This window comes from Jaculus jaculus, chromosome 3, assembly GCF_020740685.1.
Source record: "Jaculus jaculus isolate mJacJac1 chromosome 3, mJacJac1.mat.Y.cur, whole genome shotgun sequence".
NCBI classification, from domain to species: Eukaryota; Metazoa; Chordata; class Mammalia; order Rodentia; family Dipodidae; genus Jaculus; species Jaculus jaculus.
The window spans coordinates 9,723,525-9,865,924 of NC_059104.1; the positions used below are offsets into that span (position 1 = coordinate 9,723,525).

Below are 142,400 nucleotides of genomic sequence, written 5' to 3' on the forward strand. Positions count from 1 at the left end.
ATTCTCATAGGCGCTTCACAAAGTTCCTCAGAATGTCCCAAACACTTATGTTCCAGTTGCTTGTAGCAGAGAGCAACCAGAAATGCATCCTTACATTGGCATTTCCACCTTTTCTTCTGCATTTCTCTTCCTGTTCCCCAGCACCGCTTATAAACAAACCCAAGGACACCCCATCAAGACAGTATGAAAAGCAGCAAGAAAAACCACCTCAAATACAAACGTCCACATGCAGTGACCATTAGCATTTCGGGCACCTTTTATCTTCGCATGGGGGTCATATCATAAGTGTTGTTTTGAAAACATGGACTTCATCATTACCATTATTATTTGCTTATCATCTCATAGTCTCCTATACTCATGGTAACAAGACTATGCAGAGCCACAGATGCACAAACCATCAGTCAGGCTAGAGTGGAACCACACATTCCAGTAGGACCCCAACATCTCAGTGATTTGCCTATATGTTTTTGCCTTGACCACAGAAGGTCTGCTGACTGTGGGGCAGCTGCTCTCTGTGAGGAAGCTCAAATGTTCAGTCACCTTCATTTCTTTACCCAGAGGGCAGAGGAGAAAACCTTGCTGGAAACCTGCCTAGAGGTTCTTTCTGGAGCTGATATGTTAAAGGAATTATTGTCTGAGGTCACAACACCCTAAGGTGGGAGGAAAAACTCCTAAGGGATAGTGGGTTCCTCACATCCTTTTCACCTGGATTAATACTTAAATAATTTAGCATATTTTCCCCAAGCCCTGGAAGTGTGTGCCTCTCAACTAGAGTCTGCTCCAGAAGAGGGAAAGAATGGAAGGAACTCCCCACCATGGAACATCTCAGAAATAGTTCCACCAGGTAAACACATTCTTTCCTAATAGAAACAGGTTGGGAAAATGTATCAGTGGTCAAGTGCTGTTGCTAAAATCAGAGTGCGATCACACTTAGGTCCCCACTGAAAAGCTCCACTTCAGAAGCCTCTGGTGGATCCAGAGGCAGGTTGTCCTCTAGAGCTCAAAACTGGCTTTAACCAAAAAAAGCCAGCATGTTTTCTTATGGATTTATATGCATTTTGGAGAATAGGTGCACATAGTTACTTCTACTTTAAATTCATTTTTTATAGGCTTGATAGCAAAATTGGAACTAAGGTATATGTCTCCTCCTTATTCGCTGGGTTCATTTGCTGCAGAGTGATGTTTCTACAGTGTTAAAGTTTATTTGGCTCTGTAAGTCCTGGGTTAAGCTGGATTTCAGAAAGCTGATATTTATTAAAATTTAAGACAGAAGAATCCAAACTCACTCTCATTTTAAAAACACTATCTCGCCGGGCATGGTGGCATATGCCTTTAATCCCAGCAGAGGGAGGCAGAGGTAGGAGGATCGCCGTGAATTCACAGCCACCCTGAGACTCCATAGTGAATTCCAGGTCAGTCTGGGCTAGAGTGAGACCCTACCGTGAAAAATCAGAAAAACAAATGCTATCTCATTTCTCATCCAAACCTGTTTCTGTAGCATGGCTTCCCTCCATGCAATTAATACCACAGGCATGTAGCTCAGCCCCAAGGCATTCTTGCCTTTTATGATATTATGAAAACTAAAAGTAACTAATATTACTTACACATAGCTATAGATGGATATTTTCTAATAAAATTACAATATTTTTTTGAGAGGAAATCTGTTTCAAGAACTGGAGTGAGAGAAAAATGAAGTGGAAACATTTAGCCGGGCGTGGTGGTGCACGCCTTTAATCCCTGCTCTCAGGAGGCAGAGGTGGGAGGATGCCCATGAGTTTGAGGATGGCCTGAGACTACAGAGTGAATTCCAGGTCAGCCTGAGCTACAGTGAGACCCTACCTCAAAAAAACAAAAACAAAAACAAAATTAAGTGGAAACGAAGAATGATGTCTATTTTTCAAAATGCTTTAGAGCCTACCAAAGCAACGGATTTGTTTTCCAACAGAATCACGTTAGAGGGTCATGATCAGTGAGTGGTCGTGAAGATTGGGAACTGGATTTTAGGAAAACAAAATGACTTGCTGCTTCCGCCCTCCTGGATCACTTCTCTCACTTTCTTTCCCTTCTTTACCAGCAATCTTCATTCATCATTGCATAAGGAGCATTTCAGGTGAAGCAGGAACGATTCTCCCACATCCAAAAGTTCAACAAATTTCTATTTACAAATCTTCTTTCTCTTTAGGAGTAGGATTTAATTTGTTCAAATAGATTCCTTCATGCCCTACATGCACAAACATGCACCATGCACTGAATAGGTGTCTATGTGAACATACATGCACCATGCTCTGAGTAGGTATATACATGCCGATACATGCACCATGCCCTGAGTAGGTACAAAATCATTTTTTTTTTTTAATTTTTATTAACATTTTCCATGATTATAAAATATATCCCATGGTGATTCCCTCCCTCCCCACCCCCACACTTTCCCGTTTGAAATTCTATTCTCAATCATATTACCTCCCCATTACAATCATTGTAATTACATATATACAATATCAACCTATTAAGTATCTTCCTCCCTTCCTTTCTCCACCCTTTATGTTTCCTTTTCAACTTACTGGCCTCTGCTACTAAGTATTTTCATTCTCACACAGAAGCCCAGTCATCTGTAGCTAGGATCCCCATATGAGGGAGAACATGTGGCGCTTGGCTTTCTGGGCCTGGGTTACCTGACTTAGTATACTTTCCAGGTCCATCCATTTTTCTGCAAATTTCATAACTTCATTTTTCTTTACCGCTGAGTAGAACTCCATTGTATAAATGTACCACATCTTCATTATCCACTCATCTGTTGAGGGACATCTAGGCTGGTTCCATTTCCCAGCTATTATAAATTGAGCAGCAATAAACATGGTTGAGCATGTACTTCTAAGGAAATGAGATGAGTCTTTTGGATATATGCCCAGGAGTGCTATAGCTGGGTCATATGGTAGATCAATCTCTAGCTGCTTTAGGAACCTCCACACTGTTTTCCACAGTGGCTGGACCAGATTGCATTCCCACCAGCAGTGCAGAAGGATTCCTTTTTTTCCACATCCCCGCCAACATTTATGATCATTTGTTTTCATGATGGTGGCCAATCTGACAGGAGTGAGATGGAATCTCAATGTAGTTTTAATCTGCATTTCCCTGATGACTAGTGACGTAGAACATTTTTTTAGGTGCTTATATGCCATTCGTATTTCTTCCTTTGAGAACTCTCTATTTAGCTCCTTAGCCCATTTTTTGATTGGCCTGTTTGATTCCTTATTAGTTAACTTTTTGAGTTCTTTGTATATCCTAGATATTAATCCTCTATCAGATATATAGCTGGCGAAGATTTTTTCCCATTCTGTAGGTTGCCTCTTTGCTTTTTTCACTGTGTCCTTTGCGGTGCAAAATCTTTGTAATTTCATTAGGTCCCAGTGGTTAATCTGTGGTTTTATTGCCTGAGCAATTGGTGTTGTATTCAGAAAGTCTTTGCCAAGACCAATATGTTGAAGGGTTTCCCCTACTTTTTCCTCTAGCAGTTTCAAAGTTTCCGGTCTGATGTTAAGGTCTTTAATCCATTTGGCCTTAATTCTTGTGCATGGCGAGAGAGAAGAATCTATTTTCATCCTTCTGCAGATATTTATCCAGTTTTCAAAACACCATTTGCTGAAGAGGCTGTCTCTTCTCCAATGAGTGTTTTTGGCATTTTTATCGAATATCAGGTGGCAATAGCTACTTGGGCTTACATCTGGGTCCTCTATTCTGTTCCACTGATCTACATGTCTGTTTTTGTGCCAGTACCATGCTGTTTTTGTTACTATGGCTCTGTAGTATAGGTTAAAATCAGGTATGGTGATACCACCAGCCTCTTTTTTGTTGCTCAGTATTATTTTAGATATTCGAGGTTTTTTATGATTCCAAATGAATTTTTGGATTGTTTTTTCTATTTCCATGAAGAAAGCCTTTGGAATTTTGATAGGGATTGCATTAAATGTGTAGATTGCTTTAGGTAAGATTGCCATTTTCACGATATTGATTCTTCCAAGCCAGGAACAAGGGATGTTTCTCCACTTTCTAGTGTCTTCTGCAATTTCTCGCTTGAGTGTCTTAAAGTTCTCATTGTATAGATTCTTTACTTCCTTAGTTAGGTTTATTCCAAGGTATTTTATTTTTTTTGATGCAATTGTGAATGGGAGTGATTCTCTGATTTCATCCTCTGTGTGTTTGTTGTTAGCATATACGAAGGCTACTGATTTCTGTGTATTTATTTTGTATCCTGCTACATTGCTGTAGGTTTTGATCAGCTCTAACAGCTTGCTAGTAGAGTCTTTAGGGTCCTTTATGTATAGAATCATGTCATCTGCAAATAATGATAACTTGATTTCTTCCTTTCCAATTTGTATCCCTTTTATGTGTGACTCTTGCCTTATTGCTATGGCTAAGACTTCCAAAACTATATTAAATAGAAGTGGAGACAGTGGACACCCTTGTCTTGTTCCTGATTTTAGTGGAAAAGCTTCCAGTTTTTCCCCATTTAGTAATATGTTGGCTGTAGGCTTGTCATAAATAGCCTTTATTATATTGAGATATGTTCCTTCTATTCCCAGTCTCTGTAGGACTTTTATCATGAAGGGATGTTGGATTTTGTCAAATGCTTTCTCTGCATCTAATGAGATGATCATGTGATTTTTGTCCTTCAACCCATTTATGTAATGTATTACGTTTATAGATTTGCGTATGTTGAACCATCCCTGCATCTCTGGGATAAAGCCTACTTGGTCAGGGTGAATGATCTTTTTGATATACTCTTGTATTCTGTTTGCCAATATTTTGTTGAGAATTTTTGCATCTATGTTCATGAGGGAGATTGGTCTGTAATTTTCTTTTTTTGTTCTATCTTTGCCTGGTTTTGGTATCAGGGTGATGCTGGCCTCATAGAAGGAATTTGGTAGGATTCCTTCTTTTTCTATTTCCTGGAAAAGCTTAAGAAGCAATGGTATTAGCTCTTCCTTAAAAGTCTGGTAAAATTCAGCAGTGAATCCATCCGGGCCTGGGCTTTTTTTAGTTGGGAGATTATTGATAACTGCTCGGATCTCCATGTTTGTTATAGGTCTATTTAAGTGATTAATCTCATTTTGATTTAATTTAGGTAGGTCATATAGATCAAGGAAATCATCCATTTCTTTCAGATTTTCATACTTTGTGGAGTATATGCTTTTGTAGTATGTCCCTATGATTTTTTGAATTTCTCTGGAATCTGTTGTGATGTTACCTTGTTCATCTCTGATTTTATTAATTTGTGTCTCTTCTCTCTTTCTTTTGGTCAGATTTGCTAAGGGTTTATCAATCTTGTTTATTCTTTCAAAGAACCAACTCTTTGTTTCATTAATTCTTTGGATTGTTCTTTTTGTTTCTATTTCATTAATTTCTGCCCTAATCTTTATTATTTCTTCCCGTCTACTACTTTTTGGTTTGCCTTGTTCTTCTTTTTCCAAGGCTTTAAGGCGAAGCATTAGGTCATTTACTTGCGACCTTTCTAATTTCTTAATATAGGCACTTAAGGCTATAAATTTACCTCTTAGAACTGCCTTCATTGTGTCCCAGAGATTTTGGTATGTTGTGTTCTCATTATCATTTGACTCTATAAATTTTTTGATTTCCTTTTTGATTTCTTCATTGACCCACTCATCATTTAGTAGTGTATTGTTTAGTTTCCATGATTTTGTGTATGCTCTATAGCCTTTCTTGCTACTGATTTGTAGTTTAATTCCATTGTGGTCAGATAGAATGCAAGGAATTATTTCAATTTTCCTGAATTTGTTAAGATTTGCTTTGTGTCCTAATATATGGTCTATTTTAGAGAATGTTCCATGTGCTGCTGAAAAGAATGTATATTCTGCAGCCTTTGGATGAAATATCCTGTATATATCTGTTAGGTCCATTCCTTCTATGACCTCATTTAGTCCAGATGCCTCTCTGTTTATTCTTTCCCTAGATGACCTGTCAATTGATGAGAGTGGGGTGTTAAAGTCACCCACCACCACTGTGTTTGGTGTTATCTGTGACCTTAGTTCTAATAGTGTTTGTTTGACGAATTTGGGAGCCCCCATGTTAGGTGCATATATGTTTAGGATTGTAATGTCCTCCTGTTGTAGTGTGCCCTTAATCAATATAAAGTGACCTTCCTTATCTTTTTTGACTAACTTCGGACTAAAGTCCACCCTGTCTGATATTAGGATAGCAACCCCTGCTTGTTTTCTAGGCCCATTTGCTTGAAACACCGTCTTCCAACCTTTCACCCTAAGATAATGTCTATCCTTTGTAGAAAGGTGAGTTTCTTGAAGACAACAAATTGTAGGATCCTGCTTTTTAACCCAGTCTGCAAATCTATGTCTTTTCGTTGGGGCATTGAGACCGTTGATATTAAGAGATATTATTGAAAGGTGTGTATTTATGTTTGCCATTTGTGTGTGTGTGTGTGTGTTACTTGTTCTACCTGTGCTCTCTTCTGTTAACTGGTATTTGAGTATGGCTGGTTTTTTCTAGGTTCCTTATATGTGTGCTTTTCCTTTTGTTCAGCATGGAGGATTCTATCAAGTATTTTCTGTAGAGCTGGTTTTGTCTTCAGATATTCCTTTAACCTGCTTTTGTCATGGAATGTCTTTATTTCTCCATCTATTTGGATGGATAACTTTGCAGGATAAAGTAACCTTGGTTGACAGTTGTTATCTTTCAGAACTTGGAATATATCACTCCAGGCCCTTCTGGCTTTAAAAGTTTGTGTTGAAAAATCATTTTTTTGACACCATAATGGCTAATCTGTGTTGTCAACTTGACTAGATTTAGACTCTGGTAGGAGCCACATCTCCAGAAGTGTCTGTGAAGCCATTTCCAGAGAGGATTAGCAAAGGAAGACCCGCCTTCAATGTGGGTGGCATTATGTCGTTGGCTAAGGATCCAGAGTGAAGAAGTGGGAAGGGGGACAGATGAGTACCAGCATTCCCCGTCCTCTGCCTTCTGTTTTATGGAGATGTGAGGTGAGGAGTCCTAGACACATGCTTCTGCTCCCTCAGAGCAACCTGCTGCCGTTCCTTCCCCAGAATAATGGGCCAAATCCCCTCAAACCATCAACAAAGACAGATCTTTCCTTCCTTGAGTCATTTACTGTCATGCATTTGGTCTCAGTCATGACAATAGTAACTAATATAGAAAATTAGCACCAAGAATGAGTGGGGTGATCAACCTGACCTTGGGCACTGGTTTGTGAGAGGAATGGGGAAGTTTAGTTACGGGTTAGAGGAGCCTTCGAATGCTGTTAACCAAGCTCAAGGAGCCAAATGCTGGGGGGAAGTAGAAGACCCGGATGCTGACAGAAACACAGATAGTGAGACCTTCATGATATAGTCTCTCAAAAATAACTAGCTGGGGCTGGAGGGATGGCTTAGTGGTTAAGGTGTTTGCCTTCAAAGCCAAAGGGCCCATGTTCAATTCCCCAGGGCCCACATTAGCCAGATGCCCAAGGAGAGGCACATGTCTGGAGTTCCTTTGCAGTGGCTGGAGGCCCGGGCGCACCCATTCTCTCTCTCCTTCCCCCTCCCTCTTTCTCTGTCAAATAAATAAATAAATAAAATATTTTTAAAAAAATACCTGCATTCAGCTTGTGACCTGATAACTTGAGTGCGGCTGAATTAAAAGGTCATAATGGACCAAGTTGTTTGACTGAAGAAATTTCAAGACAACGTAGCATTCAATCAGTGGCTGGTCAGTGGGCTTATTAAGGTGAATAATGAGAAATCCAAGCAGGAAGATGTGAAAAAGATCTGGCTTAGTGAGGAATGGAGTGAATATGGCTTAAGTTGTGGACAAGGCAGATAGAACAGTCACCAAAAAGGCAGTTGGTGTTGTTAAAGGCACTGATGCCATTAAGAATAAATACCCCTTTTTCTGCACTGTGGCAAGCAAAGTTTCCCTGAACTCACCCGTCTAAGGGTCTAGCTTAAAAACAACAATGCAAATTCATTTGAGCCAAGAGAGCCTGAGCTGAGAACACTGCCGCGTCAGAAATTGCCTGCTCGCAGCCTCCCAGGGGAAAGTTTCGCAGCATCAGCTATGGACACACAGAACGGCTGCTGTCGCTGAAGTCCAATGGGAACAAGCCGTATCGCAGGCTGTCTGCAGAACTTGGCATCATGCCCACGTGGCGTTGGTTTTTCTCATGTATGCAAGATGCAAGATAGAGGAGGTCTTGGAGATTCATACTAAGGTTCTGCTGAGTCTTGTCAACACATAACAGGGTTGGCTTTCCTGAGCCGAATTCCTGAGCGGGCTCTGCTTGCTGAAAGCTGTGAAAGCAGGTCTCAAGTCCCAGCAGATACCTGAGGAGACGAGAGATGTGAGAGAAGCTAGGGAGATACGTTCCAAGGTGAGCGCCAGCCATGGAGTGAATGTGGCCAGAGGATAGAGTCACATGCACCATAGACAAGAGCAGAAGAGATTGGGCTGCCCAGATGATGTCACCAAGAGTTACAGATGACAGACATGATACTTCAGGGCTGGGGTTCATGGTGATGAGTTTAGATTCGTCTTCAGGACAACTAATTAAAATTTATGCTGGATATCACTGCTGGTTGAATTAAAGCGAGAGGTACCAAAGAGATAAGACTTAGAGCTGGGGTAAGTAGGTAGGTGATGCATATACTATAGAAAAACTTTGGGAGCCTTTTGAGCTGAGCTTTGACTATGGAAGAGATTCCAATTGGCAGGGATATATGGAGGTGGAATTTTCACATTCCTGTAAAACCTCAGTGATTTTCTGATAAGAATATTTGTGGGGCTGAAACTGGCTTAACGGTTAAGGCACTTGCCTGTGAAGCCTAAGGACCCAGGTTCAATTCTCAAGGTCCCACATAAGCCAGATGCACATGAAGGCGCATGCATCTGGAGTTTGTTTGCAGTGGCTAGAGGCCCTGGTACACCCATTCTCACTTTCTCTCTCTCTCTCTCTCTCTCTCTTTCTCTCTCTCTCTCTCTCTCCCTCTCTCTCTCTGTCTCTAATAAACAAATAATTAAGAATTTTTAAAAAGTAAAAGAACATTTGTGGATCATTAAAAACAAGTATAGTGCATGAGGAGTGCTCAGCACTGCAATGTCTCCATCACACCTTCCAAGGCTCAGGGTCCATTGCAAAGAGGTGGCAGAAAGAATATAAGAGCCAAAGGAAGGGTAGGAATCCTTACAATGTGCTCCTCCAGACACAAAATGGCCTGGATATCCATGACCTCAGAGTGCCTGACACTACCTACACAAGACCAGTATAATAGGAGGAAAAGATGATGACATCAAAATAAAAGAAAGACTGATTGAGAGGGGGAGGGGATATGATGGAGAATGGAGTATCAAAGGGGAAAGTGGGAGAAGGGAGGGAATTACCATGGGATATTGTTTACAATCAAGGAAGTTGTTAATAAACAATTAATTAAAAAAATTTATCCCACATGACAGCTCTCATCTACTGCCTGAGCCAGGGCTTCTCAAACTCAGTGCTACTGACATTTAGAACCAGGTAGCTGCGTTGTGGGGGCTTCCCCAAGTCTTGTGGGATGCTAAGCAACGTCCTAGCTGTGCACCAGAAACCAGCACCACTCTGCTGTCCTGAGTGACAACCAAACATGCCTCCCCAAATTTCCCAGTATCCTTTGTGGGAGGCCAGGATGGATCCCCATGAGAAGCAGGGGAGAGCCAGGTTTTGGTTAGAAAAAGCACAGTTAAACCTAGAGTTCAGGACTGGAGAGATGGCTTAACAGTTAAGACATTCGCCTGCAAAGCCAAAGGACCCAGGTTCTATTCCCCAGGACCCAAATAAGCCAGATGCACAAGGTGTCGCATGTGTCTGGAGTTCATTTGTAGTGGCTGGAGGCCCTGACACACCCATTCTCTCTGTCTGTGTGTCTGTCTCTTGCAAATAAATAATAAGTAAAACTTTAAAAAACAAAACTAGAGGTCAGTACTAAAGGAGAGAAGTGGAGTGCCGGTGTCCATTGGCCCCGGTCTTCGGGCTCCAGTCTGGCCCATTTTCCATCATGCCTGGCTCCCTGGGATTAGTTGTTCTGCGTGGTGCTTGTTAGAAAGTTCTTTCCCATTGAGCCCAAATCTGCCTCTGGGAACTGACTTCATCAGGGAACACTGCAGATCCCTAATCCCTCCTTATTGCCTGGGTTGGCACTTGGACTTGAAAGCAATGTGTATGTCTCACCCCTATCCCTTCTCCCAGGCCCTCCTGGACTTCTGGCACTCTAAGGTTCAAGATCCACAAGGAACACCGCAAGTCCACCAGCCAAGAGGTAGGCCAGTCAGGGGACAGTTCTTGGACAGGAGATTAGAATCTCCAACCTTTAAGCAAAAGTTTTCAAGGATTTTAAAACTTCTGGAGATTTCTTTTTATTTATTGAATTTTATTATTTATTTATTTATTTGGCAGAGAAAGAAGAAGAGAGAGAGAGAGAGAGGGAGAGAATGGGCACACTAGGGTCTCCATCCACTGCAAAGGAACTCCAGACGCGTGCCTCCCCTTGTGCATCTGGCTAATGTGGGTCCTGGAGAATTGAGCCTTGGTCCTTTGGCTTTGCAGGCAAGTGCTTTAACCTCTAAGCCATTCCTCCAGCTTCAAAACATTCCAGTGATTTCTGATGTAGCTGCTCCTGATCTTGTGTTTCAGAGCTTCTGATTTGAATCATTCTGGCTCCAGGGTGTTGTAGTGACCTTCCCATTTCTGGGATGAAACACTGGGCCAAAAGCAGCTGCTGTGGGGAAAGTTTCTATTTGGGATTACAATCCCAAGGGGAAGCTTTATGACAGCAGGAAAAGCAGAGGTTGGACATCACCACCTTGTCAACATCAGGCAGCCAATAGCAGCAGGAAAGTGAGCTGGATTCTAGCAAGGAAGAGCTGACTTTAACACCCATAAGCCCACCTCAACAACACACCTCCAGCAAGACTCCACCACCCAACTTCCCACCAACTGTGACCAAAAGCACATAAATATATGGGGATATGTGATCCAAACCAGCATTTCATCCTCAGGCCTTGGCCTTACAAGCAGATGGGAGTGTAGGAGGGCACCACTCTGCCCAGCTGCAGTCAGTTTTGAAAAGTTTTCTTATATTTTGAAAATCAGGGCTGGACAGATGGCTTAGTGGTTAAGGTGCTTGCCTGCAAAGCCTAAGGACCCAGGTTCAATTCTCCAGGACCCATGTAAAGCTGAACGCACATGATTTTTCTTTATTTTTTCTCACCATTTCTTATATGGATGACGACATGGTGGAGATAAGCGGCAAAGGTACAGGCGTGGTCCCAGAGTGATATCATTGACAGAAAGACAGCATAAGAATGATCACATTGAAAAAATAACTGGGGATGAAGAGATGGCTTAATGGTTAAAGCGTGTTGCAGTCAATTTCCCATTGCTGGCAAAAATCACCCAACTAAGAGCAGCTTGTGAGAAAAAAAAGATTTATTTTGGCTTACAGACTCAAGGGGAAAGCTACATGATGGAGGGGGAAATGATGGCATGAGCAGAGAGTGGGCATTACCCCCTGGCCAACATCAGGTGAACAACAGCAACAGGAGAGCGTGCCAAACACTGGCAAGGGGAAGCTGGCTATAACACCCATAAGCCCGCCCCCAACACTACATTCCCTCTAGGAGGCATTAATTTCCAAATCTCCATTAACTGGGAACCTAGTATTCAAAACACCTAAGTTTGTGGGGACACCTGAATCAAACTACCACATTCTGCCCCTGGCCCCTATAAACTGATAAGCATACGTGGTATAAAAAGCAATGCATTCAGTCCAACTTTAAAAGTCCCCATAGTTGTTATTAATCCTAATAATGTTCAAATATTCCCATAGTACAAGACCATTTAACTGAGCCATAATACCAAAATATTCTCCCCCCAAACCCATAATGGCACAGAATAAACACTCACATTGCAAAAAAAAAATGGCATAGAAAGAAATATTCAACCAATATAAGATTTAAACAGGGCAAACATCAAACTGTAGCTCCAAGTCCAACAACACTAAGCAGTGATAAGTCTCCAAGTCTGAGAACTCTAACCAGCAACAAGTCTCTATAGTTCCAATTCCACCCCACCAGCTAGGCTACTCACAGTCCCGGAAAACTTCATCTGGGGCCAGCAACTCTCCTTAGCCCTTGTGTGGTCCCAGAAGATAGCTCCACTGGGTCTCTATTGCAACCCAATGGTCCATCCTCCCAGCTCCATTGGGTCTCCATGAAGACACCAGCAAACCTACTTCACACTGCCCATGGCCATTTCCAAAACACAAGACCATATTGCAAATTCAATGACCCTCTCTTTTTTGCATTTCTTTTACTCCATAACACCAGGTACCAATTTGTTAATCTGGGAGGAGGGGAAATAGTGAAGACTTTGAAGAGCAGGACACTCCTTCATCATTCAGTCCCCATTAAGACTCTGCTTGCTTTCTGCTGTCCCAATGCAGGTCAGCCATCCCAATCTCAACAGTTGTAATTTCTCAATTGCAACTGAAAGGGCAGCAGTTTCAGCCCAAAGATTTCATTTTTTCTGTGCCATACCCTTCTACTCAAACCAGTCCATTTATATTCAATGCAACCTTGCACAAATTCTCAGGACATGGGCATAACAGCAAGCCTCTCACACAAACTGCTTCTAGCCCAATCCAAGCAAAGCTCTTTCTCACCCTCACAAGCCAAACCTCACAGTCCATAGTTCTTACTGCATTCAGGTCTTTCAACTCTGACCAGAATAGCCCATCAAGCTCTACTTACAGCACTGCAAGGCATCTCTTAGGCCAAGGTTTCAAATCCTTCCACATTCCTTTTGAAAATCAGCTCCAAAGGCCAAAGCCACACAGTCAGGTGTCTAGCAGCAATACCACTCCTCTGGCACCAGCTTTATTGTTGCAGCTAGGTTTGCATTGCTGGCAGAAATCCCCCAACCAAGAGCAGTTTGTGGGGGAAAAGGGTTTATTTTGGCTTACAGACTCAAGAGGAAGCTCCATAATGGCAGGGAAAATGATGGCATGTGCAGAGGGTGAACATCACCTCCTGGATAACATCAGGTGGACAATAGGAACAGGAGAGTATGCCAAACACTGGCAAGGGGGAAACTGGCTATAATACCCATAAGCCAGCCCCCAATAATACATTGCCTCCCAGAGGCATAATTCCCAAATCTTGATCAGCTGGAACCTAGTATTCAGAACACCTAAGTTTATGGGGGACACCTGAATCAAACCACCACAAGGCATTTGCCTGCAAAGCCAAAGGACCTCAGTTCAATTCCTCAGGACCCCTGTAAGCCAGATGCACAAGGTTTCCTAATCTTTTTGGCAAATACAAAACGACAACAGTAGTAAGAGACGTAACCGAAAGGGCCCTCATCCACCCGGCTTGCATCCTCAGCAAAACCACCACCTTTCATGCACCAAACGCTTCTGTCTTGGGACCTCAACTTTTGGACAGCTCCACAAAGGGCCGCATGCATAGAGGGAGAGCAGTGCTTTCTGGTGACTTCCCGGGGCAGCTGAGGGAAGAGACTGCTTCTGTTTGTTTAATGTTCATACCCATATATTAATACTACTCTCACTTTTGGTTAGAGAAGCTTCTCTTTTTAGATAGAAGTGACCTTGGGATGACTCAGAAGGCGCTATGGTGCTGAAAAGAAGTGACAGAGGAGTGCTCAGCACTGCAATATCTCTATCACAACTTCCAAGACTCAGGGTCCATTGCAGAAGAGGTGGCTGAACGATTGTAAGAGCCAAAGAAAGGGTAGGACTCCTTACAATGTGCTCCTGCAGACACAAAATGGCCTGGATATCCATGACCTCACAGTGCCTGACACTACCTACACAAGACCATCATAATAGGAGGAAAAGATGATGACATGAAAATAAAAGAGAGACTGATTGAGAGGGGGAGGGGATATGATGGAGAGTGGAGTTTCAAAGGGGAAAGTGGGGGGAAGGGAGGGCATTACCATGGGATGTTGTTTACAATTATGGATGTTGTCAATAAAAAATCACAGAATTAAAAGGAGACCCCTGCATGGGTAGATAATGCTGCTCCCAGAAGCCATAGGTCACTATAGAAAATCACAATACCAAGAGTGGCATTCTTCCCAGTGAGCTGCTGGTCAGGAAGACCCCCGAGGCCTCCAAGACCATACAGGCTATTGCCACCGCTCTTGGTTGCCCGGTAGAGCTAGATGATAAGACTGTATTGATGGAGACGTCATATGTTTGGGTTTCAGGATAGAAACTTCCTGCCTACTGGCTAGCATACCTAGTGTGGTAAGGTGCTGGGGGAGAAGTCATCAGCCCTGTGTGCCACACAACTTACCAGCCAAGCAAGATGTGCCCACTGGGGCTACTGTGGTAAGAGTGTTATGGGGATAAACAACTGCTCTCCACTTGGGCTTGAGCATGGAATTCACATGAAAACCTAATCAAAAGCCAGTGATGGGAAGGTTGTAGGCCCTTGGATTGGAAGGAAGCTACCAGTGTTTTTTTTTTTTTTTTTTTTTTTGGCTAAATTGATACGTTGTGCCCATTAAATCAACCGCTAAATATTTATATTTATGTCCATAGATCAGTGCTGTTTGGCCAGAGAAGCTTGTTTCCAGATGGAAGGGAGAGACTCAAAGCTTGTCAGAGTGCTGAGAATTAGTGACTGTCGAGGGCTCATCACGAGTTGAGACATCTCCATACCACACCCTCCAAGGCTCAAGGCAGACACCTTGCAGGGGGAAATACCTTTAATAGGTTTGACTTCTGGTTGAACATATAAAGTGGCTGGCTCTTATGTGATGCGGCACCCCCGGGGTAGACGCGTAGATGCGATCGTTGGGTGGAGCATACCTGCACCCGCCCTCCACACTGGGACTGGAACGAAAGAGCTCGGCTCTGCTCAGCAGCTCGGCTCTGCTCTGCCCCACTCTGCGTGGCAACTGGTGTCCGTGAGTTTCTACTCTTCATGTCTTCTTCCAGCTGGGCTCATCCTCTCCAAAATACCCGTGCAGCTGCCCTCGCCTGACACACCCCTCCATGGAAGATGGGTCAGAAAGAACGTGCCAGGCAGAGGACGGAGAGGAGTGCTGTGGCGTGTTGTCTTTTGGACGTACAATGGCCATTGCATTCGTGGCCTCTTAGCAGCTGTCATGACCTACACAAGACCTGCATGACCCTGGGCCCGTCAGCATTCCGTCACAGAAACCCTCCCTTCCCTGAAGCAGGTCATGGTGGCTGGGAGATGTGCAGGCGTGTTCTTCAGTGGAGTAGCAGCTGGCCAGGCACACGCACTCCTGTAAGTAACGCGCACCCATGCACACGTGAAAAGCCGTAATGGGGGCTGGAGAGATGGCCCAGTGGTTACGACCCTTGCCTGCAAAGCTTCAGGACCTAGATTTGATTCCCCAGAACCCACGTAAGCCAGATGCATAAGGGGGTGCACGTGTCTGGAGTTTGCTTTCAGTGGTTGGAAACCCTGGCACACCCGTTCTCTCTTTCTCTATCTGCCTATTTCTCTCTGTACATATCAAATAAATAAAATATTTTAAACATCCCCATGAATCTCAGCTCTATCTTTCCTTTCTTTCTTTCCGTCTTTCCTTCTCTATCTTTCTCACAAAGACATCACATTTAGAAGAGAGACTAACTGAATTCAAAGGGGTTCAGTGAGAGTGGGAGGGGAAAAGACAGTGGGAGAGAATTGATCAAAATACATTATATACAAGTATTAAAAAAAAAACAGGGCTGGAGAGATGGCTTAGTGGTTAAGTGCTTGCCTGTGAAGGACCCCGGTTCGAGGCTTGGTTCCCCAGGTCCCACGTTAGCCAGATGCACAAGGGGGCGCATGCGTCTGGAGTTCGTTTGCAGAGGCTGGAAGCCCTGGTGCGCCCATTCTCTCTCTCTTCCTCTATCTGTCTTTCTCTCCGTGTCTGTCGCTCTCAAGTAAATAAATAAATAAATTAAAAAAAAAACAGTTGTGGCAGACAAGTGAGTACTAAGGTTGGGTAGGCAAATAAAAACTGGCTTTTCTGTAGCGGAGTTAAATCGCTGATCACTCAGCTCATACGTGAGAATAATTAATTAACTTACTTGCCTGCTGCTGTACTTTACATGACCTACATTCTATTTTAAGAGTGACTGAATTTCAAAAATGAGCAGGGTTTCCCTCCTTCTCTTTTGACTGTCCTCTATTTCAGTTAACTAAGTCACAATAGCTCGCTTTCTCTAGGAAGTCTGTCTGATGTCCTAATCCCTGCATGCCTCTGCACTGTCCTGAATACAGCCTGCAGCCTTCCCCTCATGCCCTTCCTCTGGGCAGTAGCCCCCGTTACTCCCTTGCCTTCTCGGGGTGTCGGGCGGGCGGCGTCAGGGGCAGGCCGACTCCGTCCTGGGGCCGTGAGATGGTGCATGTGGACTAGAGTTGCGGTTCTGTGAGAAGCCCTAACCACCCGACCTCCACTTTTACAAAATCGCCCATACGAAGTCATGGGCTTCGTTATGACATTTTCGTACTTAGGTGCCATGCTTGGTTCTCGTTTTTTCCCCCTGCCCTCACCTGTGCTCCCCTTTATTTTATTTTAGAGAAAAGTGAAATGGAAGGCTACACTGGAACGTGCCTCTCAGCAACTGGTTGTCTCAGAGCCGGTCTCGAATTCTGCTGGATATTTGGGGGACACTCCATTTCCTGCTGCAAGGATTCTGTGTGTGTTGTGTCCCATGGGAGGGGAGGGGAAGACAGGGAAAGAAAAGGAGAGAGAGAGAGAGAGAGAGAGAGAGAGAGAGATGCATCGATGAGTACTGCGGGTAATGCTGCCCTAAATAACTTTTACTCCCACTGGCTGGCTTTTGCTCATAAAAACCTAATCCTTTCAAGCACAGACCCACATAAAGCCCAGAGGACTGCAGGTGACCGACCGACACCACTGCGCCAATCTCTCCTGGCTAATCAGGTAAACATGTTCCAACTAACAGTTTGGCATTGAGGGTAATAACAAGGAGTCACTCTTAAACGGCTCAGTCCTCTCCTACTAACGTATCATATGGACTGGATGAGGTGTCAGACTAACAACGGCCGCCCAGTAAGTGGACTGCACTAGCTGCTCACTGGCTTGCTTCTCGACGCACAGCTGTCTTTGCAGAAGGTGAATTTGTCCCACGAGTGACTATGATGGGGAGGGAGTCACTTCATTTCTGAGGGGAAAGTGTCGCCTGGTCTCGGCTTGAAAAAGAGTTCCCTCGCATGCAGAAATGAAGAAATGCCGGTCCTGCCTCCGGGCCGGGGTGATGAGAGGCACACCGCACAGCCTCACTCTGCATGTCACATGGCAGCCCTGGGTAACTGGTGCCCGCAGCAAGTCTTGTACGTGCGAGGCTTTGCCTGGGCCAGTGCCGTGGAGCTGGCAGACCCTGGGTGATACAGCTGTCTCCATGAGCTGCGTGGTCAACGTGAAGTGGGCACGGCAGGGCCCGCGTTCCAACACTGGCTTCTCACCACATGCTCACTAAAGTCCCTGTCTGAAGTTTGCAATAACTAGTCTGCTATTTGTTTTTAAGGCAAAACCATTAACTTCCTGGAGTCACAAGACAGCTCAGAGAGAAAAAAAAAAAAAGTAAGTCTCTACAAGAGGCAAAAAGAAAACCTGTCTGGTAATGCATGGATGGGTAGACCGCTCTTGGTGAGGGAGGAGCTGGAGTAAATATTTGATCTGATGCTAGAGCCTCTGAATTTCCCACATCACATCTCACAGTCTCATTGCTTTAACATCCTGCTGCATGGAGATACCAAGGTTGCCGGCCTCTGCAGGTGTGGAAAAGCGTCGCAGGCGTTGTGCCCGCTGGTGCAACGCTCTGCCCACGTGGCTGGGAGCGGTGGTGGTTCTTAGGCAAGCTCGGCAGTAGAGGTTTGGCCTCGTTGTCGTCCTCTGTTGGCTGAGACCGGAGGATGGGGCAGCTCTTGTGCATGACAATAATCCCAGGATGCAAACACGGATGCTGAGGAAGACCAGAGATGTCATTGTATAGCACGGACAGTCCTGGGAATCATTTGGGACAAACCAGATGACCAGACAAGGAAAATCAGATTGCTTCAAGGTAGCACCAGCCAGTCCTGCCTCCTGGGCATAATGCAGGGTCACAGCTAGATGTCTGCTGCAACGCTTGGCCCTGACACTGACCAGCGTCATCTCAGTCTGGGTCAAGTTTTCGTATTTTCTTAAATTTATTTATTTATTTGAGACAGAGAGAGAAAGAGGCAGAGAGGCAGATATATAGAGAGAATGGGCCTCCAGCCACTGCAAACAAACTCCACATGCATGCGCCACTTTGTGCATCTGGCTTCATATGGGTCCTAGGGAATCAAACCTGAGATCTTTGACTTTCCCAGCAAGCACCTTAACCACTAAGCCATTTCTCCAGCCCCAGGTTTAAATATTTTCTTTTTCTTCCTATCTCTTTTCCTTCTTCCTATCTTTCTTCTTTTTTCTCCTTTCTTCCTTTTCTCTTTTTCTGTGTTTTCCTTCCTTCCTTCCTTCCTTCCTTCCTTCCTTCCTTCCTTCCTTCCTTCCTTCCTTCCTTCCTTCCTTCCTTCCTTCTTTCTTTCTTTCTTTCTTTCTTTCTTTCTTTCTTTCTTTCTTTCTTTCTTTCTTTCTTTCTTTCTTTCTTAATTTGGTGCATAGTACTAGGGATTAAACCCAGGGCCTGCTGCACGCTAACGAAGTGCTCTAACACTGAGCTACACTTCCTGCCCTCTTTTTATTTTGAGACAGAGCCTCAGTAAATAGCCCAGGCAGGCCTTTAAATCCTCCTGCCTCAGCTTCTCGAATCGCCTTCATTCGAGCTTGAGCCATGGGGTCCAGTTTAAAATTGTTTAGAGAACAAACTGTTGGTTGAGTGGCAGTTATCCGCTAAGGGCAAAGCAAATGAAATGTCATTAAAGCGCTTATGTTTGTGCAGCTAGTTCCGGTGCATAAAAGCCCTCACCATGTACGTAATCTAAGTGTTTCACTCATGCTACTGAGCCATTCTGCATGTGAGTTTTTCTCTTGAGGGGAAAGTCAGCATTAACAACATGAGAGAAAAATTCCAAAGGGGAGCCATCACCCTTTCACTAACACAGCACCTCGTTTTTCTAAATTAACCTGAGGCTGCGCAATGAGCAGACATGGCCAGCCTGACCTCCCTTCCCCCCATCCTCAGCTCCTGTCCCCATTCCACGGGCAGGTGCCAACATGGGATCTGGTCATTTGGAAGTTAATAACGGGTTACCTCACCCCTGGCACTGTCAAAACGGTATTTTGTTTTCCGCATTGCCTCTCTTCCCTCCAGATACTTCGCCCATCAAGTCTGTGCGGCTGACTTTTACCCTGGGGCGGTGTGTTCTGTCCAGGCTGTTTTGCCAGGTGGCCGAAGTGCCCTTGCCAAGCCCCAGCGCGGGAGTCCTCGCTCTGGGACGGGCCTTGTGGCTTCGATGGTTGGGGGTGGGGGGGACGGTCCTAGCCATTTCTCTGGAAACGGACCAGGATTTTCGTGGTTTCCCGAGATCACAGGCAGTCCTCTGTTCTGGGAGCTGTGGATATTATTATACCCTTTCAGCTGATGAGGAAATGGGTGCTGAAGGGATTAGGGTGGCCGCCAAGGGCTGGCTGGGAGTAAGGAGCCAGATGTCTCCTGGCCGGGGCTCAGAGCTTTTTACTGCCTTGCAACACAACCCTAGATGAGAGAGCAGCGTGGAGAGAGTGAGCTCCAAGCAGGGCTCCCAGGCATGCGTCCCTTAACCCAGAACCCACAAGCCCCCCCACCAAGGATGGACAGGACTTCTTCGGTGGAATTCAGTTCCAAAAGTCATTAGAAATCCATTTAAAACGTCCAGAGAGAAGGGATGGTCCATGAGACTGGGTCGTGGTGGGGACTGGCAAAGGGTGAGCATGCCAGGCTGCCAGCCCCTTGGGCAGGTAGGAGGTCCCCCAGGAGTGCTTCCTGCCAGTTTTTGCACATCTTCCCGGCAGACGCCCAGGCGCTAGGCTGGCAGCATCTGGAGCCCGGAGGGGCGGACTTGACCTGAGCTATCTTCCCAGGCTCGAGCTATGGATGCTTGTGTCCAGCGCTGGACGGAGGACGAGGACAGGGCACCACAACAACCGCGCCCTGAGGGACCCCCAGCAGGTAAACTCCATGGCCGGCGCTTGCTTGCCTCGAGTACTTTCCTGCCCATCACGTTTTCAAGCAAACTCCCGCCGCAAAAATTTCCACTTCCTTTACGTTCAGCTTTATTGTACAGAACAGTACTGAGTGGGAGCGGGAGAGAGGGAACGCCTTTGTGTGTGCATGAATACAGCGTTAAGTTGACCGTAACATAGTCTTATCTTGTGCTATAAATGGGAGAGTCCTATGTGTTTAAACAAGAACTTTACAAGACCAAAACAAGGAATCTAGACTTGTTGCTTTTGGGGAAAAAAAACCAAAACAAACAAAAAACCCATCTAGACTTGTTCTTGCTTTTGGCCCAAATGCATTCCTGACCACGTCTTCCCACAGTGAGCCCTTGTAAACGAGAGATCCCTCCCCCTTTTAGACAGCACAGCTCCATACAGTTTTACTTAATTGGCATGCATTCAAAACCGAGCAAATATTAGACACCATCAATGTCATAAGAACCATTTAACACATTTACAACCATTTAAAGTGATAAATACAGGTTTTGACCCTGGTAAATGAGGGTAGTTATTTTTACTGAATTGTTCACGTATAACCTAACTCTGTTGTTAAAAATCTGACCTCTCAGCTGGGCGTGGTGGCACATGCCTTTAATCCCAGCACTCAGGAGGCAGAGGTAGGAGGATTGCCATGAGTTCGAGGCCACCCTGAGACTCCATAGTGAATTCCAGGTCAGCCTGGGCTAGAGTGAGACCCTACCTCAAAAAAATATATAATTAACAAAAAAATACCCCAAAAATCTGACCTCTCTAAATCTACCTGTCTAGCCTATATAGAGATAAGAGATCAAAATATTAAAAGTACAATGAACAAATAGTTTTCTCTTTCCAGAGCTTCAGAGGGTCTCACACAAAACTGTATGTCTGTTTTTAAAATGATGTTGATAAAAGCAGGGCACAGTAATGTATAGCTACAATCCCAACACTAGGGAGGCTGAGGCATAGGGAATTATGATTTCAAGACCTGCTTGGGCTTAGTTAAACCCTGTTGTCAATGAAAATAAAATAAAATAAAATAATAAGCAATGTGGAAAAGGAACGTGTAATGGTCAAGCTTCATCTTCGTGAGTTTATTACCTGTAAGGTGAACCTGTGCCAACCAACTCAGTACCTTTCCTGCAGTGCTGAGAGAAGATAAGTCCCCTAGTGGTGGCCATGGACCTGACAGGATCTTGGTGACCCTGGGTATGGTGGGATGGGCCCAGGGTTCTAGCTGGCTCAGCCACATTTTGGGTGGGGACAGAGGACTCTCTTTTGGGTGGTGGAGAGAGGAACCACAGTGGACAGCGCTTTGAGGAGCCAAGGGGATTCACTATAGGGGCTGGCTGGAGCCACCTGCCCTAGAGGTGACCTGAACTGGCATTTGAATTTCAGCAATGTTGATTCTGGTTGTTATAAGTGGTCATATTAAAATGCAAGCCACATAAACTTACACTTAAGTAGATTATATTAAGGACAAAAGTCAGCAAAAAATACTCAAAACTCACTTTACTGCCATGTCATGACCAGACCTTCTCTCAGGGTTGCTTCTGTCTCCCATGTCCGTGGAGGACATGTCACCCACTGGGAGCTGCCAGGTTTTCCCATCACATACCATTAGAAATTGGCTGTGGTGGGCGTATTGTGACTGGGCACGTGTCCACCCTGGGGATGAGTCTCCTGTCTGTCAGGACTGGCGGGTAAACATTCAACACTGTGTGCTTCTTGCCGAACCAAAACTCAGGCCAGCCCCTCAGTCCCATGGTAGAACCTGGCACCTCTTCTCTAGTCACGAAGATGGGGCTGGTTCATCTGGGGGCAGTATGTTTCCCTAACAGGTGAGGGCAGCGGCTCTCCTCCCTAACACCCCGCAGCACGGGAGACAGGGAATGCCAGTGTTGCAGGACTTTGCCCTTTGAGCAGGTTCTAGCTGGCTCAGCCACATTTTGGGTGGGGACAGAGGACTCTCTTTTGGGTGGTGGAGAGAGGAACCACAGTGGACAGCGCTTTGAGGAGCCAAGGGGATTCACTATGCTAGCCTATGCATGCCTCTCTCTTTGCCCTGTGCCCCTTTGTAGAAGACAGCCATGAACTTCCAGGAAATGTAGGTGAAAATGCATACAGGCACTACAAACCTGTTTTTTTTTTGTAAATATTTTATTTATTTATTTATTTATTTATTTATTTGAGATAGATAGATAGAGAAATAGGCAGGTAGAGAGAAAGAGAGAGACTGGGTGCGCCAGGGCTTCCAGCCCTGTAAATGAACTCCAGACGCATGCACCCCCTTGTGCATCTGGCTAACATGGGTCTTGGGGAATTGAACCAAGGTCCTTTGGCTTTGCAGGCAAGCTCCTTAACTGCTAAGCCATCTCTCCAACCCTGTTTTTTTTTTGGGGGGGGGTTTTGCTTGTTTTGTTTTTGTTTTTCTGACGTAGAGTCTCACAGTAGCCCAGGCTGACCTGGAACTCACTATGGAGTCTCAGGGTGGCCTCAAACTCACGGCGATCCTCCTACCTCTGCCTCCAGAATGCTGGGGCTAAATCCGTGCGCAGCCACGCCCGGCCCAACAAGCCTGTTTTCGATAATCTATTCAGCAGCCGTTGTCCCATGAAGTCACTGAAGCGCGTCCCCAGGAAGAGGCTGTATTGAGCAGGGATCGCTTCCACGCCCGCCCCCCTTGGCCTTCGGGCCCCCATGGTTTCCTCATCTACCTCGTGGCTGCCTCCCTGTTTTGAGCACTCCTTCCCCAGCCCTTGGCAGTTTGGGAGGTGGAGCCTTGCTGGAGGTGTGTCGTGTGGGGTAGACCTTGAGGTGTGTTAGCCCTCAGCTTGCCAAAGTTAGCTCAGCTCACTCTCTTGCTGCTTCCTACCAGCAGCTGGCACAAGAAGTGATGTCTAGCTTTCTTGCCGTGAGGAAACTTTCCCTAGAATAAGCCCTCTCCTCTCCTCAGCTGCTTTCGGCTGGATGTTTGGTCCCAGCGACTTGAAGGCAACCGACTTCTGACGTTAAGCCTAGATTCCACTCCTGCTTAAAGACCTCGTCATGGCCCATCACACCACAAACCCAAGGGCCACGCAGTTAAACGAGCCTGCCCCACGATCCACCCCACCTCCTGCCTGCACCAGCCCCTCTCTGGCCAGAGATGGTTGCTAAGTGCTTGAGCTCATCATGTTCATCCTCACCACTCCTTTTTTTCCTTAGATATTTATTTATTTATTTATTTGAGACAGAGAGAGAGAGAGAGAGAGAGAGAGAAAGAGAGAGTGAGAGAATGTTCTCACAGGGGCCTCTAGCCACTGCAAACGAACTCCAGATGCATCTACCACCCTGTGCATCTGGCTTACATGGGACCTGGAGAATCGAACCTGGGTCCTTAAGCTTTGCAGGCATGTGCTTTAGCCACTAAGCCATCCCTCCTGCCCCCTCACCACTCCTGCTCCTGCTAAACTCAGGGAAATCTGTGGTGATGTGTGATTGCATGACTCCAGTCCTGTCAGGTGCTCCTTCCCTCATTTTCTATGACATTTGACAACTGTCATCATGGGTCACTGGGTTCAAGGAGTATTTAAAGCACTAGTAATTTAATAGCCAGGGCTCAGCTGACAGCCTTTCCATGCCTGGAGAGCAGACTCGGCAGCAGTTGGCCTGTGCCTTCTAAAAAGTGGCATGGGGAGGATTTACAGAACATGCCCAGGGCAACATGTTGATGTGTGACCTCACCTCAACACCTACAAAGAGCCAGGCGCATGTCCACTTAGTGCCTTAATTATCTTTCTTGTTGTTTAGGGGGATTTGAGGAAGAGTCTTGGCTCATGGTTTCGGGTCTGGTCCGTCCTGGTGGGGAGGGCATGGGTGGGGGAGCTCGGAGCACTGGGTCACAGGGCGTCTGTAGTGTGGGAGCAGAGAGCCATGAGAGCCGGTGCTCGGCTCTCTCTCTCCCTTTCCTTCGGTCCAGCACCCCAGACCATGAGTAGAGTGCCGCTCAAAGTTGGGGTGGTCCTTCCTACTTCAATTGACTTCATCTAGAAGCTCCTTCACAGACAGGTCAGGAGGTTTGTTCCATAATTCTAAATCCCCAAATTGACAACCAAACGCAATGGCCATATCTAGGCTTCTTGTCCACACAGTTCCCTCAGGCTGTTGTCTGTTCTTTCCCAAAGACATATCAGGGCATCCTTTTTCATTTGTCATATTATAAACACGTCACATCTTGCCGGGCATGGTGGCACACACCTTTAATCCTAGCACTCGGAAGGCAGAGAGGTAGGAGGATCCCCGTGAGTTCGAGGCCACCCTGAGACTACATAGTTAATTCCAGGTCAGCTTAGACCAGAGTGAGACCCTACCTCAAAGAAAAAAAAAAGAAAAGAAAAGAAAAAAGAAAAAGGCCACATCTGAATTCCATCATGTTGTTACCCTAAATAAGCCATTTTTGTGCTAATTTGAAGTCATTGTTGTTAATGATGGTCCTCCCTCATGTTGGGGGAAATTGCTTAATCTACTTGCATCTTACCAAATTAAGATCTTTTTTTTTCTGCTTCACAGAGACTGATATGCTAGAGGAATCTCTTCGTAGTCTCCAGAAATTTGTTCCCACAGAATATGCAAGTTACACGCAGGAGCACTATCTTTTTGCGGGCAAGAAGATCATCATCCAAGAATCCATAGAGAGCTACGGAGCGGTGGTGTGGCCAGGGGTAAGAGCTGCTGTGAGGTCGGGCATTCTGGGATAACGTGCACATCCGTGGTGCTCTGGACACCTGGCCACAGGTCTCCCCTGTTCTTCTCAGTGATGAGTGCTTCTCAGACGGTGACCGCTCTGTTTCTGGGCGGGTGCTGTGCTTGAGCCCGGCACACAAGGAGCATCTCTTCCAGCAGCATTGGTTTTACTTGCACTCTTCTCCCTTCCTTCCTTTTCCTCTCTTCTCTCCATTCTTCCCCTTCTTTCCTTTCCCTCCCTCTGTCCCTTCCTTTATTTCCCTCAATTTTTATTAACATCTTCCATGATTATAAAAAAATATCCCATGGTAATACCCTCCTTCCCCCCACTTTCCCCTTTGAAACTCCATTCTCCATCATATCCCCTCCCCATCTCAATCAGTCTCTTATTTTGATGTCATGATCTTTTCCTCCTTTTATGATGGTCTTGTGTAGGTAGTGTCAGGCACTGTGAGGTCATGGATATCCAGGCCATTTTATGTCTGGAGGGAGCTCATTGTAAGGAGTCCTACCCTTCCTTTGGCTCTTACATTCTTTCCGCCACCTCTTCCGCATTAGACCCTGAGCCTTGGAAGATGTGGTCTAGATGTTACTCAGTACTCCAGTCACTTCTTTCCAGCACTATGATACCTTCTGAGTCGTCCCAAGGTCACTGTCATCTGAAAAGAGAAGATTCTCTACCCAAAGTGAGAGTAGCATTAATATAAAGATATGAATATTAAGAGAAGTGCTTACTGGTCAGTTTAATAAGCATAGCATATACATTTATCCAGACAACAGCAGGCGTTACACCCCTAGGGCTCATGACTACCATTGTTTTAAGTTTTCAGTATCAGGGATATATTCCCTCCCATGGAACGGGCCTGTAGTCCAGTTAGAAGGCAGTTGAGCCTAGACAGACGTGCCACTATTGCACCCGTTGGCTCATTTGGCCTGGCTGGCCAATTATAAGGCTTGCAGTGTCCATTGTTGAGTATCTTCACTGGGGATTTTTCTCTCTACCATTGAACTGCATGCAGAATGGCTTCTTCCAGCTTTCTGTCAGCTGGTCTACATGGAGAAGGTTATCAGCTCAGTTCCAGCCGAATTTCTCAGTGGCCTTGCAGCCCAAGTATGTGGAGTCTTCAGCAACAGTGTCTTACCATCTATTCCCGGTGGGAAACCAAGGGCCTTGGCAATGGCCTGTAATGTTTTGGGGGCATCAGGAAGGTATCCTGTCCCTGGCACTGAAAATTTTCTAGCAACAATCTATGGCTCCTGAGTGTTCCATTGTCCAAAAAAGTAGGTTTCCATATGATTTATTTATATCCTCTTACATTTTGATTAGCCCTCCCTCCACCTTTCCTTTACTCAATCTCTTCCCCTGACCTCACTTTGGGCCTTTTCACCCTCATTAATCTATTTTTCTACTTACATATATACAATGCCATCCTATTAAGTACCCTCCTCCCTTCCTTTCTCTTCCCCTTATATCTCCATTTTAGCTTACTGGCTTCTGCTACTGAGTTTTTTCTTTCTCACACAGAAGGCCAATCATCTGTAGCTAGGATCCACATATGAGAGAGAACATGCAGTGCTTGGCTTTCTGGGCCTGGGTTACCTCACTTAGTATAATCCTTTCCAGATCCATCCATTTTCCTGCAAGTTTCATAACTTCATTTTTCTTTACCACTGAGTAGAACTCCATTGTGTAAATGTGCCACATCTTCATTATCCACTCATCAGTTGAGGAACATCTAGGCTGGTTCCATTTCCCAGCTATTATAAATTGAGCAGCAATAAACATGGTTGAACACGTATTTTTTTTTTTTTATTTATTTGAGAGCGACAGACACAGAGAGAAAGACAGATAGAGGGAGAGAGAGAGAATGGGCGCGCCAGGGCTTCCAGCCTCTGCAAACGAACTCCAGACGCGTGCGCCCCCTTGTGCATCTGGCTAACGTGGGACCTGGGGAACCGAGCCTGGAACCGGGGTCCTTAGGCTTCACAGGCAAGCGCTTAACCGCTACTCCATCTCTCCAGCCCTGAACACGTATTTTTAAGGTAATGAGATGAGTCCTTAGTATATATGCCTAGGAGTGCTATAGCTGGGTCATATGGTAGATCAATTTTTTAGCTGTTTTAGGAGCCTCCACACTGGTTTCTACAATGGCTGGACCAGAATGCATTCCCACCAACAGTGTAGAAGGGTTCCTCTTTTTCCACATCCCCACCAGCATTTATGATCATTTGTTTTCATGATGGTAGCCAATCTGACAGGAGTGAGATGGAATCTCAATGTAGTTTTAATCTGCATTTCCCTGATGACTAGGGTTGTAGAACATTTTTTTAGATGCTTACACACCATCCTTCTTTCTTCTTTTGAGAACTCCCTATTTAGCTCCATAGCCCATTTTTTAATTGGCTTGTTTGATTTCCTATTATTTAATTTTTTGAATTCTTTGTATATCCTAGATATTAATCCTCATATATATAGCTGTCAAAGATTTTTTTCCCATTCTGTAGGTTGCCTCTTTGCTTTAGTCCTTTGCAGTACAAAATCTTTGTAATTTCATGAGGTTCCAGTGGTTAATCTGTGGTTTTATTGCCTGAGCAATTGGGGTTATATTCAGATAGTCTTTGAGAAGACCAAATGTTGAAGCATTTCCCCTACTTTTTCCTCTACCAGTTTCAGAGTTTCAGGTCTGATGTTAAGGTCTTTAATCCATTTGGACTTAATTATTGTGCATAGAGAGAGAGAAGAATCTGTTTTCATCCTTCTACAGATACATGTCCAGTTTTCCCAGCACCATTTTCTGAAGAGGCTATCTTTTCTCCAATGAGTGTTTTTGGCATTTTTATCGAATGTCAGGTGGCTATAGCTACCTGGACTTACATGTGGGTCCTCTATTCTGTTCCACTGATATACATGTTTGCTTTTGTGCCAGTACCACGTTGTTTTTGTTACTATGGCTCTGTAGTATAGGTTAAAATCAGATATGGTGATACCACCAGCCTTTCTTTTGTTGCTCAGCATATTTTTAGATATTCAAGGATTTTTGTGATTCTAAATGAATTTTTGGATTGTTTTTTCTATTTCCACGAAGAATGCCTTTGGATTTTTGATGGGGATTGCGTTAAATGTGTAGATTGCTTTTGGTAAGATTGCCATTTTCACAATATTGATCCTTCCAATCCAGGAACAAGGCATGTTTTTCCATTTCCTAGTGTCTTCTGCAATTTCTTGCTTGAGTGTTTTATAGTTTTCATTGTAGAGATCCTTTACTTCCTTGGGTAGGTTTATTCCAAGGTATTTTATTTTCTTTGATGCAATTATGAATGGGAGTTATTCTCTGATTTCATCCTCTGTGTGTTTGTTGTTAGCATATAGGAAGGCTACTGATTTCTGTGTATTTATTTTGTATCCTGCTACATGGCTGTAGGTTTTGATCAGCCCTAACAGTTTACTGGTAGAGTATTTAGGGTCCTTTATGTATAGAATCATGTCATCTGCAAATAATGATAACTTGATCTCTTCCTTTCCAATTTGTATCCCTTTTATGTGCATCTCTTGCCTTATTGCTATGGCTAAGACTTCTAGAACTATATTAAATAGGAGTGGGGACAGTGGACACCCTTCCTTTTTTAATTTTGCTTATCTGGGGAATGGAAACTAGGAACTCTCATCTGCTAGGCGAGTCCTCCACCAACAAGTGACAACTTCAGCCTTAAAAAGAAAAAATCCATGCAACATTTTGGTTTGAAATAAAGCTAACCCTATTGGAAAGGAGGATGTAAAATTAATAAAACTACTGAGAGAAAAAAACCAGGAATTTAGAGTTGAGGTTTTGCAGCAGACACAGTTAGGTCACACATCGTGGCCCTCGGCCACTTGCTCTTTCACTTGGTAAATGGTGGAGACTTCGGTGAAACCTTCAGAGAACACTGAGCTCCCAGTTTCCTGGCATCAGGTCTGTGGGGATGGTCCTAACCATAGACTAAATACCATTATTTTGGGGCTGTGACTATCTGCATATTTAAAGTGTATGCTCATGGTTCTGTCTTGGAGATGCTATATCCAGGCCTCTTATTGGCTGTAATCATTATATAACATTGTTCCTGTCTCACAGCTGAGGACATGGAGGCTCAGCAAGTCTTTGGGTGGGGAAGCGTTCCCTGGGGTGCCCTGTGGCCAAATGCTGAAGCTCTTCCCAGTTCAAAGGCAAAGGTGGCCCTGTTTGGACGGCACCAAAGCAGACCTTCTGAGTTACACTGTGATCTTGTTAAAAAGCAGATTCAGGGCTGGAGAGATGGCTTAGGGGTTAAGCATTCGCCGGCGAAGCCTAAGGACCTGGGTTCAAGGCTCGATTCCCCAGGACCCACATTAGCCAGATGCACAAATGAGTGCACGCGTCTGGAGTCCGTTTGCAGTGGTTGGAAGCCCTGGCATGCCCATTCTCTCTCTCCCTGTATCTCTGCCTCTTTCTCTGTTGCTCTCAATAAATAAAAATAAACCAAAAATATTTTTTAAAAAAGCAGATTCAAGGGCTGGAGAGATGGCTTAGCGGTTAAGCGCTTGCCTGTGAAGCCTAAGGACCCCGGTTCGAGGCTCGGTTCCCCAGGTCCCACGTTAGCCAGATGCACAAGGGGGCGCACGCGTCTGGAGTTCGTTTTCAGAGGCTGGAAGCCCTGGCGCGCCCATTCTCTCTCTCTCCCTCTATCTGTCTTTCTCTCTGTGTCTGTCTCTCTCAAAAAAAAAAAAAAAAATTTAAAAAAAAAGCAGATTCAAGCTGTGTGTGGTGGCGCACGCCTTTAATCCCAGCACTCGGGAGGCAAAGGTGGGAGGATCATTGAGAGTTCCAGCCCAGCCTGAGACTCCATAGTGAATTCCAGGTCAGCTTGGGTTGGAATGAGACCCTACCTCAAACCCTGACCCCCACAAAAGCAGATTCAGATTCAGGAATGGAGGGGGGTAGGGGTTGTGATTCTGCATTTCTTTCTTTTTTATAAAAAATATTTATTTTTATTAATTAGAGACAGAGAGAGAGAGAGAGGGAGGGAGAACGGGCACACTAGGACCTCTATCCACTGCAAATGAACTGCAGATGCATGTGCCACCTTGTGCATCTGACTTACGTGGGAACTGAAGAATGGACTTAGGCTTTGCAGGCAAGCGCCTTAACTGCTAAGCCATCTCTTCAGCCCTGCATTTCTTAAAAACTGCTCAGAGAGACACACATATCTTAGTCCAGGGACCCCCCCTCCCCCACCCTCCCACAACCTCCAGCAGCTGGGAAGTTATGATGATTCTATGGAGCGCTGTGCAGTTGGACAAAGGGTCTGTGGGGTTGTGCAGCTGGCCCTGGGGCCGGGAAGTGAAGGAGAGAAGAGAGGCGAGGGCTCTCCGTCTCATAGCTCTGTTATCACTTTATGCGTGAGTGGCTGCATTTCCTTTTAACAAAGAAGTTTTAAAGTACCCAAACTCCCAGTTTCCTAATCTTTTTGGCAAATACAAAACGACAACAGTAGTAAGAGACGTAACCAAAAGGGCCCTCATCCACCCGGCTTGCATCCTCAGCAAAACCACCACCTTTCATGCACCAAACGCTTCTGTCTTGGGACCTCAACTTTTGGACAGCTCCACAAAGGGCCGCATGCATAGAGGGAGAGCAGTGCTTTCTGGTGACTTCCCGGGGCAGCTGAGGGAAGAGACTGCTTCTGTTTGTTTACAGGGAAGGGGATGTGGGTGTTTGGAATGTCAAGTTACAGCTGTTGCTGAGCAAACCTTGGTTTCCAGATGACATCTTCTGGAGGGCAGGACATCCTCCGAGGAAGGCATCAACCATGTCCACAAGATCCTTCGCAGAGGAGGGCAATTCCTGGAGGGCAGGACTTCCTGAGAGGCCTCAGCCATCTCCACGAGATCCTGTGCAGTGGCCGACTCTGGGCCACGCTCGGGGACACTGACAGTGAAAGCCCCCACAGAAATTCCTTCCTCAAAGGTGCCCTCACTCCTTGCCAGACACGGAACCTTGGTGCCTTTGGACACCTGCTGATCTTGCTGCGCAGGTCTCTACCTCTCTTTGCTCAGCTGGTGAAGCTCTCTGTATCACGAAGGTGACCCTGACTTCCCCGGAGCCTCTACTCTGCCCTATCCACCTGGCATATGCCCCTTACAGCCCTGCAATGGAGTTTATAATTGTTTTACATGATGTCAGCTGTGCCTCTATGTACCCTGGCAGTAGAGGCATGTCATTATCTTTACCGGTATCTGTTTAAAATGAACAAGGATGGGGCTAGAGAGATGGCTTAGCGGTTAAGCGCTTGCCTGTGAAGCCTAAGAACCCCGGTTCGAGGCTCGGTTCCCCAGGTCCCACGTTAGCCAGATGCACAAGGGGGTGCACGCGTCTGGAGTTCGTTTGCTGTGGCTGGAAGCCCTGGCGCGCCCATTCTCTCTCTCTCCCTCTATCTGTCTTTCTCTCTATGTCTTTCACTCTCAAATAAATAAATAAAAAATGAACAGAAAAATATTTAAAATGAACACAGGATGAAACAAAGTGCCTGAAGGCAACAGGCATTACTAACCCTACTGCGGGCTGGCAGTGATGAGCATATGCAGTGGACCTGGCTGGCCTGCTCCTGCCTAGACCACAGTAGAGTCCTAACCTCAGTGCTCAATTGCTTTTCATCTCAATGCTCACATTCCCTCCTCGGGCCAGTTTACACGTGGACCGCAGTCACTTTTTCCATGGGCACCTTTCCTTAGTCTCTCCTGGGGCATTGCTGGCTGACATAAATAACATAGCATAAATAACAGTACATGAACAAATGCCAGATAGCATAGACTGCTTTACAGAAATGCTTGAAGGTAGAGAGATGGAAGGGAAAATGAAAAGGGTGCTGGTTAGGTGGCACAGGCTGCTAGGATATTGCTAAAGAGGTGGAGGTGGAAGGATCTGGAGTTTGAGGCCAGCCTGTCCCCACCCCCTCCCAACACACACAAAAGGGTGTTTGCTGTCTTGCACAACAAACCAGTTTATTCACACTGATTATGGTCCATGGACTAGCATCTCCTAGAGCTGATACAGACATGAAGAATTCCCAGCACCCTCCCTCCCCATCCCTGGCCTTCAGAAAGCCATAGTGGCTGGCTCACTGAAGTCCGAGAAGTCTCATCATGTAAGCGGTTAAAACTTAAGAAAACAGACACTGGCTAGTTTCCCAATGTAACGACATTCCAGCCAATCTGAATGTTGATACAGGAGTCGGGAGTAAGGTGTTCACACTTGTACAACCTCGTTGGAGCACTTGGAAGCTCAGCAAGACAAAACTGGCAGAAGCTGCTGATCCTCAGTGTTTCCCGGACTTCTTTTTTATTATTTATTTGACAGAGAGAGACAATGGGCAAGCTACAGCCTCTAGTCAGTGCAAATGAACTCCAGATGCATGTGCCACCTAGTGCAATGCATCTGGCTTAAGTGGGTACTGGGGAATTGGCCCTGGGTTCTTAGGCTCTGCAGGCAAATGAAGTGCTGTAACCACTAGACCATCTCTGTAGCCCAACATCTAGTTGTCATTTTTTTCTTTTCACATTTTTTTTATTGACAACTTCCATGTAAAAAATATCCCATGGATAATTCCCCCTCCTTTCCCCTTTGAAATGCCACTCTCCATCATATCCCTCCCCTCTCAATCAGTCTCTTATTTTCATATCATGATCTTTTCCTCCTATTATGAGGGTCTTGTGTAGGTAGTGTCAGGCACTGTGAGGTCGTGGATATCCAGGTCATTTTGTCTCTGGAGGAGCACGTTGTAAGGAGTCCTACCTTTCCTTTGGCTCTTACAATCTTTCTGCCACCTCTTCCACATTAGACCCTGAGCCTTGGAAGGTGTGATAGAGATGATTCAGTGCTGAGCACTCCTCTGTCTGACTTCTAAGAGCTGCAGTGACCTTCCCCTCACCTCTTCTTTGAGATCAGTCAAATTGGATACAGGCAATTCAATGAGAATTAACTACAACGTTCATATTCTACAAATGCACATATGGCACCAATGGTATATGTTTTCTTTTTAAGTCAGGCTCTGGCTGGCTGAGCCTTCCAAGAGCTGGGATTAGGGCATGAGCCATCATGCCCATTTTGATTGTAATGAACTCTCAATAAGTGCCTCCCCCCCCGCCAAATTTGATAACATCACTTAGTGTTCAACTCCAATTGCAGGGAGGGACATGCCTCACTCTGGCGCTCCAGTCCCAAGGTCATGTTGCTCATGTCTTTCAGGCCACAGCCCTATGCCAGTATCTGGAGGGACACAACGAAGAATTACGTCTCCAAGATGCTAAAGTTCTCGAAATCGGTGCTGGGCCAGGCCTTGTTTCCATCGTGGCCAGTATTCTAGGTTTGTTTATTCCTTTTTTGCTCTTTCAAAAGTTCTCTACCATACTGGAAAGATGGCTCAGCAGTTAAAGAGCCTTGCTTGCAGAAGTTCTCTGTGACAACGATGGTGTGTGCTGACAGGCTGTGACGGAGACATGTGGCCATGCTTTCATTTAATCTCCCCAAAATGTATGCCACTGGAATCCCTACTGTTATCCAGAGAGAAGAGGTTAAGTAATTTCTCTTCCCCACCCAGCCTCCAGGTGACAGAGCCTGAGAGTCCAAAGGTTTGACTGAATGCTTACTGACCTTCACGGGTCGGGGAGCTGGCTGATGGTGGGGTACGACATCGTGGGCGGGTGTGTGTGTGTGTGTGTGTGTGTGTGTGTGTGTGTGTGTGTGTGTGCAACCATCTTAAGAGCGCAGGACAGGACCGCACACAAGAGACAGGGAACTGGGCAGCCTGAACTCTGCCACGTGTTTCCGGCTATTCCCAGCTTTTCTCTTTCTTGTAGGAGCTCAGGTCACAGCGACGGATTTGCCTGATGTTCTAGGAAACCTACAATACAACCTTTTAAGGAACACCCTGAAACGCACAGCCCATCTGCCGGAAGTCAAGGAACTGGTGTGGGGGGAGCAGCTGGAGCAGAACTTCCCCAGGTCAGCCTTTTACTACGACTACGTGCTGGCTTCTGACGTGGTCTACCACCACTACTTCCTGGACAAGCTCCTGGCCACCATGATGCACCTCTCCCAGCCAGGCACCGTGCTGCTTTGGGCAAACAAGTTCAGATTCAGCACCGACTACGAATTCTTGGATAAATTCAAGCAGGTTTTTGATGTGGCTCTCCTGGCTGAATATCCAGAGTCATCGGTCAAACTTTTTAAGGGTATACTAAAATGGGACTGAGACTCAAGACCCTTTCAAGTCATCAGGGTGACTGTGAGCTGCTGGAAGCCGAGCTGGCAGCAAGTCTTCCTTGAATACTGAGAAGGCAGTGCCCAGCAACAACACGTATGGCTGGAACGAAAACGGAGCGCTGGCTTGCTTTCTGCAGAGCTGTTTCCTGGGCCCTCTAACTGCTGTAGAAGAGAACCACGCGGCAGGCAGCTTTGCCCACTCACCACGTCTCAGCTGTGTTTAGTAACAAAGTAGAACCTCGTTATTCTGCTGTGTAGCCCAGGCTGGCTTTGAACTAGAGATGCATCTGCCTCAGCCCCTCAATCACAGGTTTATTCGTTCATTTATACAGATGTTAGCCATGGCAGGGAGAGGATCGTGCATGGTAAGACCGGTTTAGCCCTAAAAGTGAGAAGTATGGAAACTGCTAGAATGAGAAAGCGGACAGCTTAACTTCTCTAGAGCCTGCATAAACTTTCCCTCAATTGCCTGTGATAATTTCAAGTTAAATTTTCTAGACTGTTTGTTTTTCATAATCTTATGGCTGAAGTTCTTACAATGGATCTAATAAAAAGTCATAAAAATCTAAAACAAATACTAAAATTATAAATTTAAGCTTCTCATTTCTTCTCAAAATTATGCTGGAAGATTTTAGCTAATATGGTTAAAAAAAAAAGAGAGAGAGAGAGACAGCAGGGCTGGAGGGGTGGCTTAGCGGTTAAGGCGTTTGCCTGCAAAGCCAAAGGACCCAGGTTCGATTCCCCAGGACCCATGTTAGCCAGATGCACAAGGGGGCACAAGTGTCTGGAGTTTGTTTGCAGCGGCTGGAGGCCCTGGCGCACCCATTCTCAATCTCTCTCCCTCTTTACCTGCTAAATAAATAAATAAATAAAATATTTTAAAAAAAACTAACAAGAGAGCAAAACCATGTAAATTTTTATTTTATTTTTGTTTTTTTGACAGAGAAAGAGGGAGAGTGAGAGGGAGAGAGAATGGGCACGTCAGGGCCTCCAGCTACTGCAAACGAACTCCAGACATGTGTGCCCTCTTATGCATCTGGCTAACTAACATAGGTCCTGGGCAATCGAGCCAGGGTCCTTTGGCTTTGCAGACAAATGCCTTAACCGCTAAGCCACCCCTCCAGCCCCCATGCAAGTTTTTGATGGGCAAAATAAAATAACCCTGTGGACAGTGTGCTACGGTCAGGTAACATGCATGTTAGGGTTAGCAAGTCACACAGTGTTTACGTAGAGCACACAGTCCTTTTCTTTTTCCAATTTTGCTTCTTTACAATCATTTAAGAAGGTAAGACGCGTGAGTGGCCCTGGCCTGCCAGCTCTCCGCAGGGGGGCTCCGAAGTTCCAAGGGTCTGGCAAGGGTCCCACGTCAAAACGCAAAGCCCAGCTTTTCTTAGAAATTCTAGCCACGAAACTTAAAGCATAAAAGATACCACTCAGAACAGCAATATCAGATAGTGAGGAATAAATCTATATTGAAAGATACGTGAGAATTCTGTGCAGTTACAGCATTACTGAGAAAACTCAAATGGGAAGACAAGCCAAGTTCATGCACTGGAAGATAATTCAAAGGTATCAGCCGCCGGGGCGTGGTGGCGCACGCCTTTAATCCCAGCACTCGGGAGGCAGAGGTAGGAGGATCGCCATGAGTTCAAGGCCACCCTGAGACTGCATAATGAATTCCAGGTCAGCTTGGGCTAGAGACGCTACCTCGAAAAACCAAAAAAAAAAAAAAAAAAAAAGAAAGATATCAGCCATCTCCAAATTCACCAACAAATATGCGCAGTCATCGGCAAGATCCCAGTTCGACGCTGATGAAATCAACCTGCCCCGCTGATTCTGATCCCATCAGTACAAGAACGGGGAAAGAGTGTGCTCTCAAGAACCTGGACTGAGGGAGGCTCCTGGTCTTCAGAAGTTTGTGGCTGAGTGGCTTGGAAGGGCACTCAAAGTTCTCTGGCTGCTGCACACATGTGCCTGGTGCCCCACATGCACAGGTATAAACCACGTGTGGCCCACGCGTTGAGTAGGGGCTCTACACAAAAATCACGCGGCACATTTGCGGGTGGGAAACAGTGGCTGGGGGAGACCAGGCTCGCCGCGGTCAGGGGCAGGAAGGCAGGTGATGCCCAGGCCCCTCCCACCACAGCCTGCGCTGCTGTGTCTTCTCCCCATTTCCTAGACCTGCTACTCTAAAGCTTTTCCTCTTCTTGGCTCATTATGTTCAGACTCCAGAGTCTAGCTTGTTTCTTCCTTTCTGATTCCTGCATTTAGGCAGGATTTCGAGGGTGGGGGTTGAAAGGCCCCTGCGGCCCCGCTGGCTTTGTGGGTCCTGGGGACGAAGCACAGCACAGAAGCTACGGTGAACTGAAGTCACTTTTGCATGCGAGCAGCACATGGTTTTCTCACGGAACTCACTGCGATGTTTGGGCAATCGGGCTCCTCAGGAGTGTCATAGAGCACAAGTCAGCACCGGCCTTCCAGTCCTCCGGCCTCCTGCTGTTTCATTAGGGTGGGGTTCAGCGGGAAAGGGGGGTTTGGTTTTGTGGTATCTATGGACCAGGCTGAACTCTGAGGCCAAGTGCAGCTAACTCTAGGAAGAGGCAACTGCATGAGGAAAGAGGAAGACGTCCATGAGCACCTCCCCTCACCAGTAGTAGCTAGGCAGGGCTGCTTGTCCCTGGGAAGGGCTCACAAGAGCTCACACTGAGCACGCTGTGTACACCCGAATGTTTAGAGTTGTTCGCAGAGCTTTCGGCTCTTTCCAGTGGTTGTGGTACAAACACCCGCCACATGATGGCCAAGCACCACCGCATCACTTGGATCATTTCTTGTTATTTATTTATTTTGGGTTTTCGAGGTAGGGTCTCCCTCTAGCCCAGGCTGACCTGGAATTCACTAGTCTCAGGGTGGCCTCGAACTCACAGTGACCCTCATACCTCTGCCTCCCAAGTGCTGGGATTAAACGCGTGCGCCACCACACTGGCTTTCTTACATTATTATAAGATTTTATTTTTATTTATTTATTTGAGGAGGGGGGGGAGAGAGAGTGTGAGAATGAACACACTAGGGCCTCTAACCTCTGCAAATGAACTCCAGATGCATGTGCCACCATGTGTACCTACCTGGCTTACGTGGGACCTGGAGAATTGAACCTGGGTCCTTAGTCTTAACAGGCAAGTGCCTTGACCACTAAGCCATTCCTCCAGCCCTCTTACTTTATTTTTAATAATCACATACTGATGGCTCTTCTAGAAATTTCCTGGGTCTAATTCTTGGGAAGCATAGCACAATATGCACTTGCTACAGGTCCCTCAGTGACCCAGGCTGAGTTCCAACAAACCCACCGGCATGAATAGGTGGCAGCCTGTTACATGGCAAGACCTGGGCTTTAAAATGGGCTCTGAAGGTAGTAGTCAGTTGCTCTGAAGGTGCTCCCCTCTTTCTGAGTTTTCCATTCCCTTACTGAACTGAGCTTGACAGATGGGCCGACATACGTGGGTCAGTGTGTGCTCAATGAATGGTATGCGTGAGAATATGCAGCAGAAGGCTATTCATAGATGTGCTCAGGACCTCAGATCCCATCATAAAATATTTAAGCACATTTGTATTTTCTCATAAAGGCTCCAGTGGGTGTGTGTCCCTCGACATGGTGGGCTACCTTGATGACTGATGTACGCAGCTATAAACATGGCCAACACAAAATCAGAGGCTTATGTAAAAGTATGAGATGTTTTCTTCCAAGTTCTTTTTTTAAACTTGAATTTACCTCTAACACATGAACGTAATAGATGTCATATCACAATGTTAAAAGGATGGATAGGCCAGCGCACTTCAGGTAAGTTACCAATGAACTAGAAAAAAACAACTGGTAGGTTGCTTCTCTTCTGGTCGTGAATTCTAAGACAGCAGGTTTAAACACACACAATGCTTCCAAGACCAGTGACTCGGGCTTTGTAATGCTGTCTCCTATTCCATGGAGTTGGATATGAGAAGCAGAAAAACTAGTCAGAAAAAAATTGAAAAAAGTTACCCCTACCAAGATTTAACCACACAATAAGCATTGGGAATATATTCAAATAATTGCAAGCCTGTATGAAAGTTACAAAATAAATTACCATGGTTAGTTTTTTGGCTATAAGTTTAAAAACTTCTGTTCTTATACCAAATTTGATTTACGAAAAACCAAGACCAATTTTAAGAAGCTTCAATATCACTTTTATTATTTATTTTAAAAAATCAAGGTATTAGAGAGTGCATATGGTATACTGTTGTGGTTTTGCACATTTATTCATGTGTGTTACATGATTTCAACTTTATTAGACATACCACAGGTGCATCTTTACAATATCCGACAGGTTCAGCTACCTGGCACTTACACATGTAACAGAACTCACTCTGATGCTGAGTACTTCAAGAGGGTATCGAGTGACCTGCCTGTCAGAACCCAAATGAAAATCACTCTGACAGTCATGCCTCATCAATTACCACACGTTTATGCCGGCTCTGTTTTCTTTTCCCTTAACTGAATGTAAACGTTGGGTGGGGAGAAAGTCTGGAAATGAGGTTCTCTTGATTTTAGTCCAATAAATAATTTTAGCTACTCTTAATGTAGCTTTTAAGGCCTTCATATAATTTGAAAAAAAAAATAAGCATATTAAAACCCTATTGATTTATAAAACAAAAAATAGATTTTGAGTTCTGCAGTTAAAAGTTACTCTTGAAAACCTCTCGTGCATATGAGAAGCTGCAACCCAACTGACAATGCTGGGGTGGGTGGGCCGGCACACCCACCCTCAGCAGCTGTGGGAGGCATTATGAGAACACCAAGTCAGAGATCTAGATTTACATGGATCAAGTCACACGCCAGTGAGTTCTCGGATAAATACACATCATTTTAATGATCAGTACTGTATAGTGGATGAAAACATGCATTAGACTAAAAATGCCACAAATCTTTTTATCCATTCACTATAAAACGTTCTTTTTGGAAATTTAAAGTCTTGGGTTTCCTTTTAGAATACACAGTAATCAGGAGGATACATGATGGGGAGCCAGTTTTCAGTGAAAGATGCACAATGTGTCCATCCAAGCAATTTCATCAGCTGCAACAAAACACAATGTCATTAAAGGAGAGGACGGTTCCAAGTCTAAACTCAGGGTAAATTCAAGTACTGCCTATTGTAACCAAGGAGCAGTGTAATCACAGAACCTCCCTTCGATCACCCTAACCACTCATCTACCCAGACACTGGCCATCCTTCCTAACAATAAACTTTCGTCATTAGCAACATGACAACCAACTTTCCCACAACAACCCTATCCTTTGATGAGATGAGTGTTCTTACCAACTTTCCCTTTTTCCTATTAGTTTTTCTGTTATTATTCCCTTCTTTCAATCTATCTTAGTTTTCTTTCTTCTTATAGCCTAAGTTCCTCCTGCGACCATCCTCTGTGTTTTGTTGGTGCCTAGTATTAAGTCAAATATCCTTCTAGGCATTGGGAAAACACAGTGTCAGAAAACTTATGCTCCACTCAGAAAATACAACTGGTTTTAATACATTAATGCACATTTGTGCACATTGATGAACAGATGAATAAACAAGCTATTTATACAAAGTATATAATAAAAGTTAAGCTTGATGCGATGCTGGGTAACTGTGAAGGTTATCATGAAGGATGTCGGGGAAGGTGGCATTTAGGCTATTAATTTGATTGCAAAGGAATAATCAACTTAAAAAATCTGGGGAAGACCTATCTTTCCACACAGACGCTCTAGGCCGAGGTCCAGGGAGTGCAGGGATTGCTGTTTCAGTCCAGCAGAGAGAGGCTGAAGGCAGAAGCCGAGTGAAGAATGGTGAGCATAACAGGGTATTCAGCAGGGGCCTTATGGACCAGAGGGAAGAGTACAGATATAGTCTAAATATGATCCGATTCCTACTAAGAGCTAAAAGATATTTCTAGGGGCTGCAGAAATGTTTAAGCAGTAAAGGCTTGCCTGCAAAGCCTGATGGCCTAACTTCAATCCCCCAGTACCCATGTAAAGCCAGAGGAAAAAAGTGCCACAGGTCTGGAGTTCATTCAAAACAGAAGGTAGCCCTTGTGGACCCATTTTCTCCAACCCCCCCCCCCCAAATAAATAATTTTTTAAAACAGTATCATTTCTAGCTGTTTTGTGGAAGACAGTGTGGGGGGAGTGGAGGGAGACATGTTACTAAACTGCTTACACACGTCTGGGAGGGTCACTGCTTCACACGAGTGCTCAGCGATCAAAGCCTATGTGGTGAGAGCCACATCCGAGGAGGGAACAGTGCTTCACAAAGAGAATTCTTAACTTGTCAAGGGCTCAAGGGTCTAAGTGAAGCTTCTTACAAGAACTCTATTGGCCAAGTCTATAACCAAGGTATACTTTAAATATGAAGAAAACTTGCCCTAGACTAGATGTTAGGCTGCAACTGATGCCACCCAAAATCTTCCTATTCTTTTGGTTTTTTGAGATAGGGTCTCGCTCTAGCCCAGGCTGACCTGGAACTCACTATGTAGTCTCAGGGTGGCCTTGAACTCACATCGGTCCTCCTGCCTCTGCCTCCCGAGTGCTGGGATTAAAGGCGTGCACTACCACACTCAGCTTAAAATCTTCCTATTCCTTAGGCACGATACAAGCATCTGTGCAAAGACAAAGTGACTACAATAATTTCTTTTTATGTCTGAAACTAACTTGTGTAGGAAGATCAATTTCAGGTTTTCTGTAAGATATATGGTAAACTAGCAAAAATGGCATATCCATCTCAAATGAGAAATATATAAAAATCAAATGTACTGTATAAACTCAACTATTTCAGAACTGAGGCAATGCATATTTAAAAGCAAAATTTTCTTCGTACAGGAAAACTTTCTTTTAACTAAGAAAGTACATAGTGTATTTTTGCCCCTGCTGAAAACATCTGAGGCTAATTATAGGGTCTGTCAATAGAAGTGAAAATGTTAAAAAATTCTGAATAGCTTTTTGGTGGTCTGCCATTCTTTTTATTACATAATTCACATTATATTAATAAAGTTGGTCACAATAAAATAAGAACTATTATATCATGACCATCAGCCCTTTTGAAGTTTTTCTGTCACTATGCAGTTCTAAAACGATATCCAGTATAATTTAAGCATCACTTACCTGAATACAATTTTTCCAGTTTTCTTTTGTTGGCTTTTCTTCTACAAGTTTAGTTGCAAATTTAAGGCCTCTCCCATACATTTTATTTACTAACGCATGCTTGTATGCAAATGTTAAAACCTAAGAAATAAAATAATGGTTATCTATGAAATTTATATGTTTTAAGTCAGACTATTTAAAAATAAAAGAATTAAGGCTTTAGCAAAAGTGTAGCTTTTAAGTTGAATGTTGTATCATAGAAATTAAAAGAAAGGATGTCTTTAAAAGGGAGCTCAAAAGGAGAGTGTTTTGGGGACAGAAAACTTTCTTCTGAAAGTCACTAACTATTGAATACAGTTAAAAAATACCCCTGTACGCCAAATAAACCAGAGCTAACATAATTACAGGAAAGCAAGTTAGAAAGAAAAAAACACAATCACTATAAATCACTCACTGACTTGGCAGTCTACATAGGATGTCTTAACTTCAGGGAGGAGCTAATATACAATTCTTACCATCTGAACTGACTGGTAGACAAAAGACTGCAATGACCATGGATATTTTCATCTAAACATGCTCCTCCTATGCACTGCTCTAACAGATACAGTGGCTATTTCTACTATTCATCTTCACTCTGTAACGTGGAGAATGTCTTCAGGAAAGTAGGCCCGTCACGCTGACTTGTGTTCTAGAGCCGTACTCAGTGTTCACGGCTGTTGCCAGCGAGAGCAAACCAAGCGGCCGGCCCTGTAGCTGGAGCACCGTGTGGCCCTCGTGCAGAATGTGATGGTGAGGCAGATGCACGTCTAACAAGCTCACTGTGGTAGTTTCCACATTTCTGTCACGATCTGTCACCTTCCTCAGAGGCAGGAACTAGCTCTCTGTATCTTTGTGTGTCTAGCATCAAGTGAGGCTGCATTCAGCAGACACTGGCAGCGACACTATCGGAAGCTTCTACGACGTCACTGCTTGAGAACGTCCAGGGTAGGGAGGCCACGGTCCTCACTCAAGGGCGCAGGCGCACACAGCAGGGAGCAGCCAGCCCCAGGGCCGAGTCCCACTCCCTCACACTTGCCCTCGGCGTGCTGCCTTCTGCCCCTGAACACTGTTGTGCTGAGGGGGAAGTCAGAACCCGGTAGAAAGAACATTTTCTACTTTTAGGGTTCTTTATTGCAAATTTTCATAGCTAATCCTGAGAGCCAGCAATCAATACCTAAAACAGTGGCACAGGCTGGTGAAAATTCTGGCTTCTTTTACTTTTCCTCCATCTCCATAGTTAAAAAAAACACATTTAAAATACTTTTTAAAACCCAAATTCAAAAAAACTTCAAGTTCCCTTTTCTAAACATGAGTTTAAAACTGGTTCACTAAAATTTAAGATATTTGGAAGTTAAGAGAATTTTGAGGATAGTAAATAATACATTAGCTAACCAGAGTACCTTATTCCACAATTATCACATAAATAGATGTGGGGAAGTCTGAAGACAATTTCTAGATTTTCCAAAGTTTGGCTTCATACAGAACTGGTTTAACTAAAAGGGTACTATACATATTCTGACACTATTTTCAGGATTCTTGTTTTAAACAGACACTGTACATACTGCTAAAGTGTTATTTTATATACTGTTAAATGCCTGTATGGTATGCATGTATGTATGTGTAGGTACATGTGTGCATGTGCAAACTAGAGGAGAGTGTCAGGGTGATTCTCAGGAAGACTGTCCACCTCCTGCAGACAGGTGTCTCTCGGTGCCTTGGATCTCACCAGTGACGCTAGACTGCCTGACCAGGGAGCCTCAGAGTCCTCTTGCCTTCACCACTCTAGCACTGGGACTACAGTAAGGGCTGCCATGCCCAGCTTTTTATGTGGATACTTGGGACTGATCTCATGTCCTCATGCTGTGGGCAAGCACTTTGCTGACTGAGTTATCTCCCTAGCAGGACAAGGATGAGGCATTAGGGCCAAGAAGGAGCCTCCTCAGAGCAGAGTTCTGCTACCTCCCTCTTCTGGAAAGTATGGGAGGTCACCACCCTGTACAAAGACAAGTAGAACAAGGGTTACCTTAGTGTCAAAAAGATCTGTCCACTTTGTCGTTTCCCAAAATGTTTCTGACAGAGAGTCCAAAGCACTTTCTGCTTCTTCTTCTCTTCCTTCCACGTCTCCAGCTGCGGCCCCATCATGAGGCTGTGTGTGGAGGAGGTGGTCCGCCAGGGCACACCCTTTTCTGCAAAGGGCATCTACCAGCGTGGATTTCTGCTTGTCCATATCACTAGAGAGCAAATCAGAAATATTTCACAGGTCAGTAAAAGTTCTTCCAAAGGACAATCAGGAGCTAAATGCATGCACTGTTTTGTCCATAATTCATGCAGAAATTCGTACAACCATGTGCATCCATCTGAGTTGTACCACAAATGACATTTCCTCTCACTCATGAGCATCCAATGAGTCGCTGTAGCACACAGTAACAGAGCTGGGGTGTCACTATACATTCTGCCAGCTGCATAACTTAACCAGCACAGTCTCTTAAAGTTTTATATTTCTTTAAATACCAATTATGGGAGTTGGAGAATTAGTGGTACAGTGTTTACCACCCAGTGCAAGGCTGTGGATTTGGTCCCCAGCACTGAGAAAAAACAAAAAACCAAAACTAGCCATTATGTATTCATCAATGTGGGCATAGAGAAAGACACTGAGACTAGTCTAGCTGTGAGCATGATTTCATGTATGAATATAACAACTATAATGCCAACTCTCGTACAGCAACTGTCTCAGCATTTAACATATTTATTTACAGTCAAAATATCTTTTAAGATGATAATTACCCTTTATTTTGCAAAGCAGAAAATTGGAGCACAAGACGTTCCAGGATTTAATTGTACGTAGCCATGTGGCTTGGCACTCATGTTGGATACATGTTGACAATGAGGCTTAAAACTGCCCTAAGAAAATGACTGTGAAGCTCTTGACTGGATGAGCACCCAGTGGTTTCAACCAGATGGCCCTACAAACTCATGTTTTCAACGCTTGGTCCCCAGCGAGAGGCCACCTGGGAGGTGGAACCACCAGAGGAGGCGCACTTCTGGAGGCAGGTTTGGGGGATTACGGCCAGCCAGCTCCTCCTTGCCAGAACTCAGCGCACTTACAGGAACCAGGAGAGCCATGATCAATGACTAAAGATCTGGCTCACCTCCACAGATCCACAGCACAGAGACAACATGAAATTGCCAGCAAGCATGAACAGCCAGAGCTCCAACTGACTCTCTATATACCTCATAGGGCTGGACTAAAGATCAGCCCCCAGTGAAAACTCCTCTAGCAGGCTGCAAACTCAGTCTTAATCCAATACCTCAGGCTGGGGGGGAGGGGGGCACATTCACATGCAAAAAAACACATCTTCTCAAGGCTCTGGCTTCGGCTGTGTTCAGCTAAGAGGTCATTATCAACCTAAACACATCTGCAGCGGAGATGAAACTGGGTTTGGGAGACACCTGTGTTTATTTTTACCAAGAATAGTAAAGTTCCTTTTTCTTTTAAGGAAAATTATAGTCTTTCAGGCTGCACAAACAGTTCTGGTTTACCAGCAACAATAACTGTAGACGAACGAGGACATTTATACCTTTGCAAGTTAATAATGATCCGATATGTTGAAAATAAGGCAGAGAGAGAGCAAAGCGCACTGGTAGAGTTACCACAGGAGGTCAGCAGCTCACAAAGGGGAGACTGACACCGCCTTATGGCTGGCACTCCTCTACACACAGGGCTTATGCTGCTCAATCTATATACCCTCCTCTCTTTGTCCTTAATGCTGCTCAATCTATATGCCCCTCCTCTCTTTGTCCTGGTAACAATGCAAAAAAACTTACCTAAAACTAAAGTTGCCAGATAATACTTTTAACTTATTTTTATTTATTGTCATTTATTTTATGAGGCATTATAAACTACATTTTGTTCTTCATGCTATTGGTCAATATCTATACAATCTTTCTTCCCAGGAGCAGCACTGTTCACTGTAACCAGTCAAGTCCCTTCGCCATCAGCACCTGGCAGGGAAGCCCAGCTGATTTCCTGGCTGTGCCTTAACAGTCCAAGTAAAATGTGACCACTCTGATTATAAGGAGATGACAAATAACAGAAAAGAGAATCCTCAGTAACACTAGTCCCTAATCTTTATAAACAAATAAACTAAGAAATGAGATGCAAGAAAGATTATTTACTGGTTAGGTACTTTTTTATAGCAGCTGCATCAGGCCTGGGGTCAGTCTTCATTGCAATATAAAGTGCGAGGGCAGTTTGATCAATGTGAGAAATAACAGCATTTGCAGCCTCAACAATTTCATTCAATCGCTTCATTCGTTCCTAAGAAAGAAAGGAAAAAAAAAAAACAGCAAGAAAGAAAATGATCATATCAATCAGACATTAGCACTTCACTTCTATTGTCTCAGCCACGAAAATGGCAACTGAAGTGTAGGGGACAATCCCGCCACTCGGCAATCCGAGGACTCCAGCTGTCTCCTAATGAAACTCTGTACTTGCCATTATCTCTGGGAAGCGTGAACTCACATATGACATTACCTAGCTTACATTCTGTCCAGCAATGAAAATAAATGTAAGACAGTTCATAAGAATATATATATATATATATTTGGGGGTGGGGTTTCAAGGTACGGTCTTGCTTTAGCTCAGGCTGACCTGGAACTTACTAAATCGTCTCAGGGTGGCCTCAAACTCGGGGCAATCCTACCACCTCTGCCTCCCGAGTGCTGGGATTAAAGGCGTGTGCCACCATGCCCAGCTAAAAATCTATATTTTTAAAGCAAGAGAAATTCTTTTCCTGCATATCATTAAGATTTCAGAACTATTTCTATTGTCAACACCACATGAAAACCAGAAATAAATTCTTTCTAAACAACCACAAATTCAGAAAATTAAAATAAACTAGATTCTGATCAAAATTCAAACTATCATTACTGTAGGACTGTTAGCAATTGGTTTATTTTGTCAAAGTCATTAAGAGGCCTCTAAGTGCCTTAGTCTAGTTCATGCACACTTTATGACTGCTTGAACTGGTCATGGCTGACACTTCCCGCTGCTGTTATGAGTAAGGACTGCTGTCCCGTGTTTGGACAGCATGGACTGTGGCTACGAGCAAGAATTCTTCGGGAAGTTTTCACAGACAGGAAATCTTTCACTGAGGATGCTTAGGTTCAGCCCTGACTCCTCCTTACTTAGACTCTCGTTGATCAGTAGGAACTGGACTTGCGCTGTTATGAAACTCACACAAACAGCTCACAATTACTGCCAGTGAAGCTGATTACTGGCCAGTCCTGTCGTTACCTACCTAGCTGGGAAGACACATTTTCACAAGGCACCAAACAGGAGGCATCTGTACTTAAAATATAAACGTTTGTGGTTTTTTTGAGGTAGGGTTTCACTCTAGCTCAGGTTGACCTGGAATTCACTAGGTAGTCTCATGGTGGCCTCGAACTCATGGTGATCCTCCTACCTCTGCCTTGAGTGCGGGATTAAAGGCGTGCACCACCGAGCCTGGCTTAAAATATAAACTTTTATCTACTATGATAAGCAAAGTAAATTATGTTAAAAATGAACCAGTCCAACCTTCTCAGCATCTAACTGATGAAGTCGTGCGACATACAGTGGGAGGTAAGCAGGATATGCTTCTTTCAACTCGTTATAGATGTCACTGGAATCCAGCCTGTGCAGGTAAGAGAAACATTCACTTTTTTAAAAAAAGGAAATTTCTGTCTTCTGTAATATGTAATATTGTTTGGAAGCTCTAGTCATTATAGAAGCATAATCACAGAAAAGAACTATGATTATGTGCAAGTAGCATAAATATTTACCCAGATCAAGAAAAACTGAAAATTATTTCAGTTAAGAGTTCAATGAGAATAAAAATAAACATTAGCCGATTGATTACATAACTAGCTATAACTAGATTTCTTTAAAATGAGGGGAAAATTCCTATTATAAAGGGGAAACAAAATTTAAAAGGACAAAAAATTCACAAAGAGCAAGAGAAGATCAAATCTCTAGAAATGTCTAGGATCTATATAAAGAAAATTCTAAGCTTTTCTGAAAATTCCCAATCTCAATGAACAAACAATATTCCCAAAGGGAGCCAAATACAACTATGTGGACCCTTGACTGTGTGCGCCAGGGCTAAACAAGCTAGATGAACATCCAGGTGGTAAGTAATAACTAGCAACACAGACAATGGGATTTTCAGTCAAATATTCAAAATTCCATAGAAATAGTACAACAATAAGTTTGACAAGAATTCCTTACAGTGAAATGTTTCATTAAAGTAAATTTAATTAACAGAAAAGGTTCGAGTCATGCCAGTACACAATCTTACTACTACAACAAAAGTTCTGTTATCGAAAAATGGATGGACCTGGAAAGTATTATACTAAGTCAGGTAACCCAGGCCCAGAAAGCCAAGCGCCACATGTTCTCCCTCATATGGGGATCCTAGCTACAGATGACTGGGCTTCTGTGTGAGAATGAAAATACTTAGTAGCAGAGGCCAGTAAGTTGAAAAGGAGACATAAAGGGTGGAGAAAGGAAGGGAGGAGGATACTTAATAGGTTGATATTATATATATGTAATTACAATGATTGTAATAGGGAGGTAATATGATTGAGAATGGAATTTCAAACGGGAAAGTGTGGGGGTGGGGAGGGAGGGAATTACCATGGGATATATTTTATAATCATGGAAAATGTTAATAAAAATTAAAAAAAAAAAAAAAAAAAAAGTTCTGTTATCCTATTTTTTATTCTTCTAGCAAGCATCCAAAAGGGAAAAACTCCCAAACTGTCCCTTGATATTTAACTCTACTGCAGTTTAATTACATAGGTCTCATCCCACACAACTCGCTCATCTTAAGGGTCTATTTGATGAATTTGATATAATACAACCCCCCCATCACAGTCAATGGAATACACTTTTGCCAAACAAAATTAAACCCCTAATCGCCCCCCCCCCCCCCCAGCTTCAAGCAACTACTAAGCAACTTCTGTTTCATGGAATTCCCTATTTTAGAATTTTATTATGAATAGAGTAAGAGGTGGTCTTTTGAGACTGGTTACATTCACTTAGAAAACCATTTTCAAGTTGTAGCAGGTACCAGTCTGTTTCATGTCTAAATAACATTCCTGTATTCCTCAGCATTCATCGGGCGCTGACCATTTTAGTTAGGTTCAACTGTTGGCTATTGTGAACAAGAGTCCTACAGAGGCACATGTACAAGTTTCCATGTGAACACAGAGCTTTCTTCTGCAGTATGGGCTGGGGGAAGACTGCTGGGCAATATGGAAATTCATCTTTCTGAAGCTCTGGAAAAGACGTTTTTTATTTTATGTTTTTGGTGGTACAGGAGATCGAACTGAGTGCACCATGTATACAGTAGGGAAGAGCTCTTCTGTGTCCCAGCCCTCCTCTATTTTTTATTTGGAGACAGAGTCTCACTACATTGCCCAAGCTAGTCTTGAAGTCACTGCCATTTTCCTGTCACACCACCCACATCCCACAAGCTAGGGTTATGGCACTACAATCTCAGATATCTTAAGTCTCGAAATTAGGGCTTGTGTGTCCAACTTGACCTTTTCTTTTTTAAGACTATTTTTATAAGACTATTTATTTCTAGGTCTCTTCTAATCAGCTGTTAAATTCTATAGAAATGTCAGCGTGGACTCTGGTGGGGCTATCCTGAGTTTTTAGATCCACACGGAGGATAATGTCACAGTAGTAATAATATGATGTATTTCTATTACTCAGGTCTCCTTTAGTTTTTAATTAACAACGTTCTTATGTTTTTTTAAAGTTTTAGAGGGCTGGAGAAATGGCTCAGCAATTAAGGCACTTGCTTGCAAAGAGTAATGATCTAGGTTCTATTCCCCAATACTATGTAAAGCCAGATGCCCAAAGTGGTGCGTACATCTGGAGTTCGTTTGCAGTGTCTGTAGGCCCTGGTGTGTCCATTCTCTCTTCTCTTTCTCTCTGCTTGCAAATAAATAAAAATATTAAAGGGTTACAGAGATGACTTAGCAGTTACGGTGCTGGCCAGCAAAACCAAATGACCCAAATTCAATTTCCCAAATGCCCACTTAAAGCCAAATGCACTAAGTGACACATGCATCTGGAGTCCCTTTGCAGCAAGCTAGAGGCCCTGGTGTGCCCATTCTCTCTCCCTCTCTCAAATAATGAAACATTTTTAAAAATATTAAAAAACAGTTTGAATGTAAGCTTTGCATTCTTTTGTTTTTTTAAGTTAAATTTATTCTATGTATTTTATTATTTTTGATGTGGTAAATAGTACTGATTTCCATTTAGCACTTGGACTTTTTCCTGTCATTTAGCCTTTTATCTTCCATGTATTCTATGTCTTTGTGTTCTTCTAGTATTCCACATCTTTTTCATGAAGTGATTATATTAAAGTTCATTAATTTTCAATAATTTCTTTTTTAGTGGTTACTTTTAAGACATACATGGTAACTCACCAGTTTCATAGTGAAAATTGCTTGCTGTGCTGGCCTGGCACATTCTTTTACAGGAAACTCATGTAAGTAGATGTACTCTAAGGGCACAGCACAGTGCACACAAACCACTGACAAGGGTATGTGTTCTCATTGCCAGGTAGATGCTCTGTATGAAACTAGATGTGGACTGCAAAGATGGCTTAGCGATTAAGGTGCAAAGGACCCAGGTTCGACTCCCCAGAACCCATGGTAGCCACAAGAACACAGTGGTATATGCGTTTGGAGTTTGCTTGTAGTAGCTAGAACCCTGGTGTACCCATTCCCCCCAGCCATTGTAAATTAAGGCATTTTCCTGTGAAGACCTACAGATGAAGGTTCGACTCTCCAATACCCATGGTAAAGGCAGATACACAAGGGGGCACATGCATCTGGAGTTCATTTGCAGTGACTAAAGGCCCTGGTGTGCCCATTCTCCCTGCCAATTTCTTTCTCTTTCGAATAAATAAATAAAATAAATAATTAAAAAAAAAAAACCTGCATAGTCATTTTGAGGCTAGTCTGGGCTACATGAATCCCTGTCTCAAAAAATTCAAACAACAACTAAAACAAAGCCAAAACTTTATGTATAAAAAAGTTTATCACATCATGAAGGAGAAAGGCCAGAAACATAATTCCAAGTAAAATGTTAAGTATATACTAAATGATGATGAGTTACAATGTATTAATAAAGTAATCTTTTAAAGGACCATTAAATGACACATGAAATACACCTGCAAAATAATGTGATCATTAGAATACATTATCATTTACACTGCTACATAAGCAAATACTGAAAGGAACAAAATAAAAGAGTAATGATCATCTTTGGAGGGCAGGAATGCACTTTTATTTTATTTTGTTTTGTTTTATTTTATTTTATTTATTTGAGAAAGAGTAAGAAAAAGGCAGAGAGACAGAATGGGCAGGCCAGGCCTTCAGCCACTCCAAACACTCCAGACACAGGCACTGCCTTGTGCATCTGGCTTCCACGGGTCCTTTGGCTTGGCAGGTAAGTGCCTTTACTGCTAAGTCATCTTTCTAGACCCTTTTTTATTGTTTTGTTTTGTTTTTATGGCCTCCAATGAAACTCTCTTCAGGAGTAAATGATTAAAATAAAAAATTTCAATATTTTAATAATAAAATATAATTGCAAAAATAAAACTCCACACCCCTACCATTCGCTAAACAATTCTGAGTATAGTTTATGCATATACATATAAACTATTATAGTGTGGGAAGGTAAGACTAACGTTTAGAGTACTAAATTCTACTCAGAAACCTACTTGGTCATCCACTGGATTTTAAGATCTCGTAGTGCCTCAGTAAACTCTTCTTTCAAATCTTTCTCTTTTTCTGAATCCTTCTCTTTATCTTTGCTGCCATTCTTGGTCTTTGTTGGTGGAGGAATTAGGTAGTAATGAACAGGGATTATATCCTACGAATGTGGAAACAGAAACGTAGATTAATGTGCTGAATTTTTCATACTTTAAAATCATTTTCAACAGCTGAATATCATGTAACTGGGTTGTGCCTGAGTGTAGTATACTGTACTCTAGATTAACGGTCACAAAACGTCAAAACTGCCAGTTTGTAATTACTGAAGTCTCCTCCCCCCAACTTAAAAATCACCGATGCTTCTATCAGCTCTTCTAAAACAAGCAGCTAAGAACAAACTTCCCTCCACGAGGAGTTCTGGCATTCTTAGCATTTACTTGATTTAACAGTAACAAAGATTCCTATCTTTACATCTGAGCAGGGGAGGAAATGAATGAAAACTAAAAGGATTTCTAACAGGTGAGGAAGAGATCACACAGGCCTTTCCTGCCCTTACAAACACACACTGTAGGTGGGGAAGTTAAGACAACAAACACAATGAACTGATTTCTGACTGTGATATCGGACGTGAAGCTGACAGAAACACAGCGTAGTTGTTAGGAGGTAAGAGGGGGAGCCAATGTGGTTACGGAAAGTTCAGTGAGCCTAAATGACCTCCATGAATGAACATGCATGATCCCAATGAGGAAGAAGCCAGTCCAGTTCAGTTATTGCTTGAAGATAGATGATGATCAAGTGTAAAAGCCTGAATCTGTTGCATGGCAAGCAGTTATATATATGGACAAAGTGGGTATGGCCATACTGAATGGGGCTTGATGTAATATGGTAAAAGAAATGTAGGTCTTAAGTATCCAAGAAAGCCTACCCAAAGACTTTTATGCAAGGATACAACTTTTGCTTTTTTTTTTTTTGTCAGTTTTCATATATGTTCATAATGTATTTTAACCATAATCCCCTCATATTACTTTCTTTGGTAACCCCTGCCCCATGCCCTTCCACTGAACCTCTTCTTTCCAACTAGTCCTCCTTTTGCCTTGTAATTTTTTCCCCCTCTTCCTTACTCATGACATACTGATGGGACCAGTATCGTGTAGAGAATGAAGGCACTAGGAGATCATGAATGCATGGCCGTCTTTTATCTAGGAGACAGCACTTTTCCCATCCTTTGGCTCTGATTTTCTTTCTGATACCTGTTTGACAATATTCCCTGAGCCTTAGAGGGCATGATAAGAGAAATCTCATTTAGTGCAGATCTCAACAAAGACTTGCTTTTAAAGACTTAATCTTGTATGAATTAAATTTAGGGTTTACTTTTTGCTAAGTTTTTAAATATAAATAATTTATTTGAGAGAGAAAAAGAGGAAATATGAGTGCGCCAGGGCCTCCAGCCACTGCAAACAAACTAAAGACGCATGTGCTCCCTTGTGCATCTGCTTTATGTGGGTCCTGGAGAATGGAACCAGAAACCTTTGGCTTTGCAGGCAAACGCCTTAACCACCAAGACATCTCTCCAGCCCTTTACTAACTTTTGATAACGTTTGCGGAATGGGTCATTGTGGTGGTTTGATTCAGGTGTCCCCCATAAACTTAGGTGTTCTGAGTGCTAGGTTCCCAGCTGATGGATATTTGGGAATTAATGCCTCCTGGAGGGAGTGTATTGTTGGGGGCGGGCTTATGGGCTTTATAGCCAGTTTCCCCATGCCAGTGTTTGGCACACCCTCCTGTTGCTGTAGTCCACCTTATGTTGGCCAGGGGGTGATGTCCACCCTCTGCTCATGCCATCATTTTCCCCTGGTATCGTGGAGCTTCCCCTCGAGCCTGTAAGCCAAAATAAACTCTTTTTCCCAGAAGCTGCTCTTTGTTGGGTGATTTCTACCAGCAATATGAACCGGACTGCAACAGTCACCGAAAGCAAAAGTAGGAGGAGGAAAACACATTTAAGGAACAAGGATCCTCGGGTTTTGGACAATGGAACACTCAGGAGCCATAGATCGTTGTTAGAAAATTTTCAGTGCCAGGGATGGGATACCTCCAGTGAGTGTTGGCCAGGGAGGTCCCTGATGCCCCCAAAACATTATAGACCATTGCCAAGGCCTTTGGTTTCCCACTAGGAATAGATGGTAAGACTCCATTGCTGAAGACTCTACATACTTGGGCTGCAAGGCCACTGAGAAATCCTGCTGGAACTGAGCTGAGAACCTCTTCCATGTAGACCAGCTGACAGAAAGCTGGAAGAAGCCATTATGCATGTACATCAATGGGAGAAAGAGAAACCACCAGTGAAGATACTCAACAGTGGACACTGCAAGCCTTATGTTTGGCCAGCCAGCCCAAATCAGCCAACGGGTGTAATAGTGGCACATCTGTCATGGTGGAAACCAACTGCCCTCCAATTGGACTTGAGGCCCACTCCATGGGGGGGGGGGAATACATCCTTGATACTGAAAACTTAAAACAGGGGTTGTCATGAGCCCTAGGGGTGTAACGTCTGCTGTTGTCTGGATAAATGTATATACTATGCTTATCATCAGTAAGCACTTCTCTTAATATTTATACCCTTATATTAACGCTACTCTCACTCTGGGTACAGAATCTTCTCTTTTCAGATGGCAGTGACCTTAGGACAACTCAGAAGGTATCATAGTGCTGGAAAGAAGTGACTGGAGTACTGAGTAACATCTCGATCACACCTTCCAAGGCTCAGGATCTAATGTGGAAGAGGTGGCGGAAAGAATGTAAGAGCCAAAGGAAGGGTAGGACTCTTATAATGTGCTCCCTCCAGACATAAAATGGCCTGGATATCCATGACCTCACAGTGCCTAATACTACCTACACAAGACCATCATAAGAGGAGGAAAAGATCATGACATTAAAATAAAAGAGAGATTGAGTGAGATGGGAGGGGATATGATGGAGAAAGGAATTTCAAAGGGGAAAGAGGGGGGGAGGAAAGGTATTACCATGGGATATTTTTATAATCATGAAAAATGTTAATAAAAATTAAGGAAAAAAAAAGAAATAAGGAAACTCTATACTGTATGGGTCTAGATGACAAGGTGTTGGGTATAAAAGAAAATGAACAGTGGTTCTTTGGAGGTAGAACCAACAGGGCTTGCCAATGCAGTTTATGAACAGGGATGAATATGGGAAGCAGAGGTAAGGAGGACTGTTGCGACTTCAAGGCCACCCTGAGATGACATAGTGAATTCCAGATCGGCCTGGGCTAGAAGTACCTTGGGAAGAAGAGAAAAAAAAAAAAAAAGAATAAATAAGACCAGCATGGTCAGAGATGGCAAAGGAGTATTCAGTATTCTTGCCTGGCTCAAATCACTTTGCTGTCCAGATGTTGTAAAACCACTGAAGAGAGAAAGAGGAGAGGAGAAAAACAAAGAAAAAAGAGAAAGAATGAGGAGGAAACAAGTCTGTAGCTCTGTTGAGAAATTTTGTGTTGAAAACAGATGCATGTAATAACATTTATTGTACAGTATGTAAATCTTTCCTATGAAAGGTAATTAACATGGGGCTGGAGAGATGGCTTAGCATTTAAGGCATTTGCCTGCAAAGCCAAAGGACCTGGGTTCAACTCTCCACAACCCATGTAAGCCAGATGCACAAGGTGGCGCATGCATCCAGAGTTTGTTTGCAGTGGCTGAAGGCCCTGGCACACCCATTCTCCCTCCACTCCCACCTCTTTCTCTCTCGCGAATAAATAGACAAATTTTTTTTAAAAAGTAATAAAATATGGGCATGGTGGCATACACCTTTAATGCCAGCACTCAGGAGGCCAATGTAGGAGGATTGCTGTAAGTTCAATATCAGTCTGCGACTACATAGTGAATTCCAGGGTCAGACTATACTACAGGGAGATCCTACCTTAAAAAACAAACAAATTAAAAACAAAACAAAACAAAAGAAACAGCAGCAACAAAAATTTATATAGTGCTGGGAAAATGAAGCTAGATATTAAGATTAGTTTTGTTTTTGGCAAAAATTTGGTTGTCAATCAAATCAATATTAATGCACTTTCTCAAATTCCGTCATCAGGTTCATTTTAAAATGCTGCTGAATTAAATTTTTATTATTTCTCTTCATGAACAAAGTTTCTAAAATTGCAATATTTTTATATTACCAAAAGGCATATAATATTTCATACCAAACTTTTGAGTATTACAAGACTCTACTTCCCCCAAATGGATTTTCAGGTGTTCATGCTGTGTAGACATGACCATTTTCACAATATTCTAAAACTATGATGAAATGGTACACAAGATTTATTACTGTAGCTTTAATATTATTTCAACACAAAATAATAATTGTCTCATGACTCAAAGCACAAAAAAATACCAGATGAGAAGCAATGCCCTCTGGTATACTCTGCCTGAGGCCAGAGAGTGAGAGCCCCAAGCACACCTACTGCGGAGGACTCGTTCCAGCAGCTGCCTCTAAACCATGCCACCTAGCCAGCCTGCTTCCTCTCTGCTTTTGTGTGTTTGAGACTGTTTTGCAACACAGCTGAGGCAGACCTTGAACTCAGGATATCCTTTCACTAGCCTGCAGAGTGTGGAGATCTCAGGTGAGTGTCACCCTGCCCAGCTCCCTCCTGTCTTTCTTGAGGTTTATTTTTCTGGGTGAAAGCTGTCCAGGACAAAGTAAAACTACACTGTTTACAATATCTGAGCCAATAATGTAGCAGCAAAGTTTTTGAGGCATGAGATAGCTTCAAGGTTGTGGTAGTTTGAATATATGTTCCCCCAGAGAGTCAGGTGTTTTATTAAATCTTATGTCTAGCTGCCTGGCTGGAGGAGGTGCCAGTGGGGCAGATCTGATTTGGAGCCCAAAGGTGTGCAGCACAGTCTGAGCCCTGGCTGGAGTCCCTGCTGCTTTGTGTCGCTTTTATGTTTTCTTGTGGGGCTGGCCTCTTCCACCACTATAGAACTTCCCCTGGATGTGTAACCCATAAACTGTGTCTGTTTAAAAGTTCACCCCAGCGATGTGTAGCTGTCTGCAACAAATATCATGTTTCGCACAATGGTCTACGAAGCAAAGGCGTCAACAGCGTCCATACTTCACTTGCGCAAATCTAGTTACACTGCCTTTAGAGCCAAGTTCTTCCCATCCAGCAGTAGGTAGAGAAGGTGAATGGCACCTACTTGGTAATCCCAGTTCATTCTAACAATGAAGTACCCTCAGTTTCTCAGACCAGAAAGAGGTGTGCTGTGAGGCAATTTCTCCTCTGAGCGTGAGACAAAGGGTTTGCTATTGTTTTAGTACAGAAGACAGACAATAGTTTAAAATTAGCAATCAGCATTCATATGTAATAAGCTATTAATAAAGACCTGTAAAAACAGGAAAATTGGGTTGGAGGGATGGCTTAGCAGTTAAGGCATTTGACTGCAAGGCCAAGAGACCCAGGTTCAATTCCCCAGGACTCATGTTAGCCAGATGCACAAGGTGGTGCATGCATTTGGACTTCGTTTGTAGTGGCTGGAGGCCCTGGCGTGCCATTCTCTCTCTCTCTCTCTCTCTCTCCCCTCTCCCTCCCTCCTTCTTTCTCTGTCAAATAAACAAAAAATTAAATATTTAAAAAAACCATAGCAAGCTTAAACTAGCACTAAAAATAACAACTATGATTTTAGGGAGTAATATCAAGTTTTTATAATCATTACAATTACAAAAGTTAATGCAATCCTATAAAATATTCCAGGACGAGAACTGTTTTACTACTACCAGTTTTAAATGTGGTAGATTTAAATCCTAATGAATAAGAAATGGAGTTTATGTTATTTTTAAAATAAACATTCTTCTTCTACCTCACTTCTCAAGGACAATGCAGGGTTAATCAGGTAAGACTGTGTACCTTACATCTCAAGAACTCTTGATTATAGTTTACTAAAGATAGTCAAGCAGACTCTTCAGACAGAAGAGTTAGTACAAGCTCTCAATGGCAGATACTCAGCAGTTAAGATAAAAGACAATTATTCTAGTTCTTCAAAAATATCCCACTAGTGTTCACACTGGAGTGTTTTCAGAAACTTCAACTCACCTGCCACATTAAGGGCATGACATATTATTCCAATTTAAATTCTGACTCAGAAAGTACAACTTACTTAGTGGTAGTTATTGGGGACTATAAATTCAGAGTTTTAAAAGCTTTGTATAAACTGCCAGGTGTGGTGGTGCATACCTTTAAGCCCAGCACTGGGGAGGCAGAGGCAGAAGGGTTACTGTGAGTTTCAAGCCAGCCTGAGCTACAGTGAGAGCCTACCTAAAAAAAATTAACCAAAAAATAAAAATAAAGTAACCATTTCAAAAGATTAATATCCTCTGAATGCTATTTATGATTTTTCTCATTACACATGAAGGCATTTTTCACAGCAATTTGCCTCCCTGGCTGTGTGTATGTGAGGGGTTGGGTCTCGCTCTAGCCCAGGCTGACCTGGAATTCACTATGTAGTCTCAGGGTGGCCTCAAACTCATGGCAATCCTCCTACCTCTGCTTCCCGAGTGCTGGGATCATAGGCATGTGCCACCACGCCCGGCTGTTAATTGTTTTAAATAAGACTTTACTGTGTACTTTCAGTGAAGATAGAAAGGAACGGGTAGAAGTAATTCTAGCTGCCCAAATATGTACATCAAGTTTTACTGATAATTAGTAATAATCACCTCATTTTTCAGTCTATCATGCTGTATAACCTTATCTAAACAAAATTAAAAAAAAAAAAAACTTAACTAAAAGGCCAACCAGAATGTGCAAGGAGGAAAAACAGTGGCTGTGACTTTGTTGATGGAGGTTTCCATTTTTAGTGGGTTCTGAGAATACTTTCCCCATTTCCCAAAGCAGTGACTTCCAAAACTGTTTTCCCAACATGTCAATGTACACATTAGTATGTGCCATGACTATAATTTCTGTATGTGAGGTTATGGTCCAGTGAGTGAATTCATGTGGATTTTAGTATCCAGTTGAGTAATACTGGGTTTTAGAAGTATGATTTTTAATGACGCATTTTGTCTGAACTAAGTGCTCATCAATACATAATAATATGGACATTTTTGAAGACATTTAAGTAAAGGAATTTTACCTATTAATAAATGGTGATTCCCAGTTCCATATTACTATGAGTTAAGAAACACAAAGTTATGTTTTGTTTGTATCTTAAAATACAACTGATTCTCCTGTTGCAACACCCCTTACAGAAGAAACCACTGAAATACAGATGGGTGTCCCTTTCTTCCCGCGTGGCCTGACACACGAGGGGAAGCCGTACGGGCCCTGCAGGGTGTCAGGTCTGCCTGGGCTTTCAGGGCACACGTCCTTGCAGTCTGCACCCATCTCTAGTGTTCTTTCATCTCGGTCCAAGAGCAGGGAAGAAACCACTTTAAGCGGGAATATTTTACTAATCAAACCATCCAACTGAAAATTGTTTTCCATTTTAAAATTAACTACTTTGGTATCCATGGCTAGATAGTCACATTCTCCTCTTTCCGGCATCAGTCATGCAAATTTTCAAACTTTTTTACTTGGTATCTTATTTGTAGAAAAAATGGAGTAGCCTAAAAACTGTCTTTACCCATGCAAAAACAGGGGTCTTCTAACAATTTACGGTTGATAAAGCTTTTTTAGACAAGCAGCATTTCCTTCAGCATTAACTGGAGCACTATACTGCAGGAGGGTGTAGAGAAAGGAGACTAAGGGATAGATGTTTTTAAGATTTCTGTAGTGACAGAGAAAGTTTAACTCTATATAAATAAGGCTTTAAAACATCGTTTTTAAGAACTGACAATCAGTACCTTTTTAAATTTTCCTTGTCGTTTTGCTGCAGACTGCCCCTGGGAGTTAGAACGACATTCTGTAAGAAAACATGCATAATCTACACAGGATGGAGACAGCACCTCTGTCTGACTTTCTTCCAACTTAACATTCCACCTGCATGTGCCACAGTGCTTAGTCACATCTGTGATCAAAATGGCACGCCTTGAAAGAAAGCCATACTGCCTTCTCAGGTATATTTTTTTAAAATAAAAATGCACTCAAATGTTATTTTAAGGTCAAATGTTTTGTAGCTTTTTATCTAAGATACTAAGCCATCAAATTTTATCAGTATGGAAGCATTTTTGAGAACATTTGACTTTAGCTGACAGTCTGCAGAGTCTGCTTTGAAAGGAAGTCCTGACCATCACACGAGCCCACGCACCACTGCACAGGGCACCACGTGAGGTTACTGCGAAAGGCACACAAGTCAGATTAAGTTACATCTCAACTGCCAAGACGTAAGAAGTGCACAACTACTGAGGAAAGTTTAAATAAACAATTCAGTGAAAACTATAGTAACAGCTTTAGGTTACTGCTCTCTTCCTGTAAAATCTGCCTTGCTAACTATATTAGCTAACTATAGCTAATTCCACACATTTCTAATTTCATAGTTGCCTCTAACTACAGTCAGGAAATACTATTTCCAAATCATTACAAGCATACTTTGGTCAAAAATTCTTTCCTGTTAAACACTCTTCGTGAGCAGTGCACTGACCCTTGAGAAGCATCTCCTGGTGAACACCTCACAGCTGCACTTTTACAGCTGTGCCCCTGAGGCCAATCTATCGAAAAAGATGGCTAAGATTCCTTCAAATCCTGGTATGTCTGAGCTCCAGAGTTAACTATTGATTTACTTCAAATTACATGAAGGTGTATGTACAAGGACTAATGAGACCTAAGAAACGCCAAGGTAAACAATGTTATCAAGCACAAAATTCCCAAATATGCTTCAATGGCAGTGGTTAAATGACCTTGGTTCAACAGTGACAAGAATAAAAAAATATTCAAGATGTATGTGATCAGCTCATTCTCCCAACAGCCCTCGGATTCCGGGGCTAGGTAGCAGATTTATTTGGTTTTATATGAACTAATGTGAAGAGGAATGCAAAGCTGCAGGAACAACAACTGTCACTGGTACTGCACTGAAATGACACTATGACAAAATACCATCTTCTCACAAACCTGTCATGAAAGCACATATGGGAAAACCTGAAACAGGAACCTAAACGCTGTAACTTGGCTAGGTGTGGTGGCACAGGCCTTTAATCCCAGCACCCAGGAAGTAGAGGTACAATCACCATGAGTTTGAGGCTAACCTGGAACTACAGAGTAAGTTCCAGATCAGCCTGGGCTAGAGTGAAACCCTGACTCAAAAAACCAAAAAGATAAAAAAATATAAAAGTTGTAATTCTAAAGCAGAAGCCATAGACATCCCATTTCCTGGGGTGGAGAATGACTGGAGAGACAAGGTGTCACAAGAAGCATGAGTATAGCAGCCACCGAGGAAGGGCAGGCTCAGGGCATGGGTATGAGGAAGCTTGTGGAGAAGACATTAATTCACATTCACTGACTCAAGGACGATAAAAGCAATTAAAACACTTCCTTCCCTGTGTATGTTCTTTTGCTCAAACTGAAATGTGAAAACCCAAATTCAAAGAAATGGAATTTTTGGAATAGGTACGTTCCATGTAAAATAACTAATACTTACAGCTTTCTTGCCAAGTTCAGTCTTTGACAGTGTTAAAGATCCTGCAAGGTAGCATCCAGGTCCTGCCCCCTTAGGTATTCTAAGAAGAGAATTAAAGGAGGGGAGAAAAAAAGTAACAAGAGAGAAAGTTTCACAAAGATAATTATGGGAAAACCATCAAAACAATTCTGTACTGAAATAATAACCATGGCTAAGACTTCAAAAATCAGAGCGAGAAATAACTTCAACCTAAAATGACAACAAATTATATATCTAGCCTACTAATATATGAGCCCACACTAGAAAGATAAGTCAGTCATTCAGTGTCAAGAATGTCATCACTTACTTATCATCAGGTAAGGCAGTAACAAAGAACGGCTGGTTGTATTTAGGTGGTAATGTCAAATTGCTTGATTTCTTCTTTCCTAGAAGTGCAAGGCTATGATTTTCATGAATATCTAAGCTCAAGGTATTAGACAACCTATGAGAAACAATAAATGGAAGATCTTTAAGACGCTCCAAATCACTTATTTGCTCATGACGAATCTGTAGCCGAATTGTATAATCTCCTTTCTCCAATTTCAAAGAATACTAAAAAAGAAAATATTTGGGAAAAGTAAGTTTAGCCAAGAAAACTGAAACGAGAGTAAGAGGATAAAGCGTAACATTCCACTTACAGTGTGCCTACAAGGAGTGACGGACAGGACAAGTCACTACAAACACATGATCTGCACACAGTCTCTAGGCTGCCAGAGAGCAGACAAGATCAGGGCATCGAGCGACCTGCCCACGGCCACACTGAGAGCACGGCAAGGGGCCGACACCCGCCTGACTCTGAGCTCTCCTCCTTCCCACAGCAAGATATTCTTACATAACCCGCGTTCACATTAAACTAACAAAAGCAGTATTTCTGCTCATGGGTCTTTAGAAAGATGAAGAAAAAGTCAAAAAGTCAGGAAGACTGAGGTGTTGTACAATGTGCTAAGCACACATGCACATGTACATACATTTCTAGTCATCTTTACATTGTAATCAGGGAATCAAGCCAGTTACAGCAAGCAAGGGAAATGGAGCCAATAAACATCAGAAATATGGCAACATGCTCATGAAGGAGGGATGCTGTATTCTGTAGCAGCAGCAGCAGCAGTCTCTTCAGAGGAGGATTTTCAAAGTAACCAAAGTCTGCACTTAGAAAGACTATGGCACACTTAAAGAGAAACAAACGGTCACTCCTTGAATGACTGACTATAAAAACCTCCACAAGTGAATTTCATTATGCAGCAAAAACTTAAGAAAATTTCTAGAAAAACGTCTCATTTCTTTTTTTTTTTGGGGGGGGGGTTTGGAGGTAGGGTCTCACTCTAGCCCAGGCTGACCTGGAATTCACTCTGTACTCTCAGGGTGGCCTTGAACTCTCGGCGATTCTCCTACCTCTGCCTCCCGAGTGCTGGGATTAAAGGCGTGCGCCACCAAACCCAGTTCATCTCTTGACATAAAGTTTCAACCAGGGACAAAATATCTGTCAACTATAAGAGATTGTGTTTTTCCTTCAGTGACAACCCAAATCAAAGTGTGTGGCTATAGTAAGTGCTCAGCTTGAAAGGACTCCAGAACTGGCACATGGCCTGCTTCAACAATCCCTGCCTCCTGTTCAGCCTTGGAGCCTGTCATGGGGCTCTCAGAGCTCACATCAGCCACGCACTTACAAACACCATGTTCGAGGGAGAAAAGAACCAGCACAGATAGCTCTTCTGGGGAGAGGGGGCAGCTTGGTGCATCTTCCCCAGAAATGAAGCTCTGCTGCTTAGCGCCTTCAAACACGGCTCTTATCCTGCACTAAGTGTCAGAAAGTTTGACAAGTCTGTTCTTTAATGACCACACCAAGCAAGGAAGCTTCTTGTAATTGCAAGAACACAAAATACAAAAAGCACAGTCTCTTTAAAAAATATGAGTGCTTTTCCATAACAAGAAATCTAGGAATTATTAATTCATATGTCTGTTAATTCTACAAAAAAAAAAAGTTACTGTCAATTTGTACCTGATGTGGATAGGCATCGCCTGAACCCATCTGTCTTTTGTTCTGGTCAAAAACAATCCAGAGCTGGCTGTCAAACTCTGACTCATAGAGCAGCTCACAAAGAAGCGGGCAGCTAGGCGTGACTTCTCCACTCTTGGGCTATGAAAAGCAGAAAAGAAAGAAAGATTATTGGATGTCATTTATAATGCTTTTATAAACCTAACAACATAGCTTCATTAAAATGTGTTCAAAATACATTCTTGTAAAAATAAATTTTGAAAGGGCTGGAGAGATGGTTTAGTGGTTAAGGTACTTGCCTACAAAGCCAAAGGACTCAGGTTCAATTCCCAGGAATATATAAGCAAGATGCACATGGAAAATGTGTCTGGAATTCATTTGCAGTGGCTGGAGGCAATGGTGTGCCCATTCTCTCTCTCTCTCTCCCTCCCTCCCTCTCTCCATATCTACTCTCTCAAATAAATAAAAATTTTTTAAAAAATTTAAAAATTTTTGAAAATGCAGATTATCTACTATTTTGGCACTAAGTAAATGATCTTTTCTGACAAACTTAAAATAGACAACTCTATTTATCTATCTATCTGAATAATATATATTCATTAGTAAAATAATACATCTTCCTCAAGGCCTCTATTTTTTCAATAAAAGTGAAAACAATTCATTGAAATATATCAACTCCCTAACATTAGAAACAAACTCATATTATGCTTCAATAATTGTTTTACTGAAATCTCGCTGACCCTAGAAAGCTCTTTGATCCAATATTTACAATGGTCTCAATTATACTTGTCAATAATTCTGATGTCATAGAAATCAGGCCAAGCATTACTTGTAATGAGGACAGTGGCATCTCTGGGCCAGGTGGTATCAATGAACAGGTATCACTGTGTTATGGCTTGAATATGACCTGTCCCCCAAAGCTCATGTATTGAATGCTTGGTACCCAGTCAGTAGCACTATTTTGTTTGGGAAGTGGTGGGAATAGTAGAAGATGAAGCCCAGCTGAAGGATGCAGGTAAATGGGGAGGTGTGCCTTTGAAGGTGATCTCTGCTCCCCAGTCCCTTAATCTGCCATGAGTTAAACAGCCTCGGCTAGACACTCCCTCTACCACTGCCTGAATACAGTTTGAAGCACAGTGGCCAACGACTGAATCCTCTGAAATTGTGAGGCAAGCTAACAATTCCTACCTTTATTTTGTTGTTCTCAGGTCCTTGTCACAGCAACAAAAACACAAAGATTCAAAAGGTATACTTGACGTAGAATTAATTATTAGAATTTGCTTTGGGAGCTGGAGAGATGGCTTAGTAGTTAAGGCGCTTGCTAGCAAAGCCAAAGGACCCAGTTCTGATTCCCCAATACCAAGGTAAAGACAGATACACAAGGTGGTACATGTGTCAGGAGTTTGTTTGCAGTGGCTACAGGCCCTGATGTTCCCATTCTCTTTCTTAAATAAATGTTTTTAAGAAAGGAATTTGTTTTAGAATTGTACTTTCCTAAGAATAAACAAGTTTAAAAACTCCACTCCTAGCCGGGCATGGTGGTGCTCACCTTTAATCCCAGCACTTGGGAGGCAGAGGTAGGAGGATAGCCATGAGTTTGAGGCCACTCTGAGACTACATAGTGAATTCCAGGTCAGCCTGGGCTTAGAGTGAGACCCGACCTTGAAAAACAAAAATAAAAACAAAATTCCATTCCACTTCATATTAAATCATAAACTATGTACTACTTCCATTTGTAATTTCATGATACAGAAAATTCTATCATACAGGTATGTTTCTGCAAGTTAATAGTTACCTGATGAAAGTTGTATGTCAGGACCATCTCGTAAAGCTGACGATTATTTGGCAAAACATCTCTTGATCCTAAAGGTCTGGTTTTTGCACTAATTGGGCTGTAATGGGGCAATTGCATCACTGAGTTAACTCAAGATACCAGTTAATAAGACATAATTGTAAGCCACAAAGTCTAAAACATGCTATAAAAGCACAACAGCATCCCTAAACTGTCATTTACAGTATGCTTTATCTTTTACTTATTAACATATATTATTATTGCCTATATCCTAGCAATGCAGTTTAAATCTTACAAAAATATTATAAAAAGACAATCTTTTATGATGAAAACATTTAAAATTTTGCAAATAACCCTTAGTACAAGTATGTCCCAACGTTAAGAGTGACAATCACCAACAGTGTTAAATGACAGCTTAGATGTGTACTCTGCCGTCCCAATGGCAGACGGTGCCACACAGGCCAGGCATGACACGGGCCACACCGGGGGCATCACGAGCCCAAATCCTGACCAGTAAAGCAACATGTCATCTTCAGTATCCTCTAATGTAAGTTACTAAAGGAGATTTTTTTAAAAATATTTTTTTAAGGGCTGGAGAGATGGCTAAGCAGTTAAAGTGCTTGCCTGCAAAACCAAAGGACACAGGTTCGATTCTCCAGGACCCACTTAAGCCAGATGCACAAGTGGTGCATGTACCTGAAGTTTGTTTGAAGCAGCTTTAGGCCCTGGCATGCCCTCCCCCTGTCTCTCTGCCTCTTTCTCTCTCAAATAAATATAAGTAACATACTTTTCTTTAAAAAATGTTTTTTAATTTCATTTGCAGGAAAGAAGAGGGGAGAGAGAGTGAGTTGGTGTGCCAAGGCCCCTAGTCACTACAAATTAACTCCAGATGCATGTACCACTTTGTGCATCTGGCTTTAGGTGGGTACGGGGGAACTGAAACCTAGTTGTTGGGCACTGCAGACAAACGACTTAACCACTGAGCCATCTCTCCAGCCCCAAAGTAGATGATGATGATGATGACTATTTTTAAAGGAAAGGAAAACCGTGAGAAGGGGAGAATGAGTGAGAGTGCACTGGCCAGGCCTAGACTTACGGCGGGCATTTATGAGGTACACACAGCAGACGCTGTGAATTTCTATGACTTCACACACCTGCCAGCATTGCAGCCTCTGAAAAAGGACTGGCCGTGTATTCATAAATGAAACGTAGATTGTTAACTTGTTTTTGAGATTAAACCCAGGGCACTGCACAGCTCAGCCTGCTTCTTAACCTTATAAGATAGGGGCTAATTAAATTGCCCAGGCTACCTTCAAATGTACTCTGTAGTGTAGGCAGAGCTTGAACTTGCAATCCTCCTGCCTCAGCCTCCCAAGTAGCTGGGATTAGAGGAGCACACCACCAGATCCAGCTGTTCATTTGCTACTTTATGTTAAAAATGAAAAGGTCAGGGCTGGAGAGATGGCCCAGCAGTTAAGGCACTTGCCTGTGAAACCTAAGGACCCAGGTTTGACTTCCCAGAACCCACATGAGCCAGAGGTACATGGTGGCGCATGCATGGAGTTACTTTGCAATGGCTAGAGGCTCTGGTGTGCCCATTCTCTCTCTCCCTCCCTTACCTTCTCTCTCTCAAATAAGTGAATAAAAATAAAAATTAAAAAAATGAGAAAGTTGATGGTGACAACTATCAGTACAAAACTGCTGCTCAGTGACCTCTCAGGAGACCTGCCAGGACCATGAGACTGTGAAGTCAAACTGGGTTTCATCTTTAGCACTTACATCAATTAAAAGCAAACAAACAAAAACCACCTCACTGTTCCTAGAACATCAAAGAGCCTTTCCATTAATTTCTAACACCTGCTGCCCGATATACTGAATGATACCGTAGTGTTTGGACCCAGCTCTTCAAAGTTATACAGGGAGCCAGATCTTCATATTTCAAGGAGGACTGAACATCAAAACGATTGATTCCTTCGGATGCATGCTACAAAAGATATTGAACAATTATCCTCAATGTTTAATAGGAAAAAAAAAAAACTTCACATCTAAAATAAAGAAAATAAATAAATGTAAAATCTATGAACAAATGCTACAGTAGTTTTGAATTCATAATTACTTTCCCATTAGGGCTTAAGTCTACCAATGACATTAGTTTCAGTAAAACAAACAGCATTGAAAATGGTAAGAATGTCGTGGCACTTACGATGTTTAACTGAGGAGCAGTACATACTATCCCATGGAAAGATATGGTATAATCAATATTAACGTCACTGAGACTTGCCCACCAGCGAGCAATACAAAATTCAATTGCTTTTCCACCCTACAAATAAAAATAAAAATTATAATGGATACATTCCTTTTCTAACTTTTCTTTAAATTATCAAATTTAAATTGATTGTTTCAAAAGAAATCTTTCCTTATTTTTTTTTTAAATTATTTATTTATTTATTTGAGAGCAACAGACACAGAGAGAAAGACAGATAGAGGGAGAGAGAGAGAATGGGCGCGCCAGGGCTTCCAGCCACTGCAAACGAACTCCAGAAGCGTGCGCCCCCTTGTGCATCTGGCTAACGTGGGACCTGGGGAACTGAGCCTCGAACCGGGGTCCTTAGGCTTCACAGGCAAGCGCTTAACCACTAAGCCATCTCTCCAGCCCCTTTCCTTATTTTTGTAGCAAAAAAATGCAACTAGAGTTTTATTATTTATAGTAGGTGTTAAACAAATCATAACTACACAGAGAGGGGTAAACATTTCAATACAAAGCTATGTATGCATAATCCTCTACTTTGATCATAAAAGAATTGAGGCAGCTTTAGATGACACATGAAGGCGGTAAAAAGTACATATAAAAATCGGGTAAAGAAAAATTAAGGATGGCAAGAGAAGCCAGGAGTGGTGGTGCACGCCTTTAGTCCCAGCCCTTGGGAGGCAGGGATAGGAGAACTGTTATGACTTCAAGGCCAGCCTTGGAGTACACAGTAAGTGGTAGGTCCAGGCCAGCCTGGGCTAGATACAGTGAGATCTTACCTCTAATAATAATAATCATTATGGCCTAAGTAAAGATTTCACTAACTATAAGGTATGGTCAATAGGCAGGATTGATGTTTGGGTTCAGGCCTTCTTGCAACTGAAGGAGAATGAAATCATGGTCACTCACACTTTCTCTGTTAGGAACTAAAAACTAAGAGGAACAAGAGATATTCCCAGCACTGTTTTAAATTTTATCTCCTAGGAAATGGTGTATTAGAAAGTGTCAAAAGCCGTATCACAGTTATAGGACATAAGGTACATGGGAGAGAGAAGACAAGCAGCTGAAAACAAGAGCTGCAGTCACGAGCACGCGCACTCTCCCCGCAGTGAGCAAGGCCGCGCCGTCACTCCTAACGTGGCGCCTAACAGACGAGACGCTATGTGAGGCAGCACTTTGTACAACAGCAACCTGTAGAAAACTTTCATGCAAGAAAATAATAATATCATGAGGAAACAACCTAAATTAAGGTTCCAGAAGATTAGTACTTTTCTTTAATATACTGCAGTTAAAAATCCACTGAGGGCTGGCAAGATGGCTTAGTGGTTAGGGCACTTGCCTGCAAAGTCGAAGGACTCAGGTTTGATTCCCCAGTACCAACATAAAGCAGACACACAAGGTGGTACATGTATCTGGAAGTTTGTTTGTAGTACCTAAAGGCTCTGGCATGCCCATTCTCATCCTCTCTCTCTGCTACTTTTTTTTTCTTTCTCTCCCTCAAATAACTAAGTATTAAAAAATAAAAAGAAAGAAAGAGGAACATCCACATTAAAAAAAAAAAAGCCATTGATAGTGGCAGGGCTGCATAGTTCAGTGCTAGAGCTCTTCCAAGGATACAGAAGACACTTGGACTCCATTCCCACTACTGAGGGGACATGCTTACCTCGGAAATATGGTTTAATTACTCTTCAGTACAATACGTATCTTCCTGCTTCACTGTTTAGGATGTGAAAGACGGAGCGCTAGCATGCTCTGGGACACAAAACTATAAAGTCCAACTCAAACGCTCTATCTAACCCACACCAAAAAGCTTCAACGTACCAGGACAGGAAAGGCTTCAGTCAGGGTTCCTTTTTCTGGAAGGGAACAAAACTTGTAGAACTCGTGGCTGCGGTACGCTCTTTGCTTTACAAGCTGTACTGCATGGAGAACAAACTTAGCCGAAACCTCAGCAGAGCACGAACACACCGTGACTTCTGAAACAAGAAGGAACCAAGCAAAGTTTTACATTTGTGAAATTCCAAATAGTCAGACAGTAGTTTTCCTATGTCCCCCTATTTAGAAATAACCTATCAAGAATAAAATGATACTTTCAAATGAAACCTGCAGTTTTCCTTAGAGCCACAGGGTACAATCAAAGTTGGAAGAGTAGAAGATATCATGTAAGAGATAAACCAGCATTAAGTAGACAATTCTTGCTACAAGCACCAAGAGCAAGCTGTCAACATACACATGCAATCAGCCTACCGAGAACCTCTGACAACGGCTCCCTTCTCTTCTTTTAACCTGCCAGCAAAAACAATGATCATTCTGAAAACATCCATCTTGCCAAAATTCCCCTGGAACTAATTCCTTCTCTTCCTTCCTAGTCTACTTGGTCCTATCTGCTTCTGTCAAGTATTGCGGCCAGACCACACCAGCTTAGCCTTACTGCGAGGAATGCTAGAGAGCCAAAATAGCGACGTAAGACCAGCAGCTCACTGAAGGAACACCAAGCCATGGTCAGTCCACTGAAGTCTATATAAACAAGGGGCACAAAGGTCTAGGAACCTAATCAATTGCTAGGTATATAAAAATCGGGTGTTTTGACAAATTTTCAAGGTACTTAGAAAAGAGAACATCTGTAGAACATTTTTAATCTAAAAGTATAATATGCTGTGAGATATCTGACCATTCTAGACCATTCAGTAATGTTTTATAATCACCAAAAGAACATTAATTGTTTTCAAGGCAAAACAAATCATAACTAGGGCACTAAATGAGAGAGAGAAAGAGAAAGAGAGAGAGAGAATGTATGGGTGCGACTGCAAGCAAACTCCAGATATATGTGCCGCTTTGTGAGTCTGTTTTATGTGGGTACTGAGTAAACACGGGCTTGTAGACTTTTCAAGCAAGACACTTTCACTACTGAGCCTTTCTTTTCTCACCCTTTTTTTTTTTTTGGCTTTTCCAGGTAGGGTTTCACTCTAGTCTAGGCTGACCTGAAATTCACTCTGTATTCTCAGGGTGGCCTTGAACTCATGGCGATCCTCCTACCTCTGCATCCCAAGTGCTGGGATTAAAGGCATGTGCCAATGCGTCTGGCTTCTCACCCTATCTTTAAAAAAAAAATAAAGGGGGTAGGGCTGGAGAGATGGCTTAGTCATTAAGATACTTGCCTGCAGAGCCTAGGGACCTAGGGTCAATTCCCCAGAACCCATGCACGCCAGATGCACATGGTGGTGCATGTGGCTGGAATTTGTTTGTAGTGGCTAGAGGCCCTGGTGTGCCCATTCTTTCACACTCCCTTCCTCTCTAATAGATAGATAAATAATATATACATATATATATATATATCTGTGTATATACATACATACATACATACATACATACATACATACATACACATATATATATATATATATATATATATATATATATATATATATATATATATATATATTTAAAGTGCAGGCTTGGGGCTGGAGAGATGGCTTAGTGATTAAGGCGCTTGCCTGTGAAACCTAAGAACCCAGGTTTGATTCCCCAGTGCTCATGTAAGCCAGATGCACAAGGGAGCACAAGCGTCTGTGTGGCTATAGGCCCCGGCAGGCCCCTTGTCTCTTTCTATATCTGCACAGCCCCCCAATAAATAAAATAAAAAATACGTATTTTTAAGTGCAGGTTTATTGAGTACACTACAAGATAGCAGGCTGGGCAGTAACCAAGAGTATGACTCAAGCCCAGATTTTAAGTCTTTAATATTATTAATGAATATTGTATCAGAGCATCCAACTATACAATTGCAATGGGTCCCATGGAAATATTCCAGGACTAGTCTATACCACAGCTTAGACTCTTGACTCCCGGAACTGTCAAGCTTATGAATGAACCTCAACACAACACAGACTACGTACTTAATACCAGCAACCCCACTGAGGAGGGCCCTCAGCAGAATGGAACGAGGAGGAGAGAAAAGATGGCACCAATACATGATGTATCCATACAAAGCATGTTCTTAATAAAAAAATAGAATAAAAATTAAAAAGTCTCTAATCATTTCAGAAGAGTATCAACAATATTAGTTAAAGTAGAAAATGAGCTGATTAAGCACCCTGCCCTGTGTAACCAGCAGTGTATGACAGGGTACAGATTCCAGCCCAGACCTGCCAGTCCCCAGAGCTGGGCCCTTCCCCTACTCCTCTCACCAAGTAAGTCAGGGGTGGACACCGTGTTCTGTAGAACAAGGACTCTAGAGGCAGTTCTTCTGTAGGAGCCCAGCACACCGAACACTGAAAGATGTTCAATGACTGAGTCTACAGCAATCCTGGGCATCCTCAGAAGGGAATCTCACTGTGTAAATTAGTAGTACTGTATTGACTTCTAACTCTTTACGCAAACCTCATATTGTGTAGCTTCTTTTCTAAGTTTTAAAATTTTATTTATTTACTTGCTAGAAGAGGGATAGAGCCTTTATTTATTTACTTGCTAGAAGAGGGTGTGCCAGAGCCTCCAGCCACTGCAAATGGACTCCAGATGCATGCACCACTTTATCCATTTTTTTTTTTTTGAGGTAGGGTCTCCCTCTAGCCCAGGCTGACCTAGAATTCACTATGGAGTCTCAGGGTGGCCTTGAACTCATGGCAATCTTCCTACCTCCATCTCCCAAGTGCAGGGATTAAAGGCATGTACCACCACACCCACCTTTGTGCATTTGGTTTCACATGGATACTGACTGAGGAAACAAACTTGGGTCATTAGGCTTTGCAGATAAGTGTCTTAACCACTGACCCATCTCTCCAGTCCTGTAATTTTTATTTATTTATTTATTTTTTGGTTTTTCTAGGTAGGGTCTCACTCTAGCTCAGGCTGACCTGGAATTCATTAGGTAGTCTCAGGGTGGCCTTGACCTCACGGCAATCCTCCTACCTCTGCCTCCCGAGTGCTCAGATTAAAGGCGTGCGCTGCCACATCTGGCTTCCAGCCCTGTAGTTTATTGTTTTGTTCTTGGTTACATCAGACAGTAAAAGCCTTACATTTCCTACAGCAAGTGACTGACCAATGGCCTGCATATAGACAAACGACCACAGGACAGGACAGGAATCAAGACAATCAGCTCTTCCAAAACAAGTCTTTCACACTGAATTTCATTGTTTCACTTTTAGCAAAGTCTCAGAAAAGACACAGAAACATTTACATGTAAGAACAAAAATGCATTCTTAAGTCAAATATACACTATTTCATCATTAATAATGGCACCTCTCTACCTACCTTTTAGAACTTTGGCGGGACCAGACAGATCAGCTGTGGAACATACCCAAGAGCCCAGACACTACAACACCCATTAATGCTGGCTGGTCATTATCCGTAACGCAGGGTCCTCAGCGAGAGGGACTGTGAGGTACAAATACACAGCATGAAGACTACTTGTGCTTACCCGCCCAGGTTGCGCCCTCGGGAACCTCAACAAAATGCCGTCGAATTTGACCAGGTTTAAAATGCACATCTGTAAAGGCTAGATCATAATGTGATGACTCATTTACTCTGAAAATGGATAAAAATGGATTGTTAAATATGATACTCTAAAAGAACAGCTTTATATACATCTCTCTCACCACCCCCCAAACCAAGCCCTCTGGTGCTCTAGAATCTATTTCATAAATGCCAAAAATAGTTTACTAGAAATAAAACACCGAAGTTGGTAGTACACAGCAAACACATTATGATCCTATCTCTGTGACAGCACAGATGATTCTACTATCCACCTTTTAATTTATTTATTTGAGAGGGAGAGAGAATGGGTATACCAGGGCCTCTAGCCACTGCAGGTAAACTCCAGACACATGCAGCACCTCATGCATCTGCATTTGACTGTGAGTTTTGGGGAACTGAACCTGGGTCCTCAGGCTTTGCAGACAAGTGCTTAACTGCTAAGCCAGCTCTCCAGCCCTGCTGTCTACTGTTACAATGCACAACAACGATTACCGAAAGGTCACGAAGCCTTTTCTTAAATGTTAAAGGAATCTTAACTTTTATCATTCACAGTATTTTCCTTTTTTTATTTTTTAGAAGTTATTTATTTATTTATATTTTTAAAAAATTTTTATTAACATTTTCCATGATTACAAAATGTATCCCATGGTAATTCCCTCCCTCCCCACCCCCACACTTTCCCATTTCACAGTATTTTCTAATTACCAGATTCTTGACTATAAAAATTCCTTGTTATTAAAATCAAATAAATGTTTTATCACACACACACACACACACACGTATGTGCTTTTTGGAGGCAGGGTCTCACTCTAGCACTAGCTGTCCCAGAACTCACTCTAGTCTAGACCAGTTTTAAAGTCATAGTGATCCTCCTACCTCTGCCTCCCGAGTATTGGGATTAAAGTCATGAGCCACCATGCCTAGCTCACTAATATTATCTTATAGCTTTAAGTCAAACTAGTATCAAATTAAGCCTATCTTGTAGTTTCAATGCTCTTATGCTATAAAACATTAAAGAAAGACAAGCTACTAGAGAAGAAAAGAGGTCAACTGTGTGACTACGGAATCACAACAGACACTGCAATCACATCGTCAGTATGACAAACATTTAAGGGGTGCCAATCACATACAAGGCACTGTTATTTGTACACAGAAATATTCCAATGGGTAATACGTGATCCTCTGTTCTACACAAACTAGTGTGGTGAGGAAAACTATTTAATACAGCAAGTTTCAGCAAGATAGGAACTGTTAGGGAAAAGAGGAGGAAGGCTTGGCTTATTTAAATGAACGGAGAAAGCTTCCTGAAAGAAACAAGGTTACCAGCAGATGTTGAAGACCCTATGTTTTCTATCTAATTTCCCACTGGACTTCTAGGAAATAGATAATTGAGAAATTTACCACTGTGCAATTTTCCCAAGTGTGCCACTTTTTCTTTTTTAAGTTCTTTTGAGGTAGGGTCTTGCTCTAGCCCAGGCTGATCTGGCATTCACTATATAGTCTCAGAGTAGCTTTGAACTCACAGTGATCCTCCTACCTCTGCCTCCCCAGTGCTGGGATTAAAGACATGTATCACTATGCCCAGATTTGTGCCACTTTTTATTTTTTTCTTTTGGTTTTGTGAGGTATGGTCTCCCTCTAGTCCAGGCTGACTTAAACACTATGTTGTCTCAGGGTGACCTTGAACTCACGACAATATTCCTACCTCTGCCTCCCAAGTGTTGGGATTAAAGGTGTGTGTCACCATGCCTGGTCCGTGCTACTTTTTAAATTTAATCTTCTCAATTTGATTCTATGGACCAAATAGGCTAAGGCCTGTTACACAGTTAATATTGACTCAAACTACAGTAAGTACTACTTTAAAACGGGAGCCCGGTCATGGTGGTGCATGCCTTTAATCCCAGCATTCAGGAGGCAGAGGTAGGAGGATCATCATGAGTTGGAGGCCACCCTAAGTTTACATAGTGAATTAATTCCAAGTCAGCCGGGGTTATCTTGAAACAAACAAAAACCAAAAGGGGGGGCACATAAGCTACAACCTATCACTTCAGAGGGCATACCAATGGCATAAATAAAAAACTGTAACATTGCCTAAAGATCAGAAACCATGCAGGAAGCGACTCCCTTTACCAGGATGCAGAAGTGATTCTGGTCCTGTCACAGACGTACAGGTAAGCAAAGCAAGTGCTCAAATCTGAAGGCACACGAGGTGCCAGAGCAGAAAGAGGTTAAAATGGGATACAGCATGACAGGAAGCTGGTTGGGACCAAGTTGTCATTACAAGCTATTTTAAGGACTGAAACTTGATCCTTGCCACTGGTGTATTTTAAGCAGGAAGTAATCTGATCCAATGTGAATCCCTGGGCCTAGGGTGGGTGAGATAGAAAGAAGGTGACTAGAAAAATGGGAGAGCCAGGAAAGAGTGCAATTCCAGACCCAGAGGATGGGAATTAAGAGGGTGAGGAAACACCGCCCAGCAGTGCACAGTGACAGTAAGACAGAGGCCGAGACAGCCTGTGACCTGGGTGACATGGAGTCAGCAGAGCCACGGCAGAGCAGTTTCAGCGGATGGTGGGCAGACGCCAGGGCCCCTCAGATGTTCTCACAACAGGAACAAAGCTGACTACAGACCACCTAGAATGCATCTGCTCTTCAAAGGTCCACACTACAATGTAGAACAAACATTTAAGGAGTGCCAGCTACATACAAGGCATGTTTTTGGTTTTGTTTTGTTTTTTTCGAGGTAGGGTTGCACTGTAGTCCAGGCTGACTTGGAATTTACTATGTAGTCTCAGGGTGGCCTCAAACTCACAGCGATCCTCCTACCTGTGCATCCCACGCGCTGGGATTGAAGGCGTGCACCGCCACGCTTGGCTCTTATTCAGGATGTTATATGGTATCCCCTAACAATATGGGTATGAGAGGAAACTGAGAACCTTACTTACTTTGCCGCTACGACTGCAGTGATGGGAACTCTGAACAGAGGCCCTGCACTGGGGGACGCTATGTCATAGCCACATACCTTGAAGAAAGAACGGTAAGTTTCAAATCAGAAAACTAACTTGTAGAGCAGGAAATAAAAAAAAAGGTATAATCTTGTCACAGAACAAGCTAATGTCAAAATGTAAAGGTCCTAAGCATAAAGTAACAGCAGCATAACTTAACATTAGGTCACATAATTCATAGTACAATGCCCAAACACACCCACGTGTAACATCCCTTAACTAGCTGAGCCTAAAATATGAACACAAAATGATTATACTTAAAGCTAGTGTCAACTGTGAGGGGCTCGGGCGGATGTTGGAGGCTTAGGCACCTCTGTGCCCCCATCTGGGTCCTTCTGTTCACTTGCAGCCTGCCCACCGTGTTCAAGAGATGCTTTCTTCCTGAGTATTAAAAGGAGCTGCAGCCTAGGTTTACCTGACTCACATAATCAACAAAGCGTAGCTCCAATCAGACAGACTTAGTGTCCTGTTTCTGTCCTTTGCCTACCTCACGCAAGGATGAAACACATTCACTAGGATAAGTGGGTTCAGAAGAGATGTCAAAGCTGCCATGTCAAAGTCTTCTTCCTCAACGAGAAAGCCATACAACGCACACACACCCAGGAATGTTTACTTTTAACTCTGAAAGCACGATCAAGAGTACACCAGGAAAACACCAACATGCCAGTTAGTACCTCTGTGTAATGCAGTCCTTCCCGCAGGCCCCTAGGATCCACACGGATGTTTATGTGTCGACACTGATTCATGAGCTCCAGGTGACTGGGACACTGGACCCAAGATGAATTTGAAGTTAAAGCTAAATGAAGCTGAAGGGATATTTTTTCAGAGTTTTCTGGTATTAAAAAGACCAAAAATTAAAATCAGCATTTCCACCCTTCCTTCAATTTTTAAAAAGACGTACGTTCTATCAAGAAAATTCAGCAACTCAATTTGGTTGACTGCACAATGCATTAAACATGACATCCAAATCACAGCTTAAACAGAGAATTTTCTTTCATTTTATTAGACTTGTAAGACCCATTCATAGGCATTTTCATTGATATTCTTAATGAAGAGATCAAAAAAAATACAACAACTGTATTTACAAATAATTGGGCTGCAGTACCCCCGCTCCCCCCATTTGCTCTGTTTCCCACTTTCACCTGCAAACTCTCTCTTATCCTCATGGAGTATGAGGGGAACAGAAAAGGAATTTGATATTTATTACTGGTTTGATAAAACTATGAGTCACCTAAGGTCTGATCTACTGTTTTCCTCTAGTCAAGATGCTAAAAAATGCCACTCCTGGGATCCCTATTAATATTTCCCTTTAAGTGCATTAGTTTTAAGATAATCATACAATCGGTTCTTATTTTCTCTTTAGATGAGCCAAGCAGCATTTCTGTATTGCTCACCACCCATGTGAACCACCGATGTGACTACTTCAGTCATTGTCACACCAATAGTCACCTGTGTTCTCTGGAAAGACAGGCTCAATGCCAACACCATGATCGGAAGGCGCAGCCACCTGAACAGGATCTCGGAGGTAGATGCCACGGTTACTTCCAACAGTGACTGTGAACCCCAATCTGTTAGCAAATGACGTGTTCTGAACGAGGTAGTCATAGGCTTTGTCAACCTAAGAACACAGGCAAGATAATTGCTCAGTGTAAGAAAACACCCTGATGCGAAGTATCATTCAGCTTATCTTCGTTACAAGACGAGCACAATGTGGCTGTGTGTGCTGCAAACGAAGCGACACCAGTGCGCAGAGCGTCTGCCCTGGCCGTCCTCCCACTTCACTCCCAGTCACAAGGCCGCTGCTTTCGAGGAACCAAAGTGCCGGGCCGGCCCTCTTGCCCGAGTGTGCTCTGAGCTTGCAGCCAGGACATGCCCCCATCAACATGCAGGTGTCTCAACTACAAAACTGTTGTTGGCATCCTTTTCACTCATAGGCCTCTCCACAGTGGCTACAAAGTCTAAGGCTTACTCATGAAGAGCACCACTGCAATGGGAACGATTATCCTGCAACATTCAGGACAGTAGCTTTACAACCAGTTTTTCATATAGACTGAGCAATACCTGAATAATGCCATGGCCCTGTGCAAACACTTCTATATTTTCAGCCTTCACCGCAGTGTTTTCCAGTGCTCTTCTAACAGAATGAACTGTATAGTTGACACCATTTGCTTTCAGGCCTGACATTCAACAACAAAACCAACAACATGGGAGTTAGTGAGGCACTTTGAATTTGAAACATCTTTTCCTCTCACCAAAAGATGACATGAACCCTCTTCTGGTTTTGATCTCATGTTTCAATATCCCCTTAAATATTTTCTTAACAGAACTGAACTGCTTACATCATAGAAACAGTTATTTCCAAATATATCATCGCATGTCAACTTGAAGTGACAGGACATAAATGTAAGAAGCAGACACCTTTCAAATGACATTTTCTTTAAAACTTGATTCTAGATTTGTAGGCAATTTTTTAACCCCAAACTGCATTTGTAAATACCAGTGGAACTTAGGCAAACCACAACCCTCCCCCAAACCAGCTGAGGTCTCAAACAGAATGATTAAGCCAGTACCCATAACAGGCAGACCCCAGGGACTGCTATTTATTAAAATTTCCCAGGTGATTCTAGCATGAAGCCATGTCTGGGACATGGAAAACTTACGGAAATTAACAACTTGTCAGCCTTGAATAACTGGCTGTTAGTGGATGAATACTAAACCATTTATTTTTTCCTCAAGAGTTCAGCAAACATGTTACATTTAGGGTATCATAAGCAGCAATCAAGACAAACATAAAATTATGATGCACTGTCCATCAGAATTGAAAAACAGAAGAAACTGCAAGCCTGAAATTTGGCCAGCCAGACCAAACGAGCCAGTGGGTGCAATAGTGGCATGTCTGTCATGGGGGAAACCAACCACTCTCTAATTGGACTGAAGGCCCGCTCCCTGGGAGGGAACACAGGCTTGATACTGAAAACCTACACAGGGGTAGCCTTGAGCCCTAGGGGTGTAACACCTGCTGGTGTTTAGGTAAATGCATATACTATGCTCACCAACCAGCCTAGTAAGCACTTTCTTAATGTTCATACCCATAAATTAATGCTGCTGTCACTTTTGGTTAGAGAACTTTTCTTTTCAGATGGCAGTGACTTTGGGACAACTCAGAAGGCACCATGGTGCTGAGAAGAAGAGACAGAGCTCAGCATTAAAACACCTCTATCACATCTTCCAAGACTCAGGGTCCATTGCAGAAGAGGTGGCGGAGAGAATGCAAGAGCCAAATAAGGGTCAGGGCTCCTTACAACGCACTCCGCATGACACCAAATGGCTTGTATATCCATGACCTCACACTGCCTGACACTACCTACATAAGACCATCACAACAGGAGGAAAAGATGAAGACATCAAAATGAGAGAGATTGACTGAGAGGGGGAAAAGGTGTGATGGAGATTGGAGAAGGGGAAGGGGGGGAGAGAGGAAGGGAATTGCCATGGGTTACTGTCTATAATTACAGAAGTTGAAATTTAAAAATAAGTTAAAAAAATAAAATAGGGCTGGAGAGATGGGTTAGCAGTTAAGACGTTTGCCTGCAAAGCCAAAGGATCTTGGTTCAATTTCCCAAGACACACATAAGCCAGATGTGCAAGGTGGCAAATGCATCTGGAGTTTGCTTGCAGTGGCTGGAGGCCCTGGCGTGTTCATTCTCTCTCTCTCTCATGTAAATAAATAAAATTCAAAAAAAGAATAATTGGAAACAAAAAGATCATCAAAATAAATTGGTAGAGCCATAAATGACAGAATGGCTTTATAGGCAGAGACCAGTATGCTCAATAAGCAAGTGACCTTGACGTATTTGGTGAAGGAGGGAAGAGACTTGAGAAGAGGACCATTTCTAAGGCAAAAGCTCACAATACCAGCCTCTTAAGTGACTCTGGTGACACCCTATGTAAAATGCACAACACCCTAGAAGCCCTGACCTCTCTACTTCACGTGGTACTCCACCACAATACTTCTCGACTGGTAACACATAAGTGTTTTCAAATTTGGCTGTCTCTCCTAATTATACTATAAACTATATGGGAAAAAGTAGTTTCAACTTACCATTCCTGATTTAGTCTCAGAACTAGAATATTGCTTAATAAAACATTAACAGAAGAGAGCCAACCAATTCTGTTTGCTGAATGCGTGGACATATTCAGGGGATCGTTTCACATACCTCATGTCTACCTTACACTATATTTAGTTCCCAGGACATAACTAACTCCCCCATGTTCAGAAACCACAGTAACCTGCAGTAAGAGTAGTATGCCGCATCCTTACCTGAAAGCACCAGGGCGATGCCTCCACACGCGTTGGGGGAAGACATAGATGTCCCGTTCATTAGCTGAGTTCCCCTCAATGTCCAGTTCGGGACAGAAGCAATGGCTCCTCCTGGTGCACTGATGCTCACGCCAAGGGCCCCATCAGCACTAAACAGAAAGCCAGAGCAGTTTACTTAGGGCTGGGGCAAAGTCAGATACACACAGACCATTCTAAAACGGCCAAACAGTAATCCAAAACTATGTGCTATTTGTGGCCATTACAGGAAAAAAAAAAATATGCAGGATATCAATCTGGGGGAACGGATGACAGATAACAGCCTTTTCTTCATTAAACAGCTCTCCCCTAAGTGGACAAATGTCTATGTGGATTTATTTATTTGGGAAAAATGAAAGGTGTCAAGTAGGAGAGAGAAAATAAGTGCTTAGACTCCTGGATGAATGTATTTTTCTTCTTTTTTTAAAAGTTTTTTTTGGCCGGGCGTGGTGGCGCACGCCTTTAACCCCAGCACTCGGGAGGCAGAGGTAGGAGGATCGCCATGAGTTCGAGGCCACCCTGAGACTCGATAGTGAATTCCAGATCAGCCTGGGCTAGAGTGAGACCTTACCTCGAAAAACCAAAAAAAAACAAAAAAAAATTTTTTTTTGTTTATTTTTGTTTATTTATTTGAGAGTGATTGGGAGGGGGGGAGGGAGGGAGGGAGGGGAGAAAGAGAGGGAGGGAGGGAATGAATGGGCATGCCAGGGCTTCCAGCCACTGCAAATGAACTCCAGACATGTGTGCCCCTTGTGCATCTGGCTAACGTGGGTCCTAGGGAATTGAGCCTCAAACTGGGGTCCTAAGGTTTCACAGGCAAGCACTTAACCGCTAAGCCATCTCTCTAGCCCAGAATGTACTTTTCTTTTATACTGCCTCTAACTTACGGTACAGGTTCGATTCCCCAGGACTCACATAAGCCAGATGCACATGGTGGTGCATGCATATGGAGTTCATCTGCAGTGGCTAGAAGCCTTGGTGTACCCAATTCTCTCTCCCTTAAAAAAAAAAAAATCATATATCCTAAGGACTCTTCTCACTACCTTAGAAACACTTTCTCAGCCCTGTTTATCACCACTCCATTCACAGTAGCTAGGAAATGGTACCAGCCTACATGTCTCTCAACTGATGAGTGGATAATGAAGATTTATACAATGGAATTGTATACAGCAGTAAAGAAAAATGGAATTATGCAAACTTGTAGGGAAATGGATGGATCTAGAAAGTATTACACTAAGTAAGGTAACCTAGGTCCAGAAAGCCAAATCATATTCTTTCTCATATATGGATCCTAGCAATGAACATTCAGACTTACATCTGAGTTTGGGTAAAACTTGGCATCAGAGGCCAGTAAGCTAGAAAAGGGCTCTAAGAGAGGGAGGAGAGAGCAGCGCTTCAGGAGATGGTATTCCACATACTTAAGCAGATGAACAGATTACTGGGGGTGCAATGGCCTGAGACTGAATAAATGAAGGATGGAGTTAATAAAATTTCAAGATGTTATGATTAAGCCACATGGAAACCTACTCATTTGGATAAGGGTGTACCCAGAAGGTACAGAGTGTTACTAGAAAAATTTCAGTGCCAAGGATGGGATACCTTCCAGCGAGTTGTTGGCCAGGTAGGTCACTGATACGCCCCAAAACATTATAGGACATTGCCAAGGCTCTTGGTTTCACACCACAAATAGGTGGTAAGACCCTACTGCTGAAGACTCCATGTTTTGTCTGTAAGCTCACTGAGAAATGAAGTTGGAACTGAGCTAGAAACCTCCTCCCTATAGACTAGCTCACAGAAAGCTGGAAGAAGCTATGCTGCACGCAGCCATGTAGGAGAAAGAAGTCATCAGTGCTGAAAACAGTGGACACTGCAAGCCTTATGTTTGGCCAACCAAGCCAAATGTCTGAATAGGTACAATAATGGCGTGTCTGTTATGGGGGAAATCAGCTACTGTCTAATGGGCCTGGAGGCCGTTCCTTGGGTGGGAATACATTGCTGGCACTGAAAGCCTAATCAAAAGCCTATGGTGGAGGAGGTCATGAGCCCTAGGAGCATAACACCTGCTCCTGTCTGGCTAGATGCATATATTATACTCACCAAGCTCCCCTGTAAGCACTTTTCTTTATGTTCATACCCATATATTAATGCTACTCTCATTTTGGTTACACAAAGTTCTCTTTTTGGATGTCAGTGACCACTGGGATGTCCCAAAAGGCACCACAGTGCTGAAAAGAAGTGATGGAGTGTGTGAAACATCTCCATTACACCTTCCAAGGCTCATGTGGGAGAGGAGGTGGAAAGAATGTAGGAGCCAAAGGAAGGGTGGGACTGGTTACAATGCAATCATTCATATACAAATTGGCCTTGATATCCATGACCTCGCAGTGCCTATCACTACCTGCACAGGACCCTCATAATAGGAAAAGATGATGACATCAAATAAAAGAGTGACTAATTGAGAAGGAAAGGGATATGATGGAGTGGATTTGTGAAGAGCAAAGTGATGAACAGGAAGGAATTATCATAGTTTATTTTTTAAAATTAAGGAAGTTGTCAATAAAAGTTTTAAAAATCCATTAAAACTTAAAAAAAAGAGAGAGAGAGAGATTGTAAGTCAAAATAAACAACTTTCCTCCCAAGCTGCATTTGGTTGGGTGCTTTATCCCAGCAAGGAGACGGTAACTACCACGCTCACACGTGCTAAGCAGGCACTCGATCACTACAGTACACTCCAGGTCCCCAGAGCAATTCTTTCAATTCCTATGGTTAATGAGATTTGTAAAGGTATTACATAAAATTAAAATTTAAAAATCAAGTGTAGGGGCTGGAGAGATGGCTCAGCAGTTAAGGTACTTGCCTGCAGGGTCCTCAGACCTAGGTTTGGTTCCCCAAGACCCACACAAAGGCAGATGCACAAGGTGGTACACGCGTCTGGAGTTCATTTGCAGTGGCTAGAGGCCCTGGTGTGCCCATTTTCTACATCTTTCTATGTCTCATAAATAAATAAACATTTAAAAAAAATCAATGGCCAAAGTAACATTTAAAATTTCTTCTAGGAGTGTGTGCCCATACGCACATGTGAGCACGTACTTATACGGGTGTTTTTGGAGCACACAGGAAAACCTCAGGTGTCGCCTTCAGGAATGCCATCTATCTTTTCTGAGACAGTGTGTAATGGCGTTGAGTTTGACAATTAGGCTAGACTTGTCAGCCAGTATTCCCCAGGGATCCTACTGTCTGTCTCTTCAGCACTGGGGTTATAAGTGTGTGCCAGCATACACTTCTACTTTTTTTTAAAGATCCTTGCAAGGCAAGCACTTTACTAAATGAACTATCTCTCCCAGCCCCTAATAATTTCTTGTAGTAACTGAACATAAAACATCAAACCCACAAACCTTTTCTGACACCTGATCCATATTTGCCAACAAGGGGTTTAGATGATGGTACAGAACAAACTTTCAGACACACACAGAAAAACCATTAAATCAGTTTAATATCATAAGTTAACTTTACACTAAAATCTGCCTTTCAGAGTCAGCTCATAGTTACAAAACCTCCAATCAGACACAGCTTATGGGAGAAAGGGGTTTATTTCAGGCTTACAAAATCCAGGGGAACTCCATCAATAGCGGAAGAAGCTACTCACATCCACAGATCCAAGCAGAGAGAAACAAATGCAGCAAGACACCACCGACACCAGCAAACACAAACTACCAGAGCTCTGAACACACCAAGTAGGCTGGGCTCAGATCAGCCTCCACACACATCTTAGCACTGGGCTCCCAAGATCTTCCCTCCAGTGACACAACCCCTCTAGCAGGGATGTACTTGCTAGAGACTTAAGCAGAAAGTTCAATTTTAATAAAACACCTACCGGGCGTGGTGGTGCACGCCTTTAATCCCAGCACTCAGGAGGCAGAGGTAGGAGGATCGCTATGAGTTCAAGGCCACCCTGAGACTAATTCCAGGTCAGCCTGGACCAATGAGACCCTACCTTGACAAACCAAAAATAAATAAATAAATAAATAAAATAAATAAAACAGCTGAGTCTATGGGGCCATACATCCAAACAATCACATACAAACTCCCACACTGCCTATCGCTGGCTTTATGCTATTCCTGCCATAGAGAACTCTCTTCTCTGACTTTCAACAACCTACCAATCCTTCAAGGCTGACAAATACCATCTCCTCTAGCAAGGGTTTATATGCTTGCTCTTGAACCTTTGTAGACTGTCATCCTACAATGGGCATTCTGAACTCAGGTCACAAAGTATTCATCTATGTCCTGCCTACTCTAAGCACTAGATATTTCCTGAATGTAATTCAAAATCAGTCCTTCTAAACTAATCCCAAAGAGGCTTTCACTGAGTGCCTGTATTCACTGATGTAATAATGAAATATTTTAAAATAAGGACATAATATACTTCTTCAGAAAGGAAATTAGTTCCGAGACTCAAACAATAGTTCAGAGGGTGTCACTAAATGAAAACAAATAATGTCACTTGCCAATCAGTCTGCTTACTTATGGGTCTCACCCAAAATGTTCTAAGTAGGCTACAACTTCAAAATAGATGCAAGTATACAGGCTTTGTAATTATGATGCTTTATAAAAGTTTAGCATTTCTGTTTCATCAAAGTTAAAATACCAAATGTGTTTGAAACAAGGCATCATTACTCATTATCTAAGTCTTCACGTCTATCAACAGTGGAACAACAGACCAAGTACATGTACTGGACTTGCTCCTACCTTGGGCCTCTAGAAGACCACGTGTACTGATTGGCAGGTAACTTCTCTCTCAGTGAATACTCTGCAACCATCATGTCAGGAGAAACATAAGCACCAACTCCTGTGGGATGAATTCTACCATTAACAAAAGGGCATAATTTACCTTATATACCCTAACTTTCCAGTGAAATACACTGTTCATGTGGGTAATCTGCATAATGTCTACACCATACTGTAAAATGGAAAAGACAGAACATTTACTAAAGAAACATGGGACGCTTACATTATACCAAGAGACTGCTTTAGCATAAGAAAAAACTAAGTTCCAGGATTATTATATGCATTAAAAAAGTACCCGAAAGTGTCCGTATGGGTCTATTGTATTAAAGCACTTATCCACTATTCTTTAAATCACAGAAGTTCTGAATAACCCAGTTCCCTTGTTACACTTAGATCCCTGGGACAGAGTTAAGGCCTACATGAGTATATCCAGTGGCTTACACATATAAGAAATAGGATTTAACTTCACTAAAACTATAGCTTATTAACCCCTACACACACACACACACACACACACACACACACACACACACACATCCTCTTAAAGACAGAGTATCACTAGTAGCCCAGATTCACATCAACCTTACAAACAGCTTTAGCCATTGTTTGCTTGTATCTAATTACTCTATTTCTAAAAAAGGAACCAAACCTATGACACTTGACGTAGTTCCCCCTGGACAGCCAACTGTAGACAGGCATGGGCCATTGTTTCCAGCACTTGAAACATAAACTATATTATGCTTCCATACAGCTTCATTAATTACTTCACAGATTCTCCTGGAAAAGAAAGAATTCTGTGAATAAATAAAAATGTTCCCATATTTTATTTTTATCCAGAAATTGCATTATTGTTTTGAAGTATGCAACTAAAACACTATCTCTAAGTATGAGGGTGTATAAGAACCACTCAGTGCAATTTCTCAACACGATAAATGCTCAGCCTCTATTCCCAAAATGTCTACAGTACCAAAATCTTATTTAAATATATAACTGCATAAATGTTGACAGGTGTGATTTGGGAGAGCACAAGTCTATCTAAGTGATGTTCTCTAATTGGGCTTAGAGTAGAGCAGATACAGGCCACATTAAATGTGAGGAAAATGTTAGAAAACTTTATGTGGAAAAACATACCACAAAGCGCTACAATATTTTCCGGGATTGGGTAGTGGTAGTATTCAGGGAGGAAAAAAAGAGCAAAATAAAATCATCTCAGATGACTTATATTTTTATATGCGCTTGGTTAGGAATAATTTAACTAAAAATGCTAGTATCTTTAGTGGCAAAATTAATTGGGGGAAAAAAGATACTAAGATCTTTGGATTTTAAGATGTAAGAAATCCAGTTATAGACTGATGGCAAACAAGAAAAATTTACTAGAAGAAAATGAAACCTATATGTAAAGGACAAAGTACTGAAGGGTTTTCTAAAATTTTACATATTTTAGAAGCGTAACTGTCAAAGAGGAAAGGGACACTCAGGTAGAAAAGGCCTGAGGAGCCAGGCTGCACAGGAGGCAATGCCTGCAGGCATCGCAGCGCACACACTGCAGGGTGGAGCGATGTCACACACTATGTACACCTTCTACTGTGACGGGCTTGAAAGCTTCAACACACAGATGACTGGCATATTGTAATGCCCAGGTGAGGACTGGAGGAGAAGCAATCAACAAGAAAACATTCCAAGCAAGGCAAGTTCAAACACACACTACAAAGAAAAAAAGAGGCAGTGAGGGCGGGCCGAGCGCTGCGTCTGGAGCGGGCATCGGTGGCGTGGCGGGCATCGGTGGCGGCAGCGCAGCAGCAGGGAGTGGAGGCGCCGCGCGGACCAGCAGTGCTCCTCACAGGCCAGGTCAGAGGTCAGCAGAGGAGGAGCAGACCAGCAGTGCTCCTCACAGGCCAGGTCAGAGGTCAGCAAAGGAGAGCAGACCGCACCGAAGAAGGTCCGCTACGCTTGTGAATGAGTGACCGTGACTGTGGACGGCCCAACAAATCTAGCCCATCTGGCGAGGAAAGCGAGCAGGCCGTGACGGCAGCGGCCTTCAAAAGCTGAGTCTGGAGACTGGAGACTCAGCCAGCAGGGTGGACCACCCCGGCCACAGGGGAGCACTGGCACTAAGACCTCAGGCACAGTGCTGCGGCTGGCACTGACATCAGAGACATGGCGGGGAGCGAGGGTCTGAGAGCATTTGCCCATTTCTGATATCTTTCCACTGTGACACTGAGTCCACTCGCTTAAAGCATTGCCGCTCTTGACTGCAGACACCAGCTTTCAAAGAACCACTCACCCAGAGTTTGGCCAGTGAGTTGCTTCTCCGTAGCTGTAGTTGACAAGATCACACTTGTGACTGATAACTTCTATCATCTATTTAAAAGATTGAGAATCTAGTTTAGGCAGAAATTTGTAGAAACACATTAACTAATAAAATAAAAGCTACAATCTTACCATGTCTGAACCAATCATATTCTAACTTTTATGTTCTTTCTAGACATATGATAAAACAGAAGGACAGGAGGAAATACACAATACACTAAGCAGTAATTAAAAACAACAACTATGGGCTAGGGAGATGGCTCTGTGGTTAAAGGTACATGCTTATAATGTGGTGGTCCACACCGTTAATCCCAGCACTTAGGAGACAGAGGTAGGAGGATTGCAGTGAGATCAAGGCCACCTTGAGACTACAGTGAGTGGATTCCAGGTCAGCCTGGAGTAGAGAGAGCACCTACTTTGAAAAACCAAAAAAAAAAAAAAACGAAGAAGAAAAAGAAAAAAAAACGGCACATGCTTATAAAGCCTTCTGGCCTAGGTTCAATCACCCAGTACCCACGTTAAGCTAAATGCACAAAGTGGAGCGTGCATCTGGAATTATTTACAACAGCAGGAGGCCAAGGTACATCCATATTCTCTAGCTATCTCTACTGGCAAATAAACAACTGGGAAAGACATAGATGTTATACAATGGTTCATATCTGATTTCAGAATCACAACTTACATGAAAAAATGAATACAATGTTAAATTCTTCTAGGCTGATGGATCAAGAAGGTTAAGATGTGTTAAAGCTGGAGAGGTGGCTTAGCAGTTAAAGGCGCTTGCCTGAGAAGCCTAAGGACCCAGCTTCATTCCTCAGTACCAAGGTAAGCCAGATGCACCAGGTGGCACGTGCGTATGGAGTCCACTGCAGTGGCTAGAAGCACTAGCGTGCCCATTCTCTCTTAAAAGGTGTCTTATTATACACTTTAATTACTTAAGAGATTTACTACAAACAAGTATAAAATATTTTCCCCAAAGATTTTAAGCCACAACATTTTCCTGGTAATATGTGCGTATGTGTGTACTGTATGTGGTGTGACATGTATGACGTATGTGAATGTGTACACCTGTGTGTTTCCTGCACGCACAAGTATGTATGCCGGAGAAGGCTGGGTGTCCTGCTCTATTGCTGTCCCATTCGTTTCCTGGACAGAATTTCACTGAACCTGGAGCTGTTGTTTTCAGTCAGACCAGTAAGCCCCAGTGACAGGTGACAGACATGGGTTTATACTTAAGTTTACTGCACAGGTACAGTGCAGAGATCACACTCAGCCATCTCATGCCTCATACTTGAATGGCCAGCATTCTTACCCACTGAGCCATTTCCTCACCTTTTTAATAAATAATTTTTAATAAAAATGACTTTTAGATGAAGTAATAACCATTGTTTGTTTTTTAAACAAAGCCCTGTATCCCAAATACCATTTAATTTTTTGGGTTTTTTTTTTTTTTGGTTTTTCAAGGTAGGGTCTCACTCTGGTTCAGGCTGACCTGGAATTAACTATGCACTCTCAGGGTGGCCTTGAACTCACGGGAATCCTCCTACATCTGCCTCCCGAGTGCTGGGATTAAAGGCGTGTGCCACAACGCCCAACTCATTCAATGTATTTTTATTTATTTATTTATTTTATTTTTTAATTTAATTTAATTTTTTATCTTTTCACAATTTTTATTAACATTTCCATGATTATAAAAAATATCCCATGGTAATAACCGCCCCCCCCCGCACTTTCCCCTTTGAAATTCCATTCTCCATCATATTACCTCCCCATCTCAATCATTCTACTTACATATATACAATACCAACCTATTAAGTACCTCCTCCCTTCCTTTCTCTTCCCTTTCTATCTCCTTTTTAGCTTACTGAACTCTGCTACTAAGTATTTTCCTTCTCACGCAGAAGCCCAATCATCTGTACCTAGGATCCACATATGAGGGAGAACATGTGGTGCTTGGCTTTCTGGGCCTGGGTTACCTCACTTAGTATAATCCTTTCCAGATCCATCCATTTTTCTTCAAATTTCGTAACTTCATTTTTCTTTACCACTGAGTAGAACTCCATTGTATAAATATGCCACAACATTCAATGTATTTTTTTTTTTTTTTTGATTTTTTGAGGTAGGGTCTCACTCTAGCCCAGGCTGACCTGGAATTCACTATGGAGTCTCAGGGTGGCCTCAAACTCATGCCAATCCTCCTACCTCTGCCTCCTGAGTGCTGGGATTAAAGGCGTGTGCCACCACACCCGGCTCAATGTACTTTTCATAAAACAAAAGAGTACTTTCTAAACCTGTTAATATCCAAGATCCTCAATCACTAATCTATGCCAGTGATTGATTAGCACTCACAGCTCTGATGAGGCCTGTGCCTGTTTCCATGGTGCTAAGTCTTGTATCGCCAATCTTAATGGAGAGTATCTGAGCACCAGGAGCAACTCCATTCCGTTCAGGCTCTTCTGGAAAATGCCCAGCAGCTATACTTGCTACATGGGTTCCATGTGCTCCTAGAAGCAAGGGAAGGCCCGGGGGGGGGGGGGGGTTGAGACATAATAATAATAAAAATTTCTCACATAAACATTTTTAACCATTTTAATTTACATAATTATGATAAAGTAATCAAATAAAATATATCCTGATGTATGTGACTAATAATAAGTCTATTACAACTCAAAAAAAGATCAAGCTTCTTCAATTACAAACATTCTTTCCCTATCTTGATTTCTACTCTTTTCACAGAAAGCAAAAATGTAAGCCACCAAGCAGAACTAGTATGTGCTATCCACCTAGCTGACAATTAGCCAATGTCCAGAGTCTATGCAACCTTTTAAATCCAACAAAGACACAGAGAGAAGACACACCCTGACTACCACATAAAGTAGCTCAAACATTCAAAAAAACATTTCACAAAAGAGACCCACATGGCAAAACACATGGAAAGATGTTGCATTTCATTAGTCACCTGGAAGTTGCAAATTAATGACACAATGATGTGCTTCTCCAGTTTTCAAGGTAGCTGAATTTTAAAGGGTGGCCACAAGTATGGGCAGAACTGAGTATCACACACTGCTGGTGGTAGGAGTGATGCCCAGAGAACTCTATGGTACGCTGACTCAGATTTCTTCAGGTATGTGATTATGTGTGCACTATAGCTGGGTTATACAGTAGTTCTAGTTTAAAAAATTTTTTTTTAAAATATTACTTATTTTATTTGAGAGAAAGAGAAAGAGGGAGATTGTGCCAGGGCCACTAGCCACTGCAAACGAACTCCAGATGTTTGCATTACCTTGTGCACACAGCTTACGTGGGTACTGAGGAACTGAACCAGGGTCCTTAGGCTTCAGAGGCAAGTGCCATAAGCACTAAGCCATTTCTCTAGCCCTTTCTTCTTCTTTTTATAAAAGAATTTAAAAATATTATTTATTTATTTATTTGAGAGAGAGAGAAAGAGGCAGATAGAAAAGACAGAATGTAGTTTTCTGATGAACCTCCATAGTAATTTCTAAAGTGGAGCACCAATTTTCATTTCCACCAGTAGCATGTAAGAGAGCTCCCCCACCATACACACAACCCACATTCTCTCCAATATTTGGTATTGTCTGGTTGACAGTCATGACTGTGGTGGTGAGACAGAGTCTCAATGTAGTTTTGGTTTTCACTTCCCTGGTGGCTAAGGAAGTTGAATGGTTTTTTTTTTTTTCTTTTATGTATTCATCAGTCATTTGTAGTTCTGAGAATTATCTCCCAAGCTTGTATGCCCATTTACTGACTGGAGGATTTGTCCTGGTGTTTCATTTCTTGAGCTCTTTAAATCTTCTAAATTCAAAGCCCTGCCAAATGTATAGCTGGTAAAGACATTTCCCATTCTAAAGTCTATGTCTTCAATTTGTTCTTTGCTGCACAGCAGCCTTTCAAATCCATTCACTGACAGTTGTTGATTCTAAGGATTATTTCCTATACTACTGAAGTGCTTTTCAGAAGGTCCTTGTCTATGCTTATGTCTTGAAGTGTTTTTCAATAGTTTCTTCAATCAAGCACTTTCAGAGTTTCACCTGTTACTTAAGGTTTTTGAACTGATTTTTTTGGGAGGAAGGCAAGGTGAGAGAGAAGGATTTGGTATCATTATTCTACATGTGAACACTGAGTTTTCTCAGCCAACAGTAAGTTACTACCAAGAAACAAAATGAATGTTTTTATGTTTTCTTCTTGACCTAAGTGGCAGGTACATAGTATTACTCGCTTTGTGGTGATTAAGTGACCATAAGCTATTTTTCAAGTGGAAACGTTTATGAGTACAGAGAAATATATCACAATACTGTCCCCACTCTCCAAAAGGCAGCAACATAAGCATGATGATGCACAACAGTCGCTGGCTTTTCTAGAAAGTAGGATCTGAAAGAATGAGGTACCTCTAGCCCTTTGCTGTATTTCTGAAACTCCTCTGCTCTAGACAATAGCTATTGAACAGGAAGATATGTTGTCAATCCTGCCTTATTTATGTATTTAATGCAACTTCCTTCCCAAAATATACCGTCACTATCACAAGTGAGTTTATATGGCTACAGTAAGGAAGACTGGCCACACTCAGTTATGGCAGGATGGGGCCCCCATGGCTCTCAGAGATTGATGCTGGGAGCCTGAGAGGAAAGAAGCTTGCAAGCGTATTTACCACACACAACAGCTCTCCCAGATACCAGCTCCAAATATACACCCACATCTACATGAAGAAAAGCAATTTCTCTCTCTCTCTCTTTTTTGAGATAGGGTCTCACTCTAGCCCAGGCTGACCTGGAATTCACTATGTAGTCTCAGCGTGGCCTTGAACTCACAGCGATCCTCCTACCTCTGCCTGCTGGGATTAAAGGTGTGTACCACTGCGACTGGCTAAAGCAATCTTAATGTCTGACAAGGGGTGAATGGATAAATTGCAGTAAACATGTGTGGCAACACTCACAAGCAACGAGGAGCAAGCTATTTATAATTACAGCATGGGTGAACTGTCAAATCATTATACTGAAGAAAGCAGACAAAAAAACAAAAACTTCTGATCATTAGCTAGGCATGGTGGCACACAACTTTAATCCCAGCACTTGGAAGGCAGAGGTAGGATTACTATGAGTTTGAGACCAGCCTGAGACTACATAGTGAATTTCAGGTCAGCAGGGGCTAGAGTGAGACCCTACCTCGAAAAACAAAACAACAACAAGAAGCCCTGATTATTTACTGTACTTATATAAATCAGAGAATGTGCAGAGTTATGCAGAGCAAGAGAAGCACCCCTGCGGCTTCCTGGAACACGGCAGGTTGGCCTGCAATGAAGGCAGCAGGCATGCGAAAGACAGGTGTGCTTCACCTATGCCTCAAGGAACATCAGGAGAGGGACTTACAGAGTTAAAGCCAGATTACTTCTTCCTCCTTCCATCCTTCCCCATAGTAAGCATTACCTTAAAGCTAGCTTGATTTTTCTGTTTTTATATTTTCAGTGATACCTGAAAATTATCTTTGGACCACACAAATGCTGTGATATGCACATACCCATACTCACACACACACCTAACAACCAACCAACCAACCAAAATCTGAATAAAGCACATCTCTGTTTCTAGACCTAGTCGTTTAGATGGGATTTCTAGATTCAATTCTCTAGAGTACCACTTTAGGCTACAGGGATTTATCATATAACTACTTCACAACTCTGTCATTTATAAGTCTGAATCAGAATACCTCCACTGGTCACAATGGAGAGCAGGTTTCCTTCATCATAAATATTAACGGAGTAATTCAACATCTCAGCTGTACCAAAAGAACCATATTCTTGGGCCTCTTTGTAGTTTCTCAATACAGTTGATTTACTCAAGTCCCCATTTTCATTTGAATCAATGCAGGCTCTGTGGAGAACAACAAAATAGGCACCAAGGTTAGCCAATTTAAAAGAAAAACTTTTCTAAATTTTACATTATACAACTTTTTCGTTGTCTCCTCATTGGTGCTACTCTTCCCCCAACTCTCTCAAATTCACTAACCAGATTTCTTTGTTTCCCAGTTAGCAGTAAGACCCAAGTCTGAGGGCTGGTTGCCAGCTGGTATTAACCCATTCACAGGCAAGCAGTCCTGATTAAACTCAAGTGGGTCACACCCAAACACAGAGGGAAAATAGTCATTAAAGTAACCAGGAGTTGAAGGCCAGCCTGAGGCTACACAGTGAATTCCAGGTCAGCCTGGGCTAGAGCAAGACAAAAGAAAAAAAAAAAATCAAAGTAGAAGAGGGGCTAGTTGGAAATAAAAAGGTTCTAATGGAGGGAATAAGGAGCGGGTCAAGAGAAAGTAATGGGAGAGGATTACAATCAAAACACATTATATACATGTATGAAAACTGTCAATAAAAGTGAAACAAAAAAGTGTTTGAAAATCATGCAGCCATCTAAGAAATCAAAACTGATGCTTGCACTGGAGTCCTAGAATAGTTTGGGATGATTTTATGTGTGGCCCAAGACAATTCTTCTCCATCCAATGGAGTAGAGTAGCCAAGAGTAGACGGGCACCATGGGTTAGACTAGGCTGGAAAGGCCTACTTCCTGCTGCTTCTTTTAGGGTTAGCTTTGTGCATCCAACAGCTCTGCAGGCTTCCTGAAACCTGATGCACCGTACTGATCTTCAGTCCATAGTTATAGCATTAGGCAAACAAGATAATCTGATCATATAAATCTAATGTCAACGCCACAAATGGAATGCATATCACTTCTATGTTTTTAGCTATTAGAATACATTTTAAAAACTAAGAACTGTACTTCAACAAACTAAGCAAATGACATAAAACTGTCAAGATAAACTAGCAGGGTCCACTAGTATAATACTGAAGAGTATGTCCTACTAACAAATCATAGAAATTGGCAAAGAAGGACCTGAAAGTCTGCTGTTATACAGGGGTAATATTTAAGGGCTGTGATGCCCTAAAATGATTCACAGCACCTCAAGAGACATAGACTTACTTTACCACAGTATTCAAAACTTTATGAAAGTTAAGGCAAATTAAAAACAAGTAGCTATCAAGTGTAGTCAGGACTGGGGTTAACAGAACTCAGAGCGTCTCACCGTTCCTGTGGGACAGAGCGGCACGTGTGGCTCCAGAACACATGTAATGGCGAGCATGCATTCTAGCAGACATCTAGGAGGTCCTTCCCAGTTGGCAGTGCATCTCCCAAACTTGCCCACTTCCTGTGTCTTCCTTAAACTGTGCTGCATGATTTGGGGACGGCCTGCCTGTACCTATACTAACTTCAAATCTAATGCATTCACTCTGATTTTTGTTCATTTTTATTTATTTATTTGAGAGTGAAAGAGACAGAAAGAGGCAGATGGGGGGGGGGGGAATGGGCGCGCCAGGGCTTCCAGCCTCTGCAAACGAACTCCAGACGCGGGCGACCCCTTGTACATCTGGCTAACGTGGGTCCCGGAGAATCGAGCCTCGAACCGGGGTCCTTAGGCTTCACAGGCAAGCGCTTAACCGCTAAGCCATCTTTTCAGCCTTGATGCATTCACTCTTGCTTGGGAGTTCCACATCTGCTCTCAGCAGGAAGATGAAACTCAGTAAGGTCTCTCTATCAAACCTCTACTATCATGTGCCACAATGCACTCTAATATCATACTAGCCTTTTTACAATAACTTCTCATCTTTCTCCCCAACCTGCAAAGGCTGTTCTAGTCTCTCTGCTTAGCCAAGTGCTTCATATTTCAATGTAAGCTGTTACTTTTGGAAAGATTTCCTTGATGGATCCTGAACTGGTTCCATGTTTTCTCCCCTGTGGAGTCCCATCTGTGGAGGAGGGGTCAAACATTTCCTTAATGATGAGTTACTGCACCAAGATCTTTTAACAAAATCCCCACAGGAAATGCAGTGACGATTTCTTACAATCAGAATCCAGTCAAAACATACATTATAAGAGATGTCACTAACCAAAAACTCCACAGAGGGCAAATATGAATATGCTGCAAAGTTGCTGAAGGTCTATAGACGTATTCAAAAAGTAGCTGTTAGAATCCAGAGAAAGGAAACATGAAAATGAGGTTTCTAGATACAAAACATAGATGAGAAGGGCTTAGGTATAATAAATTCCTTTACATTTTCCACACCTTTTTTGTTTACTTTCTATAGAAAGAAAGCACAGATTTCACCAGTAATTCCCAACATGACAAAAAAGGTCAAAAGCAAAAGCCATTTCTTTATATATCCTATTTATATAGCTTCTTTTAAAATAAATATTGTATTTATTTGAGAGAGACATCAAAAGAGGCAGAGAGAGAGAATGAATATGGGCAGGCCAGGGCCTCCAGCCACTGTAAACAAAAAGATGCATATGCCACCTTTTGTTATCTGGCTTTATGTGGGTACTGGGGGAATCAAACCTTAGGTCCTTAGACTTTGCAGGCAAATGCCTTAACTGCTGAGCCATCTGTCCAGTACCTATATAGGTTCTTTTAACCAGCATTTGCTCTATTTTGAGTGAATTTGACAATACATCCTGAAAACTGAGCAAAGAAATAGAAAACAATGATTGGAATATGGAGAAGGCCAGATGACAGACCTTAAGAAATGATCTATACAAAGTACTCCAAGGTCATATGACCCCCTCTTAGCAAGGGCTATTTCTTTTCTTTCTTTTTTTTTTAGGCAAGCGCAACATTCTGGCCTTTTTCTTTTAAATGCCAGACAGACAGAGAGAAGTGGAGCACCAGGGCCTCTAGCCACTGCGGCTGAGCTCTCGTGTATGTGGGACCTGGAGAGTCAAACATGAATCATTAGGCTTTGCAGGCAAATGCCTTAACTGCTAAGCCATCTCTCCAGCCCAACAATGGTTACTTCTGAAATGAGAACATCTGCAGGCAATACTCAGATGAGCCAGAGGAATGTTGGGATCTTTGTGATTCTTCTACAGAATTTCAGAATTGAGATCAAACCTGTACTACATCTACTGTATCATGAAGAAGAAAAAGTTTAATTATTTACAGTAGAACCTGAAAACGTAACACTTTTTTCTCTCACTAATTATAATGCAACAACAAATTTCAAAGGAGTATCTCTGAAATTTCAGAATTCATTTCACTTAATATTATATTTCATTTCCAACTCTAAGTTCTAAAAAAAACTTATACAGTAGGCATTAACAAAATCCTCGTAGGTGATTCACTTTTTCAAGTACTTTGAAGACTAAGAAACACATACTGCTACCCTGGACATCTTAACTACAAATTTCCTTTTTTAAAGACAAAGTATGCTGATGTAACTAACATTCATTTTCCTATCTTTTTAATATTATTACCTCCAATTCCAAATGCAACGTAAGATTTTTTTTTCATGAAACTGAACACGCATACAGTCATGATAAAGGACGGGCCAGCACCACACAAGCAGAAGGAAAAGCCTGCCTTTAAGAAGAGCAGTGAATGCTGACGTCATACTCCGTACTCACACCCTATGAAGAAACTCTGTGATTCAGGATTCATTCAGTATCTAGAACATAATCCTGTTTACATACAGATAGATAGTAACTCAAGATACAATGAGCAACTCTAAGAAGCACATCTGCAGTGCACTTAGAAAATGAACAATATATATGACAGTGAACTCACTGTAAATCACATTGTTACTGGCTATACTAGCAGAAGCAGAATAGCTTACATTTATCAAGTGCTTACTAAGTTTGGAAACATCAAATTTAATTTTCACAAAACACTTAAATACTATTATTATCATAAATAACAGACTAGGAAACAGGCTCAGGGAAGTTTAAATACTGTGTTCAAGGTCGTGGTGCTAGGATCTCAATTCAATTTGGGGGGGGGGATGTTCTGTGGCATGGCCTTGCTATATATATAGCTCTAGTAGGCCTGGCACTTGCTATATAGCTCAGGCTGGCCATGAACTTATGAAAATCTACCTACCTTAGCTACCGTCCTACTGTGTGCTGGGCTTATAGGGGCACACCATCACACCCAGCCCAGACTGCACTTAACACTCTTACACTGCCTAGTTCAACTGAACTGCCCTGTTTCGACTGAGAACATCTTTATCCAAATTTCCTCCTTCACCTTTAACATAGTAAAAACACTTGGTATTATTTACTTGTGGTTACTTTCCAAACTGTCCAGCTTTAACGAGAAACATTTCCAATATCCCCATTGATCAACCTGCTACTATGTGGTTAATGAATTAAGTTTTAAAAATAAAAAAGGCCACGTATAGTGTGAAAAAATGCTCATTTCTAAGTTCAAAAGGTTTATCCACAACTACTCAAAAGCTTTCAAGTAGTTCTACTGAGTTGCTGAAGCCAAAATGTTTGCACAGCTTTGTCTGAGGGCTTACAGCTCTTCAAAGGGGATAAAACATTCTGAATGAAGGTCAACAAAATGCTTCAGTTACCTCCAGGTTTCGCCGTCATGCCACACCAGGCAGTCATACACAGGGCCTGGATCGCTGTACTTCTTCTCAAAAGAATTGAGCAATTCCACCTGGCTTTGAAGCTCCTCCTTGATTAGTTTATTGCCCTAATTCATTAGAAAATACATTATTATTAGTTCACTTTGTGCTGCTCAAAGTCATATTACAATATGTTCCAAGGAAGTATTGACCAATAATAAAATCATGTGATTCTGGAAAAATGTTAAGAAAAATTATATTTTATATCTATGTGACTTACAGGTTACTCAATAAGGTAGATATCAGTTAATAAGTTAAATATTAAAACATTAATGTTTTACTCAGTCTCTCAGTCAGACACTCACTCCATCTATCTTAGAGAAGATACTATGCTACAAGTTGGTAATACCATTTGGCTGAAATATGTGTTGGTCTTAAATGTATAGTAAGTATAATTCATTTATAAAATTAATTCTAAAATAAAATTGATTCAACATAGATTACTACTCATATGTAAGACTCTTATGTTAGGACCTTTCTACCTGAAAGTTCTGCCATGGGAACCTATAAATATTAATAGTCATGACCTGTCTTATATCTTTTAGAATGTTAAGTTAAATACATGGAAGAATTTAGTCAGACAATAAACTTCATTTGGTGCTGTAGTCATGAGCAGGCAAATGCTTTGAAAAATATTATAAACAGTGATGATGAACTTATTAAGCAGGTTCAAGGTTAATTTGTACCCAGGGCCTCACAAATACTAGGTAAGAACTCTACACTGAGCTATCTCCCCAGTCCAAGATTTCATCTTGATGAAGAAAATGCATGTGTATATGAAAATAACAATTCAGAAGAATAAACAACAAGTAGGGGTGATCTTTGCTGGGGTGGCAGAATGAAGGATTTTCACTCTGTAACACAGCCATGTCGTCTTAAAGCTGCATGGGTCAGTATGCTACTTTCATAATAAATAAAACCATTACTTTCATTTATAAGCTGATTAAAAAACTGATGAAAGTCGGACATGGTGATGCACGCCTATAATACCAGCCCTTGGGAGGCAGAGGTAGGAGGATTGCTGAGAGTTCAAGACCACCCTGAGACTACAGAGTGAATTCCAGGTCAGCCTAAGCTAGAGTGAAACCCTACCTTGAAAAACCAAATAATACTAAAAAAGCAGAATAAAATGAAAATAAAAAAACTGATGAGCATGTGTGAGATTATAAACTGATAGTATCTAGTGATCTATGAAACGATATATGCAGCAGTGTTTTTATTAAAATGGCATTATCCTGAGTAGCAAAAATCTGAAAACAAAGCAAGTAGCAATCTACGATAGCTCAACAGTGGTGCATCTACAACAGACTATCATAGAGGACAGAAAATAAAATCCAGCACCTTGCCATGGACGGAAACCACGGCTCCACAAGCAAAAGATGAAAGGCCATGGTACGTTTCCATTCCACAAACTCCTATCTAAGCAGGATGATGGCTGTCTGGGGAAGAAGGGGATGGGGACTGGGAAGAGGCAAGAATTTCTAGGTACAGCTCATAGGGAAGAACTCATGACTGTGCTTGAAAACGTTCATAAGCATGCTTGTGAACTTTTATCAGCGTAAACAATAAAGGCAGAAATGGTAACTCTAGCCCCTGAGAAGTGGAACGAGCAAACCTGTGTATCGCAGTCCACCTGCTCCCACAGCAGGCTGAGTGGAAGAGAGCAGCACCAACCTGGGAAGAGCCGTTGTTAGCGACATCAAATTCTTCCTGTTTCCTGCAGGCTTCTGCCAGGGCCACTCTGTGAATAGGATCCCAAATTTTTTCCTTGCGTTCTTTCTGCAAAGACGAAACTTCACCTTACAACAAGGCAAACAGTAGGCCCAGATGTTATTTACATGTGAGCCTTATAGTCAACTTGTAGGCCAAGTTTTCAAAAAGGCTTAAAAATCATTTCTAGTGAAATTAATAAGATAACGGATTGAGTATTAAAGTTGGCTAATTCACTAAAGTGTTAAAAAGAACAAGTTTAGGGCTGGAGAGATGGCATAGCGGTTAAGCGCTTGCCTGTGAAGCCTAAGGACCCTGGTTCGAGGCTCGGTTCCCCAGGTCCCATGTTAGTCAGATGCACAAGGGGGCGCACGCGTCTGGAGTTTGTTTGCTGTGGCTGGAAGCCCTGGCGCACCCATTCTCTCTCTCTCCCTCTCTCTGTCTTTCTCTCTGTGTCTGTCTCTCTCAAAGAAAGAAATAAATAAAAAAAAAAAATTAAAAAAAAAAAAGAACAAGTTTAACAAGTACACCAAGATGTATTTTTATATTCACATGTCCCATTTCAAATCCTCTTCTCCAAAATATACAGCATCACTTTATTGAACTAACTGAATTCCCAATCATTGAAATTCAAGTTAAGGACATACTCCTGAACCGCACAAAGTTGGGAAATGCAGAGGTGAATGTAAGCCAAAGACTAGGATAAGATTACAGCGGTATCAGGATGGGCAGACACCCAGTCCTTCCTCTGATCAAAGTAAAGGCCACGGCTGGGTCACGGCAGGCTGACCGTGCCCTCCTGAGTGCAGTGTGTCCTTCCCCACGGGCTCCGTGCTTCCAGACTGCTAGTAACCTTTACTTCAGTGTCTTCACGACAGGGGTCTCACAACAGAAGTTTACTTCGCAAACTAACCTTCTTCATTCAAACACTCAACCAGATTATTTATGTTGGGTCTGTTTCGGCTATATAATTTCTATACACATATTAATTTGTTCCTTATCAACAAAATGGGATGAATTTTATACAGTGACTAAGGACACTATTACATGTGTTTCAGCCTGAAGTTTTAAAACAAAAACCCAAACCAAAGTTACATTCATTAAAATCCCTTTGACTCACAGACCCTAAAGGAAGCAGACTGCATGTTAATTAAGTGGGAGACCCACAAGGTTTCCTAGCACGGTTATCTTCAAGAGCCACGTCTCATTTGACAGTTGAGCCCTGGATGGACATCAGCCACTAGTGCCACAGCGCTCTTCTGAAACAGCCCTTTCAACGTGCACAGAGCAGAAACCACACACTTCAAACTGCCCGTCTAAGAAACCTGGATGGGGCAGCAGAGCTGCCGCCCTGACAACCTTCTCCTTTCTGTAAGGTGCCCTGCTTCTTACACCTGGGCTTCAGCAGCCTGAGGTCTGATTAACACGGAAGGGTCTTGAATGATGACTGACTAGAAGCAAGAAGGTTAGATAAACAGCAAGAAAAATGGGATATTAGAAATTATGGGATATTAGAAACTATGCATTAAGGAGATATGGACTTTAAGTGAAGTGTCTTTAACCCTTTTCAAGTAAAAAAAAAAAAAAAAAAAAAGTCTTTCAAACATCCAGTGAAAGCTCTATGCCCTCTCCCAAAAAAAGGAAAAGCAAAACAAAACACAAAACCAAAACCACCAGCAATGAATGCATTTTCAGCATTCAGATTCCTAAGCTAGTGCATGCACTAAAGATTAAGACCCTCCACTCCAAGAATACATGACACTAAATGGAATCTTGAAGCACTCATTATTTGAAGGTGCCCAAGTCCACAAATTTTTTTTAAAACCACTGCAATTATTAGTTTATTAGCATCATCCAGGGCTCAGATGTTCAGTATTCCTCCTGAAATTACATGGACAAATGCAATCCAAGTCAAAATTATATAACAAAACAGCACTCCATCATAAAAGCATGCAAAATTACAAGAACAAGATTTTAACACTGACACAGAACGATAATTTCAAAACCACAAAATTCACCAAATTACTCCTTAAACTGCTAAGGAGAGAAACATTCACATGAGTGAGTTTGGGTTTTGGAAAGAAAAATAAAATCAATTGGGTTACTGGTACTAAGATGCAAGGTTTGTCCTTCTTCCTCATGTCTGATTTATTAAAGGGGAAATCACAAAATACAAAAATATATCCTACTTTAATTTGAAATGTGGCATAATTTAAAAAGCTGGTCCAACAAATTAAAAATACTTCTAATACTCTCAAGTTTCCTGAGCAGTCCGTTCTGAGACAGACGGGAAGGTGCAGAGCCGGCACTTTCACAGCCTTCACTGGGACTAATGTCAACAAAAAGTTCAATACGGCAGTCTTGTATTTTAAGCTCACACTTTTGTGGGATACATTTTCAGATCTTCTTTCATGTGGGAACTTCAAAATATAACTGCCATTAAATGGTAATGGGAGTTAAAGAATACAGAGACCTTGTTCAAAGATTAAAGCATATTTTTCTACCAGTCTTTCAAGGACAGACTTTCAAACTATTTGATTCTAATAATCCCATGTTATGAAAACAACTGGTTACTCTTCATGTTGTAAACTTCAATGGGCTATGTGAACTCTCATCCACTGATCAAGATTTTGGAGTTTCAGTTATAGGTGAAATTGTTTTCAAACTTTTTATTACCCCTATTGCGATAAGCAGGGTGTGTAGACAAAAGTAGTTTACTCAGCCTGACTATATGAAAAGATAAACACTGCAATACTCCAAGTGACCCAAAATGGGCAAAAGCAAGATACTAGCTCTCCCTCAAGAAGAAAAATCTCAGACCTATGAAAAGACAACCATACTAATAAAAAATTGTATTATAGGGCTGGAGAGATGGCTTAGCGGTTAAGCGCTTGCCTGTGAAACCTAAGGACCCTAATTCAAGGCTCACTTCCCCAGGACCCACATTAGCCAAATGTACAAGGAAGCGCACGCATCTGGAGTTTGTTGCACTGGCTGGAGGCCCTGGCGTGCCCATTTTCTCTAAATATTAAAAAAAAATTGTACTACAGAGTGAAAAAGCGGTAGACTCTAGTATTTTTTAAAATTAATTTATTTGAGAGTGACACAGAGAGAAAGAGAGAGAGAGAGAGAAAGAGAGAGGGGGAGAGAGAGAATGGGTGCGCCAGGGCTTCCAGCCACTGCAAACGAACTACAGACACATGTGCCCCCTTGTACATCTGGTCCTGGGGAATCGAGCCTCAAACTGGGGTCCTTAGGCTTCACATGCAAGTGCTTAACTGCTAAGCCATCTCTCCAGGCCTCTAGTGTTTTTAATATGCGTTTGAATTACCCTTATTAGATGATGTATGTCCATTCACTTCATAGCTAGCAGCTATTTTGTTAGGAGTTTGATGCCAACTTTCTTCAACTTTGTTCGAAACAATTGTAGTTACTCTATAATGTGAAACAAAATCTGCGCTTTCACTGAAATTTTCTATGTCTTATGGCAAATGACCCAGTGGCCTGTCTGGCTCTCACCTGCCCCCCTGCTCAAAGAGCTCAAAGTACTGCAATGGCTGTGGAAGTGGGAGCCAGATGCGGCCTCCTCACTCTCCTCTCTGTAACTCTCAAAATTTTATAAAAACAAACCAAATCAAAGAAAATCTTTTTTCTTCCGGTAGGAATCAAATGTGAGCAAGTAGATTTATAAGTAATTGATACTAGGTAGTAAATTATCTGTATCCTGCCAAACATGGTAGTGCACGTCTTTCATCCCAGCACTTTTGGGAGGTACAGGTAGGAGGATCACTGTGAGTTGGAGGGCAACCTAGGCCATAGTGAGACCCCCCCCCCAAAAAAAATTACCTGAATCCTTTCCTTGAGAGCCTTTGGATAGAAGTCATAACCATTTTTTATGCCAATATGATATTTTCCTGAAGGATTTGTCCAGCTTGAAGGAATCTATAGAAAAAAATGCAAATTGGCTTCATTAAATCAGTCCCAATGCCAATGACATACTACTGGGGGCAGGGGAGTGTTTCATAGCCCCTCTACTGGCTCACACTGGAAAAGCAGGCCTGTGTCATTAGGGAAATACTTTTAATATACTAAGTAGGTGTATGTCATCACTATGACAGCCTTTATTCATCCATAAATAAGATGGCTCCACCATTTTTTATACAACTTTATAATTCATGAAGTACTTTCAAAGTACCCTACTTCAGTAATCCCCAAAGTTACTGACAACTTTCAAACACCACTGTCCCCTCAGTCCCCTCTTCATGCCCGCAGTGAGTGTCGACGTCAAGCAGGAGCTGCATGAGCTCTTAGGAAGAAAGCTCTGTGGAACTTGCTATGCAGACACCACACCACTGTGACTGTGGAAGACGAGAGAAAACAGACGAGAACCAAGATACACCAATAAGAATACAGCCTTAGCCGGGCGTGGTGGCACACGCCTTTAATCCCAGCACTCGGAAGGCAGAGGTAGGAGGATTGCCATGAGTTCAAGGCCACCCTGAGATGACAGAGTTAATTCCAGGTCAGCCTCAAGCAGAGTGAGACCCTACCTCGAAAAAAAAAAAGAATACAGCCAACTACCCACCACGAGATATGCCACAGTTGCCAGGACCAGGAGAAATTGCAGAGAAAGCGGCACCATGAACACTGCTCTTATGACTAGCCTGACAACCAGCTCCAGAGTGAGCCTAAGAACCCAGGTTCCATTCCCCAGAACCCATGTAAGCCAGATGCACAAACATCTGGTGTTTGTTTGCAGTGGCTACTGGCCTTGATGTGCCCATTCTCTCTCTTATAAATAAAACTTTGGGTTGAAGAAAATAATTAATTATTTAAGGCCTATATGGCATTAATAATTTCTAAATAAATTAGGTTCCAGAAATTTCAGGTATTGGCATATAAAGGATTACTTTTCTTGCTGGGTGTAGTGATACATACCTTTAATCCCAGCACTTAGGAAGCAGAGAGGCAGGAGGAGGATCACCATGAGTTCAAGGCCAGCCCGAAACTACAAGAATTCCATGTAAGCCTGGACTAGAGTGAGACCTTTTTTGAAAAACCAAAATAAATAAACACTGTATAATTAATTAATTAATTAACTATTATTAATTTGGCTTTTCTAGGTAGGGTCTTGCTCTATCCCAGTCTGATCTGGAATTCACTATGTAGGCTCAGGATGGCAATCCTTCTACCTTGGCCTCCTGAGTGCTGGGACTAAAGGCGTGTGGCTGCATAAACAGTACTTTCATTGCAAAACATGTCAATCTTCTTTAAGAGAACAAGGAGACTGAACTTTTAACTTTATTGCAAGCAATCTACCTAACAAAAACAATGGCAAAGTGTGCAACAAAATGCCACTAGAGGGGCTGAACAGATATCTCAGCAGTGTGCCTAAGAACCTGAGTTTGATTCTTCATTACACAAGTAAAGCCAGATGCACAAGGTGGCACATGCATCTAGTATTCGTTTGCAGTGGCTGAAGGCCCTGGCTCAGCTCTGTATCTCTACTTATAAATAAATAAATTAAAAAATATTTCAAGCCGGGCATGATGGCACATGCCTTTAATCCCAGCACTCAGGAGGCAGAGGTAGGAGGATCACTATGAGTTCAAGGCCACCCTGAGACTCCATAGTGAATTCCAGGTCAGCCTTGGCTAGCTATCTTGAAAAACAAACAAAAAGGTGTTAGATATTACTTAATCTAATAATACATATATTTGTCACAATTATTTAACATATACATAAAAAGTGAAAATAGGGCTAGAGAGATGGCTTAGTGATTAATCACTTGCCTGTGAAGCCTAAGGACCCCGGTTCGAGGCTCAGTTCCCCAGAACCCACATTATCCAGATACACAAGGGAGCGCACGTGTCTGGAGTTCGTTTGCAGTGGCTGGAAGCCCTGGCGCGCCCATTCTCTCTCTCTCCCACTCTCTGCCTCTTTCTCTCTCTGTCTGTCACTGTCAAATAAATAAACAAATAAAATAAACAAATTTTTTTTTAAAAAATGAAAATAATCCAGCTGGCATGTCATATTAATTATAAATGAGACAAAAATCTGCAGTGTCCCTGAAGTCACATACATTTTAAATCATGACTATTTTTCTCACAATGGAGGTAGACTCACTATAAGAATGATATTGGGCTAGAGAGATGGCTTAGTGGTTAGCCTAAGGACCCAGGCTCAATTCCCAGGTATGCACATAAACCAGATACACAAGGTGGTACATGCATCTGAAGTTTGTTTGCAATGGCTGGAGGTCCTGGCATGCCCATTCTCTCTTTCTTAAATAAATAAGTAAATAAATAACATAGATATACTCAAATGATAAAGCACAGTTATCATCATGCCATCTGTTTTTGGCCAAGTTCTAGCTTAGGTGACGTTAGAATAGATTTTACATATTTGATCATTTTATATTTCTGAAATTATATGTGGTCTCTTTAAGAATAAAAGCCCTTCTTGGCTTCCCACCAGGAATTGATGACAAGACCTTATTGCTGAAGACTTCACATGCTTGGACTACAAGATCACTGAGAAATCTTGCTGCAGCTGAGCTGGAAACTTCTTTGCAGGCCACCTGACAGAAAGCCAGAAAATGCTACACAGCATGCAGCTCCATGGGAGAAAGAGAAGTCATCAGTGGAGATAAACAACAGTGGACACTGTAAGCCTTAAGTTTGGCTAGTCAGGCCAAATGAGCCAACGGGGGCAATAGTGGCATGTCTGTTACAATGGAAACCAACCATTCTAATTGGACTGGAGGCCCACTCCATGTGAGGGAATACATGCCTGGTACTGCAAACCTATGACAGAGCCCTAGGAGTGTAACGCATGCTGGTGTCTGGTTAAATGCATATATTATGTTCACCAAACTCCCTGGTAAGTACTTTTTTAAATGTTCATACTCATATATTAATGCAACTCTCACTTTTGGTTAGAGAAGCTTCTCTTTTCAGATGGCAGTGACCTTGGAATGACTCAGGAGGCACCATGGTGCTGAGAAAAGTGACAGGAGTGCTCAGCACTGAAATATCTCTATCACACCTTCCAAGGCTCAGGGTCCATTCCAGAAGAGGTGGGAGGAAGAAGGTAAGAGCCAAAGGAAGGGTAGGACTCCTTACAACATGCTCCTCCAGACACAAAATGGTCTGGATATCCATGACCTCACAGTGCCTGACACTACCTACACAAGACCATCACAATAGGAGGAAAAGATTATGACATCAAAATCAAAGAGAGACTTATTGAGAGGGGGAAGGGATATGAGAAAGTAGAGTTGAAGAGGGGAAAATGGAGGGGGATTATCGTGGTTTATTGTCTATAATTATGGACGTTGCCAAAAAAAATTTAAAAAGAATAAAAGCCTCATTTGATTTAGATTTTGACCATTTTAAGTCGAAATCATTAAATTGGCTCAAATTATACATAATAAACACAAGGATTTCCACATGATATAATCTGTTTTCTCTCTACCTTTTCTGTCTGACAGGGTCTTGCTACATAGCTCAAGTTTTTGCTGGACTCACAATCCATCTACCTCTGCCAATTGAGTGCAACATGATCTGATTACCAGTTACAGCTCACTTTTGTGACTGCGTTAAAAGACAAGTTGCCTAACAAGTGGTGCAGTTTTCTTAAGATATATTATGTATAAATTTTCAATAATACTCTTTTATTTTAGCCATGGATCCTATGTTTTACACTACCAAATGGCCAGGCAAGATGGGCCCATGGGCACCACAGTGGCATATGGGTGTAAGCAATAGCTTTCTAAATGGATCTGACTTGTTCCTCAGCTGGGAACTCACATCTGGTACTGTAAACCTTGTCAAAAGCCTGTGGCAGGCTGAAGCAGTTAAAAGGCAGTTGCTTGCAAACCCTAACAGCGTAGGTTTGCTTCTCAGGTACCCATGCAGAGCCAAATGCATAGGGTGGCGCATGCATCTGGAGTTTGTTGACAGTGGCAGGAAGCCCTGCTGTGTCCATGCTCACTCACTCTTCCTATCTGCCTCTTTCTGTCTCTCTGTCTCAAATAAATAAATGATTAAAAAAAAATTAGGCCCTAATGGGAAGCTACTGCTATGTTTATTTTAAAAAACTTGACACAATGTCCCTGTCAAACTGCCTTCTAAATATTTTTGTTTATGCGCAAAGATTTTTACTTCTGTCAGCTTTAGTCAGAAAGGCTTTAATTTTTCTTTTTCTTTTTCAGTTTCAGTGGATGATGGTTAACTTGTCAAATTCATACATGGTCAAAGTGCTGAGAAGAACTGATAGCAGAAAGCTGAGCCAGAGCTGGGCATGGTGGCACATACCTTTAATCCCAACACACAGGTGGCAGAGGTAGGAAGATCACCATGAGTTCAAGGCCACCCTGACACTACACAGTGAATTCTAGGTCAGCCTGGACTACAGTAAAACCTCACCTCGAAAAAGAAACAACAAGAAAATCTTGGACTGGAGAGATGGCTTAGTGGTTAAGCGCTTGCCTGTGAAGCCTAAGAACCCCGGTTCGAGGCTGGATTCCCCAGGACCCATGTTAGCCAGATGCACAAGGGGGTGCATGCATCTGGAGTTCTTTTGCAGTGGCTGGAAGCCCTGGCGTGCCCATTCTCTCTCTTTCTCTGCCTCTTTCTCTCTCTGTGTCACTCTCAAATAAATAAATAAAAATGAAGAAAATCTGAGCCCTGAATAGGCCTCTAAATCAGTCCCACCAAGGTTAAGGGAACAGTGCAGAGGAGGGTAGAAAGAATGTGACAGCCGACAGAGGGGTTGAATGCATTCTACTGGATATGAAGTAGTCATTGCACTCCAGGACTCCTGGCACAGTGGGTATCAGCACATGACCTGAACAAGGGTGGGCCCATCAACATTCTGTTACGGAGGGGAGGTGCTCCAGAAAACCTATGCTATAAACAGTGAATGGCTGCTGGCCGAAAGAAAGGCATTTTCATTTCTGCAGTGTTATAGCAAATGATAAGGTGGCCATGCTTCTGTAAACAACCCCTCCTGAAACTCAGTCACAAAAGAAAGGATAGGAGTGTGTGTGTGGGGGGGGGATTGAAAGAGAAGACATGATAGGGGCCATAGAGATGGCTGACAATGCAAAACCTAATGACCTGTGTTCAACTTCCCAGTATCCACATAAAGCCAGATGCACAAAGGAGCACATGCACCTGGAGTTTCTTTGCAGCAGCTAGAGGTCCTGGTATGTTCATTCCCTGTCTCTCTTCTCTATTTGCTTGAAAATAAATAAAAGTACTTTTTAAAAGGGCTGAAGAGATTGCTCAGGGGTTCAGGCACTTGCTCGCAAAGCCTAAGGACCTTGGTTCAATTTTCCAGTACCTAAGTAAAGCCAGATGCAAAAGGAGGTGCACGCATCTGCAGTTAATTTGCAGTAGCTAGAGGCCCTGGAGTGCCCATTCTCTCTCTCTCTCTGCCTCTTGTGCTCTCTCTCTCTCTCTCTCTCTCTCTCTCTGTCTCTCTCTCTCACATACACATTTTTTTAATGAAAAGAAAAAATGATAATGAAGGGACTTGCAGAAGTGGGAGGGAATAGTTAAGAGAGGGCTGTGGGAATGAAGTTGGAATGTCAGCTTTCTGGAGAAACTCACATTGCAAATGAAAGCTGTAAGACACAATGGAAGCAGTCTGTGTGTGATCACTCAAAACCTTAAAAAGTGAGGATGATCTTTCAGTCTTCCCTTTCAACCTCAAGCAAACAGGCTGAAAATCCCTTTAGGGTAACTGAGTGTGGTGGTTTGACTCAGGTGTTCCCCATAAACTTAGGTGTTCTTATTGCTAGGTTTCCAGCTGATGGAGATTTGGAAATTACACTCCCTGGAGTGGGATTGCTGCTAGACACCCGACTGTGTGGCTTCGGTCTTTTGAGCCGGTTTTCAAGAGGAATGTGGAAGGATTTGAAACCTTGGCCTAAAAGATGCCCTGCAGTGCTGTAAGTACAGCTTGATGGACTATTCTGGTCAGAGCTGAAAGACCTGAATGCAGTAAGGGCTATGGACTGTGAGGTTTGGCTTATGAGGGTGAGAAGGAGCTTTGCTTGGACTGGGCTAGCAGTTTTGTGTGAAAAGCTTGCTGTTATGCCCGTGTCCTGATAAGTTGTGCAGGGTTGCTTTGCATTGAAATGAACTGGTGTGAGCAGAGGGATATGGCACTGGAAGAAAAATCTTTAGGGAAGAAAAAATCTCTGGGTGAGCTGCTGCCCGTTTAGCTGTAATTGAGAGATTACAACATTTGAGATTGGGCCAGCTGACCTACAATGGGACAACAGGAAGAATGTAGACTCTTTTGGAGGGGTCTGAATGCTCAAGCAGTGTCCTGTTCTTCAAAGTCAGCTTTATTCCCCCCGGATTAACAAATTGGCACCGTATTATTGTGGAGTATAAGAAATGCAGGAAAGAGAGGGTCACTGAGTTTGCAAGTCTTGTGTTTTAGAAATGGCCATGAAGCAGGTTTGCTGGATGCCTGCATGGAGACCCCATGGGGCCGTGAGGATGAAACGTGGATCACAGTGGAGATGCCGGGACCATGAGATGGCTAAGGAAAGCTGCCAGCACTGGGACAGTTTTCCAGCACTGTGAGTAGCCTAGCTGGAGGGACAGAATTGGAATGGCAAAGAATTGTTGTTGGTTAGAATTGTCGGACTTGGAGATTTGTCACTGACTAGAGTTGTTGACTTGGAGGTATACAGTTTGATGTTTGTCCTGTTTAAATCTTATATCCTCTTCTTCCATATACTAATTTTACAATTTAAAACTACAAAGAAAAAAAATGAACAATAAATAAAAAGTACCAACTGATTAGGCCTAGTTGAATCCAAATTAGGAGGGGAAGGGGATATAGCTCAGTAGTAGAACATCTGATTACAAATGAGGAAGGGAGAGATGGCATAGGAGTCTTAACTTTTATTAGACACTACTTAGAAATGTTTGTCTTAAATATGTAGACATTAAACACAAAGTTAAACTATAAAATCCCATTACATGGTTGGTCTGAGAATACTGAAGAGCAGAGCTAAAAAACAGTAAGGCATTAAGTTGAGAAAAGACAAAACTGTCTTCATCAATCTTTTTTTTTTTTTGTAGTGTATTTTTATTTATTTATTTGAGAGAAAGAGGCAAGTAGATAGAAAAGGAGAATAGGCACGCCAGGACCTGCCTCCAGCTTCTGCAAACAAACTCCAGATTCATGCACACCCTTGTGCATCTGGCTTACATGGGTCCTGGGGAATTGAACTGTGGTCCTTAGGCTTCACAGGTAAGCGTATTAACCATGAAGCCATTTCCACAGACCCATCAATCACTTTTAATAAGGATTTATATGGTACCTATGGTGGTTTGAATCAGATGTCCCCCATAAATTCATGTGCTCTGAATGCTTGGTCTCCAGGTGGTGGCAATTTGGGAGGTAGAGCCTTGTTGGAGAAGGCGCATGGTTGGAGGCAGATTTAGAAATGTTATAGCCAGCTCTCCTTGCCAGAGTTTGGATCACTCTGCTGTTGCTGTCTTCCACCATTCTGTGGTGAAGAAGTGATGGTCGGCCTCTGTCCATGCCATACTTCCCCCAGCCACCATGAATCTTTCCTCAAAACTGTACGCCAAAATAAAGCCTTCCCTCTTAGCAGCTGCATGTGATCAGGTAACTACAACAACACATGTAATTCTACCTTTGAGCCATAGTAATCATCAGTGTACTTTATTTTGTTTATTTGGGGGGAGGGGCAGATAGAGACAGACAGAGAGAATGGGCACACCAGGGTTCCCAGGCACTGCAAAAGCTATAGACAAATACATCACCTTGTACATCTTGCTTATGTGGTTCCCAGAAAAGTGAACCTAGGCCTTAGGCTTTGCAGGCAAGCACCTGAATTGTTAAGCCATCTCTGCAGCCCCATGGTTGGTTGGTTGGTTTGTTTGTTTGTTTCTTTCTTTCTTTTCACAGTTTAAGTTACTATAGCTATCTAAAGAATAAGTTGATGTGGTTCTAAATCTGTAAGACTTGCTAGGGATATCGTCTAGTTTCCTAACATGAAATGACTGATTCAGCACTAACTCTGCTTATTGGCTTAAGAGAGAGAGTAAGATAAGAAATCACTCTATGTTTTGCCACATCCGAAACTCATTAGCTAATATCTCATTTATGGATGCATGCTTGTTTATAACTATTTTTTCAGGTGTAACCTACCTAGTCCTTTAACCAAGGGTAGAGAATAAAACAAAGCCAGTCATTTCAGTTTGTAGCTGTTATAGCCTAAACATTTCCTCATGGTCAAGTAAACAGAAAGCTATGAAGGGACAGAAAATGATAATGATTAAACTATGTGATCACTTTCTCTTTCTGTTCAAAAGTTAAAACAGAATTCATTGATATCAACTGAAAATAAGTACCTATTCCAAGTACCTTATTGAACAACAAATAATTCTTTTAAGATGTTCTTATGATACCACATACCTTGTGGCATTCTGGGTGTTATAAAATGTCTTCCCCATAAGGGTCTGCTGGGTTTATTGACTTCCAATGAGCAGAATGCTATAAAGAATGGGTTATCACTCACAAGGTAACCTTATAAAAGACCATGGCTGCCAGGTGTGGTAAGGCACACCTTTCTCCCAGCACTCAGGGAGCAGAGGTAGGAGTATACCTGTGAATTGGGACTACAGAGTGAGTTCCAGGTCAGTCTGGGCTAGAGTGAGACCTTTCCTAGAAAACCAACAAAAAGACCATGGACTCTCTGAGCATTCAATCTTAGACTACTTGCAGTGAGGAAAGATAGCTGTCACACTGTGCTATAAAACAGCACTTAGGAAAAGGCCATGTGGCAAAAAGCAAAACAAGGAAACAAAAACACTGCAAAAAATGTCGTTAATAAGGCTGGTTAACAACCACCTCCCCACATACCCTTGCTAAGACTGAAGGAAACCACAGCAAAAGATTTATAGCTTCATGAGAAATCCACAACTAAATGCAGCCAGCTAACTCACATCCCAGGCACTGACTCACGGTAATTTGTAGCTACTCTTTGTTTTAAACCATGAGGTTTGGGGTAATTTGTTACACAGCAAAAGGTAAGTACTAGACTACCACAATATAAGCTAAAAACATTAGATATTCAAAACAGTGGAAGGACCATTTGGAAAAAGGAGGGCGCTTAGAAAACCAGATGGGGAAGGAGAACAAAAGATTATGTAATGGGAACGGAATATAATAAAATTACAGTAAGCTCAGTATTAAAATCCTCAATTAAGGGCTGGAGAGATGGCTTAGCAGTTAAGGCATCTGCCTGCAAAGCCAAGGGATCCCGATTTGATTCTCCAGGACCCACGTAAGCCAGATGCACAAGGGGGTACATGCGTCTGGAGTTCATCTGCAGTGGCTGGAGGCCCTGGCATGCCCATTCTCTCTCTTTCTCTCAAATAAATAAATAAATAAATAAATAATTTTTTAAAATTCTCAATTAAACATGAGGTGTCTTGAGGCAGTATTACAAGAAGAATGAAAAACCCACTCAATAAAGAGAGAGAGACATTCCCACCTTAAGCACTCTGCCTGAAAGACCAACAATTTCACCGTCTTTTGGCTCTACTTCTGTAGCAGTGTTCACATCACCACTTCCTGTCGTATCGATGATGTCAATGATTTTTGGTTTTCCATCAGTTGTAACCTGAAAATTGTAAATGAACAAACAAAATATGAATTATAGATAGTGGGCTTTTGTTTTTAAAGAAAGCAATGCAAACCTATGCATGTCTATGTGTATAAAATTTCCTGTAAAAATTTACACTTATGTTTAAAAAAGAACTTAATTGTCTTAAATTTGAAGCCTAGTAAGGGCCGGGCGCAGTGGCACACGCCTTTAATCCCAGCACTTGGGAGGCAGAGGTAGAAGGATTATTGTGAGTTCAAGGCGACCCTGAGACTACATAGTGAATTCCAGGCCAGCCTAGGCTAGAGTAAGACCCTAACTAGACTCATAAGGAGGTGTTTTAAAATGCATCCTAAGTTTGTAAGGATACATAGTCGGCTATTTTCATTAATTTCTTCGAGAAGGAAATAACCTCACTGACTTGAAATCAAGAACAAGGAAAAAAAGAATGACTGAGATGGAGAGGGAATATGATGGAGAATGGAGTTTCAAAGGGGCAAGTGGGGGAAGGAAGGGTATTACCATTTTATAATCATAGAAATTATTAGTAAAAATTTGGAAAAAAATAAAAAAGAACAAGGAATCATTCCGAGGTTAGACAGAGCCCTCTCACGGGAAGCCGCATCACCAGGATGCGGGCGAGGGCAAAGCCTCACTCACGGGACTTAGTGATGTATTTACTATCTAGTATGTCCCCAAGCTTTACTCACTAGAGCCCCCTTATATGTATGCACAAATTCTCACTTAAAATTCTTATGTATTCAGTTTTCCCATCCACATACTGCTTGTATTTTTTTTTGTTTTATTTTTGTATTTTTTATATTTTGTATTTTTGTATTGTATTTTTATTCATTTATTTGAGAGACACACAGAGAGAGAAGAGAGTGAGTACAGGTACGCCAGGGTCTCCCGCTGTTGCACATGAATTCCAATAGCATGCACCATAGCCTCCATGTTTTTTTTTAACCATTTAAAGCAAACACTCCACTGGAGAATTTTTTTTTTTTTTTTTTGAGAGAATGGAATTTGGGGTTAGAAGGACATTTTGAAATACCAAAACCATATGAGACTTGGAGTAGAACTTTGTGACAAGGAAAGTGAACCCCCAACACTGGAACGAGACCTCTCATCTGAGGAGGAAGAGGCACCACAAGGGAGCGAGCCAGGAATCCTGCATAGTTATGGGTAGAGCCATGGTAGTGAGTCCTCCATCCCAGGATGGAACACTGTGAATGCTTACTGGGTTATGTGTCTACATAAACAAAAACTGTCCAAAGGATTCCCCTGAGTGTCAGGAATTTAAGTTACAAAATTCTCCACTATACTCACTGTGGTGCACGACTTGATGGAAGCCACTCACTAAATATTTGTAGAGGTCCACAAAAGATGGGATAAATTTGCAAACCATCCCCCCCCTCAAAAAAAAACCACACTATGAAAACAGGTAGTTACTTGACATTCCAGGGGAGAACTGATCATTTAAGCAAGAGAATATTTCATATGAAGTATTTCATGTTTCATAAATTCTATTTAGTGATTTTTCATGGAGAACAAAATGATGAATTAAAAGGATCTCTGATTTCCTGTGCTTTCAGAAAGAGTTTTACTTGAGACTATCAAGTCAATTCTAGGTCAGCCTGGGTTAGAATGAGACTCTACCTCGTAAAAACAAAAAAAAAAGTGAATAAAAATTAATACCAATGGGCTCAGCAGTGAAGACACTTGCCTGCAAAGCCTAAGGACTGTGGTTCAATTCCCCAGTACTCACATATAGCCAGACGCACAAGGTGGCACATGCATCTGGAGTTCGTTTGCAGTGGCTATAGGCCCTGGCATGCCCATTATCTACCTTCTTCTTTCTCTAATAAGTAAATAAGTAAAAAGATGTCTTTCACCAAAACTTTTTCTCTAAGAAGAAATTGTATTTATTACAAGTATATATTATTATTCTTGCAAACACATTCAACAAAGATATTCAGCATTAGAAGCAGATTTCATACAAAGTAAGTCTGTATACGCTTTCAAGGAGTAGCTTTCTTAACCAGGAAAAAAGGTATATAAACGGAGTAGTAAAGTGATGTATTTTGGGGCTATCAGAAATTTACAAATTGATATGAGAACCAAAAAGGGAACACTGAAATAGCAAGACACTGGACTGAATTTGAAGCCACACATCCTAACAAAATGGCTAAACACTTGGCAACAAACTAAAGCAAATCGGCAGTTTTCTAAGTTATGTTATCAAGACCTAGTTAGTTAGGAGTTTGCAGGCACATTCACCAACACGAGACCTCAAGTGCAGGGCAAGCACCCGCAACACCTGGGTGGAGGGGACCCTCATGCCCAGGGGTTAGCACAGGTACAAGTGGGCAGGGAGTTAGAAGCTCAAGGAACGGTGGGAACTGAGGCTACATGCGGAGGCTGGAGTTGGACAAAGAAGCATTTTATTACAGTTGAGGATTCCAATGTGGGTTTGTTGTGAACAAAGGTGGAATACAAGGTTTGGTTTTCAAGGAAAGTTTGGCATGTGACGCATGGAGGAATGACAAGCATGACTGGTGCTGCATTTACGTGTGTGTGTGTGTGTGTGTGTGTGTGTGAGAGAGAGAGAGAGAGAGAGAGAGAGAGAGAGAGAGAGAGAGAGAGAGAGATGTATGCCGGTCTAGTCCAAGTTTGATCTTTTCCATGTCGTTTGACTGGTTGAAGCTCTGACAGGCGTGCTTCAACACCTACGTTCAATTCCAAACAGGACTTCATCACTTAGCCCAACCTCACAAACCTGGTGAAAGAGGAACATGGCAAGATTGCTTTTTTATGGGCAATCAGCTAGGAACAGATGGCCAAAGAGAACCTAGGCCAGGCATGGTGGCGCACGCCTTTAATCCCAGCACTCGGGAGGCAGAGGTAGGAAAATTGTATGAGTTCGAGGCCACCCTAAGACTACATAGTGAATTCCAGGTCAGCCTGGGCTACAACGAGACTCTACCTTTGAAAACTAAAACCAAAAGAAAAAGAAAAAAAAAAAAAGAATATGGATGTCCCCTTGCCTGCCCTGGCAAGACTAAGCCCCTGTCTGGCCCACTCTCATCCAAGATGGCTGCAGGCAACACTCCCCAGCAGCAGCTCGGCGCTTCCTTTTCATGGTTTCCCAGGCCTGGCACACCTGGATGGTCTGGCCCTCCCGAGTGAGCAAGCCTCTCCCTTACAGCCTGAGTAGGGTGGCAAGGCTTCTCCTTACATTTTTGATCCATACAAGGGAGTCTAACCGTAAGTGTGACATCTGTTATCTTGGCCCCTCTGTCCTGTAGGTCCACAGTATATAAATAAGTGTCTGTCCCTCCTTCCCAGCTTAGCTTAGCCAAGAAGGAATTTCTTGTCTGGGCACCTTCATGTCTTGTTTGGGGTGTTTTTTCACTACATGAATGACCTCTCTCTAAACCCGAGTCCTTTACCATGCAATCACTCAGCTTTCTCTGACCTGCTATGAGAAGGAGAAGTGATCTGAGATGCGGACTCTCACACTTTGCTTCCCACTCACGCATGCCTGTGCCCTCCCCAGAGCCACCCCCATCTGAGACTTCTCTGTGATGGTGATTCTCTCCGGCTCCATTCCGTCTTTACAGTTGGGCAAGGATGAGAATTCCTTCTGGTGTGAGTCCTTCAGCTAGTCATCCCTTGGATCCCAATTCTCCCTAAAATAAACCTCATAATTCGTAGTTTACCCTTCATACAGTCCGTGGTTTTCAATTCTTTGCTGGAGTGATAAGAATCTACAAGTTGGGGGTCCATGAGCCTGAAATCCCCTGTGTCTTTGTAGAATTTAACCCCTCCCTGGACCCAAAAGTCCAGCACTACCACCAGGTGCTTGAATGTCAAGAAAATATTACTAGTCGGGTGTGGTGGCATACACCTTTACTCCCAGCACTTGGAGGGAGGGAGGTGGATCACTGTGAGTTCAAGGTCACCTGAGACTACACAGTGAATGCCAGGTCAGCCTGGACTAGAGCGAGACCCTACCTCAAAAAATATATATATACATATATAACCACACACACACACACACACACACACACACACACACATATAATTTATATAATTATTACTCTTCTCATACAGTCTGATCTTTTTTTTTTTTTTCTAGACAGTGTCTCACTTGTAACCAGACTGGCCTCTCAAACTTGTAGCAATCCTCCTACCTCAGCTTCCTATAAGTACTGAAATTATAAGAATGCAACATCCAACCCAGTTCTGCTCTCTACTCTTTTTTTTTTTTTTTTTTTTTTTTTTTTTTGGTTTTTCAAGAGAAGGTCTTGCTCTAGCTCAAGCTGACCTGGAATTCACTATGGAGTCTCCTGGTGGCCTCCAACTCATGGTAATCCTTCTACCTCTGCCTCCCAAATGCTGGGATTAAAGATGTGTGCCACCTCACTCAGCGCCTCTCCACTTTTGACATGCCCAGAAACTGTGACAAGAAAAAGTAGCTTGGCCCAAGGAAGTTACTAGAAGAGACAACTGAATGTGTTCCTTCAAGTTCATTCTTATGACTCTAGTCCTTTAATCAGAACCCACCTGGTGTCCCAGACAGCCAAGTTGGCCTCTTCTTCCTCCTATTTAATTTTTTCCTTTCTTTTATTTTGGTTTTCTCAAGGTAGGGTCTCACTGGAATTTACTATGTAGTCAGGCTGGCTGTGAACTCACAGTGATCCTCCCACCTACCTCTGCTTCCGGAATGCTGAGATTAAAGGTGTGCACCACCACACCTGGTTTTTCTTCTTCTTTCTATTCACCTTGCCTTAATGATGCATACACAGTTCTAAAAAATAAATTTGTTGGACTGGAGAGATGGCTTAGCATTTAAGCACTTGCCTGTGAAGCTGAAGGACCCCGGTTCAAGGCTCGATTCCCCAGGACCCACATTAGCCAGATACACAAGGGGGTGAACACATCTGGAGTTCATTTGCAGTGGCTGGAGGTCCTGGAGTGCCCACTCTCTCTCTCTCCCCCCCCCCTTCTCTGTCGCACTCAAATAAATAAATAAAAACAAAAAAATTAAAAATAAAAAAAATTTTCAAAGGTCAAGAGGGTAAAGAACAGAACTTAACAATTCACTCATGTTTGTAAGTTTCTTTACTGAATTCCAATTGACTATTTGGGTCAACCTATCAGTTAATGTTAGAAAAGTTATATTTCAATTGGTGTCCACATTATATTGGTTGAATACTTATGCTATTACCCTGCAAACATCCAACACACTTCCCTTCAGACAGTGGTGAACAAAGATAGAGAACAGACTCCATCTACTAAAAATGTGTTTATTTTCAAAATTTGTGTTTAATACTTTAAAATACACATGCCACTGATTAACTCTCATAGCAAGACTGTTGGGTGAAAATCACTGTTTAACAGAAAGTGACAGAATTTGTCAAGTAGGACTGGAAATTCTACAAACACATGTCTACTGAGCAGTATTGTTCCCAACTTTTCCAATCCTCTACTCATGCTGACAAGAGAACCAGTGAACCACTAGCGGTTCTCTGCCCACGTCCCCACAAAAAGTAAACACACACCACAGCACAATGAGAAGCCCTCCCACTCTGCAATAAAGCCTCTATGTCGGGATGGCTGTTGCCGTGTTTTAAGCCCGAGGACTATTATTAATAAAGTCACAACAGGAGTTACTGGAGTAAAGTCCTCACCCGCTGCTCTTTGAATCAGCAGACTGGCCAGGTAGGACTTCAGAAGGTGTGCTGTGCTTAGAGATGCTGAAGCACCAGCACCAGGAACCCAGGCTCTCCAAGGAGTCTACAGCGCCGCCACATTGCCCCCTTTCTGCTATCCCCTCTCTGGAGGTTCTAACCTCCACAATACTGCCTCCCTTACTGAAGAGGACAAGACCCAGACAAGACAGGAGGCCAGGAGGAAGGCTTACTAAGTATTCCTCGTTAGTGCAGAACAGGGAATAGACACATCCATGAAGAACTAATAAGCCATAAAGCAAGTAGGATGTCAAGGAAGACTTGGAGTGATGGATGTTGAGAAAACCAGTAGACTGCTCATAGGCAGATTTCAGTAAAAGACTAAACCTACAGATTAGAATGTAAAGTCATTCTCTCTCTCTCTCTCTCTCTCTCTCTCTCACACACACACACACACACACACACACACACACACACACTCTGCCTCTTACCCTCTCTCAAATAAATAAATAAATATATAAAAAAGAAAAGACAAGGGACTGGAGAGATGGCTTAGCGGGTTAAGACCTTTGCGGGCAAAGCCAAAGGACCTTGGTTCAATTCCCCAGGACCCATGTAAGCCAGATGCACAAGATGGCGCATGCATCCGGACTTCATTTGCAGCGGCTGAAGGTCCTGGTGCGCCCATTCTCTCTCTGCCTCTTACCCTCTCTCAAATAAATAAAACGTAAAGTCAGTGTGCTTTTAATCCAGGAACATTTTCTACTTTTTTTTTTTTAATAGTGAGGATCCGTGATCTAAAGGCTTTTACATTACGTGCAGCAAAAATAAACAAATTTTAAAACCAAAATAAAAGTATGCTCTCATGTTGAGTTTTTTTTTTTTTTTTTGAGAAGTATTTCTAAGGCCTGAGAAGTTCTCACAGAACAAACGGCATGGGCTCCTCATATTAAAAAAAGACTAAAGAGAGTCAAAAGATTCAGTGACCCTAAATAAATACACTGCTGATTAACTTTTAAAGCACAACACCCGAGTGTCAGAAGATACGATTGCGGAAACGGACCGTGTCATCTTCTGGACACCCAGTTTTGCTGCCCGTGGCCAAAACCAAATCCCTTCGGCACTGACGATTAAGTCCTGCCAGGTCTTTGGAGCCGTCTTAGCCGTCCGCTCGCGATTTAAACAAATAAGCAATAAATGAGTGGCCTGCACGACTCTCGCCTGAGCATGTCACGTTAGGGAGCAGTGGCACAGACACGCGGGCTGCGAGGGAGTCCTGGGGTGTCCGGCCTGGCATCGCCCCCGGGGCGGAGGGGAACAAACTGGGGTTCCCCCGGTGTGGGGCGCGGACAGCCCCACGGAGCATGCTGCTTCGGCCCGGCCCGGCCCGGGAGCACGGCCCAGCACGCCCGCCCCTCCGCGACCCTCGCCCGGACACCGGTTCCTCCCGCGCCCGGCCAGCGCTGTCCAGCTCGGCGCCCGAGGCTCCGGCGTGCGGGGAGATCCGCGGCTGCGTGCCGCCCGCTCGTCCTCCCCGTGCCGGGCCCTCGGAGAGCGTCTCACCTGCATGCCCGGAGCCCCGGGGTCAACCCCCGTGTCCAGCACGGCGATGAGCACCCCGCGCCCGTCATACTCCGGGTAGCGGCACAGGAACGAGGCGGCCCCGGTCTCTTTCTTGGGCAGGAGGCCGTGGAAAGGGAAGGGCTCCTCGGTGGCGGCCGTGGCCATGGACGCAAGCTGTGGAGGACAGACAAGGAGGAAGAGGAAGGCAAACTGCCAGGCTGCGCGCGGACGAGCAGCGGTGGCGGCGGCGGCGGCGGCGGCGGCGGCGGCGGCAGCAGCAGCGCGAGGACAACCCGGCGCGACCGCGGGCCGGAGGCGGAGGCGTGAGGGAGGAGTCTTCCGGCCCTTTAGCCAATCAAAAATCAGCCAGGATCCAGCAGCCAATAGCATGGGTTTACGTCATCAAGTGGCGCCTCTCTCGGGCACCAGCCTCGAGTGTTGCCCAGGCTGCAGTGAAGGGGGCGGAGCCTCGCGTTTCCGCTTGGGCTGCGGTCCTCGGGCCTGAGGGTGTTGAGACACTTGCAGGTAGGACGCGCAGAAGAGCCGGCTTTGGAGCCCGTGGGTTCTGGTGTGCAGCGCCGGAACGGTCCGCGGCAAGAAACGGGCCCGCCCGACACACGTGCGGGCGGAAATTGGTTTCTGGACTCGAGGCCGTGGGGGAACAGCTGTCCGTCAGGGGCCGCAGTCCCTCCGGGTGCTGCCCGTGCCTCCTGCCTGCAGGTCCGCCAGCTCTGCACGGAACCCTTGGCCTTGGCCGTGGAGGTTTCTGCGCCCCCACTTTTGTTGGGGGTGACTGGTGCAGGGATGGGCTCGGGACCGGCTGCTCGAGTCGACAGGCCGCCCCGGGCGCTGGAGATCCTGTATCAAAGCCCCAGACAGAAACGGGCCGCTCCGGCGCTTAGTTTTGTTTCCCTCATTCTTTGCATCCGGGGTCTGAGGAAAGCATTTTCCTCCCTTAGATTGACGTTCCTAATTGTTCCTTAGCGCTCAACACCCACTGAGCTAGCCTCAATTTGCGGTTGTTCACGATCGGGTGTCACAGTGACGCGATCAGTTGCCGCATGCTGTGGTCCCCGGGAGGTGTGTGCTGTTTCTAGGCTAATCTTAGCTGTGTGTGTGTCACACACGCATGCATGCCCCTTAGCAGGCCGATGACGCCTTCCCAGAGCAGTTCTTTTAAATGAAAAAAGAAAAAGAAAGAAATCAATAGGATGACAAAGGAAATATCTCCAAAGGCAATTATCAAAAAAATTTTAAAAACCAGTTTTGTTACATTGTGATAGCTTTACATATGTAAATAAGTACACACACGTCTCTTTTTGCATTAAATGACAAGAGCTAGTCTAATATGCTGATGTAATACCAAAATAGTGAAGGGGGCTGAGGGTGTAGCTCCGCGGTGGATTCCCTGCCTGGCGTATGTGAAGGGACAGGCTGGAGAGATGGCTTGGCGATGAAGGCCCTTGCCTGCAAAGCCTAATAACCTGGGTTCAGTTCCTCAGTACCCACATAAAGCCAGATGCACAGAGTGGCGCATGCATCTGGAATTTATGGCTGGGGGCCCTGGTGTGCCCATTCTTTGTTAAAAAGAGAGAGAGAGAGGGCTGGAGAGATGGCTTAGCGGTTAAGCGCTTGCCTGTGAAGCCTAAGGACCCCGGTTCGAGGCTCGGTTCCCCAGGTCCCACGTTAGCCAGATGCACAAGGGGGCGCACGCGTCTGGAGTTCGTTTGCAGAGGCTGGAAACCTGGCGCGCCCATTCTCTCTCCCTCTATCTTTCTTTCTCTCTGTCTGTCGCTCTCAAATAAATAAATAAATAATTTTTAAAAAATTCTCAAAAAAAAAAGAGAGAGAGAGAGAGAGAGAAATCTGGGCATGGTGGCACACACCTTTAATCCCAGCACTCGGCAGGCAGAGGTAGGATGGTGGCTGTGAGTTTGAGACCAGCCTGAGACTACATAGTGAATTCCAGGTAGCCTGGGTTAGAGTGAAATCTTGCCTCAAAAAAAAAAAAATATGGAAGTTGTCAACAAAACATAAATTAATTAAAATAAACACACACAGAGAGATGAAAATAAACATGTATTTTTTTTCCTACACAAGGTTAAGAGTGTCAGATAAAGGCCAGGTGTGTTGGTGCATGCCTTTAATACCAGCAGGCAGAAGTAGAAGGATGGCAATGTGTTTGAGGCCAGCATGTGACTACATAATGATTCCAGGTCAGCCTGGGCTACAGTGAGATCCTACCCACCCCATCCTACCTCCCAAAAACGTGCCAGATAAAGAGAGCTCCAATACATTCCCTTTTCCAAACCATAGCATTTAGGAGACCCAACAAGAGTTCTCAAAATCTGCTATACTGACTATGTAATGGTTACTTATTGCATTAGGTTAGAGGACCTTGTTTGTTTTAGTGAAAAGGAAAAAGAAAAAAGTTAATGTTTTCCTTCTTCCCCTTATCCGTTCAGGTAGGTCTCACTCTAGCTCAGTCTGACCTGGAATTCACCCTGTAGTTCCAGGCTGGCCTCTGAACTCACCGTAGATCCTCCTACTTCTGCCTCCCAATTTCTGGCACACCACCACAACTGGTTGCCTACATAGGATTTTATTCTAAAATGGTTTACAATTTTAAGGAATGTGACCTTCCATTATAAATGTGTCACACTAAAATGTTTATTAATAGCTACACAATCACAAAATTTAATCTGCTAATTTTTAATTATTCTTTTTTAAACTTCCTGTGCCCAAAGTGTTAGAATTTTTATTATGGATTAAATTATCTTTCCATTACGAACTTGATCCTAACAATATGAATAAACTTACACTTGGATTGCAAATGACAAACATAGGCCGGGGATGTAGTTCAATGGTAGAGATCTTGTCCAGCTTGCACAAGCTAGATTCCTGAGAACAAGAGAAAAAAATTGAGAAAACAACAACAACAAAGTTAAAGACCCTGTCTCAAAACAAAAGCAAGAGAAAAGGTAACTTTTAAAAAGATGTGTGGCATAAATAAGTCATACTTCCATTAATAACAGGGCTGTTACAGGTACAAGGACTGTTTCCATACCCTTTTCTGCTAAGTTGGAACCATCAGGTGTTACCTTTTAGGGAACAAAACAAGGATATAGAAGAATTATGTAATTTGCCTTGGCAGTGACATGAACAAGATCTAGATGCACAGCTGCTCCCATCTTCTGAGCCACTCATATGACAAATGTCATATTTTGCTATAACCTCTGCCTAAATTGGAGGAAAGGTGGATTTAATGAGACAAGTGAAATGTTAAACATAAAATAAGCAGAGCTCTATATGCTGCTGGTGTTTGTTTCCTAGCTCTTTTTCTGCACCGAGAGACTTGGGAATTTTTTTTAAAGACTGACATCTTACTAACTGCGAGAGCCAGGTGGGGTGGTGCGCACTCATAATCCCAGCACTCCAGAAGTAGAGGCAGGAGGATCATGACTTGATAGCAGCCTGAGCTGCATAATGAGTCCCGGGTCAGCGTGGACTATGTGGTGGAGGCCCAATCTCAGAGAGAAACAAACTGTTCTTGATTTTAAAAGAAACAAAAAAGATGCTGGGCATGGTGGTGCACACCTTTAATCCTAGTGCTTGGGAGGCAGAGGTATGAGGGTCACCCTGAGACTTCATAGTGAATTTCAGCTCAGCCTGGGCTAGAGTGAAACCCTACCTCAAAAAAAGAAGAAGAAGAAAAAAAGGATGCAATGAACTTAGCCTGGGTTTTGGACTTTGATTAAGCAAAGTTTTACTGCTAGTATTTCAGTGTTCCCAGTCAAATGCTGCCAAGACTCCACACCTTTAGATAGGACATAATAAGATCCAGGGTGTATGTCTTCCTCTCGTCCCCCAAAGACACATCCAGGTATAGGAGATGGCCTTCCACCAAGGTCACAGTGTCAGGCAGTTAAGGGTTGAAAATGTTCCAGAGCTGGAGAGGTGGCTTAGCGGTTAAGTCGCTTGCCTGAGAAGCCTAAGGACCCAGGTTTAATTCCCCAGGACCCATGTAAGCCAGATGCACATGGTAGTACATGCATGTGGAGATCGTTTGCAGTGGCTGGAGGCCCTGGTGCACCCATATTCTCCCTACCACATCCCTCTCTCTGTCTGCCTCCTCCTCTCTCAAGTAAAGGAATAAAAATATTAAATAAAATGTTCCAGACATTTGGGCATCAGGAAGTTGATTGTGCTGGAAATTACCTGTGACTTTGTGCCATAGTTTGCAGACCACTATTTTACATAAGCATAAATCACTTTAACTCAGTTCAAAATCACTTACTCTCCAAGATGTCATTTTCTGTATGTTGTATGTGTTTACATTTATTTTTCTTCCTTTGGTGTAATGACACCCTCAGCTAGAGGGAGTTATTAAACGTTTAGCCAATTTGTGGTACCTAATAACTTGACCATGTATTGGATATGGGGAGGAAACAAGTAGAGGGCACTTGAAAAACAGTAAGAATGTGGGTAAACAAATATGTGGCTTATTCACCTGAGGAGGAGGATGAACGGGAGAAGAGGACAAAACAGACCAAGCCATCTGTCACCGTATAAAAGGCTGATGTCCAAGAACTGTAGAGCATTGTTCAAAGCAGGAAGCGCGGAAACAGAGGGCTCGTCGCCATCATCCTCAGTGCCTGCTGACTTGAGGCTGCCATCCAGGGCAGAAGCAGAGGGAAAGGCAGCAACATTCCTAATCAAATCCCCAGACTCTATAGAGACTGTGTGAGCATCCAACACATCCCAGACACGGGGCCTTGAAATCTTCTTTATCATTTACAACAAGGCCACACCTTGCATGAGTGGCTCACCGTCAACAGCTGACTGCTGTAGTGCCACTGGAGGAGGCCAGTTTCTGGGAGATGGGAACTTCCTTCCACAAGGTCTTCAGCTTAAGAACTCCCCAAAGGCTTTGCAAGTTTTCCCTAGACTGCATGGCCATCTAGGGCAGAACCATTCAACATTACAGCCCTCTCTCTAGGTCATATCTCCTCTCGCTGATACCTCTGACCTTGTGGACCCTTTTTACTATTGACTATTTTACATTGCGAAAACACTTTCCTCTGCAGAGCCTTGATGGATTAATTCTGTATTGGCATCTGCTTCTTGGAGGGCCCCAACTAAAAATATTGTTTATAATGTTGCAGTTAAGTTCACATTGCTGACAGAACTCACTCAACCAACAGCATCTTTGGTGAGGAGGAAAGGTTTATTTTGCCTTACAGACTCAAGAGGAAGCTCCATGGTGGCAGGGAAAATGATGGCATAAGCAGTAGGTGGACATCACCCCTGACCAACATCAGGTGGACAATTACAACAGGAGAGTGTGCCAAACACTGGTGAGGGGAAATTGGCCATAACACCCATAAGCCTGCCCCCAACGATACACTGCCTCCAAGAGTCTTTAATTTCCAATTTCCATCAGCTGGGGAGACTAGCATTCAGAATACCTAAGTTTATGGGGACACCTGAATCAAACCACCACATTCTGTCCCTGGATCCCATAAAGTGGATAACCATCCATGATGCAAAATGCAATGCATTCAGTCCAACTTTTGAAATCCCCATAGCTTTTATCAATTCCAATGAGGTTCAAATATCCCCATAATCCAAGGTCTTTTAACTGAGCCATAATATTAAAAAATCCCCCCAACCCCTAATGGCACAGAATACACATGCTGCAAAAGATGGCATCTGACATAGCAAAGAAACATTCAACCAATGCAAGATTTTAAAAGGGCAAACATCAAACTCTGTAGCTCCAAATCCAACAACTCTAATCAGTGTCAAATCTCCAATTCTGATTATTCTAACCAGCAACAAGTCTCTGGAGTTCCAATTCTACCCCTCCATCTAGGCTACTCACAGTCCTGGAAAACTTCATCTGGGGTAGGCAGCTCTCCTTGGCAGCCATCTTGTGGTCTTAGGATCTCCACTGGGTCTCCACTGCAATCCACAGTACATCCTCATGGCTCCATCCAGTCTCCCAGAAGGTATCCAGCAAACCTGCTTCACACTGCCCATGGCCATTTCCAAAACACAAGACTGTGCTGCAAACTCAATGACCTTCTCTTCCTTGCATTTTGTATACTCCATAATACAAGATGGGGTACCAACTAGTTAGTCCAGGGGGGAATAAAGCAGACTCTGAAGAACAGGACACTCCAACATTCATGCCCCTTCAAAAGACTGCATTCTTTCTGTTGTCCCAATGCAGGTCAGCTGGCCCAATCTCAATGGTTCTAATCTCTCATACAATTGCAGCTGAATGGGCAGAAGTTTTGGCCTAAAGATTTCTTTTTCTTTTTCTTTCTTTTTTTTCTTTCTGTGCCATATCCCTCTGCTCACACCAGCCCATTTCTCCACAATGCAACCCTGCACAAATTCTCAGGACACAGGCATAACAGCAAGCCTCTCACACAAAGTGCTTCTAGCCCAGCCCAGGCAAAGCTGTTTCTCACCCTCTCAAGCCAAACCTCACAGTCCATAGGTCTTAACTACATTCAAGTCTTTCAACTCTGACCAGAATAACCCATCAAACTGTACTTACAGCACTGCAAGGCATCGCTTAGGCCAAGGTTTCAAATCTTTCCACATTCCTCTTGAAAGTCTGTTCCAAAAGGCCAAAGCCACACAGTCAGGTGTCTAGCAGCAACCCCACTCCTCTGGTACCAACTATACTGTTGCAGTCAGGTTCACACTGCTGGCAGAAACCACCCAATTAAGAGCAGCTTGTTGGTGGGGAAAAGGGTTTATTTTGCCTTATGGACTCAAGGGGAAGCTCCATCATGGCAGGAGAAAATGATGGCATGAGCAGAGGGTGGCCATCACCCCCTGGCCAACATAAGGTGGGCAATAGTAACAGGAAAGCGTGCCAAACATTGGCATGGAGAAACTGGCTATAACACCCATAAAACCACCCCCTGTCCAAAATACACTGCCTCCAGGAGGCTTTAATTTCCAATTGCCATCAGCTGGGGAGACTAGCATTCAGAATGCCTAAGTTTATAGGGGACACCTGAATCAAACCACCACGAAGAAATAAATATATATACATACATATATACACACATATATGAAAGCTGGGTGTGGTAGCACACACCTTTAATCCACAGCACTTGAAAGGCAGAGGTGAGAAGATCACCGTGAGTTCAAGGTCACCCTGAGACTACATAGTGAGTTCCAGGTCAGCCTGTGTTAAAGTGAGACCCTACTTTGAAAATCCAATTATGTATATATACACATATATGTATATATAATAAAATATATAATTATTTTTATATATTATATATTTACAATAAATAAAAAATTAAATCAAAAATATATAAATATATTATGTATTTATATTTCCCTATAAACACACATGCACTAAACATGTACAGTCTATCCATATAAATCTATCAATGTAAATCAAAGCTTCACAGCTGTATTCGTCCTCTCTCTCTCAGGGCAGGCTGAGGACTGGGCAGTGGAGCCTCCAGGGATGGTCGCCCAGGCAGGGAGTCTCACACAGGTATTAAGAAAATGCTGTCAGTTTCTGTGTGTCCAACAATGCAGGAGAGGTTAGGAACCCTAATAGCAGGAATGTCCATCTTTGAAGAAATCAAAGAGCACATATTTTAATTGCTCCCTCCCTACTTAGCAATGACTCCGAAGGTAGATAGGAAAAAGCAATTCAATAAAGATTATGTAATTAAGAAATTTACTGGGTTGGAGAGAGGACTCAGGTGATAAAGCACTAGCTCACAAAGCCAGATAGTCCCATGTGATTCCCCAGTGCCCACCTAAATCCAGATGCACAAGATGGCACGTGCATCTGGAGTTTGTTTGCAATGGCAAGAAGCCCTGGTGCACCCATCTTTTCTCCCTGTCCCCCTCCCTCCCTCTCTCTCTCTCTCTTTCTCTCTAACATCTCCTTCCACATAAGCAAATATTTTTTAAAAATCATTTTCTAGCAGCTAGGGAGATGGCTTAGCATATAAAGTGTTTGTTGCACAAACTCCAGATGTATGTGCCACCTTCTACATCTGTCTTTATGTGGGTTCTAGGGAATTGAACTTGGGTCATTAGGCTTTGCAGGCAAGTGCCATCTCTCCAGCCACTGAGCCATCTCTTTAGCTCCCTGTATTAGTTCTTAATAGTGACTTTGTAGTTTCCTATTTATCACTCTCAGTTTCTGAGCCAATCTTTGCTTATCAAAAATGCAGTAGTCAGCTGGGCATGGTGGCACTTGCCTTTAATCCCAACACTTGGGAAGCAGAGGTAGGAGGATCACTGTGAGTTCAAGACCACCCTGAGACTCCAGAGTGAATACATAGTGAATTCCAGGTCAGCCTGAGCTAGAGTGAGACCCTACCTCGAAAAACCAAAAAAAAAAAAAAAAAAAAAAGAAAGAAAGAAAGAAAAAAGAAAATAAAGAATAAAGCTTGCCTCAAAAAAAAAAAAAGGAAATAAAATAAATCACAACAAATGCTGTCTACAATGTGGAAAAAAAGGAAACCTTTATACACTGCTGGTAAGAGTGTAAACTATTCCAGTCACTACGAAAATTAGAACAGATATTCCTCAAACAGACAAAAAAAAAAAAAAAACCCTAGAAATAGATATTCCATATAAACCAGTTATCCCACACTCCAGGGCATTTACTCAGAGGATTCCATGTCAACATGTCAGAGGCCCTTGTGCATTGATGTTTATTGCAGCAGCACTATTCACAATAGCTAAACTATGGAACCAGTGTGAGCGCCCAACAGCAGAGGACATGATACCAACAGTATGGTTTATATACACAACGAGACTTTTTTTTTTTTTTTTTTTGCCATAAAGAAGAATGAAATCAGGATGTTTGCAGGAAAATGGATGATAATCACATACGTAAGTTAGACCAATCTCAGAAAGACAAATATCACATGTTTTGTTTCATTAGTGACTTCTGGGTTTTCATAGATACACAAAACGTATGTATATAATACATGAAAAAAGAAGTAGAACTGTCTGGGGGGACTAGTGGGGAAAGGTGTGAGCAAAGGGAGGTGGGGGGCACAGGAGGGGAAGGGGTGAGGAAAGGAAGGTGGGGGGCACAGGAGGGGAAGGGTGAGGAAAGAAAGGGGGGGAGGTGTGGGGGAGGGGAAGGGTGAGGAAAGAGAGGTGAGAAGGCAAGGATACCTAAGAGAAGCCTCTGCTTGGACAGTAACATTTTTAGGCTCAAAAACAAAATATGTATCATGAGATGGTGAGATGGCTCAGTGGTTGAAGGTGCCTGCTTGCAAAGCCTGCTGGCCCAGGCTCAATTCCCAGACACCCACATAAATCCAGATGCAAATCCCAAGTTCATAGTCCAGTTATTCTGGTGTTTGCAGTGCCAAGAGCCCCTGTCTCAACAAAGGTGGAGTTCAGATACCTTGAGGTTATCCTGTAATCCTGCTGGTGAGTACGCACACGAATTGAATAAATAAATAATTTAAAAAATTGTATGCCATTTCATAAACACTTCATTTAAGGAACATACGCAGGTAGATTCAAGGAACATATGTGGGTACATGTTTTTTCTTCCCCATTTTACACAATTGTTGGCACATACAATCTCCGCACCCTGCTCTTAGGTTTTTACTTTGCAGTACTTCCTGATGAATACTGTCCCACAGAACCGGTATTCTTTCTTTTCAGCCATGCACATTGTCAATTTGCTTAGGCATTCCATTGTTTGCTTAACCCCTGTGTTTGCCTTAAAACCTGGTGTGGTGGCCACCACGCCCTGAATCCCAGCACTTGGGAGGCAGAGGTAGGAGGATCGCTGTGAGTTTGAGGGCAGCCTGGGGCTACAGGGTGTGTGCCAGGTCAGCCTGAAGCAAGTATAAGACTCTACCTCGAAAAGCCAAAAATAAAAATAAGAATCTCGTGAAGCTGGCAACAAACACTTTCTTGACCCGACAGATGTTTACAAACTATAAACCTTTGAGGCATTAAAACAGTTTCAATTTACTTCATTGCTGATAAAGTCAAAAATTTTAGGCTGGGCATGGTGGCGCACGCCTTTAATCCCAGCAGTCAGGAGGCAGAGGGAGGAGGATCACAGAGAGTTCGAGGCCACCCTGAGACTACGTAGTGAATTCCAGGTCAGCCTGGGCTAGAGTGAGACCCTATCTGGACAAACAAAAACAAAACAAAGAATTCTTTTTTCTTGTTTTTTTTAACTTTTTTTTTTAGGGTTTTCCTCTAGCCCAGGCTGACCTGGAATTCACTCTGGATTCTCAGGCTGGTCTTGAACTCACTGCAGCTTTCCCTTCCATACTTCTATCACAGTTGACTTTCTGTTCCGTGTTCTCAGGCTGAAGAGAGCTTTAACAAGAACAAGGCGTATGTGTTCTGTTCTGCTTTCCATTGCCGCAACAAAGACCTGATATGATAATTTAAAAAATTGTATGCCATTTCATAAACACTTTATTCAAGGAACATACACAGGTAGATTCAAGGAACATATATGGGTACATATTTTTTCTTCTCCATTTTACACAAATGTTGGCATGTACAATCTCCGCATCCTGCTCTTTGGTTTGAAAAGGGTTCTTTAGGTTCGTTGTTTCAATCCATCGATTGACTGGGACCCACGGTGTGGTGGTTTGACTCAGGCGTCCCCCATCCCCCCATAAACTTGGGCGTTCTGAATGCTGGGTTCCCAGCTGATGGAGGTGTGGGAATTAACTCCTACTGGATGCAGTTTATTATTGCAGGCTTAGGGGTGTTGTAGCCAGTTTCCCCATGCCATTGTTTGGCACACTCTGCTGTTCCTGTTGTCCACGTAATGTTGGCCAGGAAGTGATGTCTAACCTCTGTTCATACCATCATTTCCCCCTGGCATCATGGAGCTTCCCCTCCACTGTATAAGCCAAAACAAACCCTTTTCCCCCAAAAGCTGTGCTTGGTTGTGTGATTTCTACCAGCAACGCAAACCTGACTGTAACTAAGTGCTGAGCTAAGCGTTTTATTTATTTTTGTCTCACTCTAATTCTTGTTACATGCTAATCAACATAGCAATCCGGCTGAATTTTCTGACAGTGACTCACCGCAGTGATGAGAAGACATGTCTTGTGTGGGACAGTAAAGGGTTTGTTCCTGGTCCATCTGCTGCCCGCCCTGGCTTCCCCACAGGAAGCACCTCAGAGAGCCTCGAGTCTCTCTCTGGGCTCAGGCCTGCCTAAGTGGGCTTGTCATCTTTTGCAACACCTGGACAGGTTCTCATAAACTGTGATGATGTGCCCATACTCGGGGGTGCCAGAAAAACACGTTTACTTCAAGATTCCAATTAAAGGCTCATCGAGCTGATTTCAAGCATCCTGGATTGGGCAAGAGAGGCAAGGAGTATGGTTGCAGAGCATCCAGACAGAGGTCAAAGGATCTTGTTTTTCAGGCCCACTTACTTCTGCCTGTAACAAGGCCTGTTTCATGAATATGATGGTCTGATTCAGGTGTCCTCCATAAATTTAGATGTTCTGAATGCTAGGTTTCCAGATGATGGAGATTTGGGAATTAATGCCTCCTGGAGGCAGTGTATTGTTAGGGGTGGGCTTCCATAGTCAATTTCCCCTTGCCAGTGTTTGGCACACTCTCCTATTGCTGTTGTCCATCTGATGTTGCCTGGGAGGTGATGTTATCTCTCTGCTCATGCCATCATTTCCCCCTGCCATCGTGAAGCTTCCCCTTCAGTCTGTAAGCCAAAATAAATCCTTTTTATCCTCACAAGCTGCTCTTGGTCGGGTGATTTCTACCAGCAATGCGAACCTGACTGCAAGAGCAATGTTGGTATTGAGAGTGGTATCATTGCTGCTTGGAATCAGACTGTGTGGCTTTGGCCTTTTGGAGCTGATTTTCAAGAGGAATGTGGATAAATTTGAATTCTTAATTTAAGAGACGCCTTGCAGTGCTGCAAGTACAAATAGATGGACTATTCTGGTCAGAGTCAAAAGGCCTGAATGCAGTCAGAACCACAGACTATGAGGTTTGGTTTATGAGGGTGAGAAAGAGCTTTGCCTAGTCTGGGCTAGAAGCACTTTGTGTGAGAGGCTTGCTGTTATGCCCGTGTCCTGAGAATTTGTGCAGAGTTGCAGTGCATAGAAATGGACTGATGTGAGCAGAGGGATATGGCACAGAAAAAAAAATGAAATCTTTGGGCTGAAACTTCTGCCCATTCAGCTGCAATTATATGAGAGATAACAACCTTTGAGATTGAGCCAGCTGACCTGCATTGAGGCAACAGGAAGAGAGAAGACTCTTTTGAAGGGGCCTGAGTGTTCAAGGAGTGTCCTGTTCTTCAAAGTTTGTTTTATTCTCCACCCTGGATTAACACATTGGCACCCTCTCTGGTATTATCAAGCAGAAGAAATGCAAGAAAGAGAGGGTCATTGAATTTGCAACATGGTCTTGTGTTTTGGAAATGGCAGTGTGAAGTGTGAAGTGTGGGCAGTGTGAAGCAGGTCTGCTGGATGCCTGCATAGAGACCACATGGGGCCATGAGGATGAACCTTGCATTGCAGTGGAGACCCAGTGGAGCTGCTGGGACCACAAGATGACTGCTAAGGAGAGCTGCTGGCCCTGGATGAAGTTTTCCAGGACTGTGAGTAGTCTAGCTGGAGGGGCAGAGTTGGAACTATAAAGACTTGTTGCTCATTAGAATTATTGGACTTGGAGATTTGACACTGCCTAGAGTTGTTGGGCTTGGAGCTACAGAGTTTGATGTCTGCCCTTTTCAACCTTGTGTTGGTTGAATATTGCTTTGCAGTGTGAGTGTTTATTCTGCGCCCTAATGGATATTTTTGTTTTGTTTTGTTTTGTTTTGTTTTGTTTTACGAGGTAGGGTCTCACTTTAGCTCAGGCTGACCTGGAATTCTCTATGTAGTCTCAGGGTGGCCTCAAACTCACAGTAATCCTCCTGCCTCTGCCTCCCAAGTGCTGGGATTAAAGGCGTGCACCACTACACCTGGCCCTAATGGATTTTTTTGATATTCTTTTGGAATCTTTGAACATCATTTGGATTATGGGGACTTTTTGTTTTGTTTTGTTTTGTTTTGTTTTTCAAGGTAGGGTCTCACTCTAGCCCAGGCTGACCTGGAATTCACTAGGTAATCTCTCAGGGTGGCCATGAACTCATGGTGATCCTCCTACCACTGCCTCTCAAGTGCTAGGATTAGAGGCATGCACCACCACACCCAGCTTGGATTATGGAGACTTTTAAAGTTGGATGAATGCATTGCATTTTACATTACATATGGTTATCAATTTATGGGGGCCAAGGGAGAAACTACTCGTATTTAAAAATATTTCAAATTTGTGTATGAGAGAGAGAGAAAGAGACACACAGAGAGATAGAGAAAGTAAGACCATGTGGAAATCAGAGGACAACTTTCAAGTCAGTCTCGCCTTCTAGTTTGAGGTTTCTTATTGTTCACTGCTCCATTTCTGAGCTTCTGGGAAATTCTCCTGTCTCTGTCTTCCTTCTCACCATAAGCTTACTGGAATTATAGAAGCCTGCCACACCTTCTAGCTTTTTGCATGGGGCCTAAGTATTTGAACTCAAGTGCTCAGAGTTGGATGGCAAATGCTTTATCTACTGAGCCATCTCCTTAGCCCCATCTGTATTTGTTTTTCTTTGAGATAGGGTCTTACTCTAGCCCAGGCTGACCTGGAATTTACTATGTCGTCTCAGGCTGGCCTTGAAGTCACAGTGATTCTCCTACCTCTGCCTCCAGAGTGCTACCACCACACTGGGCCTATCTGTATTTTCTTAAACTTATTTATTTACTTGGGAGAGAAAGAAGGAGAGAGGGAGAGAGAGAATGAATGAACATGTCAGGGCCTTCAGCCACTGCAAACAAACTCCAGATGCATGTACCACCTTGTACATCTGGCTACCATGGGTCCTGGGAAATCAAACCTGAATCCTTTGACTTTGCAGGCAAGTGCCTTAACCTCTAAACCATTTCTCCAGCCACCTGCCTTTTTAAAAAGAAACTTTAATAAATAAATTCATAATAAATAATAAATTCAGTAAGCGTTTGTGGAGGGTGTTTTGGCTGGATTTGGAGGAAATGGAATCAGATAGGAAGTAAGACTGAGGGAAGTGATTTCTAAAATGTTTTTATTTCCTAGTTGGTACCAAGATTTGAGTGCAAATTTATTAATTTAAAGCAAAAATTATATAACAGAATTATATTCATATCTACGAATATATATATATCACACACTATACTCATGTTAAAAATCAGGGGCCATTATCACTTGAACACTGAGAATAATCTTTCCCCAACCAATGTCTCCAGATGCTTAAGGATCTGACTCACCCGGTGTTCTTATTAAAAATATGGAGCATTTTATGGAGACCCGAATCAGGATCTCTCAGAGCTGTCCATAGTACGACACACTTTAATCAAGGATCCCAGGAGATTCTTTTCATTATAGCAGGGTGGTGAACACTGAGCCCAACTTGCTTGCAGAAGCCTATTCTGCAAGAGCTCTGCTCCATGGGATAGAGAACTGGAATATGAGAAAGTTTCCCTTTTTTTGGTTTTTCAAGGTAGGGTTTCACTCTAGTCCAGGCTGACCTGGAATTCACTCTGTACTCTCAGGGTGGCCTGGAACTCATGTTGATCCTCCTACCTCTGCCTCCTGAGTGCTGAGATTAAAGGTATGTTCTACCACACCTGGTTTTTTTTTTTTTTTTTTTATTGAGGTAGGGTCTCATCCTAACTCAGGCTGACCTGGAACTCACTGTGTAGTCCCAGGCTGGCCTTGAACTCACAGGGATCCTCCTACCTATGCCTTCCAAATGCTGCATACTGTACCTGCTATCACCTTTTGGCTCTCAGTTCCACCCTTCTGTACTCCACAGTGAAATGTGCCACCCTGGAAACAGGTCTCTTTTGCCAGCTGACATGATTTTAAGCTTTTCCAATTTTATATACTTCTTGTCTCCAATAACCTTTTCTATCTTCTTAAGAACTCTAGGATTAGACTTGTTATTATTTTATATTTTTCAAAGATTATACTTGTATATCTCCTCTCCCTACCCCCATTCCACTGAATACCCTCCTCTGTGGGGTTACTGATATTCACTGTGAGCTCATGAGGGCCTTAGTCAGTCTCAGTGAGGGGTGGGGAGTGCCCACTCTGTGGTTCTGACAATCTTTCCACCTCCTCTTCTCAACGTTCCCTGAACCTTAACAATCTGACTTAGTGTTGAGCTCTTTACTGTCCCTGGGTTTCTGTTTTGATGAATTTTGAGTCTGTTGCCGTCTCTCTGGAGCTGTTGTCAGGCTAGCAGTGAGAGCAGTGTGTGTGACACAGCGTCCTCTGCAGTGTCTTCTGAGCCCTGACAAGTATGACGGAGTAGCGTGTCTCTTGTAAGGCAGTTGGCTATCTTTCCTCATCACATTGAATGTCCCCAGTATTCTCTGCCATCTGTAACATAAAATAAGATTCTCCGACTGCAAGCAAAAGTAGCTTGGTGTTGTAGACAGCTCCATGTTGCTGGGATGGACATCCAAACCAGACACAGCTTATGGGAGGAAGGGATTTACTTTAAGCTTATATACCTGGGGAAAGTTCCATCAACAGCAGAAGAAGGTGACTCCTATTTACAAGTCCAAGCTGAAGGAGAGACCGTCCCCAGCCAGAAAACACCATGTTTGCAAGGCAAGCACTTTAGTGACGGTGTTGTCGTTTCCTCAGCCCTAGTTTTTTCTTATCTTCTTCCGCAACAAAAAGTCAAAGTTTCCTTTGAATCTAGGTTTCCTTGGAAACCTCGTAGGAAGAGGCTTTTCCTTTGAAACTGTCACTCAGGAACTTCACAAGCTTTCTTTTACTGGTTTTTAAAATATTTTATTTCTATTTATTAATTTGAGAGAGAGAGATACAGAAATAGGCAGGTAGAGAGAAAGAGAGAATGGGTGTGCCAGAGCCTCTAGCCACTGCAATCAAACTCCAGATTGTGCGGTTCCTTGTGCATCTGGCTTACGTGGATCCGGGGGAGTTGAACCTGGATCCTTTGGCTTTGCAGGCAAATGCCTTAACAGCTACACCATCTCTCCAACCCTTTTTACTGGTTTTTAAAAACAAGACCTTCTCCCAGTGACTTCATGTTTCCCTGCTCCAGGCCCTTTTGCGATTTGCTCCCTATCTACTGGCCTGTCTGGTGCCTGCATGCTCTGGGCTCCGGTCTACCTTCTGTTAGCTTCCTGACGATGAAATATACTTGTGTTTCTCTAAGCACCACCCTGAAGTTACCACAGCTCCCATGTGGACCTGTTACTGGTGGTTGTTGGATCAGATTTGGGGCTGAACCAACTAAAGTGACATGGAAATAAAGAGAGAGACTATATGACCTCAACAGCAGGCTGTTGTTTACTGAAGAGCAAGTGAACGGCCAAGGATGGCCACATCCCCATTCCTTGGGTTTGAGGCTGCTGCACTCAGAAGCAGCTGAGCTTGATATTTAAAGAGACAGGCAGGGCAGAGAATGGGGGAAGGGAGAGGGGAAAGAGATGTAACAGGGCCATTTCCTTTCTTGACTTATTTTCCCAGGTAGGACTCTTTGATGATGGTGGGTTTGCAGGACTCCTGTGCCACGGTGACCTTATGAGGTTGTGGTTTGGGAAGTTATTTACAACCCCCCAAAATTTAAGAATTTTCTCTGTGCTAAACCGTGTTCTGGGGCCAGCTTATCCCAGTAATTTCTGCGACTTCAATGATTGCTGGGACCCCAGACGTATTAACCCTTGCGGTGGTTCCTGGGTTATTTCTAGGTTCTTGGTATGTTACTCAAAGAATTAAAGAAAGACACACACAGTGAAAGAGCAAGCAATTTTATTAAGAGGGAATGATAGCAACCATTTGAAATACACTGGCAAAGGGGTAGCCGGTCACTGGGGTGAGAGTTCTGAAGGTCCTCAGGAGGTGTGTGGGGTGTTCCTTATGAGAATATTAGGGAACACTGGTCCTGTTGCTAGAGAAGTGGTCTGGGTGGCCCTCTGGTTTGATTGACAGGTTATATGACTCTTTTTGTATTTCCCGTGTTTCTTCCCGTGACGCATTTGATTGTAACCATATGTATGCCCGGTTTTATATAGGCATAAAGTGATAAACAGAGGGTTCTCCCTAAAAGTTCACTTAGAGGGCACAGTTTGCCTTATTGTCCATGTACACCCCAAACCAGTCTGGTCTGGTTGGCCCCTGCTGTTCCCATCCTGGATCAACCTAAGATCATATTTGAATAGGAGCTGGTCAAGATCACTTAGAAGAGGAGAAAACTAGTTCACTGTTCAGAGTGGGGCAAGTTCCCAGTAGGTTTCGAGGTGTGTTGTTCAGGAAAAGGGTGTGTATGCCGCCCAAGGTGAGCAGCGTCCCTGGTGTTTCAACTATTCCCTGTGTCTGTCTGCCTCACACCTGTCTCCAAAACTACAACTGGCGATGTGGCATCTCCACTTGTGTCCGTGGAATATCAGACTTTGTACATCCCAAACTGAATTGCAGGTCTTCCCTTCTCCTAGCGCCCTCCTCTGGAATCAGTTACCACAAGTATCACATTTCCGGTAGCCCAGGCGCAGAATCTTACCTCCGCACTCTCTTCTCTGGCTTTGAACCCATCAGTCTAGTCTGCTTGGCTGCGTCTTCACAACGCATAGACTCTCTGACCACTGCCTTTCACGAGCACTGCTGACTTCTTCACCCAAGCCGACACGGTGCCTTGTGCAGTCACGTAGCAGCCTCCTGTGCCAGGACTGGTGAGGCCACGCTGTGGTCAAAACCACTTCCCAAATCTTAGCGGGTCTCTTGTCGTCTCTCTCTGGCACAATCACCATTGCATTATTCCCTGATGTCTTCTGATCAGGCTCCGGCACGTGCAGCCACAGATTAGCCCACCGCTAGCTGAGCATGTGGCCAGGGGAAAAGCGAGCTCTGTGGAAGGTATGAGCTTCTGGAAGCTCTGTGTGGATGTGTGGCCTGGATCTATCCCTCTGCCTTCACTTCATCCGCCAGAGCAGCGGGGCGGCCGAACCCAACATGGCAGGAATTCACAGCTGGCTCTTTTTTATTTTTATTTATTTATTTATTTATTTTTAGTTTTTTGAGGTAGGATCTTGCTCTAGCCCAGGCTGACTTAGAATCCACTATGTATTCCCAGGCTGGTCTCAAACTCAAGACAATCCTCCAACCTCTGCCTCCCTAGTTCTGGGATTAAAGGTGTGTGCGACCACACCTGGCTCACAGCCGACTCTTAAAAAAAACACAAAAAACATTTTCATTTATTTGACAGAGAGAGAGTGAGTGAGGGTGAGTGAATGGGGGGCCAGGGCCTCTGCAAATAAACTACAGATGCACAGACCACTTTGGGTGTCTGGCTTTACATAGATACTGGGGAATTGAACCCAGGCTGGTAGGGTTTTTAAGCAAGCACCTTCAAACACTGAGCTCTTTCCAGTCCCACCCCTCCTAGAGCTAACTCTTTTTTTTTTAAGTCTTATATTTAAAAAATATTTTATTTTATTTATTTGTTAGAGAGAGAGAGAGAAAGAGGTGCCGGGGTGGGGGGGGGGAGAGGGGATGGGCATACCAGGGCCTCTAGTCATTGCAAATGAACTGCATATGCATGCGCCACCTTGTGCATCTGGCTTAGGTGGGTACTGGGGAATGGAACCTGGGTCTTTAAGCTTTGCAGACAAGCACCTTGAGCACTAAGCCATCTCCCAGCCCCCAGAGCTAACTGTTCTTGCTCATAGAACTTCTGCTTTATAAGGTCTTAACAAACTCTGAGTCAGCAAATACCAAACCACTGCTCCTAAGCCAGGAAACAGAGCTTCCTGTGACTGCCTGGTTACAAGATTCTTATCAACTGAAGCGCCATCTGCCAATATCCAACATCCACTTAAAACAAGCCAGTCCCATTCCCATTAATGTTGGAGACATGCTCTAAACACCTTCCTTTTTTTTTTTAAATTGTTGTTTCTGTGACATTTTAAATTTAAATTTTATTTATTTATTTGAGAGAGAGAGAGAGAGAAAGAGAGAGAGGGAGGGAGAGAATGGACACACCAGGGTTTCCAGCCACTGCAAACGAACTCCAGATGCATGCTCCACCTTGTGCATCTGGCTTATGTGGGCACTGGGGAATCGAACTGAGGTCCTCTGGCTTTGCAGGCAAGCACCTTAACTGCTAAGCCATCTCTCCAGCCCTCTGTGATTTTTATATAATAGAGGAATCCACACAGAACCAGCTCCTGTCCTGACACTTAACCCTGGTAGTGTCTTGTTCCACAGGTCTAGGGAACACTTGGAGGATCGAAAGCCTGCTTGGAAGAGTCCAGGTGTGGCTGCTTTGTGTGCTATGATGGTCGAGGAGAGTGAGGGTGAAGGCCCCTTGCCCCTTGCCCCTTGCTTCTTGTTTCAGACTATCGTCGACCCTGAGCCGGGAAAGCACCATGCACGCTCCTGCTTCTTGGGATTGCTGATGGACACACAGCCCTGGAGAACAACATACATAAAGAGCAACTGGCCTGGCGTGTGGGTGAGGATGGAGGGCTGGACGTTCACAATTGTCCCAGTCAGCTCCTCTGGGCGCAGCTGGAGACACATCTTGGATAGTAGCTTTGTAGGACAGTTGTGTCCCAAACCAAGTTCTTCTGGACATGCAACTCAACCGGTGCCCTTTCCAGATGAGCTAGCTCGCTGGCCCAGCAGCTGTTTCTACATTCTGTTGCGTCCCTATCTGCGGAATGCGGCCCACCCACAGGCCTGACGTTTCTGCTGACATAGTCTTTGCTACAGGAGCCAACATTTCTCACCAAGACTGACTTGACCCAAAAGACCTTGGCTTCTATACCTGATCATTGATTCACTGCCATTGGATTCTTAGCCAACAGCCGTTGACCTCATGCCAAAGAGAAGCTTATTTATGACCGTATTGTCTCTAAGACACACAGTAGCAATCTTCATATGCTTAAGCACTATACCAGGGGCACTTGTAAATAGCAAAACTACCCACAGAAAACATTAAAAAGTAAAAAACCACGTAGTAAGGAGAGTTGGGTAGGACACCTGTTTATGGTATGAACACTAAACCAAGAAGACAGGATGCTTTCCAATTTGGCTTCCGTTGGGAACCTGTCTGGTGAGAACTCAATTTTTTTTTCTACCTTCTACTCAATACTGATGCAGAGTTACAAATACGTTTTTGGAAGGAGGTGAACCTGAACAATCCGGATCCACAAAGAGTGTGACTCAGCAGGAGCCTCCTACCTCAGCGAGAAGCAGGAGAGTTTTACAAACAGCAGCGAGATCGCCCGTGCCTCCTGCTTTGTGTCCCTGAGTCACCTTCCTGTCGTGGCTCTCATACAGCAGACAGACCCTGTTGTAGAACCACCCAGATTTTGTTGCTTTCCAGCTCAAGAACTGTGTCCACACTGCCCGAGTTACTCAAAATAAAGGTGGAGGCACTTCGGGGGTCTACGAGGCCCGAACCGTCCCTCTGCCCCCTACCGCTGACGTGGAGCATGTTCCTGCGCTCACTGTGCTCCAACACGGTGGCCACCTTGCTACTGGATGGGAGAGGCTTGTTCCCCGGGGCCTGTGAATTCCTTTCCCAGACGTTCCTAGACCTGTCGCCTCACTCCCTCGGAGAAGGTGGCTGAGGTGACCCAGGCCTGGGATCCTAGCCACGCAGGAGGCTGAGACAGGAGCGCCATATGTTTAAGGGCCGCCTGGACTACAGAGTGAAATCAAATCTAGCCTGGGCAAGTTAGCGAGCCCTTCTCTCACAAAGTAAGAAGCAGGCTGGGGATATAATTCAGTGGCACAGGACTTGCCTACCATGTATGAGGCCATGTGTTCAATGTTTAGTAACACACACACACAAACGTCATAGGTATGCCCTTGCCAAAACTATTTAAAATCAGCCCGAGTTTTGTAGTCTTTTAAAAAAAAAAATGTCTAATACTGTCTTTTGACACAACTTTTTATTCTTACTCTTGTTCACTATTAAAACCTTTTGTTTGTTTGTTTGTTGTTTTGTTGGCTGTAAGCACCTTTGTGAAAGATTTATTTTTGTTTTTGGTTTTTCAAGGTAGGGTCTCACTTTGGCCCAGGCTGACCTGGAATTCACTATGGAGTCTCAGGGTGGCCTTGAACTCACAGCAGTCTTCCTACCTCTGCCTCCTGAGGGCTGGGATTAAAGGCATGCGCCACCACACCCGGCCGAAGATGTCGATGGAAGTAAACCAGTACAACACAGAAGCTGTAGATACTAAGGTTTGCAGTCCTTTTTTGTTCAGTAATGGAGCTGTAGTGATCGTGGAAAGCTCTGTGTAGTTAAGTAATCTGGAGGCACAGCAGCATGGTGAGAGATGACCAGGCCCATTTGGGGTGGTTCATCCACCTCTTGCTGTTTCCCCACTCTCTTGTTCTCTCTCCTTCCTGCTGATGGCTCCTGCGATACTTTCCCTACCAGGAAGCCCCGTACCCTATAGAATATAAACTGAACTAAACTTTTCCTTCTTTAAGCTGCTTCAGGTTGGGTGTGGTATTCCAGCAACGAGAAAGTAACTGATACAGAAAATTGGTTCCCATGCCAGAAAGTTAACAGAAGTGGAAAGAATTGGCATGAAGGTTTAATACATCCGTGTTTATATTTGAAAACTGATGGACAGCATAAAGGGAAAAAAGCCAGGCCAGCTTTACAGTGACCCAGTGACCAACGGGTTGCACTGCAGAGTAGAACCCGAGATCCCTCATCTGGATATTTAACCAACTAGATGATGCTTGGGAAGAAGAGGTGGGAAAATCTCACTCACTGACCTGGACGGGAAGATTACTGATGTGAACAGTTGGGTGACCATGCTCAATGAGGAGTAGAGTGCCTACCAAAAATTCTGATGGGGTCAGGGCTGTTTGGGTGGCTGGCTATAAGTTATGTGTTCAGTCTTACCATGAGTATAAGTATACACTTCTTTTTGGTTTTTCAAGATAGGATCTCTCTCTAGCCCAGGCTGGCCTGAAATTCACTATGTATCCTCAGGGTGGCCTTGAACTCATGGCGATCCTCCTACCTCTGCCTCCGGAGTGCTGGGATTAAAGGCGTGCACCACCTGCCCTAAGGGTACATTTCTTAATTTTTTTCTTTTTTCTTTTTTTCAAGGCAGGGTCTTTCTGTAGCCCAGGCTGGCCTGGAATTCACTGTGTAGTCTCAGACTGGCCTCATACTCATAGTGATCCTTCTACCTCAGCTTCCCAAATGCTGGATCAAAGGTGTGTGCCACCACTCCTGGCCATTTCTTAATTTTTAAAATTAAATTAAATTAATTAATTTTATTTATTTGAGAGAGGGAAAAGAGGCAGAGAGAGAGAGAGAATAGGCTTGTCAGGGCTTTCAGTCATTGCAAGCAAATTCCAGATGCGTGTGCCACCTTGTGCGTCTGGCTTATGCGGGTCATAGAGAATCAAACCTGGTTCCTTTGGCTTTGCAGGCAAAGGCCTTAACCACT

At 43.1% G+C, this 142,400-nt stretch overlaps 2 protein-coding genes across 4 annotated transcripts; one reads left to right on the plus strand and one right to left on the minus strand.

Moving 5' to 3' along the window:
- The first annotated feature begins 20,125 nt into the window (after nt 1-20,125).
- Mettl21c (methyltransferase 21C, AARS1 lysine) lies at nt 20,126-34,341 on the plus strand. Its single transcript, XM_045145285.1, has 4 exons — nt 20,126-20,204; nt 24,782-24,933; nt 33,214-33,331; nt 33,825-34,341. The coding sequence occupies exons 1-4, from the start codon at nt 20,126-20,128 to the stop codon at nt 34,217-34,219; spliced, it is 744 nt and encodes a 247-aa protein (XP_045001220.1). The 3' UTR covers nt 34,220-34,341.
- A 4,081-nt stretch (nt 34,342-38,422) lies between these two features.
- Nucleotides 38,423-120,094, minus strand: Tpp2 (tripeptidyl peptidase 2). 3 transcript variants are annotated; one of them, XM_004663394.2, is made up of 30 exons: nt 119,860-120,093; nt 112,490-112,618; nt 102,781-102,876; nt 98,899-99,003; nt 97,168-97,292; nt 92,475-92,638; nt 89,103-89,257; nt 86,728-86,804; nt 85,093-85,220; nt 84,405-84,504; nt 79,620-79,768; nt 77,360-77,475; nt 76,748-76,916; nt 75,973-76,130; nt 75,239-75,315; nt 72,238-72,344; nt 68,643-68,797; nt 66,777-66,893; nt 66,457-66,557; nt 64,577-64,673; nt 62,785-62,922; nt 61,093-61,337; nt 60,768-60,846; nt 59,038-59,076; nt 51,198-51,349; nt 46,991-47,087; nt 45,600-45,730; nt 43,436-43,643; nt 41,395-41,514; nt 38,423-39,332 (listed from the first exon to the last, which is right to left on the minus strand). In XM_004663394.2, exons 1-30 carry the CDS (start codon nt 120,022-120,024, stop codon nt 39,243-39,245), a joined length of 3,789 nt encoding a protein of 1,262 aa, XP_004663451.1. In that variant the 5' UTR covers nt 120,025-120,093; the 3' UTR covers nt 38,423-39,242. The 3 variants fall into 3 exon arrangements, with proteins under 3 accessions (XP_004663451.1, XP_012805313.1, XP_045001556.1); XM_012949859.2 differs by lacking the exon at nt 59,038-59,076 and having other exon boundaries at nt 119,860-120,092; XM_045145621.1 differs by lacking the exons at nt 38,423-39,332; nt 41,395-41,514 and having other exon boundaries at nt 43,469-43,643; nt 45,589-45,730; nt 119,860-120,094.
- Between the last annotated feature and the right edge of the window lie 22,306 nt (nt 120,095-142,400).

Bases quoted from the DNA above. Each gene is read 5' to 3' on its own strand.
- Mettl21c (XM_045145285.1), top strand. From the start codon at position 20,126: ATGGATGCTTGTGTCCAGCGCTGGACGGAGGACGAGGACAGGGCACCA. The intron at 20,205-24,781 runs GTAAACTCCATG...TCTGCTTCACAG, and splicing joins CCCTGAGGGACCCCCAGCAG to AGACTGATATGCTAGAGGAA. The intron at 33,332-33,824 runs GTTTGTTTATTC...TCTTTCTTGTAG, and splicing joins CATCGTGGCCAGTATTCTAG to GAGCTCAGGTCACAGCGACG.
- Tpp2 (XM_004663394.2), bottom strand. From the start codon at position 120,024: ATGGCCACGGCCGCCACCGAGGAGCCCTTCCCTTTCCACGGCCTCCTG. The intron at 84,505-85,092 runs GTTTGGTTCCTT...TTCATCCCACAG, and splicing joins AACTACGTCAAGTGTCATAG to GAGTTGGTGCTTATGTTTCT. The intron at 64,674-66,456 runs GTATCATTCAGT...GCCCCATTACAG, and splicing joins AGCTGGGTCCAAACACTACG to CCCAATTAGTGCAAAAACCA.